The sequence below is a fragment of the Chenopodium album genome, chromosome 23, assembly GCF_948465745.1.
Source record: "Chenopodium album chromosome 23, dcCheAlbu1.1, whole genome shotgun sequence".
Classification (NCBI taxonomy): Eukaryota; Viridiplantae; Streptophyta; class Magnoliopsida; order Caryophyllales; family Amaranthaceae; genus Chenopodium; species Chenopodium album.
The window spans coordinates 10,169,430-10,313,608 of record NC_137856.1 but is presented as its reverse complement, the minus strand read 5'-3'; the positions used below and the strand labels follow the sequence as shown (position 1 = coordinate 10,313,608).

The 144,179-nt window shown below is 37.1% G+C and overlaps 6 protein-coding genes, 2 long non-coding RNA genes and 1 pseudogene across 8 annotated transcripts; 4 read left to right on the top strand and 5 right to left on the bottom strand.

The window, feature by feature from the left end:
• Positions 1 to 6,414: 6,414 nt before the first annotated feature.
• On the bottom strand, positions 6,415 to 24,070 carry LOC145607844 (haloacid dehalogenase-like hydrolase domain-containing protein At2g33255). The gene is made up of 5 exons (XM_081663439.1): positions 23,651 to 24,070; positions 19,645 to 19,687; positions 17,526 to 17,586; positions 10,306 to 10,440; positions 6,415 to 7,038 (listed from the first exon to the last, which is right to left on the bottom strand). The coding sequence occupies exons 1-5, from the start codon at positions 23,988 to 23,990 to the stop codon at positions 6,874 to 6,876; spliced, it is 744 nt and encodes a 247-aa protein (XP_081519565.1). The 5' UTR covers positions 23,991 to 24,070; the 3' UTR covers positions 6,415 to 6,873.
• Positions 24,071 to 40,961: 16,891 nt separating this feature from the next.
• LOC145607729 (E3 ubiquitin-protein ligase MIEL1-like) lies at positions 40,962 to 45,861 on the top strand. The gene is made up of 12 exons (XM_081663324.1): positions 40,962 to 41,393; positions 41,481 to 41,568; positions 42,533 to 42,589; positions 42,684 to 42,716; positions 42,821 to 42,898; positions 43,165 to 43,208; positions 43,493 to 43,533; positions 43,683 to 43,765; positions 43,860 to 43,951; positions 44,037 to 44,106; positions 45,006 to 45,047; positions 45,467 to 45,861. The coding sequence occupies exons 1-12, from the start codon at positions 41,344 to 41,346 to the stop codon at positions 45,587 to 45,589; spliced, it is 801 nt and encodes a 266-aa protein (XP_081519450.1). The 5' UTR covers positions 40,962 to 41,343; the 3' UTR covers positions 45,590 to 45,861.
• Positions 45,862 to 75,695: 29,834 nt separating this feature from the next.
• LOC145607863 (uncharacterized protein At4g37920-like) lies at positions 75,696 to 94,424 on the top strand. Its single transcript, XM_081663458.1, has 7 exons — positions 75,696 to 75,834; positions 76,004 to 76,090; positions 90,668 to 91,110; positions 91,461 to 91,629; positions 92,604 to 92,848; positions 93,763 to 93,950; positions 94,082 to 94,424. Exons 2-7 carry the CDS (start codon positions 76,021 to 76,023, stop codon positions 94,239 to 94,241), a joined length of 1,275 nt encoding a protein of 424 aa, XP_081519584.1. The 5' UTR covers positions 75,696 to 75,834; positions 76,004 to 76,020; the 3' UTR covers positions 94,242 to 94,424.
• Positions 92,868 to 93,588, top strand: LOC145609344 (uncharacterized). Its single transcript, XR_014106010.1, has 2 exons — positions 92,868 to 93,133; positions 93,354 to 93,588. It is a non-coding gene; the product is annotated as an uncharacterized LOC145609344 (long non-coding RNA).
• Positions 94,425 to 99,749: 5,325 nt separating the features above from the next.
• On the top strand, positions 99,750 to 112,600 carry LOC145607761 (proline--tRNA ligase, cytoplasmic-like). The gene is made up of 13 exons (XM_081663352.1): positions 99,750 to 99,927; positions 100,001 to 100,080; positions 100,179 to 100,267; positions 100,361 to 100,453; positions 104,817 to 104,933; positions 105,120 to 105,307; positions 106,030 to 106,096; positions 108,840 to 108,962; positions 109,119 to 109,271; positions 109,723 to 110,007; positions 110,873 to 111,091; positions 111,918 to 112,011; positions 112,337 to 112,600. The coding sequence occupies exons 1-13, from the start codon at positions 99,782 to 99,784 to the stop codon at positions 112,399 to 112,401; spliced, it is 1,719 nt and encodes a 572-aa protein (XP_081519478.1). The 5' UTR covers positions 99,750 to 99,781; the 3' UTR covers positions 112,402 to 112,600.
• A 1,388-nt stretch (positions 112,601 to 113,988) lies between these two features.
• LOC145608247 (ammonium transporter 1 member 1-like) lies at positions 113,989 to 119,286 on the bottom strand. Its single transcript, XM_081663859.1, has 2 exons — positions 118,421 to 119,286; positions 113,989 to 114,991 (listed from the first exon to the last, which is right to left on the bottom strand). The coding sequence occupies exons 1-2, from the start codon at positions 119,113 to 119,115 to the stop codon at positions 114,169 to 114,171; spliced, it is 1,518 nt and encodes a 505-aa protein (XP_081519985.1). The 5' UTR covers positions 119,116 to 119,286; the 3' UTR covers positions 113,989 to 114,168.
• A 2,260-nt stretch (positions 119,287 to 121,546) lies between these two features.
• LOC145609450 (uncharacterized) lies at positions 121,547 to 125,330 on the bottom strand. Its single transcript, XR_014106030.1, has 6 exons — positions 125,166 to 125,330; positions 124,182 to 124,283; positions 123,947 to 124,024; positions 123,754 to 123,842; positions 122,194 to 122,411; positions 121,547 to 121,925 (listed from the first exon to the last, which is right to left on the bottom strand). It is a non-coding gene; the product is annotated as an uncharacterized LOC145609450 (long non-coding RNA).
• A 400-nt stretch (positions 125,331 to 125,730) lies between these two features.
• Positions 125,731 to 128,500, bottom strand: LOC145608465 (pentatricopeptide repeat-containing protein At1g15510, chloroplastic pseudogene; annotated as a pseudogene).
• An 847-nt stretch (positions 128,501 to 129,347) lies between these two features.
• LOC145607008 (uncharacterized) lies at positions 129,348 to 132,456 on the bottom strand. Its single transcript, XM_081662802.1, has 2 exons — positions 131,272 to 132,456; positions 129,348 to 131,183 (listed from the first exon to the last, which is right to left on the bottom strand). The coding sequence occupies exons 1-2, from the start codon at positions 132,454 to 132,456 to the stop codon at positions 129,348 to 129,350; spliced, it is 3,021 nt and encodes a 1,006-aa protein (XP_081518928.1).
• Between the last annotated feature and the right edge of the window lie 11,723 nt (positions 132,457 to 144,179).

Here is a 144,179-nt window from a genome sequence, read left to right as displayed (position 1 = left end):
TTTGCGGGCTAGAATTAAGTCGGGTCATTCTCGTGTTTGAGTCGGGTTCTATTTAAGTCAATAATTTGAGGGTCATAATTAGGTCGGGTCAATTCCAAGTCGGGTCATTCTCGGATTCTAGTCGGGTTCAGTTCAAATAAAAAATTTGTAGGCTATAATCAGGTCGGGACATTTCCAAGTCGGGTCATTTTCGGGTTAAGTCGGCAAGTCAATAATTGGCGGGGTATAATCAGGTCAGGTCATTTCCAAGTCGGGTCATTCTCGGATTCAAGTCGGGTTCGGTTCAGGTCAATAATTTGCAAGTTATAATCAGGTCAGGTCATTTCCAAGTCGAGTCATTCTCGGGGTTCAAGTTGGCAAGTCAATAATTTGTGGGTTATAATCAGGTCGGGCCATTTCCAAATTGGGTCATTCTCAGGTTCGGTTATAATCAGGTTGGTCCTTTCCCAGTTTTATCATTCTCGGAATAATTTGCGGGTTCTAATAATCAAGTCGGGTCATGTTCGGATTCGGGTATCAAAATATTGGGTTAATTTGGGTTTAAGGTTGATATCAGGTCAGGTCATATCGGGTTCAATTATATTTTTTGGGTCGCTTTGTTAACAGTTCATGTAATGACGTTCACGTTTAATCATTATCAATTTCATGTATTGTAAGAGAAATAAGTTCAGAGAAGTTTAAATTCGAGCTAATAAGTTCAAGTAAGTTTAGATAAGATATATATACATTTTAAGTTCATATTATTTCCAGTAAAATTCGAGTCGGGTCAATAACAAGTTGGGTTGATTTCGGGTCGGGTTTGTAACGGGTCGGGTTGAATTTCGAGTCGGGTTAAATTCAAGTCGGGTTAGGAACAGGTTGGGTTGAATTCGGGTTTTGACAGGTTAAAACGGGTTTGGGCCAATTTCGGTTCAGGTCTTGTTCGGTTCAGGTTGATAATTTACGGGTTACATTCGGGTCGTGTCATCTCCAGGTCGGTTCATGTTCGGGTTCGAGTCTCAAATACTCGGGTCAACTCGGGTCTAGGGTTGGTTTCAGGTAGGTTCGGGTCACCATTTTTTCGGGTTTAGACAGGTCGATTATTAATCGGGTTTGGATCAGTATTTCGGATCGGGTCAGCTTTTGGCAGCTCTAATTTATACAAGATGTAGGCCAAATAATCAATTCCCTACACTTACGGCCAGTAGATAGAAAAGATAGAAATACTTCTGGGGAGATATTGAGCTTAGCTTCTGTTTGGGCTTCCCGGTGTGAGTCAGCTCAACTTTTACTTCTCCTCAGTTTTGGCTCACTCCTCTGTTCGGATTCCTCCTGTACGACTTGATTCTTCCTTTTGGCTTATTGGGGAGTCCTCTACTCAGATGGATCTCTGTCTGGTGCTTGATGGTGCTTGGTCGTTTGCGGACAATGCAGCAGGTACTGGGTGGTTTTTTAGGCCTTTGGATTCCCCCCTTGTTCTTGGTGGGGGAGCTCGTGCTACTTTTGCTTCTTCGACACTTCATGCAGAGTTACTGGCTTGTTTCTGGGGGCTGCGGACTGTAATTCAGAAAGGGTATCGTCGGATTGTTATCTATTCGGATTGTGTGCCCTTGTGTCATCTTCTAGCTCGACAGAGACGTTCAGATATTTCGCTGGTCTGGTTAGTTCGGGATCTTTTGTCGCTGTTAGACTCTTTGGAGGCTTGCAAGATACTGAAGGTTCCTAGGGATTTGGTTTTTCCAACCCACTGGTTGGCAGGGAAGGCTAGACGTCGTGATTTTCTTTTTTGGTCCTTTTAGTTGTTTTGTCTTTTTTTTTTTTAGTACTCACTGTCAAAAAAAAAAAAAAAAAAAAAAAGATAATAGCAAATATATCAAAGTATATATTCTCACAATATTCCCATAATTATCCTGACAAACGTGAAAGCAACTTCCATAAAAATATACAAAAATTAAATAAATACTTCATATAACCATGATAGCAATTTATGAAGACATATTTTGTTTTTTAATAACCGACATCAACTCTTTTGGTAGTCCTTGTTTCTTGTTGGCTGACTTTAAACAAATCAAGGTAGACTTGCATAACATGTCCAGACCGACCCGATCGAAACTATTCCAAAAAAATATCCGATCAAGATTTTAACTCGCATGGTTATAATAATTTAGTATGATTCAAGGTTTAAATTAGACCCGAACTAGTTTGATATGACCTTACCAGACCCGACCCAAACACTCAAATTAACACCTCTAACTATGAGTAGGAGTAGGACTTTCTAATTTAACAGTGTCGAAATAGTTTTTTTTTTTTTTTTTTTTTTTCACACTTACATTTAAATTTAAAGGCTTTAAACTTTCAATCCCTGTAACTTCCTAGTAAAATTTGTAATATAGGTAGTATATGTGAAGTTCTACAAATAATTTTATTTAATCACTAACCTCTTACCGACTCAATTACACACTCAAACTAGTTCTCTTAAGTCTTAATAATGATTTTTGTCACAAGTTAAGAGACAATGAAATCGTAACAAAGTGTGTGAACTACCAGTTGATTGATAAACTCACAAGCTATTTCCAAAAGTGTTTAGGCTTTTTGAATGATCTCTAAAAATGTACGCGAAAAACTTTAGCTTAAAAGTGAAAATGTAATTGTGTTGAATAACTCATGGGAGATAAATTATTTCATGACTTAGGGCCTATTCACATTTACTTAATTTCACTTCAGTTCAGCTTCAATTAGTTCAGCTCAGTTTAGTTCAATTCAGCTCTAATCAGTTCAGTTCAGCTCTTAATTTCCCTCTCTCATAAAATATTAATTTCAGCTCAATTTAGTTCAGTTCAGTTCAGCTCCAATCAGTTCAGTTCAGTTCAGCTCAGTTCAGTAAATGTGAACAGGCCCTTAAAAGATCATTTCTTAAATGAAGATACTTCCACAATGCATCAGATTAAAAAAAAAAAAAAAAAAAAAACTTCCACAATGCATCACTCACATAATGGAAAACATCTCCATTCTATATTATTCAGGTTCCATAAATAGAACCAAAATATTAGACTAATTATAAGACATTCTCTCCGTATTTTATTCCTTGCTACACTTTTCTTTTGTGGCCGTATTGAAATCACATGCTCCATTTCTTTTTTTTGAAAACCATTTACAATATTTAACTAATTTCTTCTCTCCTAGTGGACCTCTAATTGTCATACTTTAATATTTCCGTATTCCCTCTTCCTCCCACCTTTCATACTTTAATACAAGTATTTCCATATCTCTCTAAATATATATATCACAATTACCATTTTTTGGTCAGCAAATATTCTCATGCTTAAAATAATACAATAAGGACAAAATCTTTAAGTACCAGACTAATTAAGATAGTCATATGTTATTTTCTTTTTGATGCAATATAGCCACATGTTATTGATATTACAACAAGAAGACTAAGGGCCTGTTCTCATTAACTGCTCTCAGCAGAACTAAACTGAACTGAACTGAAATGAATATATTATAAGAGAAGGAAATTAGGAGCTGAACTGGACTGAACTGAACTAAACTGAATTTCAACGTATGAGAACAGGCCCTAACTACAATAAAGTCCTATCCTAAAGATCTTGATAATATTCCTTTAATTGATCAACTCATTCAAATCCCATCTTTTATTCAACTCAATCAAAATGGCTAACTACTTTAAAAACCTGAATTAGTTGCTACCGCACATTTGAAACATTTGACATTTGACATTTTTTAACTGTTTGTCATCACTTCAAAACTTAAGAACTCAAATATCAACCAAACAACACCTCAATGTTGCAAAGAAAAGGTTAAAACGTCAAATTTTTAAATTATTAATAAAAAATAGTATGATGGGGAGAGTTTATATACACAACATCCACCCACAAAATCACATCGACTACTTTCATTAGGGAAGGAAAGAAGTGGCCTATTCGTCCACAACTTTGCCAAATCAAAATTACTATGACGACAATTTGAGTGTTATTTTCAAAGTGGGTCTAGGATCCCACCTCTAACACTTCCTTTACCGCAATTTTCTTTTTTTTCCTTTTTTTTTTTTTTTTTTTTTTTTAATATTGCTTTTTTATGGCAATCACTAGATTTGTTTCACTTAAACTCAACGATACTCGTATCTTCTAGTCTTCAATGAATCACACTAGCAATCACTTTCTAAAAAAAGAGAGAACATTCGGGACAAAAGTGTTTTGGCAAGCATTAATTATTAGCTTGGAAATTAATAATAACTCGAAAAATCCTTCAAAATTTTTTAAAGGCAAAAGCTAACGAACATCTCGAAGATATTAGATAAAATAACTAAAAGAAAAAAATACTCCCTCTGTCCCCCATTGATAGTCACTTTTGTCATTTTTGGTGACCCAAAATGTTAATCACATTTGCTTTTTTCAAGTACCATTAATATTATTTTTTACCAAAATTTTCTTCCATTTGCAAAAAATATTTGTGCAAATTTAACTTTCCCACATAAATTTTACTTTCCCATGTACTTTAATTACTTTCTCTCTCTACTTTTTTCCATACCCAATGTAAATTTACTTTTTCAATATACTTTTGCTACTTCGTATTTATGTTTATTAATTCCCGTGATTTTCTACCAAAAGTGACTATTAGTGGGGAACATTAATTACACCAATCGACGAGTGATTTTGTCATGCATTCATGCATTCCCAAATTAAGACCATTTTAAAATATATTTTAAATATTTATCTAACGCCCCAAAGACGTTCATTAGCAAGATTCGATAAATAATTTAACAATCCAGGAACGATTTTCATAGAATACTAGGTTAGGTCCCGTGCCATGCACGGTTATTTTAATTACTCCATATTTTCTTTATATAAATTAATTTACGCCTTTATGGCATACAAAATAAAAAGTTAATATATTTGTAGAAAGATTATTTATTTCCTTATTAATCCGTACTTAATTGGATAATAACATAAGAAAGGTAAATATTATTGTTTGTATATTTGGTTGACAAAAAAAACTTTTCTTTAAATAACTTCTTTAAATAAAATTTTCTAAATTAAAAAAAAAAAAACTAAGGACACACCAGGAGATGATACGTGTCATTGCTGGTGTGTCTTTTAGTATATATATTACTGATGCTCTTTTTTTTTTTTTTTTGTAACTTATTTCCAAATATATATTTTTTCAAAATATTATTTCCCAATAAACTTTCCACGTCAACAAAACTAACCAGATTTTTATAACATAAAACCATTGTGCTTGAAATAAATACACCCCATTCAACCATTCAGACATCTAATAACACTAATTGAGAGGTTTTGTTCAAGAAAAATTTATGGTTATAAAGTGCACCAGGAAAAAAAAAAAATTGAATTTTGTAACGGCCGACATTATTAGGGGATTCCCATACACAATTTTACCAAGTACATGTCATTACTACTTAGGTTTCATTCTCTTCACTTTATTTTTGCAAAACTTAAAATAATTATTTTATTGAAAAATTAAAATTTATTTATTGATTCTATAGTATTTTTATTTTTTAAAGTTACTGATTTTTATTGGTTAAAAATTATGTTTATCAAACCACACTTATTATTGGGGCCGTTTGGTTGAAGCTTTTTGAATGGATTGAAATGGAGTTATAGTCTATTCAATCCATATATTGTTTGGTTGGACATTTTAAGTTTGGAATCTCATATCAAGAGGAGTCTAACTCCACCTCATTCTCCTAGAATCCCATACCCACCTCACCCCATAAGATTCACAATCCATTCCTTTAATGAAATCTATAAACCATTCCAAAATATAAACAAATTTAGACAAGTATAGGGTTTAAAATCCATACAACCCTAGTATGAGATCCCATACCAATCCATTCTATATAACGAACCAAACGATAGTTAAATTTAATGAATATTTTTTTAATAAGATAAAAACAACAGAAGAGATAAATGTAATCGGAACAGATTCTCACATGCTTTGGAGAATGATTTATGAAAGGTGGTGTGAAAAAACGGAATAGCTCAGAAAGAGAGAGTCATAAAAAGCATTGCATCAATGACACTTTCTTGAGATCTCTGGTGACAGGCTCAACCACACAGCTTCCCAATAGAATGACTTTTCTAATTTAAGGCATTCCTATGTAGAAAAATGGTGCTTTGTACACTGAAATTGTCATCAGAATTTTTTAATTTTTTTTTTTACTTGTTTTTTTAAAAAGAAAAAGAAATGCAGTTATGAGCTCGGTTCGTCAAGTACACTGCACACTTGACTGCTTCACCCCAAAATGTCTTAGGAAGATTGTACATTCTAAGCTTACGTCTCACATTCTCCACAATGGTTCTGAGGTGCTGCTGTTATAATGTAGCTAAAAACTAGTATAACTCGATAACACGAAAACAGAGACTAAAATTTAAGAGATACCAAAGGCAAATGAAATTTTAGAACTAGAAAAACCAAATATATAATTTTCATGTTTGAGCGCCTTTGTCATTCTGAATGTCATCAATATGATATGCACAAATTAAGCTGCCAATATAACTAAGAATCCAGGAGGAATGTCTTGCAGCAGCAAATCTAATGTCACACAAAGCACAATATTAGGAAATTTCTCAATTTTTCGCCCAAATATGAAAGCACATATTTAGCAATCTAGACAAGACAGAAATTATGTTCTTAGTATGGAGTATCATAATCTACGAAGAAATGCCAAGTTTGAAGGCAGCAATATTCTTCAATTTCAATCACAATCACTTCATATCCTTTTCTTTAAATTGCCTCGGATATTGAAGATGCTCATGTGAGAACCTTCAAACAGCTTAAATAATTTTTTGTTGCCGGAAGCACACAGCTTAAGCAATTCAGCTGTTAACTTACTCGACATAGGGCTCAAGTCCATTATGGTCTCAAGTCAAAATGTGTTTCCAGCAATGACTGAACTTCTGTGAGAGAAGAAACCTTAAAATCTGGTTTGTGGTCAACTGAAGCAAACTCAGGAGAGTCATACCTCCCAGTTTCATCAAGCAAGCATGTGTATGCTCCTGCTCTTTTCCCACAAGCTACCTGTCAGAAAAGGAAATTGAAAGAAATATTACAACACATACACAAAGGAGTAGATATGTTGGTTCTTTTCTCTCTCTTTATGGGAATTATCCAGGACAACTCTTGAAGTTTTGCATAATCTCAATATATCCTTCATACTATGAAATTTTCCTAGTACCTTTGGGTTAGTGTTTCAAATCTGAAGAGCATTAATGGAGATTACAAAGTAAAGAGATCAGTGTTGCTCTATCTGCACTCCTCCCCATGTCTCTTTTCATTTGGAGATCATTGGACTCGGTTATTGTCCTCATCAACCTGAGTTTGTAAAAAATGTGCTGAACCTAATGCTTATCATTGAATACTTGATACTCCCTTCTAATTACCACAACCATAGCATATTACTGGCCACCATCACTGGGCCTTCTATGATTTAGCTCAATTTCTTTGAAAGAAACTATGTTGTGATCTGTATTCGAATTTCCTTGTCCAGTTCAGGTTTTCCCTCACTAGGATGCTTTTTTAGAGAGCTTGCTGGATATTTGATAAACTCTCCTACACTAGAGGATTAATTTTGACAATGGTTTCAGACTTTAGGGGTTGAAAATAAGGCTTTGTTGATCTCTGTGTTGAAAACTTTGAAATGGACTCGGTGAAATTTTTTCTACATGTGGTCCATCTTGTTGCTTCTACTTTTAGAGGGAAAGAGATGAAGACAAAACGAAGAAAGAATGGTTTGGGGAGAGGGGTTGATGGAGGATAAGCAATGAAGGAAGATGGAGGATAAGCAATGAAGGAAGATGGAGGAAGAGAGAAAAGGTGAAGAGAACCTTAAGTTACCATAGATGACCATAAAAGATGACGGCAAAAAGAGAAGGCTAAATCTGTGAGAACTAGTTTACTATCATGCAATGGAGCAGTGTTATGCCTTTTCATAGTAGATAGTACGCAAATTCACAATGCTTAAACAACCTTTATTTACACATTCTTCTCCTTCAGCTTATTTTCCAAGTACAACATTACTCATAATTTAAGAAGCTATTTTACATGGACATGGCAAAATTGCTTCCATACCCAGGTTGATTCTACCCGACACAGACCTGAGTATATATTCTGTTCTGGATACAGCATCTGGTTGTCGGTATGGCGATGTTATCAAAGAAGAAGATAAAGGATTTTGTGATTAGCTTTCATCGGTTTCTTCGTTATTCTCACTTTCTTCCTCTATTATTACTACTATTCCTTTATTATTACTTATGTAGTCCCAACTAGCTAAGGCTTTCATGAGTATGTGATTAACATTCTTACCTTCATTATCATAAACCATAATGGCCTAATTCTCCACAAGATCAACACAAGCATGGCCTAATATTTTCTGGAAAAACCTATTGTGCTTATTGTAATTCTTCCAATAGGTTTTTCCTCTTGGGTCTATCAAACTTATTTTTCTTGTAATATTTCTTCTTGTTATAGCTTTTTCTTTCACATCCATAATTACTTGGGAAATCCTAACAAGTTAGAGATAGTTTATTCAATTGTCGAGTTCTTGCTACTTCTCTACATTTCTTTCAATCCATTTTCTTAGGAAAACAATTCTTTTACCAAGGGCATCCCTAGCTATGTATTTTTCTCTCTGATAGTTTTCAATAATTTCTCCAGTAATTGGGCTTGGTAATTTATCATAGAAAACTCCAAGGTTTGGTCATTACCAATTTTATAATATGTATCTCAAACTCCACAATATAATTCTCAACAAAGTTTATATTACATTTTGATAGATTGCTCAATTTTCTTTGATATTCCATTGTTTTTTCATTAGGATCAGTTCTCAGACCTATAAATTTTAACTCAATGCATTGACATAATTGTCTAACATTCTAGTAGGAGACTCACTAGCTCTTAATGCTGTTATAACTTTGTCGTCTACCCCATAGTACCAATCTTCTACGCAATCATAAAAACTATGCTCCATATAGTTTAAGAAATTTCTAGATCTCCATTCAGCATTTAAGTTTAGTACACTACTCATACTCTTTTTCCAGTTATCTATGACTTCTTGCCTATCTCTAATACCATCTAGTTTGACTTTACTCCCTCCATATTACATTAATTGCTCCACTTCTCTGGACACGAAGATTTAGGAGGAATAGTAGAAAGTATTATTTTATGATTGAAGTGGGGTTGATTGAAGAATAAAAAATCTGAAAAACCAAAAGTGAGTATAATTGGGCAGAAGAGAGAATATGAAAATTATTAAATTATGATATCCACTACTCCAACAAGTGGAGAGGAAAATAGTAAAATATTGTTAAAAGTTTCCAAAAAAAAGGAAATAGGGCAATAATTTAAATACGTCCGCAATAGAGAAGTGAAACAATTAATTAAACTATTGGTTTGACTAATAGGTTCAAGAGTTCTTCTTGTTTAGGTATAGGATTTGGCATGACCATGACACTTTCATGATATGTATCTTGGTCGTGTCTCGTGTGCAACTTCCTTCTCCTTGATACCTAGGTCTAGGAATAACATTGTTTACAATTTCACATGATTACTTTCATTGATAATTTCTTCTCCAATTTCATTATTATCCATCACCAGTTTTCCTAGTTTATTATCAATTTTTTGTTGCATAATTTCAATACGTAGAATCATACCATCTAGTTTCATTAATCCCATTTGTTGATATAATTTTCTTTTAAAAAACTGTAGTTACTTCCTTCTATTTCATTATCAAAAGCAACCCATTGTTCTGACTTTATCTTCTTAGTCTCATATATCAAATAAAGTCTGCAACTCTTTGTAACAGTTAGGTTCATTGTTTATCTCTTGTTCAACAATTAACTTTTTAGGAGGTGCTACAGAGATATTTTTACTCTTTCTAAGTTTTGGAAAGGTTATTTATTTTCCTTATATTTATAAGGGATTATTTATTCTTTACTTGGACTTAATTTTATGTTTCTCGTTCATACTAACCGAAGTATATATTACTGGAATACCTACTTAAAGTGTTCCTCCAAGGATGATATTTAAACCTTTAGGGTTGGTATAAAAAAAATGTTTTGCTGGTAAAAAAAATTTCTATACAGATACGGTGTGGACTGTATACATTAGTCTCTTCTATACTGCCCAAATTAAGCTGCAATAACATCATCTTAAACTCCTATTTCATTCCACCTCTCAACTATTGGATGTTTTAATCACATAACACCCCACGGGATGTTTGATGAAGAAAGAACTAACCAATTTTAGAAGACCAATTTTAGAAGAGTTTGAGAATCAAAATTCACTCACATCATCTTTGAGGCTATCACCAATCATAATCACTTCATTTGGTTGAACTTCCCACTTCGAACATATATGTAATAGGGGAGCTGGATCAGGTTTGCAGGGGAGAAATTCCCTGCTCACTGCAGGAGAAAATGTCATCTGCAGAAATTTATATGAAAGTCAAATATTTAGCATCAAGCCAACTTTGTCAAGGTGATTGTCACAAAGCATAATTAAAATCAAACTTAAACAAAGCATAATTAAAATCAAGCTTAAACTAAGACAAAAAAATTATTGAAGTGAACCCATATGTTCAAGAAAACAGAACCAAGGTCATGCTGATAAACCCTTATCCGTGACTGGAATTGGGTATATTTGGCGAATTTTCAAAGTTATATCAACCTCCCGCCCACAGACCCACCCAACCCCCCCTCCCCAACACACTGAGAATTTCAATGCTCCCATTAGGGGCCATTACCCACCAGCATAATACTCAAATCCTACAGTTTTCATTGAGCTGGTTTACTTAATTGAACAAATTTACAAAATTCAGTAAGCTAAAGAACCTAGTCTTAGAAAAAAATGACAATGATTTCTGTTTAGCTTTTTCCAGAGGTGCGTAGTCTGGGTACTGACTGAGTTTTCAAAGGAAATTGACCAGAGGGAGTGCTGAAATCCCTTTCTTCTAAAGAAAGATAATGTAAATGCCTGCTTTGGTCCTGTTATTCTTATGACAATGACTGAAGAATTATCACCTTGGAGGATTAGTTTTGACCACCATAAAGTCCATTGCTTCCTAAAATCTCTCTAAGTCCACATGCCTCCCTTTTCAGAGCACTCTCTCTCAAAGTCTCCCATTTGTATGGTAATATTTTAAAAAAAAAAAAAAAAAAAAAAAAAAAAAAAAAAAAAAAAAAATAGAAATTAAAAAAATGAAATAAACCAAACAAATTAACTTTTATTCTAAATTGATTATATAAAGCTCACAAATGGACTGGATGGGGCTAGAAACCCAGAAGGGTAATCCTGATTTTAAGTACTATACTTGTGAGCCATGGCCAATTGTATAAAAAAGCTCAAGGCGCACTGAGGCGATAAGGGATATGCAGCGCCTTGATGCACCTCATTGAAGTGAGGCGCACTATATAATTAATTAAAAACAATTGACAGAATTATGCTTCAGGTGCGCCTCATGTGCGCATCGGGTGCGCCTTAGGTGCCTCAGGCGCCTCAGGTGCGCCTTATCAAGATTGCCTCGCCCAAGCCAAAAAAGCGCTTACCCCCTATCGCCTTGCGCCTCTGGGCCTAGGCGCACCTTAGGCGCGCTTTTTCAAACACTGCCATGGCACACCTGACATGAATTTGATAATCCTAGTGAATAGCATTTCTGGAATGTATCACATACAGAGTTCAAAGTAAACATGGGCACGGGCCGTGCCCGTGCCGCCGCGGGCCGTGCCTGGCCGTGCCGGGGTGGGGGCCGTGCCGTGCCATGCCGAGCCGGCTCCTCGGCGTGCCGTGCCGTGCCTGAAATTGGCACACCCCAGCCCACGGCACGGCCCACGGGCCAAACCGTGCCACCCTTCTTTTTTTTTTTTTAAAAAAAAAAAAACAAAAACTAAATGATAAAAAAAAAACCAATTAAAAACAACAATGCATATAATAAAAAAAAAATACGAGTGCGATAATCCGAAAACACAAAAAATTGAAGAATAACTTATTTTATTATATGACGGTAGCCGGTACGATTGTACGAATGTACGATAATTCAATAATACAAAATTACAAACTAAGTAATAATAATTAAAAATCGTACAATAGTGTATGAACATTGAATAACTTCATTTATTATACGGAATTCGAAGTTCGATAATACAAAAAGAATACAATAGTGTATAATGTAAATATGTAATCATGTAATTATTATTGGTCGTCTTCGTCTTTGTCTTCGCCTTCGTCTCCTAGAGGTAAACATGGGCACGGGCCGTGCCGGCACGCGGGCGGCACGGGTGGCGGCACGGCACGACACGGCGGCCCACCTGTGTGCCGTGGGCCGTGCCGTGAACAAAAATCCGGATTCTGGCACGGGCACAGCACGTGGCACGGCGGGTGGCACGGTGGCCGGCACGTGGGCCGGCACGCTGGCACAACCCGCCGGCACGGCACGTGGCACGGCCCGGGACGAAGCCAGGCACGGCCCGTGCCTTACCGTTGGAAAACTAGCCGTTTATGGCCGTTTTCCAACAGCTCTAAAACGGCTAGTTTTCCCCCCCTTTTCCCACCCAAATTCCCTATAAATACCTCATATTTTCCTCCAAAAATTTCACAATTCATCAAATCATCTATTCTCTCTTATTCTCTAATATTCTTACTCTTAAATTCTCAATTCTCAAATTCCTACAAATCATACAATCTTGCTCTCTTTTGTGAAAAGAAAAAAAAAATTCCTACTCTCTTATAAATTTTACATTTTTACTATTATTATTTTTATTAGTCTACTACCAAAAAAAAAAAAAAAATTGTTATATTTACATTCGGGAAATTAAAAATTCGGGAAATTATAAGTTCGAGAAATTATAAATTTGGGAAAGCATTGAAGCGTCATTGTAAGATCTAACTCAACTTTATTTTAATTTGTTATTGTTATTGTTGTTGTTGTATTTTTGGAACTACTTAATTATATAAAAACTACTTTCTATTTTAATTGTGGGTTATTTGGATTGTTGAAATCTGTCTAAGGCGGGATTTGGGCTCTGGACAACGTCGCTCCTAACCTCTCCTACCTGGGATCTCATTGATCCAAGTAATCTACTATTATTATAATTATTTTTAAAAATTTAATTTATATAAAAACTACTTATTAATTAATTCTTATTCTTATTGTTATTATTATTGTTGTTAATTGATACTTTGTTATTGTTAGTTGTGTTATTATTATTAATTAATCATGGCATCAAACCCGAACGTTTCCTCCTCCTCTAGAAAAGACAAGTCAAAACGTAGGGAATCACCAAACCCAAACACTTCAATGTCTATGCCCCCCCCCCTAACATGCCCTTTCCCTCTCCTAACATGCCCTTTCCAAACACTTCAACCCCTTTCTTTTATCCCCAAAACACGGGAGGGCAAGAACAAATGGATGATATGGCTCCTTGGACCCAATTTCAACAAACTCAATTTCAACAATATGAATTTCCTTTTCCTCCTCCTTCCCCAGGTAGCCAAACACAAGCCTCCGGGGTCGAATAAGAATTAATTAATAAGTAGTTTTTATATAAATTAAATTTTTAAAAATAATTATAATAATAGTAGATTACTTGGATCAATGAGATCCCAGGTAGGAGAGGTTAGGAGCGACGTTGTCCAGAGCCCAAATCCCGCCTTAGACAGATTTCAACAATCCAAATAACCCACAATTAAAATAGAAAGTAGTTTTTATATAATTAAGTAGTTCCAAAAATACAACAACAATAACAATAACAAATTAAAATAAAGTTGAGTTAGATCTTACAATGACGCTTCAATGCTTTCCCAAATTTATAATTTCTCGAACTTATAATTTCCCGAATTTTTAATTTCCCGAATGTAAATATAACAATTTTTTTTTTTTTTTTGGTAGTAGACTAATAAAAATAATAATAGTAAAAATGTAAAATTTATAAGAGAGTAGGAATTTTTTTTTTCTTTTCACAAAAGAGAGCAAGATTGTATGATTTGTAGGAATTTGAGAATTGAGAATTTAAGAGTAAGAATATTAGAGAATAAGAGAGAATAGATGATTTGATTAATTGTGAAATTTTTGGAGGAAAATATGAGGTATTTATAGGGAATTTGGGTGGGAAAAGGGGGGGGAAACTAGCCGTTTTAGAGCTGTTGGAAAACGGCCATAAACGGCTAGTTTTCCAACGGTAAGGCACGGGCCGTGTCGGGCCGTGTCGTGCCGTGCCTGGCTTCGTCCCGGGCCGTGCCACGTGTCGGCGGGTCGTGCCAGCGTGCCGGCCCACGTGCCGGCCACCGTGCCACCCGTCGTGCCACGTGCCGTGCCCGTGCCCCGGATTTTTGTTCACGGCACGGCCCACGGCCCACAGGTGGGCCGCCGTGCCGCCACCCGTGCCGGGCCGTGCCGGAGTCGTGCCGGGCCCGTGCTGCCCGCGTGCCGGCACGGCCCGTGCCCATGTTTAGTTCATAGTATTCAATGACTTGGCCAGCAAACTACTATTGGATAATGAACTAAAGCTTTCAAAATTCAAATGGCATATTGTTCATTCGAAAGAAGACTAATTGATCTTTCCAACACTAAACTCGATGTGTAAAGGATAATGATATTAGCAATATCATTATCCCTTGATTTACTCCTTAATTTACACAATCAGATTGATTGTCAAAGATTTCCCTAACTATTGTCTAATCACTCCACTTTACCCGGACATATACTCTAATGTATCTAGTCATAGTCTAATGCTTACTTATGTACTATAAAAACTCTTATAATCAAGCTTTCCAACATTCTCTTTCTCATTACTCTATCATGGTAACAGAGCTTTTGATCCATCTTTTCTTGCTTCCGCTACTACCATGGCTACACTCACGAAACCCTTTGTCGACGCTGACAAATGATGATGATAGTAAATAAGTAAGCATTAGAATATGACTAGATACATTAGAGTATATGACTAGGTACATTAGACAATAGTTAGGGAAATCTTTGACAATCAACCTAATTGTGTAAATCAAGGGATAATGATATTGCTAATAATATCATTATCCTTTACACGATGCTCTCAGACTAAGAACTATGACCTTTTGAACTTAAAAGTAACAAACTGAAGTGCCATGTGCAATTTGGTTATCCACCATATGTTGATGGCACTATTTTGTAAGTTTAGCTCCATTTTTTCTCCATGTTCGCTTCCATTTTAAGTGCTCCTATGACACTACATAAACCACAAACCACCTGCCACATGGACTCTTCAATCCTACTTCAGCCCCTATTTACATGTACTAGCTTCAATCTTTCACCCTAATTACTCATGTACTAGCTTCAAACAAGATGGTAGGGTTGATATTAAGTTAGTGGCAAGATTTTTTAGCAAGACTTTTATTTGGACCGAATGGGTACAATTGTTGAAGTTTAATCCCTCCATGTACATAAATATTTCCACGTCTTACTTTGACCGTAAACATATTCCAATAAGTTTTATTATGTAAATTGTTATTAAATTGTATCAATCTATAAATTTAAATTTCAAACTTTTTTGTAATTTTAGTTATAGATAATTACACATATTAATGGTCAAATTTGTGTATTAGCAAACATGAACGACAAACTAGGACGATTTATAGTGCCTGTAGTGATTAAATAATTTGGAAGTTTAAACTAGTCTAGACATGGTAGCCTAGGTTCTGTGTTAGAAGTAATTTATTATGCATTTATGCTATATCACAAATACAGGTATTGACCTTTCAACATAGAATAATTAAAAGAGCAACACTTTAAAGGCATCCGAATCTAAGTTAATATTAGTCAAATAATAAGTACATGAACTACAACCAATATTAAAAATAATAAATACTTAAAATTTCGTCAACATTCAAGCATATTGTAAATTTCCATTAGTATCAAACATAACAACCAGGATTAAAAGATAAAAATATTAAACAAATTATTTAAACAAACAATTAAGAAATTTATGTACTTTCCCAAGTATATTCAATTTTTTATACATTGATGTAAATTTATGTTAATTAGCATTAAACTTAAAAACATAAATTAAATTATTTATTTTTCCTAAACATTACCAAAACTATTTTGGGACTAAGGCTTTGTTGTTGTTGTTGTTTTATTACCAAAACTATTAACATACAACATGAGTGGTGGTTGGATTTAAGCAGGGTATAGAATGATATTTCCTTTATTAATGTGGATGCATCCAAGTATTTTTGAACTTTGTTGACCGTGGTTGGATTTAAGCAGGGGGTAGAATGTGTATTTCCTTTATTAATGTGGGCGAATCCAAGTGTTTGAACTTTGTTGACCAAATCAACAATGTATTTCCATATGGTAAAATGCTAAGCATCTTGGTCTAGTTCTCCTTCATCCACTGAGGTGAATGTTCCTATAAGTTTACCACTTAGCTAGCCTTAATACAAAAATTGTCATATTGATTCCCTTGAGTGAAACAAATACTAACAGGTCAAGTACGTGTTAAATTGACAAAGTGCAACAAGACAGTGCAATTGCACAAGACAATAAACAAGATACCTAAAGGTCTGTCCACAACAATCCACAATGAAATTTCAGTTCTATCCAAAATGAAAAAAATTAAATAAATAGGGCTTGTTTGGCATCATTTTTGGTTTTCAGTTTCCTGTTTTTTTGAAAACTAAAAACCAAAAACAAGAAACAAGAAAAAGGTGTTTCCACTTTTTTGTTGTCAGTTTTCAAAATTATCATGATTTTAATAAGTCTTAATATTTTTTGATCCATTATGTGACATATGTAATATACTTTTAAAAAACAAAAAACCAAAAAACAGAAAACCACAGCGATGCCAAACGAACCCTAAATAAATGCAACTTGATGTAGGTTTGACAGATACCCATATGGACATTTTAGACTGGATAATTAGATTTAACAATAGAGTATATGTTTGGTGAACCAGAATAGTCATGCAACTATGCCAGACAACCAAGAAATGCCTTAAAGTCCAAAATACCACCGTGGCGCTCCCTTAAAAATAAGGCTTCCAAAACTTAGTTCTCTTTTTTTAAAAAAAAAAAAAAAAAAAATTTCAGTCTCAAGATTCCAATGAAATCCCAATGGAAGGTCTGCATCATATGGACCTAAGACTTTGTAAATAAGATCAAGAAGTGTCAAAATAACTTCAATGTTCCAACTTGACAAATCAAATGCAAAGCAGTTTATATAAAAACAGGTTCATCTTTTTACCATTGATGCACAAGACTGACAGGTGACAAAAAGCTCACTGATTTAAAAAATGGCTTAAACTTTTTGCAAATTATTAGAAAGTAGAATGGCAATTTCCAGCAATATATTTGACCAACTACATCTAGTGCATTAGCTTTCTTCTAGGCATAACATCATAACCTGAATAATAACTTTTTATTCGCAAATTGCCAGAAAATATGTCGCATAATATCAGGGATTTGTGACCCCAAAACAACAAAAAGAAACTTAAAATACCTGATCCATGTACCTAACATCACACCTAAAAGGCGCTTACCCCGAACCTTTGATGAAATATGTCAACTGAAGGCTTGACATTCCGAGTAATAAGTCCTCTCCTATGAAATGCATATCACACATGGACTCAGAGAATGCAGAGGAAGGTCAAATAAGATTTCCATTTCACACTATTCACAGTAAAGAAAAACTCAGGGAACTCAATTTGAATATCTTTTGAAGGAAATATAAATTACTAACAAAACAGCTGTCTTCGTATTTACATTTGGTCATATTACTAATACTAGAATCCAGTCAAAGCAAGGCAGCAAGCCAAAGATTTGTTTTAATTACAAAACTAAACCATACAAAATCCCTTCAATGTCACCTTGTTAACATTCATCATATAATATGACGGAAAAATTGTCTGAAACAACCCCTATATAGGCTATTTTGTAAGCAACTACCCTCTTAAAATTTTAACAAAAAAGCTACCCCTAAATTTTAAAAGGTTGAGTGGAACTACCCACTTGTATTTTTCGGAAACAAAATCCGACGAGTGGGGCCTATTTCTATTTTTCCCTCTAAAAATTTGCCATGAAATGCCAAAGTTGCCCTAAATCATTAACCCCCCCCCCCCCCCATGACCTTCTTTCTCTTCATGTAATCTCCCTCCTATCTCTCACCTTTCTCTTTTTCAGGACCACAAGAATCCCACTTATTCTTCAATACCATCGGCATCCTCTTTCTCTCTCTCTCTCCATTCTTACTGACTTATATATGCTACGCATTCAATTTGTTACACCCATTTTTCTAAATTTCTTTTGTTCAATCATTAAAAATCAATCTCACAATCTAAGTTTAGTTTCATACTATCATCAATTTCATTTTCAGAGTAGAACAATTAAGGATTCTTTCAAGAAAAAAAATATATATTGACTTTTTTGAATTGTCGGGTAACTCGAAGCATATGAACAATGCAGTGAGATATTATTGTAAATTGGACTTTTTAAAGTAGATTTTATTTTGAAATTTGTTTAATTAAAGTTGTTCATGAATGGACATGCTGCAATTGAAAAAATTAAAAAAAAATTATTAAGCCATAAACAATGTATACATTACCCTAACTTGCAAGCTCCAATTTTATTTCAAGTAAGAACCCTAATTTTGTAATTATTAAGCCATAAACAATGTGTTCATAACCCTAAGTTGCGCAATTACAACTATAATAACACCACCAATTCCCTCCATTTCATAAAGCCCTAATTTTTATTCCAACTAAGAATCGAAATCATAAATTGAACATCAATTTATAAGCTATCGTTGGCTAATTGCTATTATTTAAAACTCCCAATTGATTTCTACTTCTTTATACCATATCCTTATTTGGTAAGGACCCACTACTATTTTATTATTTCTCTCTCCTACTAACCCCATTTACACTATTTCCCTACCTTATAAAAAGTTCAATATTACTCTTATGAATAGTGTAATGCCAATTATACCCTTCAAAATGTGTATTTACATATATACCCTCATTAATTTATACAAGTTATTTTTACTGATTAGTATTTGGACAGTTATACCCTCTAAAATATTTATGTACTTTTATGCTTTCATTAATGTTAGTCGACTTGGACATTTATACCACCTAAACATGTTTACATATTTTCTCTTATTGTTAATTTAACTAAATTTGTGATCTGAAGGCCAAATCGAAAGAGCTTCTAGATATGACTAACTATGACGCGCGCATAGCGCGCGTTAGCTCCCCTAGTACTCTTAAATAAGGCACAAGAACATCACTTTGTCATAATCACTATTCACTATATGAGTCAACATGAAACCTATATCTTAAAATCCTAGCCTTCTAATTGTTCAAAGTCAAGATATTTAAATCAGAACTCAAAGAATTATTTGGAATAAAAACAAAATTCATTCAATAGAAAACATAAAGATTAAAGGAAGGGCCTTGTCTACCAATAATCAAGTCACATAAAAAAAAATAATAAATAAAAACCCTGAATTTGTAACACATTTGAAAGGGACATGTTTGGGATAACCTCATGATTGTAAGCCCAAAGAAAAGCTATACACACCACTTGCTCCCACAAAGTATTAAAAAAATCAAATAACAATTCCGTGAACAGAATAAGGAGATAAAAGCAAGTTGAAGTTACCTTAATTTCTTTGAGTCGAGGAAACCACAAAGTTGTGCCGCACCTACACTCACACTTAGTACTAGTCAGAATTAAAACTTTATATAGCTCTATAAAATCAAAACAACATCTAAACTATGGTAAGTTTAGCAACATAAAAAGTTTCAATTGGGTAGAATTGGGGTTGGAGATCCATTAACAAGGTCACACATGAAATTTCCATGCAAAATTACACAAAAATGATTATTCTTTCCATTACCTATGTAAAACCTCATACTAAAAGAGAATTGGGGTTAGAAATCCATTTTACCGTGGTCAAACATGAATATACCGTGCAAAATTACAGAAAAATGACTATTACAGAGTATTGATAGAGAGTCACCAGCAATCTATAAGATAAGAGACCAACACAATCTCTACCCAGCCTATTTGCCAGCTTTGTTCTCAGTCATTACACGGTTAAACCTACTGTAACTATTAGAATATTGCAAAAAGAAAATCTGTCTTGTTGCATGGGAATTAGTATGCTGTCAAAGAACGCATGCAGCCCCAACACATGGATTATGAATACAAAAATGTACATGTCCACAGCGAGTTCTACAGGTATACTCCAGTCAGATGGAACAATTGAATATTTGCTTCAATCGGCTTTAAATTGGAGACAACTTTTGGCAGTACAAGCCATGCAAGATTTCCATTGGTACTGGCCAAGCATTTGATGATTGATGCAATAAAATACAATTTATACAACCATGACTGCAAGAAGGCAGAAAGGTTTAACGTCCTTCACCCAATCTCCAGGATCTTTTCCTCCTTTCAACATACGATACTTATCATCAACTCAAGTTATCATTATTTTTTTTGTTTTGATAAGAAGAAAAATATTACTTCGTATAAAACTGCACAAACCAAATTAAAAAAGTTCATAAAGAAGACAATGTGTCTTCAAAACAGACTGAAAGTCAAAACCACAAGATAGTGTAAGTCTCTAATGGACCAATTTGCGAAAGCCCCAACCGCCTTAGCCCACAAAGAAGCTGATAAAACAACAGATCAGTGAAAATGCCTCCAACTACACACACCATTAAATTGCCATAATTGCATTTCACTAAAGTAACTTCTACTCAGTACCATTCTTTCACTTTCCTTCAAAATCATCATTTCCTAAATACCTTCCCTTTAGGCCTTTAAACAAATTATATACAGCTTACTTACCAAAATAATAGCACGCCTTTCCTAATCAGTTCTAGATTTGCTCGTGGATCACTTAACTATCCAGTCTCATAAACACTTCAAGAACCATTATTTCTTTAGTTCTTGGTTCCAACCTCTGTAATTTTTCTACTACAAACTCACCATCAGAAGATACAGCCCAATGAACATCAGCAGGGACAGCAATGGTTTATTTACACACAGAATATTTAAAGCTATTCATCAGAAAATATCTTACTTTTGCATGCACCATCAGAAGGTGCACTTATTAATGCATAATTTATGTCTTAGATAACAAGATTAGAAGAGTGTTTTACTCTTGATAGATAATGCGTAATTAATTAATTGTTATAGGCGGATCATCAAAGTTGTTAGATTATCAAAGATAATTTCCTAAGTGCTATTAAAAGATAATGTCATTAGGTAAAATTATATCGCATAGTAGTCTTGGTACAGCATACTTTAAAAGGAAGCATTGAACATTTGATGCCAGTGGCATTAACACAAGTTACTGTCTAAACTCTGCTGCAAGGGGAATGGGGAAACCACTAAACACTAGCTATTTGTTTATGACTAGTCCAAAGCAGTTCCACAGGATTCCAGAATGATTTTTGAGAAAAGAATCAGGAATAAGATGTCCAGCAGTGCAAGTTACAGCAGCAAATAGGTTCGGTAAGATGAACAATGTGCATAAGATAATTATGAAAGATCCCAGTAAGTTTTAATCCATTCACCCATTGGATTCCCCAATTAAATACTGACACTACAGCATAAAACATACGCGCATTAATTCTCCCTGCATACTGTTGTCACAGATTGTGCTACACACTAATAGTACTCTCAGATATGAACTATATATCCACCCCTAAGAGGCTAAGACCTTAACACATGCTTATGCTTATTCACTTAATTTTTGCTTTCTCACACAATTGATTCCCACAGAACATACATAATGGCCTGAGCAAGCTTTCTGAACTGTAGTGAGTTAGGATTTATCACAGATAGAAGAGAGAGCAAATTCTCTAGACTTTAAAACGTAGAAAAGAGATACGACATATGAACAGCTTTAAAAAGTAGCATATAGCTCATGATTTAGTTATTTAATAATGGACTCAACTAAATATTTAAAACTTAAAATTATACCATCAACAAAATTATCGCATTGGAAAAATAATATCCTATGGCTAAATGATATAGGACAATAGGAGAGCCACCCCAAAAGCTAGCTCAAGGGGAGGAGAGCCCATTGTCCTATATAAATCCCACATCAATCCCCCATATGACCGATGTGGGACTCAAGTCCCATACCTTGCAATGGATAGTCCTATAACATTCGCCCCTCCTTAAAGAACCAACGTCCTCGTTGGTCACGGCCACGTTTGGTCACGGCTGGCTTCATCCAGGCCACCAACTCCGTGGGCCACCACTCCGAGGTTGGCTCTTTAAAGGACCGATGTCCTTGTTGGTCACAGCCACGTTTGGTCACGGCCATGTCTGGCCATGTTTGGATAGTCCTATAGCACTAAAACACAGCACTGGTACCAGGTACATATCCAACAGTCAGACTTAGCTACATTGTGAGAAAAATGCATGTAATTGGTCCAAAATGTGTCAGTGTCAACATTTTGACACAAATAGCCAAGGTGTAATGAAGAATCCCAATAGCACAGACAAATACGTCCTTACAGTGCCGTCGCTGGACCAGGGCAACCGGGGCGGGTGCCCAGGGCCCCCAAACCAAAACCCCATTTTTATTGAAATGCTCTAAATTACCCAAGTATAAAAATTAATCTTATAATTATATTATTAAATTAGTTTAGCAGCTCAGTGGTCATTTAGTCTTATGTTATTACTTATTAGGCAAGTAACTGGGGTTCAAAACTTATTTCACAGTTTTTGGTTTCTTCATTTTTTTTTTTCCTTTTTAGTTCTTTGTACTAGTAATATAATAATATAATTATAAAATTTAAAAACAAACACATGTTATTAAGTGTGCCAAGAAGGTGTGTTGCTAGTATCAAAAAACATATGAATTACATCAGTATAAACTCTCTTGGATATATGATGGTTTTATCAGAGTGTGATACATCCTAGTATCAACTGCAAGTCTATCCCTATACATGCTTAATCACCTAAATCACACAATTGATCCCCACATCAAAACAGCCTAAGCAAGCTTTCTGCAAGGGACTATAAACGAGATGAGTCAGTTTATGTCAGAACGAATAGTGAATCCTCCAGAATATAAACTCAGAACACAGGTGCAGCCTACATACAGCTATAAAATGTAACAACTATCTCATAATTCAATTGTCCAATAATGAATTTGTCTAAATTTTGACTGCTTTAGCATAATGTCAACCAAACTCTCACATTAGAAGGTGATCACCTATATTATTCAGACTCGATAATTTGTAACATATGAAGCATCAAGTGTCCATCTCCATACCCCTATCAAAGTGTTAACAATCCGACACGGGTACGGGTACTCGATGTCATATGAAGAGTCTAGGCAACACACATGCCAACTACACCATTATAAAGTGAACAATGAAATATATTACCTCCGTTTCATTGTGTTCTACACCGGTGTACCGGTATCAAGTAAGGTACGAAGTATGTGCTAAAACAGATTAAATTGAAATAATTCGTTAAAAGAAGTCATATTCTACCACCAACACCTCAATAAAATTATATGTTACAATCATTGTAAAAGTTAATCTCCAAACATTCATATAAACGCCAACAATTATCATCAAACATTATACTCATAATTTATCAAATTTACAAAAACAAAATTAAAAAATAGACTAACCGGGCATAATCTGAAGACGATCAAGACCTTGGCGCTCGAAATCGGCGATAATTTCATAAGCTTTCTGCTGTTGAACAGAATTCCAAGTCTGAATATGATGCAAAATATCAATTCCAGAAGGATTCTGTGATTTCATTGAATTGTACTGTTCTTCACCCAAAACAGCTTTGTACATTGCCGGAAAATCAATGACTGGAACAGTGAGAGTGCCGTCCATATCAAACACCACGCCTCTTAACCTAGCTTTGGTGGCGACGACGGTGGTGCCGGCGGGGGATACGGCGGAGCGTGACATTGGTGGACGGGAAAAGATTGGAGGGCGGGGTAGTGACCGGAGCATAATATAAGGAGGAGAGAGAGTGGGAGTAGGGAAAAGTGGCACTTTACAAGCTTTTTATCGGCCACCCAAACCCAACTATAATAGTTAACTTTTTTTATTTTATGAGTGAGTGGAAGCAATCAAGCAAGTACTCGACAAAGATTGTTGTATACACTCGGTGTTAACAATCATCAAATAAAGAACAAAAATTAATTTAATGGGTGCACGGTGTACCCGGGTATATATAACACTTTTCATACTTATACTGCCTATGTTTTTTTTAATTGACACTACTAAATTTTATCGTATTCATAAACAACACTGATCGATATTATAGTTAAGATAATATTCGTCACTAGTGCTGTCAAAACACTGATCGAAACCGTTTAACTGCCCGAAACCGACCGACCCAAATGAGAACCGAACCGATTAAAAACCGATTTTTTTTTAAACCAAAAACCGACCCGAACCGTATTTTATTAAACCCGAAACCGAATCGACCCGAATAATGTTAAACCGTATAAGAACCGAACCCGTTAACAAACCGAACCAAATATAAACCGAACTGAAAGAAAACCGAACCAAAAAAGAACCGAACCGTATCTAACCCGAAATCGGTTCCAACCCGAAACTGTTTAAACTGGCAAAAAAACCGCTTACACCGAACTGTTAGCAAACTGCTACCCGTTTGCACCGAACCATTTAAAAACCGAACTGATTGTGAACCGAACTGGTCATAAACGGAACCGTTTATGAACAAAATTGCTTCTAAATCGAACCGTTTACAAACTTTTTTATATAATCAAATGGATTTTTTTTTACGGACATATAATTAAATCGAACCATTTACAAACTTTTTTTTTTGACGGGAATATAACTATTAAGATCAGTATGACTAAACTTGAAACAGAACATAATATGTATTTATAAAATCAATGAGAATTTGTTTATAATATGATGCCTAAATATGAAATGATTCGTGACTTTATATAAAACTTGTGAACGCAAAAGGTTAGCAAATACTATCAAATTTCAAACCAAAACCATTTAATTGCCCGAATCCAAACAACTCGCTAAACAATTTATTTTTTGAAACCGAAAATCGACCCGAACCGTAATTAGTAAACTTGAAATGGAACCGATATGAATAACGTTAAAGTGGTTAAACCATAAACGAAGAACCGAACCAGTTATAAATTGAACCGAAAAAGAACCGAACCAGTTAAAAGCTGAACCGAAAAAGAAACGAACCAGTTATAAACTGAACCAAAAAAGAACCGAACTGTTTCTAAACCAAAACCGTTTCCAACCCGAAACTGTTTGAACCGGGATAAAAACCGTTTACACCGCACCGTTAACAAACCGCAACCCGTCTGCACTGAACCGTTTACTACCCGGACTATTTACAACCCGAACCAAATTAAAACCATTTTAGAATAAACAGAAACCGAATCGAACCGATAACTATTTAAACCGAACCAAAACCGACCCGTGAGACAATTAAACCGATTCCAAACCGACCCGATTAAATACCGAACCGATTTCAAACCGAACTGTCAAACCGTTTTGACAGTGCTATTCGTCACATATTGTTTTGGCCAAAATATGCTCGCTAGATTCGACCAGGTTCTATAGGACAACAGCTAGATTAAAAAGTATGCAAATGATAGTGTAGGTTCAATGAATGAGGTTGAATAACCTACGAACGATTAACAAAGGGAAAGGGAAGAAGAGACACAAGATGATGACGCAAAAAACCCCAGGAATAAGGGTAAAAACTGCGGGTGGCGTTGAGTCCACCAATCTACTAGTTTGAGAATGAATTACAAGTACAATACAGGTTGTTTTGTGACTAAGAATGGACCTGTAATTTAATACTAATTGCTATTGACTATGAAACATGATGCAAAGGGCTTGTATCTTCTGTTTTTACAATGGTCTTCCATCCTATTTATAATAGGGGAGTCTTTTGAAGTCTTGTAACAACTTCTTTGATGATTTCTTGAAAGTAGGAGTTAGCTGCCAGGTTCAGCTCCGAGATTCATGCCATGTTCTCTTGTGCTTATCCATTGCCTTTTTACTTGTTCTTTGTTGCTGGTTAGTTGGAGAATAGTGGGAGTGTCCCCCACGCAAATAGGAGAAGTATTTGACTCCTTGATTTGGTTTTCAACGAATGTGGACTTATTTGTGGTGCAGATACATTTAACATTTCCAATTAACTTATTCTTGGTGGGAAATATAACCTCCTTGATAGTAGGAAAGCTTATAACAATTTTGACTTCGTTCAAACTTGGATTCTCTTAGAATATTCCTTGGAAATATCTTTGTCTAATTTCGTTTAATACATGGAACCAGTTAGATGATCACGTAGCAATCTGTAACTTGTAATCTAGCAACCTGTGACCTGCGACCTAAGAACCTGCAGAAATCTGAACCTATAATAAAAATTTAGGCACAAGACATATTTGACTGATTTTTGTAATTTATAGCTATGATAAAAATATAGTTAAGTGTGATCTTATTTGAATCATTTCAAGATGCATTTGGAATAGTAATTTTAGATGTTTGAAATGGATTCAAATAAGTAGTTTCATTCGGGAATCGATAAATGGTAAATCCATTTAACTTGTGTGAAATGATAATGTTAAACTTGATTTCAACATCCTCAGCTAATTTTGTTTGCCAAATTGGGAAAAAGATGCAAATTGCTTAGTGATAATCTTTCTCAAAGGGAACTAAGCTAGTATTTTTAGTGTTTAATTTTCTTTTTTTTTTTTTTTGAAAAAAATAATAGTGTTTAATGGTAGTATGCTTTTTAAAAATATATTAATGTCACTTTTAATTTATGGCCAACCAAATCCATATTATAAGTTTTTTTAAAAAAAAAATAAAAATAAAATATAATAAAAATTACAAAATATATTATAGTACTTCCTCCGTCCCTATTTTACATTCATGCTTTCCTTTTTGGGTTTTTCAAAATTACATTTCTACTTTTCTTTTTTAGTAAGTAAATTTTTACCAAATATTCCAAATTATCCCTATTTTTCTGTTTTGTATTTAATGCTTTCTCTATTTTCTCATTCTCACTCTTATTAATGCCTTTAAAAAAATTCAGAATCCATGTGCATCACTTTAGATGAATATGATTGGTCCAAGTTCCTTAATTCCCGTATAATTTTAAAAATAGGAATGTAAAAAAGAAACGGAGGGAGTATTGATAAGAGACTCACACTTTTTGTCTAATAAAACTCGAAGTTGCCAAGTTGGGTATCTAAACTTAACAACATTCTTTTGGAGTTTTTAAGTTTGGATACTAACTTATTGGTATCCTTTGCAAAAACTACTCTCTCTCTCTCTCTCCCTCCTAAAGAAACTCCCTCAAGTCTCACCGTTGGAGATGGTCTTATATAAAATTTCTTTAATTTCCCTTACTACCTTATATCTACCATTTTGTGGAGCAACTATCTCTTTTTTTTGGGTTTTTTTTTTTTGACAACGATCACTGCCAAGAAACAAACAAAACAATAAACACAAGCTAAAAAGACCAACAAAGGAAATGGTGAACACGAGTACGAACATCCAACTAGTGGCAGGAGTAACCCAACTTCGTGGCACCTTACAAAGTTGGCAGGCAGAAAAGCGTGGAAGAATCTCCCAAATCTCCTGTAACATCCACAAACAAGATGTTTGAGCTCTCGCAACGGAAATGTGGCTTCTACTAGATAATATGAAACTGATACCTCACAAAGATAAATAATATTTTGGGATAGACAAAAAACCACTAACCTAGCCTTATACCTTATTGTAACTTAATTGGAATGATCCTCTTTTCTTTTATACACCCACTTACAACCTATAGCTAGCAGTCTTTCCCACGGGCAATGGGATTACCTCCCATGTCTTGTTTTTTATGAAGAGATTTCATCTCTTCTTCCATAGCAACCAACCAACTCTCGCTATTCTTGTCTTTAATAGCTGAAGGAGACCGGCTCATCATCCTCCACCAAGTTTGCATATTCTACCAAGTTTACCTGCCCGTAATGCCTCAAAGGTTTGTCTGACCCAAACTTCTAAACTAATTTATAATTCTTCTTTGGCTTAGTGGATGCCAAAGAATCCAGTTGTTGCTGTTGTAGTACATGTGCATTTTCCTGCTGAATCTTCTCATGATCCAGATCATCCTCCTCCTCTTCATCTTGAGAAATACTAGGATGCTCCACCTGAACATGACTAGAATCTTATTGGTTTCTAGATTCTATCTCCACCACTTGAGTGTTTGTAGTCATTCCAACATCACCATCATTAGGCACCATAGGATGCTCCACCTAAACATGACTAGAATCTTGTTGGTTTCTAGATTCAATCTCCACCACTTGAGTATTTGTAGTCATCCCAACATCACCATCATTAGGCACCATAGCTTTCGATAAAGCTACCATAGATCTTTCATCAAAGGTCACATCTCTGCTAATTACAAATTTAGAATCTTCTACACTCCAAAGACGATAGCCTTGAACCCCTTTTGGATACCCCAAAAAGATTGATTTATCGACTCTTTCATCAAGCTTATTATCCTTAACATGATCATAATATGTGCACCCAAAGACTCTAAGTCTCGTGTAATCTGCATGTTCCCCTGACCATACAAAGGCGTGTCACCATCTAAATAAGAACGTAGGGATCGATTTACTATATAACAGGCTATAGCAACCGACCCTGCCCACCATTCTTTGCCTAATCTAGAATTAGAGCGCATACACCTTGCATTCTCAAGTAGTGTACGATTCATTGTTTCCACGACTCATTCTGTTGTGGTGTGTCTCTGACCGTCCAGTGTCTCACAATGCCTTCCTGATCACAAAACTCCTTGAAAGCTCCTTTTGTGTATTCGATACCATTATCAGACCGTACAGGTATTAGCTTTCGACCTGTTCTGTTCTCAACCAATACTCTCCACCGCTTGAAAATGTCGAATACCTCATTTTTATGCTTAAGAAAATAAATCCAAGCATATCTAGAATGATCATCAACAAATGTAACAAACTACCTAGAACCACCTTTGGAAGCAACTTTAGCCGGACCCCAAACATCCGTATGCACATAGTCTAACAAAACTCTGCTCTTGTGCTTGCTTGTAGAGAACTTCACCTTGTGTGATTTTCCATACACACAGTGCTCACAAAATTCCATTTGTGGCTTCTTCATGTTCTTCAACAAACCTTGTCCACTAAGCAATGATAGACCCTTTTCCGACATATGCCCAAGGCACATGTGCCATATCCTCATGCATTCTGTTTGGTCTTTACTTCCAGCAATTCCAACTGCTAAATCACCTGTAACAATTGTACCCAAAAGAGGATAAAGATTACCGTGACGAATTCCCTTCATCACTACCAAGGAACCACAAACAACTTTTAAAACTCCATTTTTTAAGACTATTTTGCAACCATTTTTCTCTAACACCCCAAAAGAAATAAGGTTCTTCTGCAAATCTGGGATGTGTCTCACATCCTTCAAGGTTATTATTGTTCCATCATGCATTTTGACTCGGATAGTACCTAACCCGACAGTCTTACAAGCATGATCGTTTCCCATCAAAACAGTATCGCCATCCAAACTCTGGTAAGTTGTAAACCACTTCCTGTTTGGGCACATATGGTGAGATGCACCTGAATCAAGCATCCATTTACTGAATATCTCATTGCATTGTTCTGAAACTGAGTAACAATAATAATCATCCTCATCATTTGAGACAAAACTAGCTTCTTGTTTTTCATGTTGTTTTCCTCTAGATTTGTCGTTGTTGTTCTTCTTGAATATTACCCTCTTATTTGGGCAATTAGCTTTAAAATGACCGAGCTCACCACATCTGAAACATGGCCTTTTCGTAAGAGGTCTTGATTTTGATCTAAACTTTCCTCCCTTGCCTTGCCCTCTTTCATTAGTCCTTCCTCTATTTGCAACCAATCCCTGAGCTTATTCGTTGTGTTCTCTTCCATTACTAGACATCATCCCGCTTGTAGCAATCTTTCGAAGGTCATCCGCTAAAAGAGATGTTCTAGTCTCATTCATGGTTAGAGTATCACCTACAAGCATCAATGTTTGAACAAGATTTTATAGGATTTCGGTAATGAAAGCAATAACATGAGTGTTTGGTTTTCCTCATCTACCTTCACGTCATTATCCTTCAAGTCTGATATAATCCTATCAAACTTATTAATATACTCCCGGATTGAGGTGCCTTCTTCCATCTTGCATGTATACAATTTGGATTTTAAATAGATCCTATTTGTTAGAGTTTTCGTCATGAAATTAGTCTCTAACTTTGTCCACACGCCAGCGGCCGTTGCTTCTTCGTTTACCAAGAATGCGACATCCCTCTCAAGGCATAAGATTATAGCCACTCGTGCTTCAAGATCTAACTCTTCCCAATCCTCATCCTTCATGTCCTTGGGTTTTTGTTCTTTTCCAGCCAATGCTGTATACAACTTTTATGATACAAGCAAATTTTTCATTTGCATCCTCCAATAGGAAAAGTCATTTTTACCATTGAATTTTTCAATTTCATATTTTTCAACTTTAACCATTCCACTAGTAGATGCCATTATAATTAATTTCAAAATAAAAAATTTTACCACTTAAGATTTTGACGTCGGCTCTGATACTAGTTGTTAGAGCTACCGTAGCGGAAATGTGGCTTCTACTAGATAATATGAAACCGATACCTCACAAAGATAAATAATATTTTAGGATAGACAAATAACCACTATATTGGAAATAATAATTGTAAGAAAATAAACTTTTCTTAAACTAAACTTTTAATGTGAATTACAATAAATTAAACTAAACTTTTGATTGTTACCCAAATGCATATAACAATCTCTTTTTTCTCCCGGCAAATAAGTGATAAATGATAAATTGTTAGTTAGAAGTGTTACACTTTCAACGACTTATACTACCAAATAAGCAAGTGATTGACAAGCACAAGGTAGATCGAGCAAACTACAACAAGCCAACTCATCAATCAATTATGACAAATTGGTAGAATCACTAATATGAAGCTACACAAGGATCTAGAATTAGGCAATTACAATAATATCAAAGGTTATAAATAACGGGGAAATGTTAGGGATACAAGGGATCCAACACAACCAAAGTACGAGCCAACTTAAACCACGGAGGGAGTATGGACTTCTACCACAAAAAAAAATAATAATAAAAAAAATTTCACAAAATTGTTTTTTACTACTAAATATTTTAAACGTTTTATTTTACTGCAAAAAAAAAAAAAAAATTGTTTTTACCACATGCATGCCATCAAAAACCTAACAGAATTTTTTGAATTATTCGAATTTCGTGCCAAACACATGGTCTTTAGGGTGTTTTGGGGGCATGTTGGTCCCAAGGGCGGAGGCAAGGGGGGCTGGGGTGGGCCATGGCCTTCCCCCTTGGCTCAAAATAAATATTAAATTTTGCATATAATTGATATAAGTTTTAGTGTAGAGGAGTTGGTTTTTGCTATGTGGTGGTGAATAAGAGGTCAAGAGTTCAAATCTTGCAACTAACATTTTTGTTTAACAGTAAATAAAATCAACAAACTCAATAATAGTTGCGAAATTACACATACATAGATATGATCTTGGCCCCCCATACTTAAAAATTTTGGTTTCGCCATTGGTTGGTCCTTTGGTTCCAATTTGAGGTCAGAATTGACAAAAAATGATCAGAAATTCTTTCTTTTGTGTGTTTAAAAATACCTCGATTTGCGTAGAACACGCAAAACGAGGCATTTTCGATCATTTTTGTCCATTATGACCTCAAATTGGAACCGTAGGTCCAAAATGCCCCCCTAAACCTATGAGCAACATGTTTTGCGCACGAAAATAGAAGAATTTTTTTAAACCGTTAAATTTAACGGTTTTTTTGACGGTAAGTGGTAAAAACAATTTTTAGAAATTTTTTGGTGGTAAAATAAAACTTTTAAAATTTATGGTTGAAAAAACAATCTTGTGATTTATTTTTGTACTAAAAGTAAAAAATTCCTTTATTTTATTATTTTTTTTCCTTTTTATTATTTGATATAAAAATTCAATATTTGAAATAAAAAATTTAATATCCAAAGTTCAATATCTAAACATCTAAAATTCAATATCTAATCTAACAACATTTTTAATATTTGACATCATTTCCTATTTAATGAAACACACATCTATCTATCTATCTATACTTTTTTTTTTTTTTTAATAGGATCTATACTCAGCATATACATACAAACCACAATCAATCATACGTTACCACAAATCACTTACATAGTTATATGCCATACGTCACCTCTTTTAATATTTACTTTTTGTATTCTCTTTTTAAAATAAAATAATTTTTTTAAACAAAAATTTTAATGTTCAAGTCTTTAGGCATTCCACAACTTGCAAATTTGAGTAAGAAAATGAAGTGTTCCATTTCCATTATAATATAATAAAGTAATAGTATGTCTTTTCATCTCCCAAATTGTTGAGGATAAACACACCTCTTACGGAATAATCAATCGACCAAACAACAAACCACAAGCACACACAAGCTACTAGTTTGTTCAAAGGTCACACTTAACCCAAGATATATGTATGTTCTCCAAGATCAACACACAACCAGCAATATTAACACACCAAAGGCAGAAACATATGGCAAATAACGAGTATAATCAACCAAGCAACGACACACGATTTTTACGTGGAAAACCTCTTCGATGTGAAGAGTAAAAACCACGGGACTTTAGGAGTCCACCCAAATTGTTCTTATTGATGAAAGGAATGTTACACAAACACAATTCCAAGTCTAAAAGTTGGGTACTCAATTTACCCAAACAACAACAATTATAAGAACAAAGTAATGGAGGAAAAATGGAAGAATATCACCAGAAAAACAGAGTGTTGTCCAGAGGCCGTAAATCACGAACAGTAGCAGCAAATTACAATCCGACCATTGAAAACGAAGCCCTAGATGTCCCAAACAAGCTGTCAAAATTTGAGCTGAATCGGACAACGGATGAGCTTCGATCGGGGCTGATTTCTGGAGCTGCGCAATGAAGAACGTGAACTAGCTTACTTTGAAACTCTCTGTATCTTTCTCACTTCTTCCCAACTACTTCCAACTCTAATTTACTGCACTTACTGGCAGCAAGCAATTAGTATACAAGACCCTTTGTTGCCACTCATTTTTGCACGGTAGGCACACCAAAAAAGTCAAAGAATTAAGTTTCCTTGAGAAGCTACAAACTTGGGCCAAACTTGACTAGTTGCCCCAAAACCATCACAACATAAAATGGGCTTTGTCCACATAGGAAGGGACCCATATCCCAACAAATCTCCCTCTCCCGACTATGTGGAGGTGGTTGCCATTCCGGCAATCAAACGACAAGTCTCAAACTTGCCCCTTGGCAATGTTTTATTCATCATGTCGGAGGCATTGTCATCAGTATGGATTTTCTCAAGCTCAAGGAACTTAGCATCAAGAACATCCCGTATCCAATGATACCTCACATCAATGAGTTTCGACTTTGCATGAAAGGTAGAATTCTTAGCAAGATGAATAGCACTCTGACTGTCACAATATAATACAACACATACCTCTTTTGTGTAAATCCAAGTTGACGAACAAACCGCTTCATCCATAACAACTCCTTACATGCCTCTGTCGCTGCAATGAACTCTAACTCAGTTGTGGACAATGCCACACACTTCTGTAATCTAGATTGCCAAGAAACTGCCCCCTGCAAAAGTGATCAAATAACCTGAAGTAGACTTCCTCGAGTCTATATCACCTGCCATATTAGAATTTGAGTAGCCAACAAGAATAGGCTTATCACTCCCAAAACATAGCTTCATATCTGCAGTACCTCGTAGATATCTCATAATCCATTTCACAGCATTCCAATGCTCCTTTCCCGGATTAGAGAGAAAACGACTAACCAAACCAACTGCATGAGCTAAATCGGGCCTAGTGCAAACCGTTGCATACATCAAGCTACCCACTGCTGAAGCATATGGAATATGCATCATACTTTCCTTCTCTTCCGATGTAGAAGAACACTGTTGAGAACTCAACTTAAAATGCAGAGCAAGAGGAGTACTCATCGGTTTTGCTTTCTCCATGTTGAACCTCTGAAGCACCTTATGAATATATGCTTCCTCTGTGTAGACACCCATTTGTGTCTCCCCAAAACCAAACCCAATGATGAATATCTTTCGCGTCGAATCATAATCGAATGAGGTGAAAGTGTGAAAAGTCTTGTGTTGCGGTTAGTTTTTATTAAAATTCTTTTCTTTCTATTTTCGAAAACCCACTCTATTTTATAAAAACGTCCAATCCAGTTTAGTTTGGTCCGTGATAAGGGTCCAATAATGGTGTAGTTGGATGGGGCTTTAAAAGAACTTTCCAACGATATATTATAAGCCCAATTCCGATGAATAATGAGGAAGTTATGGCCAAAATACTAAACTGGGCCCAAACCGGATTTTACCTACGACCCAATGATCATGAGGAGGGTCCAAAGGTTTAATCATATTCCTAAACTAATTAGGATTGATTAGAATCTTCTATAAGTTTCTAAAAGATCTTAATTATCCTTTTTTGAAAAGATAAGATTAAGGAATTTGATTTTAAATATAAAACTTTCCTTCTTTAAAAACTTTCCTTTTTCTATTCGGATTTAAAGATGTTCAAAGACAGTCAGATATTATTTTCGTGCCTCTTATTTTTTTCTCCAGATTTTATATGGTTGAATAGATCTTGAAATTATCTTTCCAATGATATATTATAATATTAATTCCGAGCTATAACGAAAAAGATATGTTAGGAATACGAAACTCTATCCAAAACTGACACCGTCCTACTATTTCGGCCAAATATTTTTATCTACAAAATATTTTAATCTGATTCTAATTGCATTAGAAAGTAGACTTCAAGAGCTTTCCAACGACATATTATATTACTTATTTGGATTTCTAGATCAAAAGATATGATAAAAACAAAATCCGAAAAAAACTGTCTCTGTCGCCAAACGACAAGATAAATTTCTGGCGACAAGGTCGGTTTGTTAGTGACAGAGTAGAGTTTTATTTCTTATCAAATTCTATGATTTTCCGAACTGTTTTCTTATAAATAGGGTCCTCGACCTCCGTTTTTATTCATCAACTCTCATCAAGGCTTACTTGATTCTTTCTCTCTTTTTCTAAACTAGCCTTTTATTAAACACACTTCCGCATACACAAGACTTAGAAACACCTAGCCAAGTTCGAAGTTGCCTTTTCCCTAGATGTGAAAGGTTTATACTTTTCTGAGGGTTTGGTCCCAAATCCAGTCTAAACTTTTTAACTCTTTCTTTCAATTATTTAATTTAATTCTTTATTTTTATTTTCATTGAAGTTTACTAACTTGTGTATTTTGTTATTAGAAAGAGGTACGAGGCTTCAAAGTATGTAATCTTATTATTCTCTTTCAATGTAGAAAGCATGCTTAAATTATTTTAACTCCTAGTATCATGTTATGATGTTTTTATTGCTTTCTAGTATCATGCTTAGGTTGCCTTTTACTCTTTTCTAATATCATGTTAGTACCATGTTAGGTTTAAAGCTTTGATCTTTATTGCTTAGTGACATGCTAGGATTTGTTATTAATCTTGTTAGTATCATGCCTAGGATCTTGCTATTATTATTAAGCTTTATTATTAACATGATTTTTATTGTTATTATTATGATGGTTATGTTGCTTGATATTATTTATATTTTATTGTTATTGCTTGATCACGCCTTTTATGCATGTTTAAAGGGATTTTGTACTTGGAATCACGCCTAATAAGATAATTAATAATTTGGCTTAGGCTAATATGATTTTAACTCAAGTGATCGCCAATAATAGTTTTATTTGTGCATTAATATTCAACCAACATAGATAAACAGGTTTAAGATTAATATAATGTTTGCATGATAGTCAAAAAGCGCACATGAATAAGAGCATAACAAAGTAGAGGCCTATTTTATAGGGTGGGTCCTTTCTTTTGTAGATTGGATTCGTACCCTCATCCCCGAACCCTGTTTGGTTCAAGACCTTATGGAGTTGACGATCTCCTGGATCGTTTTGGGTTTACAAGTTCCTAAAACTTGTTGACGACTCTTTTGCTCTTTTTTCTTTCCCTTTGGAACACCACCAACTTTAGTGTATGATCACAGTGGAGTTCAAGCTTGGGATCATAGTGCTTGAAATATTCCCTACACTGTGATAACCACAACCTTCGAGCCTTGCGATCACGGATGATCCTCATGCCTAAAATATTCTTTGCTGGCCCGAGTTCCTTCATAGAGAAAGTCTTACTCAACTGTTGCTTCAAACTAACAATTCTATCCACATTTTGCCCTACAATAAGCATGTCATCAACATAAAGTAGCAAAATGATAAAATCATTGTCAGAAAATTTCTTCAAGAAGACACAATGATTACAAGAAGTCTTCTTGTAGCCTTGCTCCCCCATAAAGGAGTCAAACTTGCGATACCATTGCCTTGGAGCTTGTTTTAGGCCATACAAGCTCTTCTTCAATTTGCACACATACTCTTCCTTCCCCTTGACTTTGAAACCCTCTGGTTGTTCCATGTATATGTCTTCCTTGAGGTCACCGTGAAGAAACGCGGTCTTCACATCCAACTACTCAATCTCCAAATTCAAGCTAGCAGCAAGACCCAAAACAACTCTAATGGAGGACATCTTGACAACCGGTGCAAAAATCTCTTCAAAGTCTATTCCCTTCTTCTGATTGCAGCCTTTGACAACAAGTCTTGCTTTGTATCATGGTTTCTTAACATTCTCATCTTGTTTCTGCTTATAAACCCAATGATTCCTCAAAGCTCTCTTACCCTTCGGTAACTTCACAAGATCAAAAGTATGGTTATCATGCAATGATTTCATTTCATCTTTCATTGCATCTAACCAATGTTGCTTGTCATCACTATCCATGGATTCCTCATAGGACTCAGGTTCTCCCCCGTCGGTTAGGAGAACATAATCAGAAGAAGGATACCTCGTGGAAAGGCGTCGGTCTCGAGTAAACCGTCTCACGGGATCTGGTTGCTCTTTAGTTGAACCCTGGTCATCAAGCTCACATCAACATTATCAACATCATCATCTACCTCGGGAACATCATCCCCATTATCATTATTTTGCACCTGTTCAGCTAGAGTAGGTGTAGGAGTCAAAGGAGGTAGATCCAAATCAACCAAATCATCGTTACCGTGAGATGTAGATTCTTCAGCCTTTTGGATGTCTTCAATTGTCTGATCCTCGACAAATACCACATCCCTACTTTGAATCAATTTCTTCTCTACAGGATCATAAAACCTGTAACCAAACTGGTCCAAACCATAGCCCACAAAGATGCACTGGCGAGTCTTTGAATCCAGTTTCGATCTTTCATCACTTGGAACATGCACAAATGCCTTACACCCGAAGACACGCAAATGATTATAAGAAACCTCCTTGCCTAGCCAAACCTTATCTGGAACATCACCATCTAAAGGAACACAAGGAGACAAATTAATCACATGTGTAGTTGTAAACAAAGCTTCACCCCAAAAGTGTCTCGGTAACTTTGCCTCTGAAGCATGCACCGTATCCTCTCTAACAAAGTTTTGTTCATTCTCTCTGCTACGCCATTCAGCTGTGGAGTCTTCTTTGGCGTGAACTGATGTCGTATCCCCTATGACTTGCAATAGTCATCAAGTGGTCCAATGTATTCACCACCATTGTCATCACGGAGGCACTTCAATTATTTTCTATCTGTTTGCCTTTCAACCAAAGCTTGAAATTGCTTAAAAGTATCAAGCACCTGATCTTTGGTTTTCAAAGCATAAACCCACAGCTTTCTTGAACAATCATCAATAAAGGTAACAAAGTAAAGTGCACCACTAAAACTTTTCACCTTAAAAGGACCACAAACATCAGAATGAACAAGGTCAAGCAAACCTGACTTTCTGGAAGGAGAATGTCTCTTGAAAGAGACTCTGTTTTGCTTGCCTGCGAAACAATGTGGACATTTGTCCAACTTTGCACTCTTCAAATCTGGAAGTGCATTCTTTCTCATCAAACAACTTAACCCTTTTCACTCATATGGCCAAGTCTTCTATGCCACAACTTTGCTGGATCATCATCTGCTACATTTACACTATCTGTGGAAATTGAGGCTTGCAGCAAATACAGGCTTGTGTGCTTCTTCCCACGAGCTAACACCAAATTTCCCTTAGTGAGTTTCCCCTGGCCACTATGAAAGGTGTTACAATAGCCTTCACCATCGAGCTTCCCTGTTGAGATCAAGTTTAAACGGATGTCTGGAACATGCCTAACATTCTTGAGCACTAACTTTGCTCCAATGTCAGTTATCAAGCAAACATCACCAACACCAACAACTTGAGCCAAGCCATCATTACCCATCTTCAATACCCCGAAGTCACCAGACGTATAACATGTGAAGAATTCCTTCATAGATGTCACATGTAGTGAGGCTCCACTGTCAATCACCCAAATTGTCTCATATCTAGCAAGATTCACAGAACTCTCATCATGAACAATGATAAGATCATCAACTGTTGCTGTTGCAGCTCGATCATCAACATCTTGATCTTTCTGATCATGCTTCTTTTCTTGCTTGCCATTACCACCCCTGTTGTTATCTTTCTTCAACTTGTAGCAGTATTTCTGAATCTGACCCATTTTATCACAATAATTGCATTTCATGTTTTTGTATCTCCTACGGGACTTGCTCCTGCTTTTATCTCTGCCACTCGGAGCCCTGTTTTTGCTTCTCCCCTGTTATCAGCAACATATGCTTCCTCGGACGAAGATGACACACTATGAGATTTCTTTCTCATCTCCTCATTCAAGATACCAACCTTGGCAAGATCCAACGTGATTTTGCCTTGTGGTGCAGAGTTACAAAGTGTCATTTGGAAAGTGTCCCATGAATCAGGAAGAGTACCAAGCAATATAAGTCCCTGAATCTCATCATCAAAATTGATTCCTATGGCTGACAACTGTTGGAGAATGCCATGAAAATCATTCAAGTGATCTGAAAGTGTCTTGCTTTCTCTGTACTTCAAGCCCATCAATTTCTTAATTAAGTACACTTTATTGTTGCCAGATTTGCTAGCATACAAAGATTCAAGCTTCTCCCAAAGGGACTTTGCATGCACATCATCATTTATGTGATTCAACACATTATCATCAACCCATTGGCGAATGAACCCACAAACTTGCTCATGTTCAAATTGCCATTGCTCATCACTTTTACCTTCTAGTTTTTCAGTACTAAACACAGGTAAATGCCAACTCTTGACATACAACAAATCTCTCATCTTTCTCTTCCAAAGATGATAGTTAGTTCCATTCAAAATAACCATTCTACTAGTGTTAATATTACCGGATTCCATCCCGAGAACTCAATAATAAAGCCGTGGCTCTGATACCAGATTGTTGAGGATAAACACACCTCTTACGGAATAATCAATCGACCAAACAACAAACCACAAGCACACACAAGCTACTAGTTTGTTCAAAGGTCACACTTAACCCAAGATATATGTATGTTCTCCAAGACCAACACACAACCAGCAATATTAACACACCAAAGGCAGAAATATATGAAAAATAACAAGTATAATCAACCAAGCAAGGACACACGATTTTTACGTGGAAAACCTCTTCGATGTGAAGAGTAAAAACCACGGGACTTTAGGAGTCCACCCAAATTGTTCTTATTGATGAAAGGAATGTTACACAAACACAATTTCAAGTCTAAAAGTTGGGTACTGAATTTACCCAAACAACAACAATCATAAGAACAAAGTAATGGAGGAAAAATGGAAGAATATCACCAGAAAAACAGAGTGCTGTCCAGAGGCCGTAAATCACGAACAGTAGCAGCAAATGACAATCTGACCATTGAAAACGAAGCCCTAGATGTCCTAGACAAGCTGTCAAATTTTGAGCTAAATCGGACAACGGATGAGCTTCGATCGGGGCTGATTTCTGGAGTTGCGCAATGAAGAACGTGAACTAGCTTACTTTGAAACTCTCTGTATCTTTCTCACTTCTTCCCAACTACTTCCAACTCTAATTTACTACACTTACTGGCAGCAAGCAATTAGTATACAAGACCCTTTGTTGCCACTCATTTTTGCACGGTAGGCACACCAAAAAAGTCAAAGAATTAAGTTTCCTTGAGAAGCTACAAATTTGGGCCAAAACTTGACTAGTTGTCCCAAAACCATCACAACATAAAATGGGCTTTGTCCACATAGGAAGGGACCCATATCCCAACACAAACTTCATAAAGTAATGGTAAAAATAATGAAAAAAGTTTAACTAAATAGTACACATTACATAAACATATGAAGTACAATAATTGGAGTTAGCATCTTTATTTTAGGGCTTCTTTATTTCTTGAGTAATCATGATTTTTTTTATTTTTTTTTAAGTTTACTTTATTTTTATTTTTTTTTGACACGAAAGTTTACTTTATTTTTACAACTATTTTTGTAAGTGAATTTATTTTGATGACCCAATCTGAATTGACCCAACTCGAATTGGCCCGATTCGAAAATTAGTGTTAAAAATTGACCAGACCTAACTCGACCCAAATTTAACCCAAAGTGATGACCCGGATTCGACTTAAAACCCATTGAACTTCACACTACCCAAATTGACCCGGCCCGAATCCAACCTAAATGACCCGTATGCTAGGTCTTACTAGCAAAAATCTAAATGATGGGAAATTATGACATTACCTAAGCATGACTCAAAAACAGTTAGTTAAACGGTTGCTTGAATCAGTGATCGCTTGAAGCAGTGATCTTTCCTTTCCGTAAAATAACTACAGAGTACTCTGTAACTCTGTACATTTCCATTTATGGCGCCACCATACACTTCTGTCTTCTTCCAAATTCTTTTTCCTTTTTTAGCAACTTGCAATTGGCATCTCCCCTCTCTTACCTGCCACCCCACCCATATCTTATCCAATCACATCATCTTTCTCCTCAATCAATGCATATAATATTTTTTAATAATAATATAATAATGATGTTTCATTTTTATACTTCTTTTGTAAATCTGATGAATAGTTATTTTATTTTAATAGGAAATGTCCATTGTTTCTTGATATACACTACCCCTTTTCTTCCTACCAATTTCATACTCTATTATTCATTTTTGGGTTGTTTTGAGTTACCCAAATAATCCAGATTCATCCCCTCAATCTTTGGAGACTAATTGCCCCTTTTTTGGATTGAAAAACCATCTATTTTTCTGGGTTTTTCTCCAAATTTTAGCAGATTTATGGAGGGCTTTTCTAATGAACGCTTCGATTTTGGGAGGATGGGTTATGGGTATTCTTCATTCCTCTTTTAAGGCTTTGTCTTATATATGTTGTTGTTGTTGTTTTAATTTGCTTTGTTTTCCCATTTTTTTTCCAGATGTCAGCATTACAGAAGAAGGTGTTTGATTCGAGCTCCTTGTTGTAACGAGATCTTTCCTTGTCGCCATTGCCACAACGACGCCACTGTAATATACTTTTGTTTCTTGTTCTAATAATCATTTTCTTCACGTTTTATTGTTTACTGTATGTTGTTTTTTTAGAGAATAATTGGGTATTGTATTAATTTACATAATGACATATAATTGCAATGTGACATGAAATTTCTCGTTTTAGTGAGCTTCATATTATTTTGTAGATCAACTGTTTAGTCATTTATTGCAAACTGTTTGAATTATAATATTATCATTAGCAAACAGTTTAAAATCTTGCAAACATTGCAATTATATATTTATATGTCACAAAAGCTCACAGGTTTTGATTGGCAATTGGGTAAGGGTCAGTTCTAGTTACTAACTAATAAGCTATGTTACTTGGACTCGAATACCCATATTCGTCGCGGATACGTGTCTAAGTATCTAACCCGGCTATTTTGTGAAAATTTTCCATGATTTTGAACTAAAATGAAGTGTTTAAGTGTCCCACCAATATCTGAGTGTCAGAGGGTCTGACATGGACACGTGAGGTGAAATGATAGCTAATAAGTCTTGCAAACATTGCAATTATATGTCACAAAAGCTCACAGGTTTTGATTGGCTATTGGATATGGGTCAGTTCTAGTTACTAACTAATAAGCTATGTTACTTGGACTCGGGTATCCATGTCCGACACGGATACGTGTCCAAGTATCTGACCCGGCTATTTTGTGAAAATTTTCCATGATTTTAAACTAAATTGAAGTGTCTAAGTGTCACACCCATGTCTGAGGATCTAACATGGGTACGTGAGGTAAAATGAAGAGTCTGAGTAACATAGCTTATAAGTCTAGTATATTCGAACTTAATTCATGGGTTTAACCTTGGTGAATGTTTCTCATTCTTTTCGTCTGATGATTCAAAGGGCAATAGAGTATGAAGTTTGAAATAATTTTGAATTTGTGGAATTTGTTCATTACGTTGCTAATTTTTACTTGTTTGTGGAAATGCCTCTTAGAATATGTTATGCAACCCAATGGACCGGCATGAACTCGATCGACATGATGTTAAGCAAGTATGTTGATCATGAGAGCTTTTTTTTTTCTTTGATTGTGTATTTTAGTACCCTTTCTGCATAATTGATTTGCTTTCATGCTCTCATTACACAGGTTGTTTGTGCTGTATGCGACACAGAACAACCAGTAAGTAGTACTGATAGTTCAGTTTGGCTACTTCATTCATGTTCTGTAACTGCATTTGGTTGCAAAAATGTGGTGACTGATGTTTGGTTATCTGTTAAATTCAGGCGGCTCATGTTTGCACGAATTGCGGTGTTAATATGGGGGAGTACTTTTGTGAGATTTGCAAGTTCTATGACGATGATGTAAAATTTCTGGAGCCTTTAGTATAAAATAATGGTTAATTCTTTCTTTTTTATGATTGGTGTATATTGTGGTTCATAACTTCGTGACTGTTTTGATTGATCTACATATAATAAGCTGAAATACTAAACTGTTGGAAGATTTTCTACTTAATGACTAAGAATATCGACTAGAAAATCTGTGAAAATTTTGCTCTTTAACTCTGGAAATTTGCATTCCCTGCATCAGCTGAGACTCTCATTTGATGATAGTTGTTTTATACTTACAGGTTGATAAAATGCAATTTCACTGTGATGATTGCGGGATTTGCAGGTACATTGGCAACTGCATATGAATGTCAATATTTGTAATTTTATCACTAGTTATTTATCTACAATTGGTTGTTTGAAATCAAAGATTCAAAGCTAGTTAATATATTGATTTAAGAGTTTTTGAGGTGCATAGTGAGCATTTGAGCAATGCTAATAGGCAAGTTAAAGTTTTCAGATAGATACATTTTCGGATAACTATGTTGGTTCTGTGTATCAGATTTTGAATTTGTCTAGAAGAAAAGTTTTTGCACTGCAGCTAAATGTAATTGAAAATTTTTGTACCAGGGTTGGTGGCCGTGAAAATTTCTTCCACTGCAAGAAGTGTGGTATTCTTTATTCCTACTCTATCATCTAAGTTCTTTGTTTCATCATTTGACTTTTAGTAGTTTCTATAGCAAGGATTTTTATTGCCTCTTTTGCTGCTTGTATAAACATTTTTCTGAAAAACATCGTTTATTACTGAACATCATTCCAGGATCTTGCTATTCTGTGGCTTTACGTGATAATCATTTGTGTATAGAGAACTCCATGCGCCATCACTGCCCCATATGCTATGAGGTTTGTTGATCATTCTTTTTCATTGTTCTGTTTATGATTTGTTTGCCTATAGAGAACAGTAATTGATCTTACTTTGTTTTCTTGTCTACATTAGTATCTTTTTGACTCGCTTAAAAATACTACTGTCTTGACTTGTGGGCATACTATGCATTCTGATTGCTGCGAAGAGATGTTGAAGCGCGATAAGTAAGCATGCTTGCATCCTCGGAAAAAGCTGATTTGTGGGGTGTTCTTGTCCTAGGAAGGGTCTTATATTTCTTAAATGTTGCAGGTATTGCTGCCCTATATGCTCAAAATCAGTTATTGACATGTCTAGAACCTGGAAGAGATTAGATGAGGAGGTAAGCATGCTAGATCCTTGATTATGCAGTAAATTTTATGCTCAAAATCAATGACATTGACACCATGAAATTTTATGTTCCGGCCTCCTACAGATGTTACTTCCATTTTTCGGATTAGAATCTGTGTTAGGTAGCTAAAAAATCCACTAGAAAGGCTACAGAGGGATCTAGTAGAAGGAACTACATGGCAAAACCATATTATGCACTCCATGTTTTTCTCACTTTTCTTCCATGGTTGTTTTGATAACACTACTACAAAGTATCATTTACTTAAAATTAATTCTATTCTCACCATATATTGCATCGACTTTTACTTTCACTCTTTCCCGATACATGTTCTTTTTTTTTTTCTCTCTGCCCACTTATATATCCTGAATATGACTGTTCTTCATCTCCATGCCAACCCTAATGTATTAAACAATTAGGAACAGAGGGAGTAATATTTTCATATGTTATATATATAAATATATGTTATTAAATCAGTTGTTTCTAAAGGGAGGGCTTAAACATGTCTTTGTGGACGTATGGTTATCATGAGAGTTTGAATCGCGTAGTATGCTGTCGTTGAATTTTGTTCAATGTACTGTTAGTAGCCAATTAGAAAATTGTGCATGACTCAGAAGGCAAACCATGACAGTTTCCATTTAGATTTGATGAAATTCAGCAGTTTAAATAGCATATACTAGTATATAAAATGAGTAAAATATCAAGAGCAATTTTGTATAACCGAATGTCCCTGCAGGCCTGAGTCCAGGTGAAGTGATTGATACATTTGAATATGCACAAAACTCAATCTTATTAGTCAATTAACAAGCTGCTTATTAGGGGCTGACAAAATTTGTCTAATTAATCTTTGCTTTCATGAATTTAGTCTTGATAATTGTTCTTTGCACATCCAGATTGAAGCAACCACCATGCCGGAGGAGTACCGCACCAAGAAGGTATTGCTACCCCATCTTTTTTGATGTATTCCATGCATTGATTGATTCTGCGACTGAAATAAAGAATGATGAATGGGTGATAATATGTTTTTTCATCATGAATGCTTGTTTCAAAAAGAATTCCTGTGACACTTTGCAAATCTCTCAGCTATCTTACTTTTCTTTAATCCACAATTTCTAATTAATTTAGTGGTGATTGTTTTTCAACATTTAGTTTGGAGCTCTGTACTGATCCACCTGTTTTCATGCTATTATCACCTTGCATGAGTGTGTCATAGCCATAATTTCTCATCTTCACTTTTGCGAAAGTAAATTAACAGACGATATAATTTTGAGAACTAATTCGAGTCTCTAAAAGGAGATTCTTGTATAAAAACTTCAAATCTTATAGATAGTGATCAAGAAACTTGTTTCTGCAGGTTTGGATTCTATGCAACGACTGCAATGATACAACAGAGGTTTATTTCCACATACTAGGCCAGAAATGTAGCCACTGCAAGTCTTATAACACCTGTCAAATTGCGCGTCCAGTCCTTCCTTAGAATCGTTGAACATATGAATCATCTTGCCTTGGCTGCTTTTAGTATGGATGATACTCATTTTCCCTTTCTTTCTTCTGTGCTTCAATCATTGTGCAAGCTAAGTTAATCACTGATTTGCACCATTCATCATGATTTGGACTAATATCATTATATGTTACAGCAGAAGCAAAACTCAACTTTTTTTTTCAACCTGTAAATGAATTCAAAGGTAGACAGACATATAATGATGTAAAGATTTGTTAATGCTTATTGTTCACAACTTACTTCCGCTTCTAACACAAGACCGTTACCTTTAATTGAAGAAAAATTCTTAACTTTGAGGCAAAGTATAATTTTGGGAGGCAAAATTACATATTTTCGAACTTATTTGCTCCTATATGAGTTATCTTTTACTGAAAATTGAACTTTAAGTTTCATGTTAATCATTATATGTGCTTCAATCATTGTGCAAGCTAAGTTAACCAATACAAAGTATATATTTATATGTTATCTTCATGTTTTAAGCATGGTTTAATATAGAATAATTTGAGTTTGCCTTTAAGATTGACTTGATAAAGCGTATTCTAACCTTAAGCACTATAGTTGACGAACCCAAAAAAAAAAAAAAAAAAGCCATTAAGACAATATAAAATATTGGTGTGATTGCTAGTCAACTTTATAATAAAGTAGTATTTGTTATATAATATATGTATTTGGTGGATGCCCATTATACCCTTCTGATAATTCTAGGATGTTCTAGATATACATAGGTTTATTATTCTACAAGAAAACCCTAATTGCGTCACATGTATATATACATGTACTCCCACATCATTCAGGATGAAAATATATATTTTATTCACTTCCTTATTTTCTCCTCTTTCTCTCTAATTTTATAACACGTTATCAGCACCATTGCTCTTGGTCTCTTGGAGACTTGATCTGAATCATCAAAAGGTACGTAGTATTATCGATTCATAAGATCAAGAGGTACGCATACAATAAAATTATAGATCTGTCAATTTTCTAGGCAAAAAGTATGAAACTTCTATCAACTTTGAATTTGCTGTTGGCTTATGGAGATTCTTTAATATAGTATAGTAGTTTAAGTTTTGTATGTTGTGATTGTTTGTTTTGATTTGCTTTTCATTCCAATAGTGAGCCTACTACGCATTTGTTGTTGCCATAATTTATCTTGGATATGAGTATGTACCTGATTGATTTGCTTATTATATACCAAAGTTAGGCATCTGTTATATTTTATATCCTCATTGAACCATTTTCATCCACTATGTCTCATTATTCATGATTATTTTTTTTTTCCCTTGACCCTAAACGTTTAGGATTATATGACTTTGTTGTTATATATTAGGATAATATCAAATTAATAAATATTATAAAGATATTATTATGAAAGATTGTGGTGTATTTTTAAGTGGTTAATTAGGATCATTAGAGAATAATAGGGCTTGACCTCCCCAAGTATTCTATGCCTATATAACTTTAAATTGTGGCCGTGATTTTCATGATGAAAAAATACAAAAACTTATACTTTGTGATTTATTTAACATTATACTATCAATATTATGTCTATAAATCAACATGTCTATAGTATTACATAGATTGCTAAGATGCCTAGTATGCTTGTAGAGTCGTATTTTATCAGTTTAGTATGTATGATCGCCGGCTTCCTACTTGATTAAATTATTGATAATGGTTCTTAATTATTATTATTGTTTACTATATATTAAGATGATATTTTAAATGTGATTGTAACCGTTCCTAGATTTTTGCCATAATAACTTCTTATATAGTAATACATACTGTCAGACTATTATGATGTAATTTATCTTTAATAAGAATATACCATGTAAGATGGGGTTTGACCTCCATTGAGAATGAAAACAAATTACACACTATATTTTTATCGCTTGGCAAAACTTTGCTAATTAATGTTTTAATTTTGCATATTTCAATAAGTTTGTTGGGTGAGCCAAATAACTCGTCTATAAAGTGTACCAGCCACTAGGTTCATTGAAATTATAGGCTAAAAAGACAAACAGTCAAGGATAACTTCTTTCTTTGGTTCACATAAGTTTTTGATTATTGGATGATAATTGGATCATCATATGTGTGCTTACAGTATATGAGTATATCTATTTCAATTGAATAATATCATCAAAATCATTAATGACCCTAGTAATTGCACCTAATCCTTTGAAGCTGGTATATACATGATCTTAGTGGGAGTACTCTATTCCAATGGATATATCTATTATACTTTATATCTATGTGTTACGAGTCGAGTTATTCAAGAAGTCGTCTAACGAACTTTGACACGATGTTGTTATATTGTGAACTAATCATAATATGTAACTAATTAGTGTTCTAGCTGGGATTCGGTCCAGAGAGTACCCTAGGCAGTGTCATGGAGACTCGTGTTTCATCTTAACTTTTTGATGATGAAAATTGATAATATCATTGCTTAAGAGATTAATGAGATTACTTATAAATGTATGATGTAGTTATTTTAATGACCATAAATGTCTATTACTTACCTCAAATTATGCTAGCTAGTTTTTGTATGAAGATGATTTTAAGGATACTGTTATTTATTTATTTATTTTATATTATATGTGAATGAAGTTGATTGATATATAAATTATAGTATATATGTAATGACAATGACTATTATATGAATACTTATTGTTTCATTAAATGTATGAAATTAGATTATTGGAATGTATAGTAAACCGAATTTGTACATATGAACCTGAAATCCATAAACCGTACGTCATATGAATAATATTTTAAAGTTTTCAATAGTTAATATATTATGTTTTGGATGCATATTTAAGATACTAAACTCTATATGAGTGTTAATATGGTATATCGATTTAATTATTCCCAGTACTGAATGGGAATCTGTATGATTAAAAGGGTAATTGTTAACATGACTATTATAATTTGTGTAAAAAGTTTATAAGGATTGCAAACGTGATTATATACCATATATTTAGCTGAGAAATGATGTTTATGAGTCTAAGAAATTAGACATGATATTGTGAGCAACTAACTTAAAAAAAATATATATATATTATTATGCCCATACATACAAGAAATTAATAATATTGGGCAAGAGTTACGAGTAAGAGTTTATAAGAATAATTTTATTATGTTTGATACATGCATTGCTAAAAGAAATTATGGCTTGAGAAGAGAATGATTTTAAAGATTGTTGGACTAGTTTTATACACCCATATGCAAGGATTAGGGGGAGATAGTGTTTATTCCATTATATATGTAATCCTTGCACATGAATAATTAAATATGTTTATGGTCAGTTTGGTACATACACTAGCCTAAATATCAATAATTTATTTAATAGAAGTGGCCACATGATAATCAAATATTTAGAAAGATACCATCATGAAGATGGATATGAATAAATGTCATTACCTATATACTAGCTATAAAGGTACATATTAAGTTGATGTCCTAGTTGGACAAGATCTGTTGCTATTGAACTAGCGCACTTGAAGTGTGGTAATGCAAAAAGTTACAGCGATAAGAATCCTTGGAAGAGGAAAGAAGCAATTATTGACAATGACAAATTTGAGAAAGTGACACATTTTATGTATCTCCTGAAGAGATCTTTCCTAATACATTAAATGTGATATGATTATATAAAGTACTCTAGAAGTATATAAAATGTTGTCCAATAAGATTAGCATGTATCAAGATTACAATCAACGCTCAAATAGAGTATGAGTATTAGTTAATTGTCTTGCCAATTGTAGAAAGAAACACATTGACGTACTTATATCACATCGCATTCATGGCCTGCATAAAGTATCTCTAATAAGGTGATCACCAATATTATAAAACTGACCATTATTTAAATACTAAAGGAAAAGTGATTGGATGTGATAATTAAATTAGGCCATCCGGGTTTAATAATTACCCGTCATGGAAACCTGAAGTTTCATTTGATAATGTGCTGACGCTCTCTCAATGTTAAATATATGAAATGAATTGAATGGCAAGACATAACATTGAGATTGAGCTACATTTGGATTATGATTCATAATAATTTGTATATATGAAAATTTCAAGGGTTAATAAGTTTTGATTTCTTATATAAAAGAGTAATGGGTGACCAGAAGTTCACCAAAATAACTTATATATATTATTGTCAACTATATATTATGTGACCAGAAACTCATCAAATACACTACTTAAGTCTTTAAAGATCCAGAAGATCACCACCTAGTAGAATTACAAGCAAGTGATTTATGCTTGTATAACAATTCTTTTGATTGGGGCTATTATATGTCAGCACATAAGAAATTGGAAAAGAAGAAAAAGAAAAACGTACAACCGCACAAACACATGTCTCCCCATTGACATTGTTCTTCCAGAAGATATAATGAAAAGGGTAATAATAGATACATATGCAATGTAAAGTTAATGAAGAAATGATTCTTTATTGAAATTGTTCTTCAAAAGAGATAGAACTTGTTTAATTAATACAAATCTTCTGATAAATAAATTTTGATTGTGATTTTCTTAATAAAGTGAATTTTATTAATGCAAATTTATCTACTAAGTTGGTATATAATAAGACGCCCCTATAAATGAGATATTTTACCAACTTAGGGGGAGAAGAACGAATTAGCAAAAGTTGGAAAAATTAAATAAATAAAGAATATTTATGATCCCTATAATGGTAGTTTGAAAAGTTATGTGCCAACTTTTGTTTATATATTATCAAGATATGTTGCACATTTATGATTTGATTTGTATTCAGTTATGACTCATGTTGCATAGCGTTGAAGATACATTTTGGTCATATTATGTGTATACATTGAGATAAAATCTTGCTAATTGTACTTGAATCACTACACCTGAAGTGTAGGTTGTATATGATCGGTTCCAAAATAAAGATATGCTTAATAGATATAATATTTGGCAAGATAGTGCAGTTAACACTAATGGTGTAATAGTATATAAATACCATAGTGAATGAAATACCCTAAAAGTGGTATAGATATCTGAATTATTATAATAGATGGCCTATGATGTAAGAAAAAATTATGATGGTACCAATGAGAAATGTATTCAGATATCATTATCAAAATAGCATGCAAATTAAATTGTACCTTGAGCAATAATATGATGATACCGGTATATGATGGAACCGATAAATAATGCATGTGCATGATATAATGGACTAAGTGAATAAGGGATCTAGAATATATGTCCATTTTATTGTCGACATAATGATAATAATAAAAGTTTATCATGGACCAGAAGTCCAAAGAAATATGGATTTTTAAAATCCACACTGTACAGTGTCTTGCATTATTTCGAGTCTTATTTATATTCATATGCATGTGTGAGTCTTAGGTTACTGGATTATTCATTACATATGTTCGAAGTGGTAAATGCATTACTCACTGTATAATTTGTTAATTATGTTATCATATTTTTATATCTCATATTGCATGCATTAGTTCTATACAACAATTATGTTACATGTAAATGTTTGTGGTATGACGAGTTTATAATTATGATGAAGGCTTACAAGAAGGAATTTATACTTCGATGGGCTTATAATTGTGATAAAAGTTTATACATGTGATGATGATGATCCAATAGCATGTTATAAATCATGCATGAAAAGTTCCTGAAGAACTTACATACAATGTACTCAAATATCTAGCCCTTCAAATTCTATATTCTGAAAAATGACAATGTTGATGATATTGTTATCAAACTCATGAAGAGTTTTAATTTGATGACTAAGCTATTGAGATACCAACCTGAAGTTTAACCATGTGAGAGTTAATCGATATTGTACACATTGGAGAACTCTCGTATAAAATGCAAAATGTCTAAACAAGAATAATGATGAGATATATAACAGTAAGAATAATCTTCTTATGGTCCAGAAGAACCATGAGTAAAAAATAGTAATTACTTATGTTATTACTAATTCATATAAGCTTAGATAATGATATCAAGATATCACGAGTTGCCATAAATTATTATCAATATTTGATTACCAATAGCTACTTTTACGACCTCCAGAAGTAGGTATAATTTTGATGGTAAGGCAACTTAAAACAAAAATGTTATACAAGATAGTGGTAAACGCAACATAGGTATTGTTCTCACAAGTATGGATAAATGAAGATGTCTTACAATGAAGATTTGAAGTTTCAAGTTTGATTTGGGAAGATCAACTATCAAGGAATGTTATTCAGCTACAAGTGTGAAGTTACTAAAGCATTGAATTCATTATCACATTGGAAGATCTCAAGTTATATATTCATCAGGGGGAGAAAATACGCGCTGCACTCTTTTTCCCTTAACCATGGTTTTGTCCCACATTGGGTTTTCCTGGTAAGGTTTTTAACGAGGCAGCATATCAAGGCGTATAACAATAGTGTTGTACTCTTTTTCCTTAACTATGTTTTTATCCCATCGGGTTTTTCTTAGTAAGGTTTTAATGAGGCACACTATTCGATAATGGTCATCCAAGGGGGAGTGTTATATAATATATGTATTTGGTGGATGCCCATTATACCCTTCTGATAATTCTAGGATGTTCTAGATATACATAGGTTTATTATTCTACAAGAAAACCCTAATTGCGTCACATGTATATATACATGTACTCCCACATCATTCAGGATGAAAATATATATTTTATTCACTTCCTTATTTTCTCCTCTTTCTCTCTAATTTTATAACAGTATTTTGCTTGGACAATTGTTAAAAACTCCCCTAATTTTTGTCATTCAATATTGTTGTCAGAAACTACCTAATAAAACCTAGATTTCATGAGAAACTACCTAATAGATAAAATTTAAAAAAAAATTATAAGAAACTACCTACTTCCTCTGTTCTTTTTTACTTGACATGTTTCTTTTTTCACGCTTGCCAATGCAAATCTTTAACGATCAATAACTTTAATTCACCATAAGTAAAATATATAAAAGCTATATATTATAATAGTACTTATTGAGACGAATACAAAAAGATCCAATATGAATATGTTTTCCCTTACATATTATTCACAAAAGACGGTTAAAGAAGGGGTGGTGAATAGTGTAAAGGTCAAAACGGGTCAAGTAAAAAAGAACGGAGGAAGTAATAAATAGGGTTGTTCATCGGTCCAAGGCCGGATTGGACCAAACAACCAGGATCGGGCCGGTTTGGATCGATTTAAGAATTTTTATAAAAAAAAACTAAATTTTATATATAATTTATGGAAAATTGAAAAAAAAAAATACTTCCTCCATGTTTTAGGCCCTGTTCTCTTCACCTTTATTTTGCTGAACTTAAATTATTTTTACTGAACTTAAATTAATAATGCTGAACTGAAATTATTTTCACTGATTTTCTACTATGATTCTTCTTTAAGAAAACTGAATTTTACTGAACTGAACTTATTTTTACGGAACTGAAATTATTTTTACCGAACTGAAATTAATTTTACTGAACTGAACTTATTTTTACTGAACTGAAATTATTTTTACTTAATATTATTTTTTTAAGGTGAAGAGAACAGGGCCTTAATAAGTTTTATACTTACACTTCTTTTTTTTTTTACAAAAAATTACATTTAAATATTATATTTCTCTTCTTTCATGGTTTCTACCACCTGAAAGGCTGAAACCCACTACAATTTTTTTTTTATTATATCCTTTCTCTCACATTCATTACTTTTCAATAAACTATTAACCCCATTACCTTTCTTTTATAATTTTTTAATACTCCAACTACCTCACTTACCTCTTATTTTATTTAAGTCAATTAAATTGCCTAAAACTACTCATGCCGGACAAACTGTAGCACTTAAAAAAAACATGGAGGGAGTAAACGAAAACAATATTTTAATGTCTTATTTGTATGTTTAGTATAAAAAAACTCATATGTATAAAGTTTTCAAAGCTTGTTAAGGATAATCTTAATCATTATTAAAGGTTTTATGTATAATTTCAAGCAAAAAACTAGTGTGGTCCAAGACCAATTTTTATAGGGTTTTGGACTAGATTGGACCGAAGACCGGAAAAATGATTTTCTCGACATGGAGACCAGACTGATTAATTTGGTCCAGTTCGAACCGATTTTTGAACACCCTTATTAATAAATGGTCAACTATTGTATTTACTGAGTGACCCAACTTAAAACACCCCTGAAACCACAGCTTTTCCCCCAAAACCAACAAAACTATTGCTTGAAACTGCCTCCAGTCCTCCCATGTCGAAACCACCCTCTAACCCCAAAAACCACCACTTCTTACCCTTTAAACCTCCATCCCATAGCCCAAAACTACCTCCACAAACTCGAAATATCCCACCACCACCCCTCCCAAAAGTAGTTTTACTACCTTGAAAGCTAACCATTGCGATGGTTTCAAAGGTTTTTTTAGGTGAGTCGTCAACGCCAAAAAATAAAGTTTAATAGTAGAAAGCCGACAAGAGTTAGTATTTTACAACATTTTGCTTTTTATTAGATAGTTTTTTACAATATTTTTTTATTAGGTTACAAATCTGGGTTTTATTACCTAGTTTCTAAAGAACCCCCCCACCCCCCCCCCCCCCTAGTAATAATTTAGTATTGGTGAAGCTAGATGAAAGACAGTTACATTGCATCCAAAGTCTGATCCAATCTAATCTAAATTGGTAATTCAAATACTTTTTTTAAATCGAATTGGTTGGATTGATTAATTTATTAAAATGCATACAAAGTTAGTCAGATTGCATCCAAAGTTCTATCAATTTAATCCAAATGACCAATTAGCTATATTGGTATAAAATTTAGCACCCTTGTGATCGACATATTGGTATAAAAATTATCGCCAGCGACAAATTGGTATAAAAGTCAACATGTGATGAAATATTGGCATACAAGTTGGCTAGTGACGACGTTTAACCCTTTTCTTGTAAGAATAATAAGTGTACACTATACGTACACATGATTATTATTCTTATTCTTGTAGCTTACATCTATTGTTTTTTTTTACTTTTTTTTTCCTTCAAAATTTTTTTGTACATTTCTTGGACACTATTAAAAGCCAAAAAAAAGTCGAAATTTTTTTTTTAAAACAAGGGAGAAAATTTTAGAATATAGAGAAATATTCAAGATTATGCATAATAATCAATTAAGAAAAAATTACAAGATCATCAAGTTTTGATTACATATTTTTTAGATTACATTGTTTTATTTTTTATTTTATTTTTTTTCCAATATTCAATTTTCTATAAATAAATTTACTCCCAACTTCTTAAATAACAACTTATCGCATGCTAATTTTAACTTTTGAGACATTAAGGGTGTGTTCTATTCACTTAATTTTACTTATCTGATCTTATCTGAACTTATATGAACTTATCTGAATTTATTAGACCTTATTGAAACTTATTTAGTTGTAGTTTGAACTTGGGCAACCCTTATTTGAACTTATTTTTCATCATGTACTGAACTTATCTGAACTTATTTGAACTTAACTACACTTATCTAAACTAATCTGACCTGAAATAAGTGAAAATAAGGTGAATGGAACATACCATAAATAATAATAATAATAATAATAATAATAATAATAATAATAATAATAATAATAATAATAATAATAATAATAATAATAATAATATTTATATTTCTGCCATTCAATTTTTTGAGATTTGTGTTGTGAACTCACAATTTTTCTTGTTATTATTTGTTGACAATCTTGGGTGCATGAGCATAGAAGAGAGAACTTTTTTCCATTAAATGAGAATAAAAACAACAAATAAAAAAACTACTCCTACAAGAAAAAAAGGGTCAAATGTCATAACTTGTTAATTTTTATACCAATTTGTTACAAATTGTTAACTTTTATGCCAATTTGTCAGCAATACTAACTTTTATACCAATAGTCACGAAGGTGCTAAATTTACCAATGTGGTCAATTGGTCTAATCTAAATAAGTAATTTCAAATCAAATTACTTTTCAATCGCATTGGATTAAGGACTCATTTTTGGGAAATTCTACATGGTGGTCTCAAGGTTTCTATTTTTCTACATGGAAGACGAAGTTTTTTCCAACTCTCTTAAATGAATCCAAGGTTTTGAAAAATTATGCATAGTGCCCATTTTTTGATTTTTTGGCTAACTTTTTTTAGCTTTTGGTTAGCCATAAAAGAAGGAAAAAAAAAAGAAAAAAAATTAAAAGAAAAAAAAAACCAACCAGCCACCCACGGTAGCCGGCAAGTGCCGTACCCACTGCCCCCCCAACGCCGGCGCGCCTAACTCCCTATCCCGACGGCGCCGACGCGCCCTGAACCCCCTCCCTCGGCGTCTGCGCCACCCTGACCTCCCTCCCTTCCCCTTCCCTAACCAATCCCGTAACCCAAACCCCCACCAATTGGAAACCCCTAAAAGAAACCGGAAAAGTTCAGCTACCCCTCCTCACACACACGAAACCCTAGCGTTGACCTTTTTGAGGTGTGGGGGAGGGGCGGCCGGACTTTTCCGGCCAATTTTTGGGGTTTTCGAAGGGTGGAGGTTGGGACTTTGGGTTACGGGTTTGGCCTATTAAGGGTCGGGTTACGGTGGTTGGGGAAGGGAGGGTGGTCGAGGTGGCGCCAAGGGAAGGGTTCTGGGAGCGCCGGCACAGGCGGCAGTGGGGTTTGGCTAGTGGCTAGGTGGGTGGGGTTGGGGTTGCGGATGGTGGACGTGGTGGTGGAAGGGTGGTCGTGGGTTTAGGATTTTTTTTAAAATTTCCTTTTTTATTATTTTAAAATATAATTTAATTATTTTTTAATTAAAAAAAAAAAACAAAGGCTAACCATTTGAATTGTAAAGGTTAACCGAAAACCTAAAAAAAAGGACACTATACATAATTCTTCAAAACCTTGGGGCCACATAAGAGAGTTGGAAAAAACTTCGTTTTCCACGTAGAAAAACTAAAACCTTGAGGTCATCATGTAGAATTTCCCCTCATTTTTTTCCTAAATTGGGATAATTGAATCAGATTAGATTGAGGATATTTAGATCCAAATTAAATAATACTGAAATACTGAAAATTATGTTAATAAACTGTAGGATTTTACAGTGTTCTAAACACCGTGCGAAAACCAAAACCCCATCCCGGTCCCATGCATAATTAATATGATTAAAACATATAGATAAATAACACATAATCACAAAAATGAGATTAGAGAATAAACCCTCGACGTGTGCTTCACCGCTACCACGAGCACGATCTTTGCGTCATAGTAAGAATCGCAAATGACAATTCCTCCAAAGTCACCATCGCGCCTAAACATGGGCGTGGTTAGGGGCTAGTAAATCACAATGCGACTTAGAGTATTCGTACTCAAGGTTTTCTCACATACAATTAGGTGGAGATAGAGTCCAACCCTATTGAAAATCTCCAAAAACTAGCTGGGTATTTATAGAGGTAGGATCACCACCTAAAAAGAAAACCCTAACTAACTAATTTAAGTCAAATATAAATTAAATAGAATGGTCAAATAATCAAACATCACTTGTCAAATGGATAGAAGAGTTAGGTGAGGACCACAAGGCCCTCCCTTGTTCCCCAAGCAAATCGCCCCTCCTATGAGGCTTGGCTAGGTGGCCGGCCTTAGCTTTCCTTGGGCAACAAGGGTGCCTTGCTAGTATTAGGGCCTTGTACTCTTGGCTGGCCAACCAGCACAACAGGCCCAAGCGCTACTAGTTGGGTGATGTTAGACTGCTTGCATGGTGCAGGCTGGTGCTAGCATAGCACACCTTGTTAGCCTGTACTGCTAGATGCCCGCAAGCACACTTACCCAGCACCCACAGTGCGCCCGAGCTCGTTGCCAAGCATGTACGAGGCTAGCAACCACAGTTGAATTGGCCTAGCCCTCGCATGGTTAGCTACTTAATTGCAAAGCTACAACTTGCGGATTTGACTTGCGACGAGTTGTTGACATATTCGTACTCAACGTTTGACGCTCGGTTTCAACGCTTTAAGCTTGGAATCCTATGTTTGAGTCTGAAATAAATTTATCGACGTATTAAAGCTTTCGGCCTTATCCGTCACCTTAGTTTGGTTACACGATTGGGTGTGACCCGTTGGGTTCAGTCAATAGCAAGCTGTGAGATTAATCATAACAAAAATTATTCCACTGCTATGTTTTTGGAGATTTTCTGCGAAATCCGGCACCATATAATTTAAAATTAGGCTACATTTCAAAATTTTATTTCAACCTAATATGGTTGTAAGAAATTGTTGAAACTAATGAAGAAAACTACTTACCTTTTTCTTTGGAGGATGATTGTTATTTCTGGTGCCATTGAACTCGCAATTTTGTCTTGAATAACAGCCACATTTTTCATAATTTTACATTTTTTGTTGTTAGATTCTTATTAATAAAGGACTCCAAAGTTTTTTTTTTGGTTGTGTTTAGACGGAATCTAAACTATATTATATATGCCATAAAAAAATATAAATATATATTTATACTATATATTAAAGGCGTTTCTTTCAAAGGAACAGTGCCACGTGATACTATTCAAAGGGGGAAATAGTAATGCAGGAATGTTATGCATGTAAAAATGCATAACAAGGGGCATTCATGTAATTACATATATGTATGAGAGTAGTATCATTGTATGATCAAATAATACCACTGAACATATGGTGATACTATATATGCATATAGTGGTATTGTATATGCATTCAGCTGTACTAAATATATGCATAAATAGTGCCACAGAAGATTCAATGGTACTATATAGTTCCTCCGTTTCTATTTAGTTGACGTGTTTGATTTAGGCACATATATTAAGGAGAGGAGAGAGAGTGATAGAGAATGAAAAAGCAAGTGGGGTACCTTATAAATGCAAGGTAAAAAATTTATCCAAAAAGGAAACGTGTCAACTAAAAAGAAACTTCCTAAAAAGGAATACGTGTCAACTAAAAAGAAACGGAGGTAGTAAGCTTACAATGGAATAATCAGCATATGTTCCCCCATGACATAAGACAATCTGGCTAAAACATAGGTAGGGTCCACCTATAAACCTCTCTCTTCCTATCTCTCTCCTCTTTTCTCTCTCTACCATGTGGTTTTAGAATATTTTAATCAATGTTATGTATTTGCAAATATATGACATTCCTCCTATTCAAAGCATATATTCAAAGCATATATGTCATGAACACAATGCCACGTCATTATCCAAAATCATTTAACAAAGTAAATTATGCTCTAAGCTAGATTTGAACCCGTAACCTCATCCATTTACAATCTCAACCAACTTTTATTAATGTTTTAAGTTCCACATAACATTATATTTATATATCTCTTTCATTTATTAAGTAAATTAGAGCTTATATAATTTAACTAGTTGTTTTTCACAAGATTAGAAAATAAATATATATGAGGTAAAAAAAAAGTGACACCCAAGGCAACGCTCGAACCACACGCTAGATATACAAACAATAAAAAATAATTGCAATTAAAGAGTACAAACTCGCAATTTGGCCTTCTAGGGCATCGCTCAGGCCACACACTAGTAAATTGAAAAGAGATTTTCAAAGGTAAACAATAGTGGTTTTACAAAGAGGAGAGAGAATTTAGAGACAAAAACTTTTCTGGAAAATGAAATGTTTTTTTATTCTGATTTTTAATTTGGTTTTTGTATAAATAAAATAGTCCAAGACGTCACTAGTGTATGTTACTTATGAAGTTATGATCTAGGGCATCATTTAACTGCATGTGTTTTATTTTGTTTATTTTTTTTTGTGCATTTTGCGAAAAGGGTGCACAAGGAACCCTCATTTTCATTTTTTTATTTCATTGTTTTTATCCGAAGTAATAACAAGAATATTTCTAGTTGACCCTCTGTCCAATTTGCTTCTATCTTTTTGTTTAACTCACTTTGCATAAATCTTTTTTCAAGTTGTTTTCAAATCTCAGTAGCAGAATGTCTGATCAAATAAACCAATAAAACCATCAAATGGATTAGATTAAGAATAAAGTAGAGTTAATGAGTTATTACGTGGAAGTGCTAGTGTAGGACAATCCACGTTGACTTTGTAACACCCCAATAATTCTCTCTTAAAAACCTGTGAGAAACCTGTAAATAACCTGAACAAATTCAAGAGAATTACTGGTGTGCTACCGCCACGTGTTCAAACGTTAAGGCTATCTCAGAAATTAGCAACGGAAAACCAAAACATTTTTAAATAAACCTCAAAGCAAAGTATTTAAATCAAAATAAGTATTACAAGTTGGAACCATTAAGGCCCTTATTCAAAACCCCAAAGAAATACTAAGTGATTAAATTCAATGTTTAAACAAACTTAAACCAAGAGAAATAGTGTCAAATAAAATCGAGTTAAAAATAAAGTCAAACTTGCAAGGCAAAAGAAATGTAAGCAACCAACTCTCTACTCAAGATCCCACAACCCTGATGAATGCTGCATGTGAGAGAACCTGCGGTTATTCTGCTTCCCAATATTACAAGTGTAAAAATTGGATCGTCACAGGGTCATTGAAAGGCAAAGGCCATGACCAAAGAAGGACACACACACAAAAGCACGCAATCAGCAAAGCTGAGTACATACAAGCTGCAAAGTAAAATAATGAAGTACTTAACATGCTACTAATAATCAATCATACGCATCATTAAATAACAAACTCAACACACGACTCGATTATTTAATTTATTAAGACTCCACTAGCTAATAGTAGCTAACTCATTTCAATTTATTCATTGGATTTAGCAATAGACAAGGTTGTCCAACCCATGTCCCATTTGGAACATCAATAAAGAAAAACCCCATGCCTCCTTTCGGAAACATCAATAAACATCCAACGACCACGGGCACGACTCCGTGACCGTAGTTAGTATGAGATCTCACCTAACTCCTAGTTTTGAAAAATATTTGAAATAAGAGACTCGTAGATCAGACGGCATCGAGAAAAGTACACGGCTAATACCCCATGTACCCCAACCCCTGATTGTCATTACTCCAGAAGTGCACCAATCCAGAGTTTTATTGCTCATCCATCTTGCACTTTACGTGATTTACAGATTTAGACTTGGTGATGACTCATATGCATAACAATTCAATCAACCCAACATCAATTCAATCAAGTAAAAACAACTTTTCAATTTCAATTCTTGATTTATTAGTGGCAAGCAATATTTATTAATTATTCCTTTACTACCTCGGTGTATAAACACCTTGAGTGCATAAGGCACCCCAAACTCTTAACCTTGTCTTATAAGACATGAACCATTTCTTTACTCATCATATTTCATTAAATCATGAATGAGTAATAATTAAATCGTTTCACCAATCGCATACCTTTGCCTCTAAGCACACCTTGCATAATTAGTACATAACCAATAATTGCAATCAGAAATAGTGCACATCAAATGAAATTCACAATGTATAACCAAACAATTTAACCCAGTCATCCCTAGACATGTGTAGACACCTAAAAATGTCTCCCCAAAACCAAACCCGATGATGAACAACCTTTCACCGCCATTATTGGTCGGGTTAAGTATGTAATCTTTGGAGTGCTTAAATCCATGTTCCATTCAATACATTTTACAAACCAACCCAATTCCTAGCCCATTTCGCAGAACCATAACTTATTTTCCTCATTTTGTGCCTTTAACCCAAAATAATTCATTTCTTGTCCATTAAAATCATTCATCTCGTGTCCTTTTTAAAAAAACGTTTAGACCAGTTTATTTTGGTCCATAATCTGGCTCCAATTGTTAAATGGTTGGATGGGGCTTGAAAAGATCTTTCCAACGATATATTATAAGCCCAAATCCGAGTTATAACGAATAAGTTATGGCCAAAACACTAAACTGAGTCCAAACCGAACCTAAGCCCATCTTACCTACGGCCCAATGATCATGTGGAGGGTCCAAAGGTTTTAATCTCATTCCTAATCCAATTAGGATTAATTAGAAGCTTCTATAAGTTTCTAAAATATCTTAATTATCCTTTTTGAAAAGATAAGATTAAAGAGTTTGAAATTGAATAAAACTTTTCTTTTTGAAAGTCCTAATTTTATTCGAATTGAAAGATGTTCAAAGATTGACAGACATTATTTCCGTTCCTCACTGTTTTTATCTGATTCTTAAATGGTTGTATAGCTCTTGAAATTATCTTTCCAATGATATATTATAATAATAATTCCGAGCTATAACGAAAAAGATATAAAAAAAATACGAAACTCTATCCAAAACTGACACCGTCCCACTATTTCGGCCATATCTTTTATTATACAAAATATTTTAATCTGATTTTAATTGTTTTAGAAAGTAGACTTCAAGAGCTTTCCAACGATATCTTATTCATCTTATTCCGATTTCTGGATCAAAAGATATGATAAAAACAAAAACCGCAAAAACTGCTGTCTATCGCAAGAGTTTTATCCGATTCGAATTCTTATCTTTTCTTGATTCGACCCCTCTATTTTCCCTATAAATAGAGGTCATATCTCCCCTTTTTCAATCATCAACAAGCTTGATCATCAAAATCATTCGCTCTTCCTCTCTTCTACACCAAAAATCATTCTCTCTCCCTACACCAAAAATATTCTCTCCTCTTTCTCTTGCTCTAGCCTAAATTCTAGCCACCCTATTCTCTAATTTTATATCCCTTAAGCACTCTAAGGAGTCCATACAATACCCGAAGTTCTATACTTAAACCAAGGCGTGAAAGGTATAATTAACTGAGGGTTTGGACCAAATCAACTCTACTTTTTAGTTAATTTAATTTCAATTTGATTTATTTTTATTGAAGTTACTAACAGTTTATTCATGATGTAGCAATTTCAAGAAATCGCGGAAAGTGAGTAATTAATCACTTAATTACTCTTATTATTATTTCTTATTGCTAATATCATGATGAGGATTATTATTTGATTTGTCTAACGCTATTATTGTTAGATTGCTTCCAATATTAATGTTGGTTTCTATTGTTATTATGATCACCATATTTCATGTTAAAGGGAATATGTATTTGAAAATCACGACTAATAAGATAATTTGGACAATCGGTTTAGGTTCCTTTTAATCTTACTATTAAATCGAAGTGATCACTAATAATTAGAATTATGTGTTGCATTAATATTAAACCAATTTAGCTTAATAATAGTTTGGAGCAAATTGAATATTTTGTTTGTATGCCTTTGAGATCACAGGAATACTTTTCATTATAAGAATCGAGTAGAGGCCAATACGGACGAATGTGACTCCATGACTCACTTCATACCATCATCCCCGATCCTCCTTTCGTGGTTCCGAACCATATGGAGTTAGTAATCTCATGGATTATGAATGGGGTGTAACCTTCACGGGTCAATCGTTGTTGCCTATCGTTGTCCCTTAATCGTGGTTGCCTTAAATGATCCGTGAACGGTTTACAAGTTCCTTAAAAACTTGTTGGCGGCTCCCTACTTTATTTGTCCCTAATCGTGTCCCTAATCGTTATGTCAATTCCCACTTCCTATGAGTGCCAAGCATATTCACACCATGCTTTTAACGTAGGCGCACTTCGAGCGACGCCTACAACATGATACTAAGTTCTCGATCCATCCTTAAACATGCACCTAAAAGCAAGGTTTTGTAACTTGTACGTACCTTGAGTAAACAATTCGATTGGCCACTTTAGAGACTAAAAATCACCTTCTACAAAGTCCTCTCTTAAACCAAATAATAAGGAATAAATCAATACCAAAGCAATTAAAATTACAGCAATACTAAAGTATTTAAAAACCTCTCAAACCATTAAAATAAAGTCCTTAAATTAATCCCATTAGCCAAAACTAATAGTACAACATCCCAACTACAAGTTTATGTGTTAAAATCATGAAAATATAGTGTTTAATAATAAATTACAGCAACTTTAAAGTGGTTAAATAAATCTGAAAATTTGGTTTAAGCATGTAAAATAATCCCATAAGCATAATTATTTGAAATAGTCATTATATAGCAATTTAGAGTGTTAAAAACCCAAAAAATACATCAATTCAATGCAATTAGAGGCTTCAAAATAGAAGATACAAAATCTGAAAATTTATTAATAATCAAAATAATTGAACTTAAACATAATTTACACATAATATAATTAGATAACTTAATTAGTACGTTTTAAACCCTAAAACCATGAAAAATCAACATTTAAACCCTTAATTTTTAATTAAACCAAATCTGAAATTTTATTCAATAAATTAAACATGATAAAACTCATAAATTTATAATCTTTTATAACCCAAGTATAATATCAAACCATAATAATAATAATTCATGAACATAATTTCAATAAAGATTAAAACTTTAATTAAAAATAACAAGAATAAGAGAAGGAGAAATAAGGGGAAAGAGAAAGGGAGGAGCCGAACTGCTGCTGGTGGCTCGGCTGGCAGCGCGGCGGCAGAGGCGGTGGTGGCTGCTGGCGGCAGGGGCAGGTATGTTTTTTTTTTTTTGTTTCTTCTTCGCGAAAGCAGTAGGAGGAGAGGATGGCTTCTTTTTTTTTTTTTTTTTGTACGTGAGAATTGAGGGAGGAGAAGGAGTATAAGGGTTTTTATTTGGGCTTTAGTTTCCTAATTAGATTAGGAGTAGTATTCCTAAATAGACTAGGATTATTTGTAAATCAATAAAATAATTTATTTAATGAAATTACCATAAATATAATTGTAAGAGTAATATATAAATAAATTATAATTAAATTAAAATGTGGGGGATTACAGACTCGGCCTAACTGATGTACACAAATAGCGCGCCCTTCCACTAAAATAGGTTGGAACACCTGGATACCCAATCTATACAGGGTGGGCGTTGCCCTTGGGTGTAAAGTATAAGAATTCTTCCTTTATATAAAGTAAAAGGGGTTTAAGGTGATAAATTTCACTTTCATAAATTACCCCTCTCAATTTTATTTTTTTTCTTAAAAAAACTATCATCTTAAATTAAAATTAAAAAAAAAATAAAATACCACCCTATCCTAACTTTTCCTCTCTCATTTTTTCTTTTACTTTTTAAACTATTATAATTTTCTAAGATAATATAGAGTACAATTATACAAGTTATTAACAGTTTATTTAATTACTCATTAGCAAAAAATAATCTAACATCAGTTTTTTTTTTAAAACAATATTTATTATTTAATTGTTTGTAATAATTTTAAAGTTTGCACCTACGAAAATTTATTTGGTTGGAGAGTTGGCACGGGGAATGACATTAATGGTGTGTTTAGATAGAAGGAAATGAAGGGAAAGGAAGGGAAAGGAGAGGTATCTTTCATTTGAATAACAAATGAGGAAGGAAGGGAATTGGAGGGATTAAATTGCAGGAAATTGATCCCAACAATGGAGAGATTTGAAAAGAAAACTCACCATTCTTCCCTCCCCTCCTCTTCTCCTCCCTCCACTTCTTTTTCTTCCCCTTTCTTTATCCAAACATACTGTAAAGTATAGACTGATCCTTGGATTTTTGATGATCCAAAAGTTGTGTATCCTACTCCAAATAAATAGCACAGTGATTTGGGGTTGAGGGTAAGTGAGCGGATGGTGGAAGGGGGTGGGGCGTGGGGCGTGGAATAGGGAACTGATTAACAATATGTTCCCTAATGACACTAGTGTAGGAATTATGACTAATAGCAATTAATAATAGAACAAACTTATCTGATTTAATGTCGTGGCGTGACATAGCATCACTGCCCTAAAGTCGAATTTGCCCCGTACTTGTACACACGGACTCATAGCAATCGACCTCCAAGGTTACACGACTCTAACTCTCTAGTGTACTACGAAAAGCTAGATTGAGAACACAATGATCAATGCCCAAAACTAGAATTTATTTTGTGTAACATTTTGGAGTAAAGAAGAGAAGTATAGCTTTTAATTGTGTATCTCCCTTGTGAAGTGGAGGATGCTTCAATTTATATAGAAGTTTCACCAAGCTCAAGTCAAAAGAAGGGAATTAATATTTCACGGGAACCATGCATAAGAAATCAATCAAAAACCCTTTAATTATATATGCATGTTTACTAATTAGTTTTCCATTTATGTATTAAACGGCTAGAGAGGAGGAAATAAATGATGATCAAAGTCAACTAATTGCCATAATCATGGTATCAATCAAGCAAATTTAGATTTTTGATCTTTTGAAGCAAAATCAATGAACCAAGACTTGGAGTTGTACTATGGGAACAAGTGAATAACTCCAACATTCCCCCACATGATTCAAAAGAGCAAGGTAAAAAGATATGAATTTGGGCAAAGGATACTCGGTTTTGCAAGTATCAATGTCTTGTGGACTTGAATTGATACCCAGTACTTACAATTGTGTTATACAGTCATGTTGGGTGGACTTGGCCTTGAACCTTTCATGAGGTTAGTAGAAACACAGTTGCGTACTAAACCTTTCTCAAATCAAAGATGTTCTCGCGAAATCAAAAAAATGCCCCACATATGCCTGGATTTTTCATGAATGCTCTAGAGGTCCTAGCCTTTGGAACCTCATAGGGGATTGGGCGTAACCCCCCACATTCACATAGGTAAGTTCATCAAGTTTGTACTGCCACAAACCACCTTTATATATTAAGGCTATGAACTTATTAAGAGTTTCTTTAACTCAACCTCATACACATAGCAGTAAGAAGTACCACATCTCTTTATTAATATGGAATGGTCGTGGTACTATAATTGAGCTCTTTTGTGACTTCGTTTGACCCATTGAACTTAGAAATTTCTAAGATGGGTATCAATCACAATTCACTCCTCATAGGCTGAGACCCATTCCCTTGTGCTGACACCAGCACCAATTTTTCTACAAAGGCCTTTGTTGAGGAATCTCTAATATTCCTCTCACATCACGTGATCACAATTTTATAATTAGTATTCATGCCTCTAGCATGTATACATTTTTATTAATTCTTTCATGGTAAGTTACCTCAATTGTAACTTAAACTTCACAACACATGTATTTAATGGAGTTGGCTCCCCCCACAATTGATACCTACTAATAGTTTTTGCGATAAGATTGCATAACGTTTTGAGCCAAACCTTCATTGTTGATTACTTCGTAAGCATTTTCAACTTGCCAATTAAATTCTTATTTCACGATACCATACAATGATCATTAGAGAGCACTTTCAGATCATAGTCTCCACCTGCACTATGATTCATATCGTAATAATATTCTCGTTTGAACAAGTTAAAAGCAGATATATATGATTCACAATCATGGTCAAATTGACAGATTACGAGAATAGTCATGTGATGACTTCTCACACCATAGCTTTGGTGTTCAAATAGATATATATAAACTTATTTACCTTGTATTATTTCTTACAAGGACACACACATAGAGAAAGTTTCAACACTTTCACTTTTATAGCTAAGTTGTCATATTAGTTTGCAATTTAAGCCTTCATTTGAACCACTATCAAACCACTAAAGGATAATATCACAAACAAGGCAAAATACAAACTTAGTTATTGATGAGAAACAATATATAGAGATAGTCAATCACACATAACCTTCGATGAATCCACCATATCAATTTCTTTACTTTCAACTGACTCATGGAAAACAACACTGCAGCCAATGGCTTTATTATGGTTAGACATAACTAACTTTCACAAATATGATAGGTCACAAATACCTGCTTAAATTTGACTTGCTTCTTTCCAAAACTAGTACAACCACAGGGCATGGTTTCTCCACATGATTATGGATACTTAATTACTTATCCATCATTTCTTGAAGACACCCCACGGCTTCTTCTAATTCTCCAACCTTTCTAATCAAAATGATTAGACTTAACTAGTTTGGACTCTGAATTTACTCCTTCCTAGTTGATATATTCATCAACTTCACAATAGAAAGGTCAAAGAGAATCAAATTACATGAATTGGATTACAAATTATCATACCATTGCAAAAATAGTAGACAATCTCCATGTGACTCGTAGAATCCATAAATTTGAAAAATAACATTGCTCTATTCATTCTCAAACTAAAACTATGTCAAACATAACCCATTAAATCGCTATGACATAATATTCAACCTTGATCGCATATTAGGTCATTAAATAGTATATTCAACATATCCAACAATCATAATATTGCAAAAATCTCAAAAGATAATTGCGAATAACATCAAGGAACATCTCACCTTAATTGGGTACCCCCCACACAACAAGCATTTGAGGTTATCATATAAACAATCCGTTAATTAGGGGATACTTAAATAGACAAACTTTCATGAGATGGACCTTTGGGTAACATAGTGAACTGAAAAATATTGATACCCCCACATAGGTTACATTAACCAAAGTTAAAACACATGCTATTTATAAGATCTTTAAAAATTGGGCTTAATCCCTCTTCCATTATGCAGAGTTCTCATAATTTCACTATTTACCATCTTAACCCTTTTAGGCATGAAAAAAAATTGCTTACTTTTCCTATACCAACAAGTAGAATGAAAAATACATTAAAATTTTATTCTCTAAGTTTGATAAAGGAACTAAATCAATTAACTCATACGTAGTATAATTTAAAAACCATTGAAGTCACATACGCATAGGATGCGATAAACAATTGCATTAGCACAATTATCATATCCATTACACATAAGATCAAGATTAAGAAAGACACACAAGGCTCTTCAATAGCCACATAACCAAATCCCAATCAACCATGTCTCTCAATATTGAATGTACCACAATAAGCAAAACTCCATAACTCACAACATAAAACTCACAACGGGCCATGAAATGTTTTCATGTAGGCTTCCCTTCTCATCATACTCGTAAAAACAATCAAAATAACATAACTCGGTAGTTAGCCTCAAACACTAACATAAAACCCCAAATTACGCAACAATGCTTAATATATACTCTGTGTGTAAAATTAAGAACACATGAAATCAATTGTATATATTAGTTGGTAAAAATAAATTTTGAGAGAATTTCCCTGGCACGAGCATGTTGGAGCCGCAAGCTGATGAGTGGCTCACCTGCCAGCCTATCATTATCTCACTTATTGCAAGCCTCTTTATGGGTCTTCAATCCACGCTGAGTTAGAAAACAATTCAGGAAAATAGTCAAAGTTAGATAAATAAGCCATACTACAATATAGGCCATAATTATACATTGATCCGCAATGCTTTGGTGATTCACAAAAGCAATCATCACTGTACAAACCATGATATTATCGAGCATGCAGTACAAAAGGAATATTAATTCCCTCTCTAACATCCTTACCATACTAGTAAATGAAATAACTCACAACTCACAACTTATAGTACTGACCGAAAGTTAATGTAAGTGTATACTTCCTTTATTATTTAGTAAAGTATCTAAAAAACAATCTAGAGCAAGCATACATCAAGGAATATATATTACTAATTGGCAGTGGCATATGTATAGCCATATAATATCAACATCAAGATCCACAATAAATAAAACTCTTAGTCTCCTTCCTTGATGCACTCCACCAATTTGAGCAAACTAACGTAGCCATTACACAAGAATTAATCAACATATACTTTTATTTGCTTTCAAACTTGTATATATAAAAGACTTTATGTTTGAGAAAAACATGTACTAAAAGGTTATTGCTACTTGATGCACTTCATCAATTTAGAACAAATAATTAGGAATTATATGCAACATATATTCCACTCACATTGATAATACCAATTTAAAAACACAACACAAAAATCCATGGCCTCAACAAATCGACAAATAATAATCATTTGTACTACAAACAAATTTCACTATTAGCTACAATTGACAATAATAAAATTAACGTGTACTAAAATAGTCACTCTATTAGTCATAATAAAAATACATAATAAAAATTCGACTTTAGATTGTAGGAATTATGACTAATAGCAATTAATAATAGAACAAACTTATCTGATTTAATGTCGTGGCGTGACATAGCATCACTGCTCTAAAGTCGAATTTGCCCCGTACTTGTACACACGGACTCATAGCAATCGACCTCCAGGGTTACACGACTCTAACTCTCCGGTGTACTACGAAAAGCTAGATTGAGAACACAATGATCAATGCCCAAAACTAGAAGTTATTTTGTGTAACATTTTGGAGTAAAGAAGAGAAGTATAGCTTTTAATTGTGTATCTCCCTTGTGAAGTGGAGGATGCTTCAATTTATATAGAAGTTTCACCAAGCTCAAGTCAAAAGAAGGGAATTAATATTTCACGGGTGCCATGCATAAGAAATCAATCAAAAACCCTTTAATTATGCATGTTTACTAATTAGTTTTCCATTTATGTATTAAACGGCTAGAGAGGAGGAAATAAATGATGATCAAAGTCAACTAATTGCCATAATCATGGTATCAATCAAGCAAATTTAGATTTTTGATCTTTTGAAGCAAAATCAATGAACCAAGACTTGGAGTTGTACTATGGGAACAAGTGAATAACTCCAACAACTAGTGCAGCGATCCTTGCCACCCATTTATCTAGCAGAAGCCATGTAGATTCGCTGTTCTGGGTTCATACGAAGGATGGAGTCTTTACTGTCAAATCGTGCTACTAACTTGCACGAACTGGTGGGCTGATGAAGGGTGACACTAATGCAGAAAATACCAAGCTGTGGAGAGGATTATGGCACTTGAGAGCTCCCCTAAAACTACAACGTTTCATATGGAGTGCGTGCAAGGGTAACTTGGCTGTGAAAAAACGTCTTGTGCACAGACATGTCATTGAGGATGAAACATGCCAGGTATGTGGTGTTGGAAATGAGACTACAATTCATGCACTCTTTCATTGTGAGGCTACTGCTGAAATTTGGAGACTTAGCAACTTGGTGAATCTACTAGTTGGTGCACTTGCTGATTCTTTTAAGAAGAGATGGAGCTGGTTAGCAAGCAGAGTGAAAGCGAAGGAGCTGAGATCGATGGGGGCCTTAATGTGGGCAGCCTGGTTCCGCAAAAATAAGGTGGTTTTTAGTAATGAGAGAGCAAATGTGGTCCTTGTTGTTGCAGGATTTGCGAGGTTGGTGAATGAATATTGCGAGTATGTAAAGAAGGTGGGATGCTTACCTGCTGCGGGGCGCATTAATAGGGTAGCTAGTAATGCTGCTACCTGAATCTGCCCAGCTAATGGTGTGGTGAAGATCAATGTTGACGCCTATGTGTGTGCAGGCAGTTTAGTGGGGCTGGGGGCAATAGCGAGAGACGCGGAATGGAAGCTCTTGGTGGTTAGAGCAAAGCACATCCCCTATACAAGCCCTGTAATAGCTGATGGGCTAGTTGCTCGATATGGGTTACTCCTCGCAAGAAGATTTGGTTTCAACATAATCCATGTGGAGAGCGATGCTACTAGCATTATACAAGGTGCTCATGGCAAGAAGAGTGGTCTTACTCCAATCCACCTAGTATACGAGGATCTAAGGCATGATAGAGCTTTTTTTTTATGTTTATGTTTTTTCTCATGTTAGACGAGTTTGTAATACGATAGCCCATCAGTCCATCACATTGCTAAGCGGGATATCGGGTCTTGTGATGAAATTGTTTGTACTGGACCATTTCCTCAGAGTAATATCACTCTAGCGGAATTGGATTTAATTTAATAAAATGCTCGTGATACCTTTCCCTCAAAAAAAAAAAAAAATTATTTGGTTTTAATTTTTTAAAAAAAAATAAAAAATTAAAGAAAAGAGGAGAATCTAGTTAAAAAATAAATAAATAAAAAAATAAAATAAAAAAAAGAAGGAAAAAAAAACGTGTGTTATGAAATATAAAGAAATTAGAGGATTAAGAGAAGAAGGTAATAAGAGAAGTATTACTACTTTTATGTATTACTCTTGGTAATATTTTTGTGCATCATACAAGTGAAATTACATGGCTATTTATAGTAGTAAGAACCACTATTACATTATGGGCTATAACCTTAGAGGGTGGCAATTAGGGTTGGCTACTACATTAAATGCAATGAAGAAATTGGAGTGTGGACATTCACACCTTGACTAAATTAATTAACTCTTAACACTCCCCCTTGAATGTCCATATAGAATAGGGTATATGTTGCCTCGTTAAAACCTTGCTAGGTAAAACCCTTTAGGATAAAAGCCATAGCTAAGGGAAAAGAGTACAACAATATATTACTATATGCTTTAGTGTACTGCCTCATTAAAAACCTTGTCAGGAAAAACCCATTGGGATAAAAACCTGATCGAAGGGAAAAAGAGTGCAGTGCATATAATGCTCCCCATGATTTTAACATAGTTTATGAAGACGACGCATCCCAATCTTGTGGACCAACCGCTCAACACTCTTCGAAGGTAGGGACTTTGTAAACAAGTCTGCAAGATTATCAGATGATTGGATCTGTTGGACATTTATCTTCCCTTCCTTCTGCAAATCGTGTGTAAAGAACAGTTTTGGGGATATATGTTTAGTCCTATCACCTTTAATATATCCTTCAGTTACTTGTGCGATACATGCAGTATTATCTTCGTAAATGATGGTTGGACTTTCAGTTACTTCTTTCATCCCACATTCTTCTTGGATATTGCCGATCATTGACCTTAGCCATACACACTCACGTCCTGCTTCATAAAGGGCAATCAACTCAGCATGATTTGATGATGTCGCAGTTAAGGTTTGCTTTGTTGATTTCCAAGAAATTGCAGTTCCACCATAGGTGAACAGATATCCAGTTTGTGACTTGGCGTTTTGTGGGTCTGATAGATATCCAGCATCTGCATATCCGATGAGGGTGGCATCTTGCCTTGATTGATAAAACAAACCAAGATCTTTTGTTCCTCGTAGATATCGTAGTAAGTGTCTTACTCCTTTCCAGTGTCTCTTCGTTGGTGCGTTGCTAAACCTGGCTAACAAATTCACAGAAAAAGCTATGTCTGGTCTAGTATTGTTAGCTAGATACATTAAAGCCCCAATTGCACTTAGATATGGTACTTCAGGACCAAGGACATCCTCGTTTTCCTCTCGAGGTCTAAATGGATCATATTTCATAGTCAAAGACCGAACAATCATCGGGGTGTTTGTTGGGGTCGCTTTGTCCATGAAAAAACGTTTTAACACTCTTTCGGTGTAGTTAGACTGATGGATGAAAATACCATTATTTAAGTGCTCAATTTGCAATCCAAGGCAAAATTTAGTTTGTCCAAGGTCTTTCATCTCAAATTCTTTCATCAAGTATTTTGCAGTTCTTTCAAGTTCATTTGGGGTTCCAATGATATTCAAGTCATCAACATAAACTGCAACAATTGCAAACCCTGATTGTGATTTCTTAATGAAAACACAAGGACTGATTTGATTATTCTTGAACCCTTCTTTCATAAGGTATTCACTAAGACGATTATACCACATCCTCCCAGACTGTTTCAATCCATAAAGTGACCTTTTTAATTTTATGGAAAGTAAATGTCTAGGCTTGTGGTTTTCTGGTAATTTTAGTCCATCTGGGACTTTCATATAAATATCTGTATCGAGTGACCCATATAAATATGCGGTTACTACATCCATTAATCGCATCTTTAGTCCTTCTGAGACTGTCAAGCTTACCAGAAATCTTAACGTAGTTGCATCAACTACGGGAGAATATGCCTCCTCATAATCAATCCCTGGAATTTGAGAAAAACCTTGGGCTACAAGTCTTGCCTTGTATCTAACAATTTCATTTTTCTCGTTTCGTTTTCTCACAAATACCCACTTGTATCCAACTGGCTTTACACCTTCTGGTGTAAGGGTTATTTTTCCAAACACTTCTCGTTTTTCGAGTGACTTTAACTCTGTCTGCATTGCCTCTTTCCATTTTGGCCAATCATGCCTGCAACGACATTCTTCCACTGTTCTTGGTTCACTATCATTTTCGTTAGATGCCATTTCAATTGCAATGGAATATGCAAATATTTCATTTACGATAACATCATTTCTATTCCAATAATTCCTGGTAGAAACAAAATTTATTGAAGTTTCATTGTTATCGATGTTATGGTCATCTTGTTCATCCCCTTTCGGATTATCATCTTTTTCTCTATTCTCATATGTACTTTGTCTTTCTTGACCTTCTGTAAGGGGAATATTGTTGATCTCATCAGGTCTTTTTAATTTTCTTGGTTTAGAGTCTTTTGAACCAAGTGGTCTTCCACGCTTTCGGCGTGCTAGAGATTCATTTTCAGTGATCTTATCACCAGATGGAATTTCAATTCGTGCAGGGGCATTTTCAGCTGGTATATGTGATTTTGTCACTTTCTTTGCATCTATAAATGCATCAGGCAGCTGATTTGCAATGCTTTGTAAATGAACAATTTTCTGAACTTCTTGTTCACATATATTTGTTCGTGGATCAAACATTGACAATTGTGTTGCATTCCAGATGATTTCTATTTCTTTCTTTCGTGGGTCCACTTTCTCTCCCCCTAAGGCTGGGAATACTGTCTCATTGAAATGACAGTCGGCAAATCTGGCCGTAAATAAATCACCGGTCATTGGTTCAAGATATTTAATTATGGAGGGTGATTCAAACCCAACATAAATTCCCAGCCTTCTTTGTGGACCCATCTTTGTTCGTTGGGGTGGAGCAATAGGAACATACACCGCACAACCAAAAATTTTTAGATGTGAGACATTAGGTTCTCGACCAAAAACTAATTGTAGTGGTGAGAACTTATGATAAGCAGTTGATCTCAACCTAATTAGAGTTGCCGCATGTATTATGGCATGACCCCAAGCAGATGAAGGCAATTTTGATCTCATCAATAATGGCCTTGCAATCAATTGTAGTCTCTTAATTAATGACTCAGCAAGTCCATTTTGTGTATGAACATGAGCTACTGGATGTTCTACAACAATTCCAATCGACATACAATAATCATTAAATGTTTGGGATGTAAATTCCCCAGCATTATCAAGCCTTATTCTTTTTATTGTATGGTCTGGAAATTGTGCTCTTAGTTTAATAATTTGAGCAAAGAGTTTTGCAAAAGCAACATTTCTACTGGATAAGAGACTTACATGTGACCATCGAGTTGAGGCATCAATTAATACCATAAAATATCGGAATGGTCCACATGCAGGATTAATTGGTCCACAAATGTCTCCTTGAATCCTCTCTAAAAATGTTGGAGATTCAGTAGCAATTTTGTTCATAGATGGCCTTATTATTAATTTGCCAAGTGAACATGCAGAGCATGTTAATTCATCTGATCGAGGGATTTTAACATTCCTAATTGAATGTCCTACTGAATTTGCTATAATCTTGTGCATCAATCCTGTACCAGGATGACCCAAACGATCATGCCATAAATTCAGCAGATTCTTATTATCTAACTTCTGGTTAGATATCGAATTTATTTCAACTGGTCGTATATCTATATGATATAACCCTGAAGAATATGCTGGCAATTTCTCATACACATGTTTCTTGCCATGTTTTTCTGCCGTGAGGCATAAATATTCCTTTTGATCCACTATCATTGTTTCTAAATGAAAACCATTTTGACGCACATCTTTAAAATTTATAAGATTTCTTCGAGATTTACTCGAATATAAAGCGTCATTAATGATTAATTTTGTTCCATTTGGGAGTATTATGCAAGCTTTTCCAGAACCTTCTATTAGCTTGGCTGACCCAGAAATGGTATTAACATTTGCTTGAAATAATTTTAACTTTAAAAAATATTTTCTATCCTTCAGAATAGTGTGTGTTGTTCCACTGTCCAAAAGGCATTGAAATTTGGAACCAACTTCGGGCAGATCCATATCTGATTGAAGATGGTGCTGATACGTGTTATGAAATATAAAGAAATTAGAGGATTAAGAGAAGAAGGTAATAAGAGAAGTATTACTACTTTTATGTATTACTCTTGGTAATATTTTTTGTGCATCATACAAGTGAAATTACATGGCTATTTATAATAGTAAGAACCACTATTACATTATGGGCTATAACCTTAGAGGGTGGCAATTAGGGTTGGCTACTACATTAAATGCAATGAAGAAATTGGAGTGTGGACATTCACACCTTGACTAAATTAATTAACTCTTAACAACTTGGAGTTTTAATGTTTTATAGATTTCACATTTTGCACGGTTTAGCTTGTTGCCTTGTTGCACCATAAAAAACGAAGTATACCCATTTGAAGTTAAAAAGGAAATTGCATCCCTCTCTTTCCTCTCTCATCCCCCTCCTTTTCTATCTGTTGCCTGCTCTCCTCCCTCCATTGAAGCAGCTTCTGAGGTAAGATAGTGTTTTTTTTTTTTTCCAAATTAAAAAATCGAATATCAATGTCACAATCAAATGTTTGTTAATGAAATTGTTAGTATAGTCAGTCAATTAAGGGTTGTTCTGGAATGTATATATTCGGTAATTATGTAATATTTGGGTGCTAAATGCTAATTTGTTACAGGTACAACCACCGGAATTATGAAAATGGGATTAATTTCCGTTGGCCGACAGCGGCCGCCCCTGTTGCCCTGGCTCAAAGACGGACCTGGTATGTTAGAGTAGCTAGCTATGTACTGCTTTTAATTCTTGATGATATTATAATAATTGAAACTATTTTTAGCTTGAATTGCAATTCAGATAACCAATTTGGATTTTAACTTGTGTATATACCATGTACCAGTTTAGACTACGCGAAATAATCAATTTTGGTTCGTGTAGCCGACCCCACTTATGGGATTAAGGCTATGATTGATTGATTGATTGATATGGTACATATCAAGCTATTTTCTGGAATAAACTACTATAAGCTATTTCTTGATGATATTATCACAGTTAAACTAGATTTTAAGTTGAGTAGTAGTGTCACTTTTCCAAGCAGCACTGTGTTTTGTGAGAGCGAATCTTCATGTTTATTTTTAAGTCAATTATTATTCAAAATTTGGTGTTTGAGGTTAGCAAATTTTGGGAGTCTTACTATAAGAAATTATCATGTGTTGTGCAACTATCAAAGTGCTCTTATCTAAAATGTTATTTGCAAACTTATTTTTGTTATTTTTCTTTGGGGTTCTTTGGTTATATCTTGTTTCTGCAAAAGAATTTCGGATCTGAGTTGTAGGGGAGCTCATTCGTCTGGTCCAACCGAGTCCTGCAAAACAACGAAAGTCAACTGCCTCGGGGGGTGTTCCCGAGAAAGCCCCTCCGACGGTCAAGTCAGTAAACTGTGTTTAGAGAGAGAATTCTTAGAGAGAGAGTATGTGTGGAAGAAATTAATTACCTCGCTAATCTGTGAAGATTAGTATTTATAGGAGAGTATTAACTAATTTGATTAGGGTTAGGATTAGGGTTTCTGGCCCTTCTGGGCCGTGTCAGGCCCTGTTGGGCTATATTAGGGTTTCTCGGGATGCGTGCTGTGCATAATGATTGAATCTTCCTGTTTAGGGTTTGACTAAGGGTATTTTGGTAATTTCTGTATTTAATGACCGTGGGCCCACAGGGGTCCAAACATTAGCCCCGCGACAAAGTCGTAAAGTGCACCCTGCGGTTTGGGGGTTTGTCGGAAAAATCGATGAAATCAACCGGTTTGGTGACATGGGCTGTGTTCGAGTCGCGTCTTCGTAAAATTATTATTATTATTATTATTATTATTATTATTATTTTATAGTCGAGCAGCACACCTGCTGGGCGCTGATGCTGCCTGGCACGCAGCTTGCTGCTGCTGGGCGCAGATGCTGCCTGGGTGCTGGGCGCTGATGCTGCCTGGCTAGCTGCTGCTGGGCGCTGATGCTGCCTGGCTAGCTGCCTGGAGCCTGCTGCTGGGCGCTGATGCCTAGCAAGCTTGCTGTTGGGCGTTGCTGCCTAGCATGCTTGCTAGGCGCTGATGCGTCGCAGCGTTGCTGGGCACCAGCACGCACCAGCAGCCGGGCACTGATGCCTAGCATGCTTGCTAGGCGCTGATGCCTGGCAAGCTTGCTGCGGGGCGTTGCTGCCTAGCATGCTTGCTAGGCGCTGATGCCTGGTAGCGTTGCTGGGCACCAGTACGCTCCAGTAGCTGGGCGCTGATGCCTAGCATGCTTGCTGGGCGCTGATGCCTAGCATGCTTGCTGGGTACCAGCACACACCAACACACGAGGGGCGATGATTTGACCTAGGATAAACCGTGGTGGGCGATAATCTTCCCGTGCATTGTAGCCCGGTATGTTTGTGGGCGATGATTCAACCCTCGGTTTATGGCTTCGGAATTTTTTGATTGCGTTTGCACGTCTTTCCGACTCATAAATAGAGGTCGTTTTGGCGCTCGGGTGCCATGTGGGTGATGGAGTGACTTGGGAACCATATATTATTTTTAAGAATGCTTAAAAATGACCCATATCATCACCCACGGAAAGCAATGATGTCCGTTACTTAGTAAATTTTGACGAATACTTCGGGAGGCCATAACTTGGTCCCCGGGTGTCCGAATCGATCAATTTTTTTTTCAACGTGTGTATTTTTTCGAGCTCTACGAGGAGCTTCGGCCCACTGGAATTGCGAAAAAAGGCCTCTAGCATGGTGAAAATGCCATTTTTCTTATTACGTTCTCGTTTTTAGGCCTACCTTGGAACGGTACGGGCTTGGACCACCCTATTACGAGCCCCTATGATGGGCGATGATATAATTGATGCTTACCAAGAGCCCCTTGAGTGGGCGGTGATAAGTATACATACTCTTCTGTATGGGTAACAAGTGTGTGTGGCACCATTCCCTTGCATGAGTCACAAGTGTCTGTGACTAGGGGTGGCAAACGGATCAGGTCGGGTCATTTTCGTGTTCGGGTCATTTCGGGTTCGGGTTGAAATCCCCTGACCTGAACCTGATCTGTTTAGCATTTCGGGTCGAAGTTCTTGACCCTAACCTGATTTATTCGGGTTCGGGTCAACCCGAAGTTGACCTTATTTAACCTGAATTTTTTTTTTTTTTTTGGGTAGATTAAAGAAAATTTTTTACCAATAAAAATCTTAAAAACAAAAATAAATCAATACAAGTTTAATCTCAACTTTAAATCTGTAACTCATAAATAAATTTAAAACCAAAACTTCCAATTAAAGGGATTTGAAACTTAATTTTACAACAAAATTTTAACTTCTCAAAATCTTTCACATGCTGGTTTGCTGTTCGTTCCTTCCTGCAAACAATAACAAAAACACATCAATAAATATTCAAGTCATCAATTTAGATTATATAAAATACAAAATCAACTTTCAATAATATGTATATTGAATTCCAAAACAATTCAAACCATAAACACTACGACAAAGTAGTAGAAAGTAGATGCAATTTTCACAATTTCATAAATAGCCATCTTAAAATAAGAAATATCAAATCAAACAAGTATATCTAGATATTAAAACACAAGCTAAGAACATCTATATGTAAAAAAATTAATAACTGATGATGAATTCGAATATAAACAGCAAATGACTTCGAAATTAAAAAAAAATTAACATGTTAAAAACGAAAAATAAAAAAACCGAAAGCATGTAAATTAATTCAAGAGGAAAATTACCTTGAGATGAAGGAGAAGGTTAAAGGAATGATTGTAGGACTGAAGGAAAGGAGTGAAGGAGACATAAGTGAGGCAATGAGACAAGGAGAGAGAAAGAAACACGGCTGTTTGCCTGAGAAGGAGAATGTGAGGGTTTTAGGGTTTTTCTCTTTTTATTAGGTGGATTTTTGGGCTTGGGCTTAAGAGTTATTTCCGTTTTTTCTTGTTCGTTCGTTCTTTTTTTTTTTTTTTTTTTTTGGGTCATTTTCGGGTTGAAAATTTCAACCTTAACCTAACCCATTTAATTATCAGGTCGGGTTCGTGTCGACCCATTTAAATTTTCGGGTCAGAAATCTCAACCCAAACCCGCTATTTTCAGGTCGGGTTCGGGTCGTGTTTTCGGGTTGGGTCAGTTTTTGCAAGCCCTATCTGTGACACCATTCCCTTGCATGAGTAACAAGTGTCTGTGACACCCTTCCCTTGTATGAGTAATAAGTGTCCTTTGGCTCATTTTTCGAGGCAAATGTTTCTCTTTATATAGCCATATAAACACACATTTCTCATTCACAATTTCATTCACAATTTCATTCTCAAAAGAGTTCTAGTGAGAGAAAGTAGTGAGGAAAGTTAGTGAGAGAAAGTAGTGAGAGAAAGCGTTTGCAACGCTATTTGGTGGAAGGAAAGCTTGCGCGCTCTCGTTCGGAGGTAGTCGAGGCGGTGATCATGATTTAGCATCAGCAGGAGCTTCATTTAATTGTAAGACACTACACTTTAAGGTACGCCTTTGTTCTTTTACGCTTTCTTTCTTTAATGGCATCATCGTCAAGTTCCTCTAGTATTAGACAACCATGGTGGGTTGAACAAGGTGAACCCGCCGTGGAAGTAGCACAAGATTGTTCTGCTACCTCTAGTATCCCCTATGCCGATGTGTTGCCGGATTTCCCCGGCGGGTCTCCTTACTCGTCTTACGAGGAGGACTATGGTCCGGGTGAGGTGACTGTGGCCTTCTCAGAGGGGGATGGTTTATTTAATAGGCACCTTGTGAATGGTGTAGTTACAGTGATGGAGGCTGCTGAAGACCAGGGCAACGAAGAACACAATTACCAAGGCAACGTGCAGCCACTTGGGAAAGGTTTGGAGGCCTATGGGTTAAGGGCGGTGTTTCAAGAAAGAATCCGCCTAGGCCAAATTTCACGGTCAATGATTAAGCAGTATGGTGTAACCGGCCAATACGTGGGGTATGCTCCTGAAGATGGGGACACTCCCACGACTCCACCTCCAATGTGTACTGCCGTATATTGGTGTTTACTGAAGCAGGGAATGCGCTTTCCCCTTCACCCTTTTGTCAGGCTTTTGTTACGGGAGTACAACTTAGTCATTTGCAATTTGACGCCTAACTCTTGGCTAAAAGTGTACTCTTTTTTCGTGGTTTGTACCATGATAGGGCAAACTCCAACTTTAAGGCTTTGGAGAAATTTGTTCAAATTGATGCCCTCCAAAGATTCAAATTTCGGTCCTGGTTGGTGGGCCTTTCGCATCCGCAATGGCTACAAAGTGGTGCACAACCAACAGTCATATGCCAAAAACTGGGTACTACATATAGAGGCTATGTGAACATTTCATCATTGTAAGACGTTTGGTCATAGAATAAGTGCATTTGTTGCCACAATAGTAATCAATTTCCATTAATAGCAAATTTCGTATTTTCCATTCAGAATTTTCATTTCCATTTTACCACTAAACTACAAGTTTACTATTATCGCCCATCCAAGGGGCTGATGAGCCCTAATGGGCGTTAGACATATCATCGCCCATCCAAGGGGCTCATTAGCCCCAAGGGGCGTCAGACTTATCATCGCCCATCCAAGGGGCTCATTAGCCCTAATGGGCGTCAGACACATCATCGCCCATCCAAGGGGCTCATTAGCCCCAAGGGGCACCGAACATATATCGCCCACTCAAGGGGCTCGGCTGCCCCAAAGGGCATCAAGCATAATAAATACAAGTAAACATAAGTGAGCCAGAATAGTCTGTTTCTTCATTGATTTTTCTTTAAATACAAAACTACTTGGAAATAAATAAAGGGATACAGGAGAAAGGAAAAGCAATAAAAAAGGAAACTAGTCATGATGAGAATGAGAGCTAGAAGCATCATCCTCGGAATCATCCTTAGAACCACCCTTTTTCAGCACATGATATCGATGACCGCCCACGGGATGTTGATCAACAGTTGGTTGAAGCTCTTGGGCTTGACTACCTTGGCCCTCATCACAAAGCGAGAAGTTCTTCATCATCTCATCAAGCTCGCTTTTGAGGATTTCTTGGTATTTGCCATAGAGAGGCTCGAACTGAAGGTCGGGGTGAACGAGTTCAAAGGCAGCCTGAAGACGACGGACTCCCGTTTCTTGCCCTAACTCGTTAGCTTCGACGCACTCTTCTTCAAGGTGGGCCCGACCGTCTGTTGTTTGGAGCCAAGCCTTTGCTATCTCTTCTTGGGTGGCACTAGTCGCCCTCAACTACTCCTCAACATTGGCCAACTTTTCCTTGGCAGATTCCAGCTCCTCTAGAGCCGTCTTCAACTGTTCCTTGAGCTGATTCTTTTCTTTTCTAGCTGGAGCTTCTTCGTGATAGCCTTGGTCTTAAGGCTTGTCATCTCTTCAAGCTGCAACCGTAGGCTGGCAAATTGCTCCTTAAGCGAATCGACTTCTTGCATAGTGCATAGTTTTCCTTAGCTAGGCCTGTGACCATAAGCCCTCGCTGTGCAAACGAAAAGCATCCACAAACAAGGCACTGAATTAGCCTAGAAATGGGCCGAGTATCAGGAGAGTCTACGGGCTTGGGGTACAGGAATAAATGGGTAGGGCGGAGAGCAACAGGAACTACAGAAAAGGAAATGCCCCTTACTCTACAATTATATTCCATAAGAAAATGCACCTAAGATCAAATATTTCGAGCCGGCTTCCGTAGAAAACTCAGACTTTCTTTTTGATGTTGCGATCACATAAACGTTTGCACAGCGAGGGCTTATGGTCACAGGCCTAGCTAAGGAAAACTATGCACTCATGCAAGAAGTCGATTCGCTTAAGGAGCAAGTTGCCAGCCTACGGTTGCAGCTTGAAGAGATGACAAGCCTTAAGACCAAGGCTATCACGAAGAAGCTCCAGCTAGAAAAGAAAAGAATCAGCTCAAGGAACAGTTGAAGACGGCTCTAGAGGAGCTGGAATCTGCCAAGGAAAAGTTGGCCAATGTTGAGGAGCAGTTGAGGGCGACTAGTGCCACCCAAGAAGAGATAGCAAAGGCTTGGCTCCAAACAACAGACGGTCGGGCCCACCTTGAAGAAGAGTGCGTCGAAGCTAACGAGTTAGGGCAAGAAACGGGAGTCCGTCGTCTTCAGGCTGCCTTTGAACTCGTTCACCCCGACCTTCAGTTCGAGCCTCTCTATGGCAAATACCAAGAAATCCTCAAAAGCGAGCTTGATGAGATGATGAAGAACTTCTCGCTTTGTGATGAGGGCCAAGGTAGTCAAGCCCAAGAGCTTCAACCAACTGTTGATCAACATCCCGTGGGCGGTCATCGATATCATGTGCTGAAAAAGGGTGGTTCTAAGGATGATTCCGAGGATGATGCTTCTAGCTCTCATTCTCATCATGACTAGTTTCCTTTTTTATTGCTTTTCCTTTCTCCTGTATCCCTTTATTTATTTCCAAGTAGTTTTGTATTTAAAGAAAAATCAATGAAGAAACAGATTGTTCTGGCTCACTTATGTTTACTTGTATTTATTATGCTTGATGCCCTTTGGGGCAGCCGAGCCCCTTGAGTGGGCGATATATGTTCGGTGCCCCTTGGGGCTAATGAGCCCCTTGGATGGGCGATGATGTGTTTGGTGACCCTTGGGGCTAATGAGCCCCTTGGATAGGCGATGATAAGTCTGACGCCCATTAGGGCTCATTAGCCCCTTGGATGGGCGATGATATGTCTAACGCCCATTAGGGCTCATTAGCCCCTTGGATGGGCGATAATAGTAAACTTGTAGTTTAGTGGTAAAATGGAAATGAAAATTCTGAATGGAAAATACGAAGTTTGCTATTAATGGAAATTGATTACTATTGTGGCAACAAATGCACTTATTCTATGACCAAACGTCTTACAATGATGAAATGTTCACATAGCCTCTATATGTAGTACCCATGCCCCCATTACATCGTGTAAGGGTTGAAAATAAACTAAATTGAATATTGAAAAATATGAATTCAAACATAAAACCTTCTAAGGTTCTCCGCGTTCCATGGCCTTTCTAAGGCTTTGCCTTCGGGAGACTCCAGGCCGAAGGTCCCTTTTGCAACTTGTTCTGTGACTTTATAGGGCCCTTCCCAGTTGGGGGATAACTTTCCTAGCTCGGACTTGCGGCCTGTAGCCTCTACATTGCGTAGCATCCAATCTCCTACTCCAATCTGCTTCTCCTTGGCCCTCCTATTGAAGTGACGGGTCATTTTCTGTTTTTGTGCAATTGATCCGAGTAGGGCGTTGCCCCTTATTTCAGGCAATAGATTTAAATCCATGCTTTTGTTTGCTTCATTCATCCTATAATCGTAGAATGTGATCGTGGGCGATGGAATCCCTATTTCGACTGGTAGCACAGCCTCGCTGCCATAAACAAGGGTGAACAGGGTTTGGCCCGTTGCATCTTTCGGAGTTGTTCTAGCCGACCATAGAACACCTGGTAGGTCATCAACCCATGACCTCTTGGCCTCTTCCAACATCGTTTGTAGGCCGTGGAGTATGATTTTGTTTGCAGCCTCAGCTAGGCCATTCGCTTGAGGGTGAGATATATCACTAAAGTTTGTGTGTATTCCAAACCTCTCGCAATACTCAACAGTCGGTCAACTATAGAATTGTCTCCCATTGTCTGACACGAGACTTTTAGGAACTCCTGTGATGATGTTGCGCCATATGAACTTTTGAATTTGCTTAGTGATTGAGGCTAGGGGTTCGGCCTCAATCCACTTAGTGAAGTAGTCTATGGCGACCATGAGGAATCTTCTCTGCCCCGAAGTTGCTGGGAATGGTCTAAGCAAATCCATGCCCCACTTATCAAACGGTAGGGTGGCGATGATTGTTTGTAATGGGCTCGAGGGAAGCCTTTGCACATTGGCGAACTTCTGACACTTGTCGCACTTTTGCACTAATTTGGTCGCATCCTCCCTTAGGGTAGGCCAATAAAACCCTGCCCTTAGTGCTTTGCCTGTTATGCATCGAGCCCCTTGATGACTTCCACAAGCTCCTTGGTGTATTTCTCGTAGCACATAATCTCCATCTTCTGGGGTGATACACTTCAGGAGGGGATGAGTATACGACTTCTTGTATAGATTTCCTTCGTGCCAAACGAACCATTCTGCTCATTTCTTAATTGTGTCGGCCTCTTTAGGATCTTCTGGGAGTTTGTTGTCTCGCATGTAGTGCACTATTTGATCCATCCAAGTATTGGACCGGTCCAAGTAGTGAACTGCAGGTGCATTGATGCTTGGCTATTTGAGAACTTCCCATATTATAGAGCGAGGGCCGAGCCCCTGGGCGGAACTAGCCATTCGTGCAAAACCTGTTGATTATCTGCCCTTGAAGATGCTTGATCCGAAATTCGGACAACGGTGAAGCAATTTCTTTGACCCCGTTGAGATACATGCGCATGCTATCTTCCTTGGCTTCAAATTCCCCTTGGACTTGGCTCACGATCAATTGGGAGTCAGAGAAGGCATGAACTGCCATGGCTCCTGCCACCTGGCACAACTCTAGGCCCAAGATGAGGGCCTCATATTCAGCCTCATTGTTTGAGGCGTTGAAGTCGAACTTGACTACATACTCAAACTTTTCGTTGCTCGATGACATGATCAAAATGCCGGCTCCGCTTCCTGTCTTGGAAGAGGAGCCATCTACATATAATTGCCATGGCTTGGATCCATCATCAGCAGGGCGATGAGTGCATTCGGCGATGAAGTCTGCTAGAGCTTGTGCTTTAATTGCCCTTCTAGGCTCATACTCAAGACCGAAATCTGCAAGCTGGTTTGCCCAATCTGTCATTCTATTTGAGTGGTTTCTCCCTTCGATTGCCTTCTTTATAGCATGGCTAGTCAAAACTTTGATGGGATGAGACTGAAAGTATGGCTTCAGCTTTCGACTTGCCATGACTAGGGCGAACACCAACTTCTCAATTTGGGAATACTTTGATTCTGCTCCTCAGTAAGCATGGCTGACGAAATATACCGGGTGTTGTGATCTATCCCTCTCAGCAACCAATACTGCGCTAGAAGAGTATTCAGATATAGCCAAATATAAGAACAATGTCTCCCCTGGCAAAGGGGAAACCAACTTGGGAAGAGAGGCCAAGTGTTCTTTTAGCTGTTGGAAAGCGATCTCGGCTGCTGCGTCCCATTGGAACACTTTTCTCTTGAGGGTGTTGAAAAAAGATAAGCTCTTGTCTGCCTGCCAAGGCGGCTATGCATCCGGTCAGCCTCTGCACCTCCTTTACACTTCTAGGGGTTTGCATATCTAGGATGGCTCTGATTTTGTCGGGGTTAGCTTCAATGCCCCTTTCATCAACAAGGAAGCCAAGGCATTTGCCGCCCTTGACTCCAAACACACACTTTCTGGGATTTAACTTCATCCCATCTTTTCTCAATGTCGCAAGCGTTTCGACCAAGTCTGTGACATGGTCCTTCTCGTAGCGACTCTTTACTATCATGTCATCAACGTAGGCTTCGACGTTTCTCCCTAATTGCCCTTCGAAGATTTTGTTGATGAACCTCTGGTATGTGGCTCCAGCATTTTTGAGGCCGAAAGGCATGGCCTTGTAACAATATACTCCTTGATTAGTGATGAATGCGGTATGTGGCTGGTCCTCTTCTGCCATGGGGATTTGATGATATCCCGCATTTGCATCCATGAAGCTGAATAGAGCATGTCCAGCCGTTGAATCCACAAGCTTGTCTATCTTAGGGAGAGGATGGTCATCTTTGGGGCACGCCTTGTTTAAGTCAGTGAAGTCGACGCACATCCTCCATGCCCCAGAGGGTTTCTTGACCAATACAACATTCGCAAGCCAATCCGTATACTGACATTCTTTAATGAACCCAGCTTCGAGTAGCTTCTTTACCTCTGCTGCAGCTGCTGCGGTTCGCTCGGGGGCCCTGATGCCTCAACTTTTGTTTAACAGGCTTGTAGCCTGGCTTGATGTTCAAGCGATGAGTCATAATGGCAAGGTCTATGCCGGGCATCTCGTCTACTGAGTAGGCAAAGACATCACGATGTGCCTTAAGCACATTGATTATTTGAGTGCGCAATGCACCGTAGATATTTGTTCCGACCCGCACCGTTTCTTCTGTGGTGCCAATGACTTCTTCCTTATCTTCTTCTATGGGCTGGGGTTTGTCTACCCCCCTCGATTCTTCAGTGAAAAGGATAGAAGGGTCGGTCATTTTGTTCTTCTTCGATGGTACCGCTGGTGCTTCTGATGCTCGCTTCAAGCTATTGACATAGCATTCTCTAGCGGATCCTTGGTCTCCATATACTTTCCCAACTGTTCCATCTTCAAGCTCGAATTGCATGAGCAGCTGATAGACTGATATAGCCGCCTTTACCTTGTTCAATAATGGTCGTTCGAGTATGACATTGTAGGGCAAGGGTGTGTCCACTACCAAAAAGTGGGTGATCACCGATCTACCTTTCCCTTTGGGACCAAGTCGAACTGGTAAACGGATTGTCCCTTTGGGAAAGACGGACTGTCCCCCGAAGCCGATTAAGTGTCTGTCTACGGGCGCTAAATCTTCTTCGTTGTATTTCAAACGCCTCAAGCAGTTAAGGGTGATGAGGTCTGCTGATAACCCGATGTCGACGAGCACTCTACTAACTCTAAAGTTGGCAATTTTCATCTCAATGACCAACGGGTCGTCGTGAGGTACTTGCAAAGGGCGTTCTGGCTTTCCCCCGAACGTCATGATAGGCGAAGAGGGCGTTGAAGTGGGTGTGACCTTGAGCACTTGATGTTGCAAGGTTCGTAGGTTGTCTTTTGCTTTGTTCATTGATCCTCCGAGTGCCAGGCCACCGGCAATGACAGCGACATGTCGAGTCTCTTTTGCCCTTTCTTTCTCCTTGTTGGAGCGGTCAGATTCTTTAAGGTATCTGTTAAGTTTTCCTTCGTCAGCAAGTTGATGAAGAGCTTTCTTTAACTCCCTACAATTCCTTGTGGTATGCCCGCATTCGCGATGATACTCGCACCAGAGTCTCTTGCTCTTCTCTTCAGGGGTTCGAACTCAGGGGGCCTTGGCAACATGTTTTTCTCTTTGATATCCAAATAGATCTCTCGACGATTACGGTTGTACCGAGGGTCGTTACCATGATCTGTGATCAGGTTGGATAGCTTGGATGGTTGGCTCTTTGAAGGTTCATCCTCATGTTTCCTTTTTTTCTCTGGTGGATAATTTTCACGGCTTGTGCCACAAACTTCCGAGGCTTGTATATTCTTGTGTCCGTTCCATGGCTTCAGTGAGGGTTGAAACCCCCGACTCGATCAGCTTAAATTTGAAATCGGTGGAACTCAGCCCGGCCTAAAAGGCTGTTAGGGCTGTCTCATCTGGTAAGTTTTGAATTTTCAAAGATTCTTGATTGAACCTTCGTATATAGTTCTGTAAGGTCTCCGTCTTCCCTTGTGTTACAGCCATTTGATTGACACTTGTTTTCTTCTGTCTTGCTGCGTGCTTGAAACGACTAACAAACACACGTTCCAAGTCTGTAGCTATGGATGCTACCTTTAGGCACACACTTTTGGAACCACAACAAGGCTTGTCCATTTAGAGTGGTGGGGAAGTACTTACACCATGTGGCCTCGCAACTTGTTTGCACACTCATTTGCGCGGCATATGCGGCTAAGTGCTCATCAGGATCAGTAGTTCCAGCGAAAGGCTCTATGGTAGGCATCTTAACCTTGTCCACTTTTGGTGCATTCATTAGCTCCTAGCTCAATGGGGTTAGCGGCATAGACAAATGTGATGGCAACCGTGGTGGCTGCTCATTTTGGTCTTGAGTTCTTCCTTCTTCTAGAGGTCTATGGCTTGTATGACGAGATATGGGATCTCGCTCAGATCTGTCCTGCCTTGGAGGATCTTCTGATTCTCCTACATCCTCTCGACGAGAAGGTGACCGTTGATCAGGCGATCTCGGGCTCCGGCTTCGTCTACGACTCCGTGCCCTATTCTCATCGTTATCACGTGTTGCTCAATTATCCTACGTCTATTAATGAGTTCTCGGGCGTCCATCTCGCGCCGTTGTAAGCGCATCTCATCAATGAGTTGTCTAGCATCTGGGTCTCTAACTTGGTTTGCCGGTTCACCCTCCCTCCGGCGTCGGCTTGCAGTAGAGTGCCGGCTGGATTCTACGCGGACAGGTGATATGACCGGCCGATCATGAGGAGATCGACGACGGTTTCCAGAACTGAGGGCGGACCTAGTAGTACCGAGGGGTTGTGCCCTACGGCTTTGTCCTCCGCTCCGTCGGGAAACATTGTGGGGCTGTGCCCTTTGATTGTTCCGCGACGCTTGACGTCCTAGGTCTTGTGGTGGCCGGTGAGAGGGTCCAGCTTGGTTGTTTTTCACAGCTTCGGTTAGTTGTCTAAGGGTATCCTGGAGAGTTGTGTTGCACTGCTCGGTCAGCTTTTCTAGATCTTGCCTAGTCATAGGTTGTTGATTCCCTTGATCAACGGGTTGTTCAACCTCCATGTTGTCACCTTCATCTTCACGGTTGGATTGCGGGTTGTTCCGCAGCTGACGAGGTGGGCGTGCCTGACCTTGGGTTTGATTCTGCCTACCAGCGTTTTGGGAAGGATCGGTTCGACGAGTGGTAACCATGACTTTTTGTTTGACGAGTCCCCACAGACGGTGCCAATTGTTTCTGCAACAGAATTTCGGATCTGAGTTGTAGGGGAGCTCGTTCGTCTGGTCCAATCGAGTCCTGCAAAACAACGAAAGTCAACTGCCTCGGGGGGTGTTCCCGAGAAAGCCCCTCCGACGGTCAAGTCAGTAAACTGTGTTTAGAGAGAGAATTCTTAGAGAGAGAGTATGTGTGGAAGAAATTAATTACCTCGCTAATCTGTGAAGATTAGTATTTATAGGAGAGGATAAACTAATTTGATTAGGGTTAGGATTAGGGTTTCTGGCCGTTCTGGGCCGTGTCAGGCCTGTTGGGCTATATTAGGGTTTCTCGGGATGCGTGCTGTGCATAATGATTGAATCTTCCTGTTTAGGGTTTGACTATGGGTATTTTGGTAATTTCGGTATTTAATGACCGTGGGCCCACAGGGGGTCCACAAATCTAATTCCCTGCCAAAACTTATTATGTGAAGTGCAAACGTAATGATGTCTAGAAGGTTTAAGCAGGATGTTATTGTTGGCTGTCATCGGTATCAGTTGTCCAGAGATACTTCTAATTTGAGTAAAATTATTAATGCTTGTCCTGTCCTTTTGTAAGCTTAAAATTATAAATGCAATGATTGCATAAATAGTTTGATTATTGAAATATCAAAAACCCACTAGTTTTCTTGTATAAAGCTTTATGCTAGTATGCTCACGAACAAATTGTCTTAGACCTTGGAATATTAGGTTCTCAGGAATATATCAATTTTCCTTTATGAAGACTATATATCAGTATGAACACTGTAGAACTTCACTATAGACTTGAAAATGCAGGAGGGTAGTATGTGTTTGGTGTTTGGGGATTAGGCTTAAAAAAAAAATAAACAGTAAGAGAGGATTAGGATTTTTCTAGATTCTAATTTGTCAATTCGGTTTGAATCTTAATAATTTTATGTGTATGTATGGAGGGTTGTATTTATAAGAGAAGATGGAAAATGTAGGATTATAAGGTGCATGATGTCATGTAGTACACGTGGAAATATTTATCACACATGCCACTCACACAAATATTTTCTGCGCTAGACAGTGCAATATTGTAATTCAAAGGGTCATACTTTTCGAACTCGAAATGGGTCGTATAATATAGTCACATAATGTGTAATTTCGGCAAAGCTTAAGTTATATCCTTTTCATTAAAATTCGATTTGGGCTTATGATATGTTTATGGAAGGCTAATTTTCATGCATATCAAAAATAATGTAGAGTCATATACTAAACCATAAGATGAAAGGCAAAACTTATTTGTAAATGAACATACTATGTAACACAAATCAATGAGCATAATTTAGGTATACAGAGCATGTTTTCCATAACATGAGTCAACCCTGTAGGTTTTGAGCCCAAGATATTAATATTTGAGATTAGTTTAAACCGTTCTAGATGGCAAGTGGGTGTTTGAGCTATTGCTCCTGTAACATACACATATTGATTCTTCAGAAAAGTGGTGTTAAGTTTCATCATTAAGCCTCTTTCTGATTGGGACAAAGTGCCAAAAATAGGTGTCTGCAACATTTGCTGTAGTTTAATGTGTCTGGCTTCTGGTTTTGGTGCAGTGGACTTGCTAGTATAAAGTTTTACATATCGTTCTTGCTTGAATTATCTCCCTTATAAATCAAATAATAAACCTCTATGCATTATAATATTCCAGGCTATTACATCTGTAACCTGAATAGGTTGCGGTATCCCTCTTTCTTGGCAAAGGTTAATATTGTTCAGTATCCCTCAATCTTCGCAAGGGTTAAAAATGCATCTCTGAGGGCCAATAATGGGAAAGAAGAGCAAGCTATAGTTTCATTCCCTGATGACAAAGCTTTTCAGGAAGAGGCAACAGAAGATGGTGAAAATGCAAAAGAGGAAGGTGACCTTGACAAATTAGATAATCAGAAAATGATCCGTGTTTGTGACAAGTTGATTGAAGTTTTTTTATTGGACAAACCATCTCCAACTGATTGGAGAAGGTTGTTAATTTTTAGCAAAGAATGGAGTTCTATCCGACCCCACTTTTTTCTGCGTTGTGAGGAAAGGGCAGAGAGTGATGACAACCCTGAAATGAAACACAAGCTACTTCGGCTTGGAAGGAAGTTGAGAGAGGTAAATAAAAACATGTAACTGTACAATGGGTAAATTTCTTGAGTGGGTGGCTCCTATTAAAAATTGACGTGTAAATTAGCATCGATTTTGGTTAAATGTCTAAATCTGCTACTTTTTTAGTTTTCAGTTATTGGCTTTTATCTCCTGTTTTCCTTACAAGATTCTTTTCTGGTGCTTTGTTTTGTCATTTTGATCATTCATGTAAAGTAACATACTCCATGTGGTTATGTATCAATCTTGCAGAAGTTTTTTTTTTTTTTAACAGTACGAGTGTGCTTTGTTCTTTTTTCTTTCTTTTTTTTTTTTTTTCCTTGATTAAACTGTAAAATGCTCTGAAATTTTGTCTGCAGATTGATGAAGATGTCCAGAGAGCTAATGAACTTCTCGAGGTAGTGAGAGGAGCCTCAGAAAATATCAGTGAAGTAGTTGCAAGGCGTCGTAAAGACTTCACTAAGGAGTTTTTTGAGCATCTTCACACTGTTGCAGAATCTTATTATGACAATCCTGAGGAGCAAAATGGTTAGCCACTGATCTTATGTTTCATAAAACTAATCATCACCTTCCTAATCACAATTCGTTTTCTGCTACACCATTTAATTAAGTGGTGAGACTGGTGACTTTTTGAGAGTACAAGCTTTAGTTGCTATAATCTATGGAAAAATTAACAATATTGATCCGAATTACTAGTAGCCTTTTCAGAATAATCCTAGCTATTGTATTACTAATAATAATTTCAACTGATACTCTCTACCTTTCCCAAATTAGTCCCCCTATTGTAACCTTTAAAATAAAACTGGTTTATTTCTTTATTTTTATGTTTATTATTAAAATGCATCTCATTCTCTCGCTTTCTTCCTCCTCCCCCACCCCCACCCAACCCCCCCCCCCCCCGGCTCAAGGTCCACAACCACAATCATTGCCGCCAGGCGCCATCCCATTACCCACTCCTTCAGCACTTTCTAGTTCCTCTCCCTTTCTCCTCACTCAGGCACGGCTGCATTTACCACCAGCACATGGCATAATTCCCATGTCTGTTGATTGTAGAAGTGACAAGGAAGAGAATGTTTAGACATTAAACTAAGGCAAGTAGACAACACAACAATAAGAAGGTACCACAGTTTGTTATAGCATCCATGAAGTACCCATTGCTGGTTTATTGGTGACCTGTCTTTCCATCTATCACAAGGTCTTAGATCTCCATGAAACTCCAGTCTGATCTTTGAACTTAACTAATATTTTTCTTGTACCAATTTGCAACCATATCAGAAGTACACACATATTCTAACAAGCCTTGGATTTCAAATTGGTTAGCGTTGTGTGTACATTGTAAAATCTTGTCCACGCTGTCATTGTTGCATGTAAGATTCACTCGTATGCATTTAAGCCTCTTGTCCCCATGAGGATTTTTCCTCATCTCCTTTTCTGTATCACCCTTTCACCTGCCTTCTTGTTCTATTCGTAACGAATCTAACAATAATTCTTTGTAAAAATAGCTGTGGTAGAGCTTGGGAATAGGTGCTTATCTGCAGTACAAGCTTATGATACAGCTTCTGAAAGCTTAGAGGCTATCAGTTCTGCTGAAGTGAAGTTCCAGGACATTATCAACTCTCCCTCTTTAGATGCTGCTTGCAGAAAAATAGACACCTTGGCTGCGAAGAATGAACTTGATTCCGCCCTGGTTTTGATGATAACAAAAGCTTGGTCTAGTGCCAAAGAATCAAATATGATGAAAGATGAGGTAAGATATTATTGTTTTAGAGGAAGCTTTGAGTTTGGTTTGGAGAGTTGTTCAATCTGAAAATGGCCTTTTCTTTTTCTGAGCTCAGAGCTTAAATTAATCTACAATTGAGGATCACTATGTTATGATGTTTATAATTTTTCTGCTATGACAAGGCTTGAAGCTCCATCAATTTGTTACTCGATGTGCATGATGAATTGTCTAATTTCTAATGCTAGAATGTTGAACAGTGCATCAGCACATAGATACCCATAGTGAAGTGGTTTGTCAATGCTACAAAGTTGTGTAAGTCCTTGTAGCTTGTTTGATATCCATTCGTTTTCTTTTATAGTTTATTCAAGGGTAAGGGATGTGAGAGGAGAGTAATTTAAAGGTAGGAGTGGGGACCATAAGACGAGAGATATATCTAGTAAACTTAAAATGAATTTGGCCACTTTAGGGAAGTGGTGCCCTTGAAAAGAGGAGGGTTTTATTAAATTCTCAATTCTGTTTATTTTTGTTGTAGGATGTGCTATGGTCAATGCATTAAGGACACACCCTTTCACTGGGGCAAGGAGAAGACTTTAGTCTAAACCACTTGGGGAAGTTCTCTGAAGACGCATATAGTACCCTTGTGGCCTTGTCTCCAACTTTGATATAAATGTACTTCATGGAAGCTAACAATATAAGTTATGTCTGGAGAGTTTATGCTTGTCCTATTACTTGATTAAATCAGAGATGAAAGTTCCAGTTTAGTAAAATAGACCATGCGCATGCTGATGGCTGATCACACTAGTTGACATTTTTATGCGTATGATTTATGTTGGTAGATGAAAACCATACTATTTGCTAGAAAATGAATTTAAATCTATTTTTTTTCCTACGGGATTTATTCCTTCATGCACTAGATAATTTTTTTTTTTTTCCTTCTCTAGGTGAAGGATGTGTTATATCATTTGTACAAGACGGCAAGAGGTAATCTTCAGAGGCTAATGCCAAAGGAGATCAGGATTGTGAAATATCTTCTGACAATTGAGGATCCTGAGGAGAAACTTTCTGCTCTACAAGATGCATTTACTCCTGGAGAAGAGCTTGAGGGGACAGACGTTGATAACTTGTACACGTAAGTATATCTGTGACCAATCTCATTAAAATTTCCCTTTCCCTATTCTTAAACTTTATGTTAGGGTTGCCTTTGGATAGTTACCTTCCTCACTTTAAGGTGTTTCATTGCTGTTTGTGTGAAATGTTCAGGACACCAGAGAAACTACATACTTGGATAAAAGCTGTGGTGGACGCATACAATTTCAGCCAAGAAGGAACATTAATTAGGGAGGCAAGGGATTTGATGAATCCGAAAATTATCCAGAAGTTGGAAGAACTAAACAAAATTGTTCAGGATAGGTTTTTGTAAGTAGATTAAAATGTAGCTCAAACACTGTCCAAGATTGGCATCTCGTTAACAATGCGTGTCCATATCCTAGGCAGCTCTATCTCTTTCGATTCTATCCCATCCACAAGGAAAGAAAAAAGAAATGTAATTACTCATGACTGTACTAATATAATTTCGTCTCCCCTGTTGGGGTTCATTAGTTTAGTATCCTTTTATATTGGTTATCTCATTTTGTAAGATAAATAAGTGCATTTGGTTCTGTATAGTTTATGAATTGTAGTCACCAGATTGGTACTTTGTCCCTTGACAAGGCATCTATCTGCCAACCAATACTTCGTATGTACTCGGTTGTCCGTACTCCGTACTATCTTAATACTTGAATTTTGGCTTGCACCTAAAAGATCTTTTATAGTACTCTTATTACATTACCTCTCTTAACTACTACCGGATGTCACTACTACCAACTGATAACTTACCTAGTACTACGTACTAACTACTACCGAACATCACTACTACTAGAGAAACTATAGCCAGTTACCCGGTATTGGACCCCCCTGTCCAATACCTAAATAAAAAAAAAATATATATATATTTGCGAATTAAAACAAGGCAAAATAAAATAGGGGGGTAAAATGAGAACGAGGGGTGGGTAAAAAAGAAAAAGGAGGAGAGAGAAGTTACTTTCCCCTCTTTGTTGTTGTTTCCCGTGAAAAAACGATCGGCGCCGGACCGGAGCAACAAATTTTGTGGTTGATAAAAGGTAGTATAATTGGAGGGCGGCGAAGGATTTTCAAGGTCTTTAAACATCTTGTTACTTTGGTCACGAGAGACGATGAATTCACCACCGGTGTGCAATTTTACGACTTTCTCCATGAAAAACGGTGAGTTCTTTGTTTGGTGTTGTTGAAGAAACAATTTGGATGTGAAGGAGTTGAAGATGACGACATTAATTGTTTGTCGGTGCTCCGTTATCATTAACGTGTATACTGTTATTTTATTTTGTATACTATTAATTTTTATTTGTATACCGTTATAGTTGAATTGTTTTGTATACCTTTTGGGTATATGATTATTGTGGCTTTGACTATATTGCTGTTATTGATTTTTATACTACTATGGTTGATTTATATACTGTTATCATATGATTTTATACTGTTATTGTAGCTCTGGATATTATTATTACATATTCGATAGTGGTGGTGTGAGGACGATGTAGTATCCCACCGGCATTGTTGTTGATGAAGACAAAGATGATGATGGTGATGGTGATTTCTTTCTCCTCTCACTTAAGGGTTTTCAAATTGATTTTCCAATGAAAATTCTGGTCGAAATACAAACTAGCCTTGAGGTCTTCGAATTACAAAGGAAAAGAGGAGAGATTTTTTTAAAAACAAAAAAAGGTTTCTGGTGAGAAAGAGGAGAGAGAGGGGGAAAGAGGATAGAGAAGGAAAAAGAGGAGAGAGAGTATTTTTTATAGCTGGTAACAAAATAATTACTGTCTAAATATCTACTTGAAAGTACATTTTTGCCCCTAGGTATGGACCAAAGGAGTCCATACCTGGTAGTGGTCCATCATGCCTCCTACTACTAACCACCAGTGGTACTGCTACTGTTGTTGCTATTCCTTCTACATCTACTTCTGCTCTACTGCTAATGCTACAATTGTTGCTGGTGCTGCTACTATAGATGCTACTGCTATTTCTACTATTATCACTACTACTGATAAAATCTTATTTTTACTATATATCTATTTTATCTATTATTTATATTATCTAAATTTTACTTGTTTCAAAAAATATTATCCAATTTTTACTAATTAAAACTTATTTTTGATGAATTGATCTAGTTTTTGCTAAACTTAACTTATTATCTGAATATTATTTGAATAAGGTGAAGAGAAAAAAAAATTAAAGAAAAGAACGAGAACACACAAGATGTAGAGGCCAAGCCCGAGGGAGCCCCAGTTGATCTTCGTGATAAACAAACATCGTTTATCTAGTGGCATTTTCGTAAATAAATCAACAAAACATCTCAGTTAGCATGTAATTTTCGTAAATAAGTCAACAACATGTATTAAAATACGTGTTCCACAAATGTTGACTTATTTACGAAAATGACATGTTGACTGGGATATTTTGTTAATTTATTTACAAAAATACTACTAGATAAACGATTTTTGTTTATCACGAAAATAAAACTTATACTTTCTCCCAAGCCCTTATAATTTTATAACTTTTAAGTATATCATAAATGACAACTATCTACATTTTTTTTGTTTTACTTTTTATCCACCTTTTATTTTAGGTAGTTCTTTAAAATTCTACCCACTTTGCTTTATTCTTTTTATGGCGTACCCCCTTTTACTTACTCTTTTAACCTCATATTAATTCACCATTTTATACTCCCCTTCTCATTTTATTCACTTTTTTCTTACACAAACCAACCTTTGTTAGATTCTCTCTTACAGTCTTACTTTATCTTACATCCACTCACATTCTTCAATAATTTCTTAAATTGTGTACCGTAGTGAGTAAAGCATAAAAGAACGAAAGTAGTTAGAAGCTCAGTTTCTATACTAATAATACACATATGTACTCATGACGTTATTTGTAATAAGTAAAGAGTGCTTATATTAATTTGATGATTAACTCATGTATGGAGTAACATTGTGGTATTTAACTCATGAAGAAATATCAACCTAAAGTGTTAAATCCACCCAGTCAACAAGTATTTTATAACACTCCCCCATAGATGTACGCCCATGAACACCTTAATTTAGATCTTGCATAAGCAATGTGCCTCATTAAAAACCTTACATGGAAAAACCCAATAGGATAAAACACGGCTAAGGGAAATAGAGTGCATGTACATATTATTATCCCCTTTAACTCGGATACTACAAACAACTTTCATATGTCACAATGTCACAAACTAATATCATATACTACCTTCGTTTCATATTATTTGCAACAAGTAGACATTTTTTTACTCACATTTTATGTCAAATCCTTACAAATATTTCGAAGCCAACAACGTTAGTGCCAACATTCAAATCAAAATATCCATAAACAATGAAGTTTACATAAATGAATAATAAGAGAAATATAATCTCTATGCTCAATTCCCAATATGAAATATGCCGCATTACCAAATGCTTCTCTTTATGTCATTTTTACTACTCGATACTCACAATCAAATGGTTTATCGTAGGGCCAAGATTAAAAACAAAGCAGCACACAGTATGAAATCACACTAACATGATACATCCTAGCGATATCAAAATTACTGAGTGTTTTAGGTAAAAATTACCCATGCCATGTGGCCCAGTTAGTATGCGACATTGTAGACACCTACTATTGGCCTCTTGTCCCGACAGGAAGTGCAATGACGATAAATAAAACCATCTTCATGTTGGATCAAAGTGAAGAATACTTATGGATAACTGGTTAAGCCACAAAACACAAAAGACTAGCCCAAACAAAGAACAAGGCCAATTCAAGGTCCAATTAACTAAACTCGATCATAATTAGGCTTAAGCCCGTGCTTAAAACCCAATAATGACGGATTTAGGAGCGCCTAGGTTAATATTAAAGCTGCCGCAGAAAATGTCGCGCGCATCTCACAGAGTTGCGCTAGGCTGTCACGCACAACTAATTCAGTTGCGTGCGACACTCCCCGCGACTTCCAGGGATGCGCTCGCGAGAGATTCAGAATTTCGAAAATTTGGAAAATCGAATCTTACCATAAAGCTGCGCGCAAGATAAGTAGTTGCGCGCGACATCCGCGCGCGACCAATTCACTTGCGCGCGACAGCCGCCCGCAACTTATCCAGTTGCGCGCGACACCTGCTGCGGCAGAATGCTCATAACCCTTAACCTAATCATTCCCTATAAATAAGACCTTAATTCGAGGCTTAAACACACAGAAAATAACCTAAAAACTCTGGCAGAATACTTGTGAACTTGTGTCTTGTGCTACCTAAACCCTCTTGTCCTAAATACTCACTCCTTTGATATTTTGTTACTACGGTGGAGGTTCCCCAACAAGAAGGAATCCATAAGTGTTCTAAACGGAGATCTAGCAAAGAGAAGTGGTAAATTCCCGAGCACTTAGTTAAATCATATTTATTTTCTTGTTTAAAAGAACCTTAATTAATTAATTAATTAGTGTTGCTTGATCACCTTAAAGGATTAATCAATCAATTCCACATAGTATCTTGTGTTAAATAAGATTAGAATCGAATAATTAATTGTTGTTTGATCACTTAAGCCAAGGCAAATATTGTTTATTTTCTCGTCCTTTTCAAGAATTTAATTGATTAAATAAAGAATAACGACCTCACGATGTAAGTCCTACGTGATTTGGTATGTGTAAATAAAATCAACTAATATAGTTTTAGGTATCGTGTTGCATATATTGTTTGGTGATGGAATTGTGAAAAAGGAAGAGTTAGTAGAGGCCGCACTAGGGCTAGGATAGCGATTCCCCTCTAAAGGGAACGTTATCTTGGTACTCTCACTCCCGAACTCATTTCTGGTTTATAGACCAATTTGGGCATGGGTAAACTTATGATTCATGCTAAATATCCCTTGAACTCTTCTTGGGAGAAAGGCATGAATGAGGTTTATGGGTTTTCCTAAAACTCATTGGCGATTCTTACTTGTTCCTTGCAAAAAAGCGTGTATGATAGAATCATTTCTAATTCAAGGTCCCCCAAACAGTCAGGAATTCAAATCCTAATACACCCTAACAAGTGTAAAGTCCTAGGCTTTAAAGGGCCATGGGCATCTAAGGAGAAGGATCCCCTACGATGGGAACACCCTCCTTACAGACATGTGTCAGCCAGGATAAGTCCAAAGTGGACCTATCCCCATTTGACACGTGGTGCTCCCAAAGTTTGGTAGAAAAGAGGACCTAATTTAGGGCCAAATCCCAAGAAAGCCGTAATGTGGTACAACCCATCAGAATTAGGTCAAAGTGACCTAAGAAAGGATACATTTATCAATGACCCTATAAATAGGGAGATTCACCCTATTTTGGGGGCACGTTCAATTATTACATACTACCTACATTCTCTTACATCAGAGAAAACACCTGATTTCGAAATCCGAGAATATCTCACTTTTACCTTTTCCGCACTTTTTACCTTGTCCAAACACGTTCTAACTTGATCGTCGGAGGCGGAGCTCCTACCAACCGGAATCTCCGTGTTTTGAAGCTACGGACCGCGCGAGACCAATCCTGGAGTTGTAACTCCCCCGAGGGACCAGAAAACACCCAAAACACTTAGAATTTCCGTAGTTAAATGATTTCAGATCAATTTTCGGGTCGCGGGTCAGATCATTCAGGCAGGTCAAGACTTTAGATTTAGCTGCAAATAATTTGAAACGCAGGTAGTAATTCATTTGAAACAGGAGGAGAAATATTTATCCTATCCTCTAACATCACCCTATCCAAGTCAATTAGTAGGGTTTTAGCAAGGGGGGGTGTAAGAAGAATGTGGGGGGATATCTAGTAAACCCAAATACACTAAACAAATACAATCAAGTCAACAACTTTTAATGTCTGCTGCCGGTTTCGCTTGCACCTTTATTAGCTCAGCATCATCTTCGCTCACCCGCCCTTGTTATCTCACTTCCTCTCGCATTCTCTCCTTCTTCTCTTTCTCTCTCCTCTCATCACCTCCGCCGCCATTAACGCCGCACAGGTAAACCACCTTCGCCGCCATTTTCGCGATTCAAGTTCTGCATTTGCTCAACTCTAGGTTTCACTTTTTCCAGGTGCTTTAATCGTAGTAGAAGATTGTTTGCTATGGCTGGTGATTCCAAGGCTAAAACTGCTGATCCTAAGGCTAAAAATGGTGAGTTTCTGAATTTTTTGATGTTAATTTAATAATTTATTGTATTAATTTTATTGTTAATGGAGGATTAATGTAGTTGTTAATGATTGGAATTTTAGTTGGGAAGAAGAAGAAGGAGGTGAAGAAAGAGACTGGATTAGGGTTAACTAATAAGAAGGATGAGAATTTTGGGGAGTGGTATTCTGAGGTATTTGATTTTTGTTTTTGTATATTTTGGTTGAATTATATTACTGTGTAATGAATAATTGGGTTGAAATGATATTTGTGATTGATAATGCAGGTTGTTGTGAATTCTGAGATGATCGAGTATTATGATATTTCTGGGTGTTACATTCTCAGGCCGTGGACTATGGCGATTTGGGAGGCTATGCAAGTGAGTAGCTCTTATCTTTTGTTTCAATTAAATGCTAAAACTTGTTGTAGAAAGAATAAGAATTTGTGGATGCCGTTAGCAATCGAATTGCTTCCGAGGTTGGGATCTTTTGTTGCTCAGTGAGTTTCGGGGTTATGTGAACTTGTCGATGTGTAAAATGAACCTTTATTGAATGTTGAGCTTTATGTTGAATGCTTTTGAGGAATGACTAATGACTTAGTATAGTCTTTCAAAATCTTATAGCAAAGGTGTTCGTCTTCTATGGTTATGTTCTCTTCACCTTATTTCAAGAACTTATTCTTGTTGATTCATTGTGTCCATGATATTGTTGACACTCACCAAGTCAGACTAAACTTCTATTAAATCAGACAGCTCACCTCACTAGAACAGTTTATAACCTAAATTTGTCATGGTTTTTTGTTCTCAATATGTTATATCAAAAGGGCTAGCAGGATTAGATTTAGGAAAAATTGATTCTAATAATCCCACCTTTAGCCGGATTGCTTTCAATAATCTCACCTTTAGATTATTATTTAATAATCCCACCTTTATAAAGGATCTTCTTTTATTGGTCTCTTATGACCGGTAACCTGAACATCGGGTAAACCTTTTTTTTTTTTTTTTTTTTTTTTTTTTTTTTTTTTAATTTGAGTGTCACTAAATAATTGATAAAAAAATGGATAAATTTTTTTTTTTTTTTTAAAAAAGAAAACCTATTTTTAAAAACCAAGCCAGCCCCAAATAAAGGAACACCCTTAGGTCCCTAACCCCAACCTCCGGCAGCCCCTCCTCCACCGCCGAACCCCCATCCCCACCGCCGGAACACCATTCCCACCTTTATACAACAAGCATTGGCCCGATTCCAACCCACACACCCATTAAAACTATCGAAGCCCTTTATTTCAATGAGTTAAATAAAAAAAAAATCAATGAATTAATTTCAAGGGATGGCTTGAGGTTGATTTTGGGTAAGAGTTTCAGAGATTTTCGGTGGTTTTCGGCAATTGGAGGGGGGTTTCGGCGGTTAGGTGGGGCTTTTAGGGTGGTGGCTGTGGTGGTTTCGGGGATAGGATTCGGGTTAGGGGATGATTTTGGGGGTTGATTTTGGTCGGTGGGGTGGTTTTTGGTAATGGGGGGTTCCGGCCAGCCATTTTCACGGGTGTAGGGTGGTGGCTGGACGATTTTTGTGGGGGCTAAGGTAAGGTTAGGTTCATGGTGGTGGAGCCGTGGAGGTGGTTGGTGGGTTTTTTTTTTTTTTAATTTTCTATTTTGTATTTTATTTTTTCTGCTGTGTTTTTTATTTTTACAGTTTTTTTTTAGGTTTTATTTTTCAACCAATTAAAAAACAACACATGGCATATTGACCTATCAAAATAGGTTACCAACAGGTTAGGGACCAACAAAAGAAGATCTTCTATAAAGGTGGGATTATTAAATAATAATTTAAAGGTGGGATTATTAACAGCGAACCGACCAAAGGTGGGATTATTAGAATCAATTTTTCCTTAGATTTAAGGTTACGAGAATTTTAATGTAATCCTTTGAGGAAGGAAGATATGATGTGCTTTTTCAAGGTAAGTTTTGTCGGAGGGAGGTCACTTGCTGGTTGCTACATCACCGAATTTATGATTATACTTTTGTGCAAATTATGTTTGGGATTTAAGTTCACTCTTATCCACCCCCTCCCTATGATTTGTACGGAAGTGATGGCTTGATGTATCAATATTATAAATATTAGAATTTAGGATATATGAGAAGGTTATTTCTGAAATTTGCGAAATATGCCACAATGATTGAGGGAAGGATCGGTTGTTTGGATCTCGGATGGCAAATGATCTAGGTAGAGTATATGGTTTTTTTCATTCTTATCTGCGTTACTCCGACATCTTCCTTGGCCATGGGTGTCGCGTGTCGACACGACACGACGCGCAACACAACCCTTGACACGGCTCCGGGAAAGTGCCGAATAGGTGTCGACTTCGGATAATCAAGATTTTTAATTTAAAATGTTAGGGTTTAATTTAAAAATCTACCACAAAAAGAAAGGGAAAAAGGAAAAATAATATGGAAACGCCATTAAAACCGATGAATTCTTAGATTTGAACTTGAAGAGAGAGAAAGTACATTGTTTGACAGCTGTAAAGAGTAGCACATGTAGATTTTATGTAATGGGTTTAGAAGGTTTATTAATATTATACTTCATCCGTTTCTATTTAGTTGACGCGTTTGATTTAGACACATATATTAAGGATATGAGAGAAAGTGATAGAGAATGAAAAAGCAAGTGGGGTAGCTTGTAAATGCAAGGTAAAAAATTTACCCAAAAAGAAAACGTGTCAACTAAAAAGAAACTTCCTAAATAGGAATACGTGTCAACTAAAAAGTAACGGAGGTAGTATTATAAATTTGGTGGGACAGTAGTGGGCCACTAGTCACTGGCTATAACAGATGGCCTTTTAAATTGTTGTACTCGGTAATAAAACACAAATAAGCTTTGCAGTAGTAATAAGAAGTAGGTAACTAGGTACTGTATTTGATAAAAGGTCATAATAAATTATACTCGTAATAATTAAATTTCAAACCCAAATAAAAATTAATTAAAAATCCTAAATAATCAATAACTATATACTAAAAGACACACCAGCAATGACACGTGTCATCTCCTAGTGTGTCCTTAGTATTTTTTTTTTTTTTAATTTAGAAAATTTTATTTAAAGAAGTTATTTAAAAGAAAAGTTTTTTTTGTCAACCAAATATACAAACAATAATATTTACCTTTCTTATGTTATTATCCAATTAAGTACGGATTAATAAGGAAATAAATAATTTTTCTACAAATATATTAACTTTTTATTTTGTATGCCATAAAGGCGTAAATTAATTTATATAAAGAAAAAATATGGAGTAATTAAAATAACCGTGCATGGCATGGGACCTAACCTAGTGATATAAAATTTTCAGTTTTATGACTTTTATCTATTTAATTTTCAAGTGTCGGATTAATTTTTTGGACACTTTATACAGTAGCCGTATCCTAAATATTAGTCAAGACACTCCCTCGACCGTGTCGAAGTGTCGACCAAAATTTAGGATTGAGGTGTCAGACACTCCGATACCTTGTCGGACACGACACTTAGAGACGATTCCGAGTAACATTGGTTCTTATATCTTCTCTTTTATCATTTATGGAAGTTTAGGAATTTTCTATCACGCTGGACAAATGTTCAGGCTTCAGGGTCATTTTGAAATACTCTTTGTTGCAAACTTACAAATTCAATCTCTCCTCCCTCCTTGATCTCATATCATTTTAAAATGACAATTGCTGCTTGATTGAAGCCTCACTATATATGTCTGAAACCATCCGGGGAAATTTCTACTTTTCCCAATCTAGATTGTAGAAGAGTAGAGGTAGGTTATGAAACAAACTGATTTTAGTCTTTTAATGTCATCTTGAAATGTAAGTGTCAGGATTAACATGCTTATATTATCTAGTGATTCTTACGCGTGCATCGCGCACAGTATAGCTAAAGCTAGCCACTTGAGGAAAATTATTATTGGTGGCCATTATGCCTTATACATATTTGCATGATTTTCTTTTTCTTTCTTTTTTAATTTTTTTTTTTTAATTTTTTTTTAATCAATTTGCATATAGTGTTAGATATTGTATAGCTGTGCAATGTTTGAAACTTTAGTAGATCTAATTTGATTTGGCAAGGGAACGGTGAAAAAATATCGAGTTCTAGATATACAAAAGTCTCATAAATTTTTAAGTATGAATTGAATAAATTAAACAATTCATCACACAATTAAATACTCCGTAATTTTTAAGTACTTATTGAGACGATTAATTAAATAAATTAAACAATTCATCATACAATTATATACTTCGTAATTTTTGTACACCATATGCATTAAAATTAATTTAGAATACTTTGTATTAAATAGTGTTTATATTCCAAATAGAAAAAACAAAGAAAAAATCGGGAGACTAATAAAAGATGCTTTTAATATTGAAACAAACACAAATAATAAATCATTTTAGGGGATTCAAGAGACAATTTAAAGGCTTTTGAATTCAATAGGGGCAAATATATAAAAGAATATTTGTAGGGATATAAATGTTCATGCACTATTCAGAAGAGCTTTTTAAAACTTATTGTAAGGTAGGGATTCAAATTAGGGTCATACAGCTTAGATAAGTCCAGATTCGTTTAGTTTAAGTCTTGAGTTGTCTTTAAGGCCCAATCTAGATATGATTTCAGGGTTAAATAACATATTTGTGAGGAATATTACTTAGAATTATACAGACTTCTACGTGCGTTTTCCTAATTATTTTGGTGATTCTATGATTTCAAAATTTTAGGAATTTTTTGATGCGGAAATCAAGAAGATGAAGATAAAGAATTGCTATTTCCCACTATTTGTCTCACCTGGTGTTTTGGAGAAGGAAAAAGATCACATTGAAGGTTTTGCCCCCGAGGTAAGCTCATATGAGCACATTTGTTTGTTGAACTATATCTTTTAGACTATGTGAAAGATAGAGATTCAGATGATAAAGGAATGCTGGCTGTGTTGCTAATTTGGATGAATGAGACTGGGAGAGCTGTTAATAGATTTTTTTGGGGGTTTTTCTGCATGCTTCTAATAATTGAAACTTTTTATATAGGTTGCATGGGTAACAAAGTCTGGGCAATCTGACTTGGAGGTGCCTATTGCTATTCGTCCAACCAGTGAGACTGTTATGTACCCTTATTATTCAAAGTGGATCAGGGGACACCGTGACTTACCTCTAAGACTGAATCAGTGGTGTAACGTTGTCCGTTGGGAATTCAGCAATCCAACTCCTTTTATCAGGTAGTATACGGTGTACTGTTCCACATAATGCTTTGTAAGAGCTTTCTACACGGTGTGCATTTTTCTTTTCATTTCTTTTCCTTAGCTTATCATGCTTGATGGCTCTATTGGATAATACATTACTTTGTCTTGTCATTTTAATTGCAAATACAAAGACTTATATAGTGAAAGAAAAATTGCTAACCCTGTAGGTCTAATGAGTGATGACTCCATATAGGGATAAAAATGAATTGCTAACCTGAAGGTCTGATAACTATGAGGGGACATCTGTTTTGGGGTATTCAGGAAATAAAAAAGTATCTATAAGGTTTATTCCCTTAGTTGTTATCTGTTAGGTTTTCATTATCATTTTCTTATTTTTGTTGGGTAACAAACCTAGGTTGGGTTTTTATTAGTAATTGCCTTTTCTTGATTATTCTGGATAGTATTCTACCAGTTAGTTGGAAGAAATGGTTATTTGGACATACAACTCTCGTGGTACTTTATTTTTGTAATTTTTTACCTGTTTAAAACAAAGGTAGGACTACTATAGAAAGGAAGAAATATATAAATAAGTTGATTTTTCTTTTGTTGTTGTTGTTGTTTTCAGGAACAAAAGTATATTTTTAGGAAATCAGTCTAGTGAGAGAGGAATATAGTTCATAACAATCTTTGTTACATGCTGTTACATGCAAATGATCCTCTATATATAAGCTAATTTAGGCTTGCTCCTGTGTTTGTAGGAGTCGTGAATTTCTCTGGCAAGAAGGCCATACAGCATTTGCAACACAGGAAGAGGCAGATGCTGAGGTATGAGCATATGGCAGTGGAGTTTGCTAATATCTGGTTTAACTAATTAGTTTATGTGATTCCTATAACTACCTCTGCATGTACTGTCTCACTGGCATTGGCAGATAAAGTTAGGGCTCGTTTGGTTGAATGTAGGAATTGCAAATTTCTTGGAAAATTGATTTCCCATGAAATTGAACTTCCTAAGAAATTCTAAAAAGTGTTTGGTTAACTAAGGCAAGTGGAAATTTCCATGGGAAGTTCCACTTACCTAGGTCCCCCTAGGTAATTAACTTCCCCCAGTTTGTGGAAAGTGGAAATTCATGGGAATTTCTACTTCCCGTGAATTTGTCAACCAAACAACTTCAAAAAATTTCAATTCCTAGGATTTTTAACTTCCCATGTTTTTATTTGTCAACCAAACAACCCCTTAATCAAACCTAGAGCTTCTGTATTGCAATTTTATGCCTTAGCTAGGCTTACTTAATATGCCTCCCTCCCCCTCCCTCAATTTAGGTTGTATGCTTCAATTCTCAATACCTTTGTGTGCCAATACATTCTAGTACACTTGTTTTTTTCACTTTGTCATAAGGAAAATGGATGTTGGCAAAAAAGCAAGAGGAACAAATACTCTAGATCTGAAATCAAGGCATTGAATATAGAGGGACGAAAGTATAAGTTTTGGGCTTTTGGTTGACTGAGTGACATGATTCTATCAATTTGTTCTGGCTTATGATGCCAGCTTAGGCATTCTGTACAGTCACTGGGAGAGGGAGGTGGAGGTGGAGGTGGTGAGATAGGGAGTTAATTTGGGACGAAAAGGTAGCTTTTTGAAAAGTATTTTCTTATTTTCTTTTTCGGAAGAACAATTTTATTTACTTTTACAGGTTCATTTTTCACCTTCCCATTTTCTCTAACCTTAGCCTATATAGAGTACTACTTTTTGGAGTGTAATATCCCATAACGTATTATGATCTGAAATACTTTGAATAAAAAAACCCCAAACATATTAGAATTCTCCCAACTAGTGTTTTGCGTTCTTTGTACTCGAACCGCTTACCGAAGCATACTATGTGATAGGTAACTCTAGTCTCAAGTTCCATGTTAAAGATGATGGAAGCCTGTAAATTGCCATGATTCCTGAAAACCACCTTGATCTTTCCGGACAAAGAGTATAGGAATTTATTATTTTAGATCCCCTCTATGGTCCGTATAGTTCGTAGTTCATTTCAGTATTGATCCACAGCCTTCACTCATTGCTTGATTGGTGTTTTCACCCTGATTTTGGCTGTGGATTTATTTTCCCTAGTCATCCATATCTTAAAGAAGAAGACTTAATTAATCTCATCGACTTTAATAAAATTCTGGCAATCTGCCGCCCTTTTTCATCCTCATTGCCTATAGATTTCTATCCTCGCTTTAATTATCGATCAGTTATATGTCCAATTCAGTATCATGGACTATCTTTCTTTTTGTCTTTTTTCACAATAATAGATTTAATCTGAATGAATTTCCTCGATGGTTGACTATACCAACTGGCTTTGATCAAAATTCAGTGGTTGCTGTCATGAATTGTATTATAATTTCTGTTAGAATTTATGTAGTATTTCAAAATATTTTTCTTGCTTTTTCTTAAATTGCTTATGCTCTTTGAGACTTTGTCCAATTTCCCCCCTTAATTTTGTATATTTGAATTTCTCTCTCTCTCTTTTATTTCTTTTTCTTTTTCTCTTGTTCATGCTAACTCCAATAATAAAAGACGTTTTTATTTGTACAATTGTGGAGCTGTTTTGGAATTTGTTCGATTCTGAAAATGGAGTTTATGTTTCCCACCTTCCATTGGTCCTTTTTCTTAGTTTCTTGCTAATATTTCTCGGCCATTTTTTATATCCTTTCTCTATAATCTTTTTTTGGATAAGTTTGGGGTCGATTAGGTGTTTTTTTTTTTTTTTTTTTTTTTTTTTTTTTTTTTTTTTTTTTAAATGGTATTAGCTATTGGTCTACTTCTAAGACAGGTGACCTTTATGCTTCTGTACCTTTCCTCCAAAAAATAAGAATATAATTTGGACTAGATGAATGTCGAACACCCACATGCCAGGCAGTTATAATGCCTTTTTCTGCTTGGTCACTATTCATGCCTTTAATGAGCATCGTGGTTGATAGAATCTCCTTGAGCCGAAACACCCCTATTAGTGGGGAGCTGATGATGAAAAATGAAAGGGACTTGCAGATCCATTTCCCAAGGCGCACCAAGATCAAATTGAAATATATACCTTGTCTGAAACATGTTGAAGTTGTTCTTCTACTGGCTTCTCCAACGTTCTGATCATGGCGTCATTTGCTGTTTGAAATGTTACAGGGCATTAGCTAACCATGCTCCAATGGAATAAATTTATGTAGATGAAGTAAATAAGAATAGGAATGATTTTAGGGAGAGAGAGCTATGATTTGAACTTGGAATTTAAATGTTATACTCAAGTGGATGACATTTCCAAATACAGTCTGCATCTGCTGCTCTTTTACTTTTTCAAGAGTTTGTCACTTACTGTGAAAACTGATAAATATGGTTTTTTCTCTGTATACTAATTCTGTTGTATGTTGATTGAAACCAGTACCATTATTATATGCCTTTTTGAAGAACAAAATGAAAAGAATTAAATCCCTTTGTAGTTATTTCTTATTATAATCATATGGCTGTTTTGATAATCCTTTAGTGGCCAAAATATTAACTTAATGTTATCATATGTTTTGATTGCTACATTAGGTTCTTGATATATTGGAACTCTACCGGCGAATATATGAAGAGTTTTTGGCTGTTCCAGTGGTCAAGGGCAAGAAAAGTGAAATGGAGAAGTTTGCAGGTGGATATTACACAACAAGTGTTGAGGTAGCATTTTTTTAATAAGAGTTGAAACTGCTTTGCATATGTATTTTTCTATGTAAATTATTGGAATCTCGATAAATGTTGTAATATGTATAATGAGACGCAATTTTGTCTGGTTGCTTTAAATATCTAAAATTGCATATCGTCTTCCTATTCCAGGCATTTATACCTAACACTGGACGTGGTGTTCAAGGTGCAACTTCACATTGTCTTGGTCAAAATTTTGCAAAGATGTTTGAAATTACTTATGAAAATGAGAAAGGAGAGAAGGCAATGGTCTGGCAGAACTCATGGGCATACAGTACCAGAACGGTATGCTCATCTACCCTTCATTTGCTATTACTGCTAGAGTTGTTTGATTGGAGCTTACTTTTGTGCAACTTTCCTGTCTGCAGTATCTTGGTTTGATTTAAGAAATTGATTAATGTTTTTGGTTGTGGTGGACATTATGAGTTGTTTGTTTCGCAATGAGTTATTGTCTGTTTGATGATATACTTGTCACTATTTGGTTCTTAAATTGGCTCATTTCTGTTATAATATTCATTGGACTCTCTGAGGATCTTGTTATTATACATTCTTAATGAGGAGTAATATTCATTTTGTTGGTCACCCTCCAATGGGGGTTCTTAAGGGGCAAGATAGGGTAACGTTTCATTATAGGATGGATTGATAAGGCTACTTGTTTGTTGAATATGACCCCTTGATTGACAGGAGGGTTCCTCCTGACTTTTTAAATCTAAATTTTTATTCTGTCAATTTGCAGATAGGGGTAATGGTCATGACACATGGTGATGATAAAGGCTTAGTTTTGCCACCTAAAGTAGCAGCTGTCCAAGTCATTGTGGTACCTGTACCTTTCAAAGACGCTGACACACAAGGAATTTTCGATGCTTGTGCTTCTACTGTCAAAATTCTGAGTGAAGCCGGCATTCGGGCTGAGTGTGATCTTAGGGATAACTATTCTCCAGGCTGGAAGTATTCACACTGGGAAATGAAAGGTGTTCCTTTGAGGCTTGAGATTGGACCAAAGGATTTGGCCAATAGTCAGGTAAATCTAATGCACGTCTCTTCCAGGTTTTTTAAATTGTATGTTTTATGTTTTTCTCATCTAATAATTACTGGGCTTATCTATCTGATCAATGAATTTTGTGAAATGCTATTGCTGGGTGTCTTTTTGTCTTGGGTGTTTCATTACCATGCCTGCTGAGTTCCTTTTTCTCTTTGCTGCTGGAATGGTTTGGAATACATTCAGAAAAAGAGAATACAGATATTTGTCAGTGAAGTACCAAAATAGCATTGTAACAGAGAGGATTACAAAAAACTTACAATTTTCCTTGGCTGAAATTGAATAAACTGTAATAAGATTTTATATCCTTAGTGACGGATTGTGATGGCTGATGCAGTAACGGAATGAATTTTGTGTGCTATGTATCTTTGGGTGATTTTGAGAAACATATTCCACATTGATCTATTGCGTGAAAGATATTTGATTTAGTGGTCGTTGGTCTGATATGTTTTGTGAGGCATTTAGAATAATTCTTAAATGGTCCCCATTGGACTAACTTTAGTATGGTTAATAGCAGCAGTGGCATATAGTTTGTTTGAAGGGAAAAAAATAATATCATAGATCCCTATTATTTCTCTCTGTCAAAATCATCACTGAATCAAATAGTTCAGATTTCAGACGCTATTCTCTTTGACCCCTTTAACTCATATTTTTTGTGCCAAAGTAGTGCCTCACTAAAATATGCTCATGCATGTACTTTTATTGTTTGTATTTTTAATTGACAACATGATTTCTCAGGATGACTTTAGCTTAGCTTGTGGTTCTATTCAGCCATTGGCCACATCAGTTTTATTGTTAATTGTAGAAGTCAAGTGTAGTTGAGATTAACAATTTTATCAACTTTTAGACTCGTGCTGTTCGACGTGACAATTCAGCCAAGAAGGATATACCAATGGCAGGTTTGGTCGATCAGGTGAAAGAATTGCTGGATACAATTCAACAAAATTTGTTTGATGTTGCAAAGGAAAAGAGAGATGCATGTGTTAAAGAAGTTAGGACATGGGATGAGTTTGTTGAAGCGTTGGCACAGAAGAAACTGATTTTAGCTCCTTGGTGTGATGAAGAGGTATCATGGATTTTACTTATTTATTTTTTAGTTCATATTATTTTAGAAGTTCATCACTTTGTCTTGATTTTTTCTGATCTATTTTCTTAATACATATGTATCTTTCTCATAATAGGAATTAGTCATGTCGATCATGTTATTTGCATGGACTTGATAATTTGATGTAATCTAATTGAATCTAACTCAAGTAAAATCTAACATATGTTGCTTTCTTAAAGGAAAGCCTTGGCTATACTCACTGCCATCACATGCATGCAACCTTTTAAGTGGAGGTTTTAAACTTAATTTTTGTGTTGACTTGCTCAAGTACATTGTTTTTATAATTTTATGCCGTATATGGTATTAGTATCGGTATACTTTGTGTGTATTGAACAATTGCCATAGTTATGCACCACTTGTAGAGGTATCTGGATGAATCCTAGTTGATATACTGATTTTGATGTTTTCATATTGTTGCAATGCAGTTGTTGAATTGTATAATCCTATCCTCTTAATAAATCTTGAGTTAATCATCAACATTAGGGACTAAAATTTCCAAATTTTCACCAATCAGGACTTTATCTTAATTTTATAATTTTTTTGGGACCTTAGTCTAGAACAGGCCTTGTTTTGGAAAGTAAAAAACTTGAAAAATATACAGCCCCTACCCCTTCCCAGGAATAAAAGCTCAGATCCACCTTATGTGCTTTTAGCAGTGATGCAAATCTTCCTTTCCCTGGAATAAAAAGCTCAAGATCCACTTCATGTGTTTTTAAGAAGTGATGCAAATCTTAGATTTTATGTGATAACTTTCCTAAGAGACGTGCATTGTTGTTTCCTCCTTTAGGAAGTTGAGAAGGATGTCAAAGCTCGAACAAAAGGAGAGATAGGAGCTGCTAAGACTTTATGCTCACCATTTGATCAGCCAGCGCTGGAAGAAGGTATAAGCTCTTTAATTCTGCATGGAATTTCTTGCAAAATTTTAAGTTTCATACTGCTACGGTGCTACCTGCTAGTTCGAAGTATTCTGTCATTGTTTATACTCATAGTATATACGAGTATGATTCTTAATCTTTAAACTCCTGCATTGTAGTGACACATGTCTGATCCCAGTATTGATTATCATTTTTTTTTTCCCCTAAATTTATATGCTAGTCATGTATTAATGCAGAAAATGCTTTCTTACATGCGTAATTTTATAGTGTTTTTCAGCTGTCTTAATAAACCGGTAGTTAAATTTTTTTTTTTTTTCCTATTACTCTTTAGGTACCCTTTGCTTTGCTTCTGGAAAGCCTGCCAAGAAATGGTCATATTGGGGCAGAAGCTACTAGCACTACTATCTTTGTTATTCTCCTGTTTTTTGGCCATCTCTCGTACTTTTGTCTAATTCTCCAAATACTCTATATATTTTTTACACAGGTGTTTCATGGTTTCTTATTCTACCATAAGCGGTAGTTCGTTGTTCCACACTTCGTATAACATGTCAAATCTCACGATGAAACAAATGCAATTTAAGTTTCTTTAATCAAACATGTCAAACTCTAGGCTTAGTAGCTTAGACTTGAGTAGAATCTTACTGATAGAGATAGCATGTTAATAACGTTTTTGGAGGAAGTAGCAAACTTACAATTGTGATTAACCTACTAAAATACTTCTTCCGTTTTCTTTTAGATGCAACACATCCTTTAACGCGGTAATTAAGAAAAGTGTGGCTTACATGATATAATAAATTTTAAAATAGGATGAGATGTTGTTAGGAGTGTAATATAGTGGACCATATGTTTTAAATAAGGGATATAGTATAGTTTTTCCCTAAAGTAACTTTCCTTTTATAGTGTGTTGCAAGTATTGTGACATTTCCTTTTAGGGAAGTGTTGCAAGTAAAAGAAAACGGAGGAAGTATGTTCTTATTTAATACTCCCTTTGTTTTTTTTTTATTTTTTTTTTATATTCATCAGTTTGATCGGTACATTTGTCAAGACGCTACTTTGACCATAAATATCTTTAATTGTGTATTAGTAAAAATTGTAACAAAATAATATTATGAAACTAGACATTATGACGAATCTAATAATATATAATATAATAACATTTATTCCTTTTTTGGAGGTGAAAAAATTAGGTCAACTATGATATGTGAATATTGCAATTGTCAAATTGATGCATATAAAAAAAAAACGGAGGGAGTAATCAATTAAAGAAACTAGGAAAACAATTTTCTTTATGAAAGAAAATGTTTTATCCACTTGAAAATTTCGCACTTAACTTATCCAACTGATGTGATGTCTTCACCACTAAATAAGTAAATATTTCCCTGTCTATATCTTATCATTTTATGTGATGTGAAGTCCTTCAATATTGTCCATAGTTTTGTTTGTACACCTCTTGTTTATCTGTTTTCTTTATACAAGCCAAAAGTAATGGTGATAGTAAACAAAATAAAAAAAAACAAAAATATATGCTTGAAATGTAATTACATTATCATGAATATAAGAGGCAAAACTTTAAATATTACATGCAAGTTTATTATAACGATTGCAATTTATAAACTTTTAATAGTCAACTAGTTTAAATCCCGTGCAATGCACGGTTGTTATTAATTTTTTTAAAGAGTTATTATTGTATTGAATTTTTTAAAAAAGTTATACTCATAATATTAATTCAAAAAAAATATAAAAATATATTAGTTGGGTTTATATGGAAAGTTATTATTGTTAAGAATTTTAACTGGAAGAAAGATATTTTTCATTATTATAAAATGATTTTCTTAAAGAATCTTCGTAAAAAACGGAAAGTAAAATGGGCAGGAAAATTGTTAATGACATTGTGACAAGTGTCATTTTAGGTTCGCTTTTAGTATATGTTAGTTGATAAGGGATTTACAATTAGACTAATTGCTAATGAGTAAACAATTAGAATAAAACTAAATAAAGGATCCATCTTAATCCAAAATTAAATGTAATGGGATATGAGTTAACTTTTTTTTTGAATTTACAACTTTTAATTACTTGAAACTAAAGGATTTTACAATAATTGAAGAAGACCAACTTTTAATTGATGCTACAAGCCTACAACTAGCACTTTTAGAAAGCGTAAGATTATGAAGTTGACCCATATCCATCAATTTTCCTTAATTGGATCCCTACCCGTTGGTTAGAATCCCCTTCATCATTATAAGCATAAGCGAATCCACCATGTCGGGTCAAATCCATACCATCCATTTCATCAACGGGCGATATTCGTAGAAGTTTGAGCTTATGAAGGACCAAAAAAAGGGGACCCATTGTGAAGCTAACCCACCCGATTATAGACAAGATTTGAACAACATGGGCTGCCAAAAGCCTACCACCCCCACCCATAAACAAACCATATGGTCGACCGGCTTTACCCGAGACCGGGTATACCTCGTCGACATACTTCTTGCTTGCAAAAAGGGCCGTAAAAAGGACCCCCCACGCCCCACACCCGCCATGTAGTTGGGCTGCCTCCAACGGGTCATCATATTTGTATCGCTCTGCCAACTTATTTGAGCCCATTAGTACCCCTGCGGCCACAAAACCACAAATTATTGCAGCCCATGGCTCGACCACAGCACATCCAGATGTGATTGCCGCGAACCCACCCAATAAACCATTGCAAACATCAGTAATGTTCCAATGACCCGAAAGAATTCTTCTACCAAATAATGTGGTTAGAGCGGCCGTGCAACCCGCTAATGTAGTAGTGACCGCGGTCCTTCCAACCGCGCTCCATTGACCATAGTATGCTTGTGACCCATCATAAGTCACAAGAATTTTAGTAAAGGAACCTGGGTTGAATCCATACCATCCAACCCAAAGTAGAAAAGTCCCTAAGACCACCAGTGAGGCACTATGACCCCTCAATGCAACAGAACGGCCCTCGTGGTCAAATCTTCCAATCCTACCAATAAATTAAATTAAATCAAGTCAAATTAACGAATAATGAATATAATATACTTTATTTGTTTTTTATACTTGCAATACTTTGTAAAAGTCAAAATGTTGCAATTATAAAAAACGGAGAAAGTATGTTTTAGTAATTATACAATATAAATTAATTGAGCCAAAAAAAACAAGAACTAATGTAGAGGCAACAAAAATAGTAGAAAAGATACCATTGTTGAACAAAATTTTTGAGGTGGGAAACTTTGAAACACACATACGAAGTAATGAAATTAAAGCCACATAAAATGCTACTCCTTTAACGCTGATTCAGCTCACTAAGGTTAAAATTATGGTCCAAAATAACTACTTTAAAGCTAAACTAAACATAAATAAATAGTTTTGGCTTAAAAAAGAAACACAACATTTTGAACAGTCCAAAAATAATACGGAGTATTAGAGCAACTCCAATGGTAAGCTAATTGTTAAATTAGCTTGTCATGCCACAATCCAAAACTAATACAGAGTAACTCCCTTTGTAGCTATTTTGTACCTCAATAGTTAGCTATTAGGTTGCTAATTAAAGGTTCGTTTAGCATCGTTGTGGTTTTCTGTTTTTTAGTTTTTTGTTTTTTTAAAAGTATGTTATATACTCCCTCTATGTTTTTTTTAAGTGTTACAGCTTGATCGGCACATAGTTTTTAGACAATTTAATTGACTTAAATAAAATAAGAGGTAAGTGGGTAGTTGGAGTATTAAAAATTGTAAAAGAATTGAAAGAAAGTGGGGTTAATAGTTTATTGAAAAATAATAAATGTGAGAGGAAAGATATAACAAAAAAGTAGTATTGGGTTTGGGTGGGGATCATGAGAGGAGAGTGATAATATTTTAATGTAGTTTTTTGCCAAAAAAGAAAGTGTAATACTTAAAAAAATACGGCCGAAAATAGAAAGTGTAACACTTAAAAAAACACGGAGGGAGTATGTCACATAATGAATCAAAAAATATTTAGACTTATTAAAATCATGATAATTTTGAAAACTGATAATTGAAAATACCTTTTTTCTTGTTTCCTGTTTTTGGTTTTTAGTTTAAAAAAAAAATAAGAAACTGAAAACCAAAAATGATGCCAAACAATAAGTGACTTTCTCAATTAGCTTTATAAATTTAATTATTTTAATATATTAATCTCCAAAAATTTTGGAAACTTTTTTCTCAAGCAAATTAGCTTTGGTTGGCCAAGTTCATTGTATTTTTAACTCTAATGGTCAAGCTAGTAGCTAAAGACTTTTGAAAATCGCAACCAAGTCCTTAGGGCTTGTTTGGCATCATTTTTGGTTTTCAGTTTCCTGTTTTTTTTAAAACTAAAAACCAAAAACAGGAAACAAGAAAAAGGTGTTTCTACTTTTCTGTTGTCAGTTTTCAAAATTATCATGATTTTAATAAGTCTAAATAATTTTTGATTCATTATGTGACATTTATATTATACTTTTAAAAAACAAAAAACCAAAAAATAGAAAACCACAACGATGCCAAACGAACCCTTAGCTACAACCAGTGGAGTTGCTCTTATTGCTGCAATTTTACCAAAAACACTAGTATTAGCTTGCCTAAGTATTTGAATTTATTTTCCTAATAATACAATGCTCATTCTATAATCCCCAAATTATTTTTGGTACTTGGTGAAATATTCTGACAATTCAGGACATATCTTCGAATAATTTCACCTAGAAATGTACTCCCCATACTACAATGCTGATTGATGACAAAATTTATAAAGAATGTCAAAATGGTCAAAAGTTTAATAGTATGTGGTTTGTAATTGCTAGCAGAAAGAACGGCACGAATATGGTAACTAGCGTCATTTAAAATATTAGACCATCTCCAATGGTGAGATTTAAGTCTTAGTATTGAAATACAAAATGAGTTGTTTTTTACCTCTAATAATGATATCCAACCCACATTTAATTTCTCAATGATGAGACTTTCTAAAGTATACTAATATCACTTTCAATTTATGGCTTACCAAATCATATTATAAATTAAATTACAAAACATATTATAATATTGATAAGGGCCCACACCTTTTGTCAAATGAGACTCAAATTTGAGTATCTAAACTTAGCAACTTTCTTTTGGAGTTGCTACGTTTAGATACCAACTTATTGGTATACATTGCAAAAAACAGTTGCTAAGTTTAGATACCAACTTATTGGTATACATTGCAAAAAAAAACTCTCTCTCTCTCTCCTAAAGACACTCACTTGAGTCTCACCATTGGATTATTGGTATATATCTTCTAGTTTGCGTTAGCCACTGAATAAATAATATTTGACTCATATCATACCAATTGAGTAACACGTTGTAATTAATAACAAATGGATCAAAATGAAAATGATCTTGCTAACGAACGCCCTGGGTGTTAGATAAACATTTAAAATACTTCCTAAAATGGTATTATTCGGGAAAGTATGACAAAATTAAGCGTCGATCGGTGTGATTAATGTTTAATTTTATTAAATAGTTCAACTTTTAGTTATTATCGAACGCCCTCAGAGTTTTTGCCAAATGAAAATTATTACAATTACTCTGAAAATGGGGAAATATTAAAATTTTTTAGTGTCAAAGTGTATACGGAGTGTACTAGCTTGTTATTTACATTAAAAATAAGTTAAATACACCATTAAAAAGACTTTATGCACACTCCTAGTGAGATAAATAAAAAGAAACAAATTAAATGAATTAGCTTTAAACAATCCAAAATCTTAAAATTTGAATTTCAACTGTTAAATTGATAAATTTTAATACAATTATGTACTTTATTTGTTCTTGATTATAATGTTTAAACTATATATAGAGCCAACCTACGGCCTATTTTTAAAATTTTCATCATAGACGGTTCTAAATTTAATTCTTTTGTACAAAAGTTAGCATGTTTTAGTATTATTCAAAAAAATTCAGACCCAAAGATCAAAGGTATATGATAATACTCCTTTATTTTTTTTTTTTTTTTTTTTGATTCGATTTACTGTTTGGACTAATCTGGATTCAGAGATTAGTTCTGGGTATTAGGTTCATGTCCCCTTCCAATTATTGTTGCAGGGATCGAACACGGGTCCTCCCTACTCAGTGTAGTCCCAATCATAACTACACCAACAACCAATTGGTATAATAGTGTAATACTCCTTATGATCTTAATGCGAAAAAACTTTTTTAAAATGACATTATAGTTTCTCATGAAAGCTCCTAATAACTCTACTTTAAAAGTTTAAATTAACAACAAACAAGAACCAGACTTCTAATAAATATTTTACGTGCTAAAATGTTTCTCTACCATGCCAATTTAATTACTTGTTTGTTCACTTATATCTAAATTTTTTAAACAACACTATCAACTCGACTATTAAATCAGATTAGTTCAAATCAGAACGTAAAATTTATACATTACCTCGGACCTTCAATGAAGGCACCCCAAAATCCAGCAATTCCACCAACCATATGAACAACACCAGACCCAGCAAAATCGATAACACCTGACCCAAACAACGGATGAGTGTTACCAGCACTCGCCCACCCGTCTTCCGACCAAAACCAATGCGAAACAACCGGGTAAACGAACCCGGTTAAGAACGACGAGTATATCAAATACGCCACGAACTGAGTCCTCTCAGCTATAGACCCACTAGTGATTCCGGCAGCAGCAATAGCAAACGACCATTGATACAAAAAATAAGGAAAATCAACGTCACTGTTGGGAAAAGACTCGAGGGCGAAGAACCGGCGTCCGATGAAGGGGTTACTAGGTGAGCCGAAAGCTAAAGCGAATCCGAAGAGATAGTAGAAGAGAGCTCCAGCAGCAGCGTCAAGGACGTTGGTGAGCATGATGTTCATGGTGTTCTTAGCACGGACGGAGCCAGCGCAGAGCATGGCGAACCCGACTTGCATGGAGAAGACGAGGTAAGCTGAGAAGAGAAGGAAGGTGGAGTCTAAGGCGTAGGTTGTGGAGGCAAACTGTGTGGAGGTGGAGGTGAAGCGGGAGCAGATGTAGGCAGCAGCTGCGAAGGGGTTAGTGGTGTTGGGGCCGAAGAAGGTGGCAAGCTCAGTGGTAGAACACGGGACTAGTAGTGGCGTGGAAGAAGACATGATGAGTGGTGGTGGAGGCGGCGAGGGTGGTTGGAGGGGATGAGATTGGGTGGAGTGGGAGTGGGGAGTAAATGGGTGGTGGAATAGTAGATCCTATCTTATAGGAAAGGAGAGATTCACGTGAGATAAAGTGGACCAAAGGAAGTGGAAAATGACTATGTCTATTGTTGAGTTGTGTCCCTCCCTATAACGGCACCTGAAATACTTGCGGAGCACAAGAAGTTAATTAACAAAGAGGTAAAAATTAACTTTAGTCTTTCCTCAAAAACAAAACAATAAAATAAAAAATAACTTTAGCCTATGAAATAGATTAATGTACAATTAGATAGTGTTATTTGTTTTTATTAAAACAAACAATTAAACAAACAATTATGAACAAAAAAAAGTTTAATACACGTGATACATTAAAATAATTATACTCTCTTCATTCCTCGATAAAGGCATTGTTAAACTTAACACATATGCCAATGAACTGAAAAATATTTTAAAGAATGATATTATGAAAATTTATATTAATACATATTTAATAATATATTTTATGATAAATTTATTTTTATACATTAAGAAAATGATGGTTAAAGTTGGTATATGAATAGTAAATAAAACGTGTCAATTATTTAGGAAAATATAGAGTATATATTTTATGCAACATTTACTAGCTAGAAAGGATGTTTAAATATTACACGCAATAAATGTTTTTTTTTTCTTTTATATATATATTTTTATTTATTCATATGCATTTGTATCCTTCTTTCTCTGTTTAACAATCAAAAAAAAAATTTGCTCAAATTTTTGTGCAAATTCGTTTGTTGCGAATACTAGTAATATAAAACAAAGCTAGTAAGTGAACGTTCTCAAAAAATAAAAATAAAAAGCTAGTAAGTGAAATAAATGAGGTAACTCTTGATATATATATATCATACCACATAAAAGTGAGGGAAGTTTTAGATGAACAGAAAAAACGATTCAATTGCAGCTTGTTGGAAAAGACCAAAAGGGTACTGAGAGAGTAGTAAGTACCTTCATATACTATACAATATATGTACAATAAGCCTATTATAAAAGTTTGAAATTCAATAAATAGTAATATATTTTTTCCTATAATTAACTTAATTTCGTATCAACATCTTGGGAACAATAAGACTATAGGAAGTAAAGGGATAAATCAATATCATCTTATTCCAAATCATCATCTGGTCGAGATGCCACTGAGGTGTTAATGCACTCCAATCGAGTGGAAATGGTCTTCTGCAAAGCTTCAGTAAGTTCCCATCCCGTCCTCTCAAACTTACACTACTACATCGTCGCCATTTCAAGACTCTCAACCACTGAAAACTGCAACCTTGTGCTTTCAAGCCAGCTTTTTAACTCTTCCAAACATTCTAGTGCTTTCTATCAGAGATAAGCACATAACCAATCATGCATTAGTGTTGTGTGAGTCTCAACATTTTGCTTTACTCTTGACAACTTTTTTTTTTTTCGAATTGTCTTAGGTGTTCCCTGAGCCACAATGAAATTTATATAGTTACTTATAATGCTAACCTTGCTGCTAACATCTAGGATCCGCATAAAAAATAGAGCAACTTCTTACTTCTAAACAACAGCTAAACGTGACGTGAAGCAATACACAACATATTCCTGTTCTTGGCTTAGTGCAAATGACAGATGAGTGAGCAAATGAATCATCAACACTAAAGAAACATACAGATATGACATACCACTTAAAAACTGAGCATCTCCTGATTCATACAACTAAAGCTAAAAACAATTGCCAGATCATAATACACCAACCAAACAAAACAGAATGGTGCAGACAAGTCAAAGCTTGGGTAAGTTCAAACCACTTCATTCAAGTGAATGCCCGACCATATCATCAAAATGCATATATAACTGAATAACTAGAATGCTGCTAAGTTGTATGAATATTCTCAGATGTCAGCATGATGAAATGGTAAGGCGAGAACTCAGCAAACATGAGTGAAGTTAAGATGTCAGTATCGCTGCACTACATAGCTTCCTCGTAGACGGCTTGATGTTTCAATATCCCATAGGGTTGTTCTGCCCATAGAAATGTAATTTTCTTTGGTTTCCTTATTTAGGTGCAATTTCAGTGTCAAATAATTTGGCAACTGGATGAAGTGCAATGCTTATAACACATATCCAAATAATTTATAATAGCTCTATAAGTAGCATATACTATACTAGAATGTCATATCTCTACTGGAGAATATTCTACCTTAATTGACTTGACACTACTACAAATTACAACATTCAATTCAAATTAGCAGCTTAGAGGAAGAGATAGTTGTATTAATAGATCAAAGTGATTGATTCAATACAAGATAATTCTGTCCCAAACTCCCAATACTCTATATATATATATATATATATATATATATATATATATATATATATACATTTTTCATTTCCTTTCTCTTACTTCTGTCCTCTTTCAGTTACCACTACCTTTCCACACCTTACAAGCTTCCGCTACAAATACACTAACAAATCAGACATTTCCACCTTGAATCTTGTTGGCTGCCTTCTAGCTGTCTAGCATAAGTGAGCACAACAGGACAACTCGTAAGTACCTATCCGCATATCTTGGAGTATTAAAGGTATGTTCACATGATCCAGCATTTGGAGAAATGCAAGAAATCATAACAGTTTTTGAGTTGCTTACAAATGAGTCACAAAGAACCTCAGTGAGTTTACTCCCTCGAAATGAAATATGAAGTTGGTCGTTATCAAGTGCACGAATACACTCCTTGAGAGCCAAAAGAATCTTATTAATCTCAGCTCCCTCAATCCTGAAATAAGTCAACTAAGAAAGTGACAACAAGGCAAATACGATGAAACATCACAAGCAACAAGAACAAATATTAGAAAATCACAACACCGCTTCCTCTAATGCCCACCCTAAAGGCAAAGAATATCAGTCTAATATGTTTTATACATTCTAAATTTCTAATTTCCTTGTCTTTAATGGCCAAAGATTTGGTATACGGACAAAAAATTCAGTTGGAGCGAACTACAAGCACAAGCAGTAATGAGTAGTAGACTTGGTAGAAAAAGCACCTTGTTTGTCGATCATTATCAGTTGTATCTGCCCCTCTTTCACTTCCAGCCAAATCTATGAAAGAAATTTTTCCAACCACCTTCCCAATCTTGGCTTCAGTAACTTCATTATTTCATTTTGTGTCCTTTACTTCAGTGTGCTTTTTCACAACAAGCTGAAGGATAGCATGTGACCTTGAAGATTCTTCATTGAAGATTCTTCCCTCATACAGAGTTTCCTACAGGGAAAATTGCTCGTTAGTACATCATGTCAGTATTCAAAATCAATAATGCAATAATCCCAACTAAGATAATTATCCACACAAAAACTCTCAAATAATCCCTGCATGTTATATTGTTATCTAATAATATACAGATTTAAATCATTTAATAGGTAGTATAGAAGTATACAACACTAATTGATAAGACAAAAAGAAAATAATTTTCATTGCCTTTTTTAAATAGGACATGCTGAAAAACATACCAACATGCATTGCAGCAAAATCATACTAAAGCGCACAAAGCACTTTTCTAATTAAGATCTAAATAACCAGAGCACAATAATCAGCAAAACATCACAAACCACAATTAGTTTGTAAAAGAGTGGAGCAAATAGCAATAAAGTTGCAAGGTATACTTAGACATAAAGTAACCCATCCAACTATCCCAAAATGGAAAATGAATAAGAAGTGAAATAACATGCATGAACCATACTTTTTGTCACATAAGAGGTCAAACAATTTGCCCCCATAAATCTCAAAGTAACTGAGCCACAATTTGAATCTTTGATTACGATAAACAGGCTGGTGCAACAGTCTCAGAAGATCTCAGCAGCTTTGATAGATAAAGGTTTCATGGTAAATGTCTTACCACTACAGAAAATAAGATACAGAATGATTCTTTACATCACAGGTGATCATTCAAAACATAAAAAACAAAAAACTATACATCTCTCAATGTATAAGCCTGAACAGACATCAGAATTTTGCCTTATAAGAGAAATCTTTTAATTTTTACAGTATTGTTTAATACTTTGAATTGCAATAACAAGAATTGTTTCCTCCCTCACCCCTCAAAGCTCCCACCTTCCCTTTTATATCAGCAAACCCATAGCATGAGCACAGGACAGCTGCTTCCAGCAATGATGTTCCCTCGGCTTACTCGCTCGAAGGATCATTTCATTTCCCCAAGATGATAAAGGTATGCACATGTTAGCACCCCTCTACTAGGCATATCTAGATTGTATATTTCTGGTTACTACCATTCAAAGCTTAAGCTCCAAAGTGTGAGAACTAACAAAAAGTTAGAACTACAAGTCTATCCTCTAGTATATTAATCCAGCAAAGAAAGTAACAACAAATAATCCCTAAGAAGTTGCTCCCACTACAGCCCACTAAAGTACCAGAAGTGGAGATCTTGACGAACAAATAACAATTTATTTTATTACAAACTCCGAAGGAATTGATAAAAAACAATACTATATTTCAAACTTGCTTGAGTGAAAACTGACAAAAAAAACATGAACACAATCCTATATTTCACATTGCAGACAAGTAAACAGAGAAGAGAAACCCTACATACCAGTTTGACCATATGCAAAGCATGTTGCCTTTGTGCGCTGAAATATGGTTGGAATGATTGGTTCAACTGTACCACGATATTCGATATACCTGATGGAAAAAGAAATGAGAAATAGCAAAACAGAACAGTTATGAACATTACTATATGTCCATTATTATAACCAAAATAGCTTAAATTCAAAAATATGGAATACCTCATCATTTGTTACATGCTCATCCAGAACAGCATCAAAACAAAATTCATGCTTCTCAACATATGCTGTTACGGCTACCTTTCATGTGTAAGGGCATAAATAGAATAAGTAGTAATTTCACAATAAAATAATTTCAAGGACAGAAATAGTAAACAATAAAACATTAAAACCCACAGTCGAATTATCCAATAGAAAGCTAATCTCAAGTTGTCACTGCATACAGAGATATAGATACCTTCAATTTGGGTTCATGAACAGTCAAAGCATTGTCATAAACAGTAACTACATCGTCTTCTTTTCGAGTAAGCTCCTTTTTGTTCAAAGGCCTTTTGCGCACCTAATAACATAAACATAGCCTTTAGAGCTCCCACATATCCCTTGCCATGGACAAAAGAAGACATAACATATACACACAACTTATAAACAGTTACAGGCTTATAGCCATCAATTTGCGCAAATAAATTATTGTTAACAGCAAGCTTAGGGAGAACCAAGGCATCTGCATTAGTCAGCAGCCCATGACATGACAATGGAAATATCTACTATAGTGTTAAAAACAATTTGTTGGGTGTTTAAGTCAATATTTCTTCCATTTAATTGTTTGGTTGGATTTTTAACTACAAAACCTCATACCAAAGGAATTTTTACTCTACCCTATTCCTTTAGAATCCCATATCTATCTAACTCCCAATGATTCACAATCCATTCCATTAATGATATGTCGAAACAATCCCAACAATAAGCCAAACAATTTCAAACTAGTATGGGATTTTAAATCCAAACCTAATTACTGATCCAATCCAATTTAACGAACCAAATGAGCCCTAAGTGAACTGACAAATGTCCAAAATCCAATCAAATCCAGCCCAAATTGATCGGACCAAACTGGACATGAAAAAGTTTGGATCAGACTATCCGACTTGTAATCAAATACCTATGTCTAGATGTTATTAGACTAGACTTGAAATTGTTTGGATTGGACTTAGATTCATAAATCTGAGTCACAATAATTTTTGGATTAGATTTGAAGTTGGCAATGTCCTAGCCAGTTGTTAAATTCACACCCCTAGTTGCAGCACCAGTGTATCTCACAATTTTGTTAAGTGTAAACAATCATCATTACAAGCAAAAATCTATTACTATCAGCTGGCAGAGAGGATAAGCAAAGTTTCCAAAAATATATTTAAAATGCAATAAAATAATATAAAACTTCACATACCCTTCTACTCTATTAAATCCTCAAGAAAAGAATCACAACAGGCTCCAGTACTCCAGATAAATTGATTTAGCTCCGTACTTACAGAGATGAACTGAAGAGGTTCAGGATCGAAAGAATAGCTGCAGTGTTCCACTGGCTCAAAAGAGTACTCAGCACGTGCCAAATTTAATTAGACCTATTCCAAAGAACAGAAATAAGTTAGTTTTGGTATTCTAGTACCTTTAGACAGCATAAGCTGCTAATTTTTTTTTTTTTTTTTTTTTTAAAAAAAAAAAAAGATTAGTTCTGCTAATATATCATCTTTTATTCTGAACAAAATAAATAAAAAGAATGTAAAGAAAGTTTGATACTTGCCTAAATTTCAAACTGAACAATGCATACAGATTTTTAAGTCCTTTATGCCTTTAAAATATAATGGTAGTGCAGTTTGTGGCTGTCAAACATACCAAGTTTCTAGAGACTATATGTCTTAGAAATTTGACCAGTGTTCTTGTATATAGTCTCTAGAAACTTGACCAGTGTTCTTGTATGAGATCTATGAGCAAGATTGCCGCAGCCACCAGTCTCATAGAGCCATTTCAAAGTGAAGAAAGCCCCTTATGGCACAAAAATGTTGGGATAATTATATTTACAACTACATTGTACACGATGTATGACTAATATACAATGTTTCCTTGTAATCCTCATCACTGCAAGAGCAAACACCATTCCTGAAGTGGTGAAAATGTTCAGTATCCCTAACACAAATTTCTCGCCTAACAACTTTTGAAATAAATTTTACAATATTATGACAGCTTTTACACATATAAAGATTTTTAGTAACCCAAATAGGTGTCCCTGGGGCAGAGTTGATAAGCCCAAATCCAATGGCCAGTCTTTCGCTATGACCACAGAATACCTCTGCTTTTGAAGCATTTTCAGAAAGAGTCTCAGCCTTATCAATTCCAGCTGCTTCCATTCTCTCATAAAAGGATTTCAGAACGGCATGTACTTCTTTTATCTCAGGATGGGACTCATCATCACTGAGGAATGCATGTACTTTCCCCTTCACTTCTATCCAGCTACAGCCAGGGTCAACAATTAAACCTCTCTCCTTCATCGTCTTTCTCACTCTAGCAAGTTCGTTCCATTTATCACAACCAGCATATAGATTACACAAAAGAACATAATATCCAATACTATGTTCATCAACTTCAAAGATTTTCTTTGCTGCAAGTTCCCCAAGCTTGGCATTCTGATGAATCCTACAAGCATTCAATAAGGCTCCCCAAATAGCTGGATCTGGCTCAAGAGGCATATTTTGAATAAATGCATAAGCATCCTCTAAATTACCAGCACGACCTAGCAAATCAACTATGCAAGCATAATGCTTTAAATTTTGAGAAACATAATACTTAGTTTCCATGATGTCAAAATATTCCAACCCTTCGGCCACCATGCCAGTCCTACTACAGGCACAAAGTAATGCTATAAAGGTGATTTCATCTGGGTTTACATTTGAAGCTAGCATTTTATGAAAGAACTCCACAGCAAGTACTCCCAGCTTTCGGTCTGCAAAACCAGTGAGCATAATATTCCACGCAGCAATGTCTTTACCCCATCCATTGAACTGGTTCCATGCAAGTTCCATCCTACCACACCTAACATACATATCTAGAATTGCATTTGGTACATATCCATCGAATGGCAACATGGTCCTTAAGGCATATGCATGGATCTCTTTTCCACACATTAGAGCTCCTATCCTGCCACATGCAGAAAGGGCAGATATCAAAGTGACTGAATTAGGATTTAAAGAAAGTTTCATCTGACGAAAGAAAAATAATGCCTCGAAGCTCCTGCTGTTTTGTCTTAGCCCAGAGATGATTGAAGTCCAAGATATTATGTTCTTGTCTTTGATTTGATGGAAAACTTCCAAAGCCGTATCAATACATTTACACTTGGAGTACATATCAATTAGTGTATTAGAAACAATTATATATGAAATGTATCCTGTTCTAACAGCTAAATCATGAAGTTTCATACCCATATCTAGAAGACTCAACGAGGCACACGCCGATATGGCACTAGCAATAGTGATCTCATCTGGCACGATACCTTCACTCTCCATTAATTTAAAACTCTCTATCGCCTTATCAGGAAAACCATTACTTTCATATCCAGAAATCATTGAGGTCCATGTCACTACATCTTTACATGGCATATTAGCAAAAATTCTTTCTGCTTCAACCCAATTTCCAGTACCTATATACATTTGAATTAATGAATTACAAACTGCAACTTCAACACTTAAACCACTGGTTATAACATATCCATGAACTTCCCTCCCTAACCTCTCATCATCCACACCCTCACAACCCGACACTACACATGTCATAGTCATCAAATCCGGAATAACCCCAACTTCACGCATCATAAGAAACAATCGTAGCCCCTCATAACATTCTCCATTCTCTACACACCCCGAAATCATTGCATTCCACGAAATCCTATCTCTTTGAGGCATTGTATCAAACACCAAGCGCGCACTAACAATTTCACCACATTTCACATACATTGTAATCAAAGCATTAATCACATCAATATTAGACTCGAAACCATATCGAATTACATGAACATGAACCTCCCTACCCCTCGCTAAATCCTGCATACCACCACAAGTCCTCAAAACACAAGGGAAAGTATACTCATCAGGCTTAACACCAGCCCATAACATCTTATGATACAGAATCAATGCCTCGTCGAAAAACCCGGCTTTCGCATACCCACCAATCAACACATTCCATGAAAACAAATCTCTCTCCTCCATTTTCCCAAACACATACCAAGCATCATTCAATTTACCCAACCTCACAAACATGCTCAACAATGCATTTCCAAGTCTAACATCAAAACTCTTAATCTTTTTCGAGTCACAAATATAGGAGTATACCTGCAAACCTTGCTTCACCGCTCTCCGCCATTCGCAAAGCTTGAGCAGAGCAACAATGGCGTCCTCTTCAACAAACAGATTGAGGTCTTTAACAACTGAATTGAGAAGGTTGAGAGCTTCATCTAAGCTTCCATGGAAGCAAAGCTCGGTAATTCGAGAGCTGAAGTTGGTGGAAGTGGTGGTTGTGGAGGTGGAATTGGGGTTGAGAAGGGAGAATTGAGGGAGTTTTCGAAGAGAAAGAGGGTGAATTTTGGTGAGAGAAAGAGATTTGGGAAGATGGGTTTTAGTGTAGAGTGAGTTTAAGGAGTCTGGTGATGGAGGAATTGGAAGGGTTTTAGAGGTGACCGCCATTGTTATGGGGTTTTAGAGCATCAAGGTTTCGCTTTGGATGAGGTTGTAGTGGCAAAACTTGTCTTTCTTATTGTTTAACTATAATTAACAATACTTGGTTTACATACTTTATTAGTTTATTGCCGTATTTCCTTCATTTTTCGTAAATATCTACTTCATGTATGAGGGAGCCCCCAATTTATCTTCTTAAGAATCTTAACTCTTATAATGAGTATTCCCTTTGTCATATCTTCTTTTTTTTTTTTTTTTTTTTTTTTTTTTGACAGCTGGTAAACAACGCTAAAGCACAAAGGTGTCCTCTACACCCCTTTCCTGGCTTTAATCGCTAGGTCATGGGCTTTGGATATCACATTTCGTGGCACATAACAGAAACAAACATATGAAAGCCTAGAACTAATGGAGAGGATATCCTGAGCCTGCCTCTTTAACTCCTTGGGAGCAGAGCACAAGTCTTTTATGGCCATGAATGCCAGCTTGCTGTCAGTTCTGATTTCCAGTTGAGTATGATCTGCACACGCTTCCAACATTCCCTCCGTAATAGCTAACAACTCACAGTGTATAGCCGAGAACCCTAAGACTCGCTTGCATCCTTCCTTGAGTTTCACCCCATCCTTCTCCACAGCCCAACCCACTGCCGCTTCGTCTAGCCTGCCCGTTTTCTTTTTCCAAGCTCCATCCACCGTGACTGTAACTACCTGGTTTGAATCATGCGTTCCCCTTAGCCAGTAGTTTAAGTCTTCCGTTCCCGAGCAAGCGTTTTGCCCCTTTCCCTTCATTTCTCCTTTCCTTTTCACATCCCTGTAGACTCTCGCAATATTCTCACTGCAAAGCTCCATTAATCTGGATGGTGAGTGCAGCCCTCCTCTGAAAATTATGTCATTCCTGTGAGTCCATACACTCTAAAGAATTGCCAATATTGAACCTGCAAGGATTGGATTTGTAGACTCTAATTTTATCGCATATTGCACAAGGTTCCTTACCCAATCTGCAATGCTGAGGATTTTTTCACCATAAGCCCTGATACCCAAGTGGCTACACGACCAAACTCTTCTGACCACTTGACAATCCCGGAAGAGATGTGTTGTAGTTTCCTGCTCCTCATTACATAAGACACATATGGGGTTAATATTCAGCCCGCGCTTCAGTAGTCCTGTCTTAACGCTACATGCACCCTGTATGACTTTCCAGCCGAGCAATAACCAGGCTGGCTTTATTGATAGCTTCCAGTACTCCTTCCAAAACCTATCTTCCCTCTCCTCACCTAGTCCACCCATCAGCCACCTATACCCAGATTTGACAGTGTATTCTCCATTGTGAGTCTCTCCCCAAAGGACTTCATCATCCTCCCCTACATCTGGAGTAGTACATAGGATCTTCTTTGCATTCTCCAATGTAAACAGTGTCCAAATGTCTCTTACTTTCCATTCCCCTCTTTCATTCAAAAGATCTGCCACCGTTCTGTATCTGTTTCTCCCCTCCTCCCCAATATCTGTTTTCAAAGTGACTCTTCCTTCCACCGTCCACTTGTCTCCTTCAATCCTCACATTTTTCCCATGTCCCACTCTGTACCAGAAGGCTCCTTTTATTTGCCCTATTGATTTTATCATTCCTTGGTAAGCCCACGAACTCCTCTGCACTACCTTCCCTATAAGTACCTTATCATCTGGTGAACCCCCATACCTTCCAATCATAATCCTGCTTACCAGCAAATCCCTCTGTTTATGAATCCTCCAAGCTTGCTTTGCCAGCAATGCATGATTAAAGTTCAGAACGTTTCTCATCCCTAATCCCCTTTCTACTTTATGCTTCTCAAGCAATTCTTTCTTTACCCAGTAAATCGGCTTCTTATCTCTCGTCCCTGCCCAGAAGAATCTCAAGCAAAGAGATCTTATCCTCGCTAACATCTTTCTTGGCATTAGGTATAATGCTAGGATGTGGGAGAGCATAGCAACCAGAATGGAATTTATCAAGATAAGTCTCCCAGCTTGAGAAAGAGAACTAAATTTCCAAGTGAGCATTTTCTCTGTCAACTTTTCCACTAATCCATTGAACTGCGAGAGGTTCCTCCCATCTACTTCCATGAGACATCCCAGGTAGGTCCCGAACCTATTTTTGCTCACCATCCCCAAAGTTTTCCTCAGCAATCTCACAAACGTTGAAGGGGTATTCGGACTAAACATAACGAAGGATTTCTTTGCACTCACCAGTTCCCCTGAGATCTTGCAGAACACGTCTAGCGCAGAGCGCAACTCCTTGCACACCTCTGGGCTTGGTCTGAAGAAGATCAAAGCATCATCAACGAAAAACAAGTGCGAGATTTCTGGGCTCTTTCTTGCAGCTTTAAACCCAATAATTCTTTTTTGCTGCTGCAGCCATACCAGCCTCCTAGATAAAACTTCCATACAAAGTATAAATAAATATGGGGACAAAGGGTCCCCTTGCCAAAGTCCTGCACCCGTGTAGAACCATTCAGTCTGATCTCCATTTACCAACACAGCGTACCGGACTGTCGTTATGCACTGTTCTAACCACTGGATCCATCTTTCCGGGAACATCATCTGCCTTAGGATATTAATTATGAAATCCCACCTGACCCTGTCATAGGCTTTGTTTAAATCCACCTTCATGACCCCTGCAAATATTCCATCCTTCCTTTTCCTTCCTTTTATACATTGAATCAGCTCATGCCTCATCATTGCACTATCTGTCATGAGTCTTCCTGGTACAAAAGCGTTCTGAAATTCACCAATCAAATCTCCAAGAATCGGTTTCAACCTATTTACCAGGCATTTTGAAATCACCTTATAGGCATTTTGAAATCACCTTATAGATCGTGTTGCACAATCCGATGGGTCTAAACAGCTCAACCCTACTTGCATTCTCCTCTTTTGGTATTAGGCATATAAATGTTTTGTTCCATTCCTTTAGGATATATCCACCAACAAAGAAGCTCTGAACAGCAGCAAAAATATCCGCACCCATTGTACTCCAGTAATTCTGAAACAACACCGGAGGGCAGCCATCAGGACTTGGAGCCTTCAAAGGTTTCATATCAAAAACAGCTTTTCGTACTTCCTCCAAAGTGAATTCTTTGTTCAGATGTCTCAGATGGGAGTCGGTCAGTTTTGGAAGATGTTGGAGCCATTCCCTGTCCTGGTCCAAGTCCCTTTCATTCAAGCCAGTTTCCTGCAAGGTATCTCCACAGTATATGGTCTTAAAGTGCTTCACAAATTCCTGTTTGATAGTCCCTGGATCCCAATTCCAACTATCATCATCCAGTTGCAATGCCCTTATTTCATTTCTCAACTTCCTCCCTTTAACTGATCTGAAAAAGAACGAAGTTGTTCTATCTCCCAACCAATCCCACCTACTCTTAGCACACTGCTTCCAGAATAAGTTCTTGATCGTTACTTCCTGTTCAAGCCTTTCTCGCAGCTCCTTCTCTTGCCGAATGGTGTTATCTGATAACCCCGATTGCTGAGCTTCATTCAGCGATTCTCTGATTCTTTTCCAATTGATCCTATGCGTATCCCTATACTCCAAGCACCATTTCTTCACCGTTGTTCGAGTACTCTTAATTTTTTGCTGCAGAGAGTACATCCTCGAGCCTCCAACTTCCACTTTCCAACTTTCTTCAATTGCCCTTCTCACCTCTTCGAAATCTAGGGACCATGCTTCCACTCTATACGGTCTATTTAATCTTTCTATCTGCTGAGGTTTCGAATCAAGCACAATTGGGCCATGATCAGAAATAAAAATGGGAAGGTTCCACAGCAGGGCCTCCGGGAAGCAATCCCTGTAAGCTGAGTTGCAATAAGCTCTATCCAGTCTTTCCATAATATTGTCCTCCTCTAATCTATTATTTTTCCAAGTATACTCTACCCCTTTGTGTGGGAGCTCTATAAGGCCATGATCAAGTCTCCACTTCGTGAAGTCATGAGCACCCCTGATCAAGATGCTTCCCCATCGCTTTTGGCTACTCCATTCTACCTGGTTAAAATCACCCATTAGAAGATCAATCCCTTCCTGAGCATTAAGGAACTCATCTAGGATATCCCAAACATCCTTCCTGTTTTGGGTGTTTTTGTCCCTTGGGAGAGTTACAACTCGAAGACTGGTCCGGAGGACTTCTGTACCTGCAAAATCAACGGAGACACCGTTTGGGTGGTGCTCCGCCTCCAACGCTCAAGTTAGTAACTTGAAGAAGAGAAAAAAGTGCGGAAATTTAGGTGGGGATCTGCTAGGTTTTCTAGCTCAGTTGTCTCTATCAAAGGGACAGTTTGTAATAAATGGAAAAACGTGTCCTCCAAAAGAGGGGAATCCCCCTATTTATAGGGTCCTTGGGTTTTGTGCCCCTGATTAGGTGACAGAACCCTAATCAGAGATGGGCTACGCCGCATTGCGGCTTTCTCGGGATTTGGGCCTGAAGGCCGACTTTTTTCCCCCAAATATTCGGAATGACACGTGTCAAACAGGGATAGGTCCACTTTGGACCATCCCCGGGCTGACACGTGTCACCCTCTGATTGGGCCACATGGAGGGGTAAAATTACCCTAAACATTTGCCCCTCACAGGTGTGACGTGGTAATTTTACCGCTTACATTTTACTATTCAACTTCTGAGTAAATTACGGGAATACCCCTTCATTTACCCTCTTTATATAGCCGTTTTACCCTCATAATTTCGTTACGCTTCACAAAAATTTCAGAGTAAACTTAGAGAGAATCTTGAAAGAGAGAACAGAAGTCATCCGTCTGAGTCAGGCGCAAATTCGAAGAAACTCAGTCGCACCAACACAGGCGGACCCGTCTACCTTCAGATATCAAATCTAAAGGTACCGTCTCTGACTCTTTCAGCTCTTTTTTCATTTTTCCGCTTGTATATATTCCTTGCAATAAATGGATTCATCACCAACACACACGGCACAACCTAGGGTAGAATCCAGCCGTTCACCAGGGACGGCTGAGTCTAGGACTGGTAGTGCCGTCTCAGGGTGTTGGGACCATCCTCATGCTTGGATTCCGACCATTTGCGCGTCTGTGCAGGACACAATGGCTCGGACTATGCAGACGGCACAAGATCCGGATTATAGAAGCGATGGCTCAGGCGACCAAACGCCTGAGGGGGAGACGTCTGGCTCTGGACACCAGATGGCTCCGGAGAGATCCCCTCCGCGTGGCCCCCCAACTCCTCCTGATTCCTTTTTGGAGGAATGCGACCAAAGCGGGGAGGAGGTCAACGACCAAGGCGGTGAGGAGGCCGCCTCAGCTTCCATTTCTTTATCTGGGGAGGAGACGGGAAGTGGTCTTGACGTCTCTTCCTCTGAAAGCAGCGATGATCTTCCCCCACTTGAGGATAGCGAGGAAGAAGAGAGGAAGATGTGGAAGGAGAAAGATGATCCCTTTAAAATCCACGTCTCCTCAAAAGACATTGACCTTATGGAAAAAGGTCTTGAAAATTTTTTGAAGATGCACCCCATGGGAGACGGGTGGAAAATAAGGGTGCCTCCCCCAGACGACACCATTTCCTGGGAAGACACTGAACGCAACGCAAACGGCTACTTCGGCTGTTACGAAGCGACGTTCAAGGCGGGTCTTCGCTTCCCCCTTCACCAGGCGGTGAAGGCAGTTTTGGGAGGCTATGGCCTCGGAGTCTGGCAACTTACCCCCAATTCTTGGGCAAATATTCTGGGGTATGTTGCCGCTTGTGAATTCCAAGGGGTTCACCCCGGCTGGGAAGCATTCGCCAAGATGCACTATCTCAGCCGCAATCCAGGCGGGTACAGAGCGTGGTATACTCTGACCACGTTCCCCCAATACATGATGACCTTGGATAAGGTCTCCAAATTTGACGGCTGGAAGCACAGGTTCTACCTGTGCACGGCTCCCACCAAGCGGGAGAACTACGAGCTCCGTCAGTACAATAAGAAGCCCGACCTTATGGGTCGGAAGTGTTGTCTTCCTCGAATCCCGGATGAGGACTTCGACAAAATAATTGAGGCTGATCTCTTCGGCCTCATAGACGCAACCCTGTCAACCGGGGAAACAATAAAGGTTCCTAAGAACTGGATCCCCAAAAGCGCCTGGTTCAGGGACGAATGCTTCCTAGCCGCCTGCGGCTAGGGCACATGTTTGATAGGCGTATGCGCCTGATTTACTTCCGTCTGTAGTACTTTTGTGTCGGAAATATATTTTTTGATAATGTTCTAACTGTTTTCCCGTCTGGTCTTACAGAAGAAGCATTAAACATGTTGCCTGAAGAGAAGACCCCCAAGCGGTCCTCAGCACAGATCCGCCGAGACTTGGCGGAGGCCCAGGCGCGAGACCTCAGGGCCAAGGTAAACGCCTGACCTGCTTTGTGAGTTTTCTTTCAAAGTTTCCTCACTTCGTCTGCTAACATTAAGTTGTTATTTTTTCAAGGAGGCAAAGTGGACAAGACGTTTGAGAAGAATCTCAAACGGGCTAGGGAGGAGACCCCCGTCTCTAACCCTAGTAAGTCCTCAAAGAAGGCCGCCTCTTCTGCTACTCCTGTTGCCCCGTCTGGGAGGCAAATGAGAGTAGGAGGGAGGAAGGAGCAAGTGGCAGGCTCCTTTGGCCTAGACTTGGCCTACCCTCTTCCTGCAACCGGGGGGCTCTCAACGGCTGCCAGCGGCTCTCGCCTGGCCGGCTCTGCAGGTAAGAACCCTTTTGAATCCCCGCCTGAACTGGGATGGCCGTTGCGAGTGAAATCACACTCCTAGCAAACGTCATCCTCAGACGGTCGGAACCAGATAGGCGCTGCTTTAGTAACTCAATCTGATGCTGATTGTGGTGCAGATCAATCGCCTCGTTGGCCAGACGTCCAGAAGCATGCCAGGGCCATGCTGGATGCTGTAGGCAAGCAAGATAAGGATGCAATCCCAGGGATTGAGACGTTCAATCTTGAACGTATTCTGACCCTTTTGGCTGAGGTAGTCTACTTAACCAATTTTTCAATAACTGTTTCTGCCCTTTTCCCCGCCTGCATCCTTAACCTTGTTTATTTTTGTAGGCCTTGCTGCGGGTAGACGGGCTCAAGCGTCCTTACACCCGCAAACGGGATGAGGTAAGACGGGCCAAGCAGTCCGCCACAAATGCCACTGATGTAGCTTTGCATTCCTCCATAGTTAACGAAATTAAAACTAAAGCAACCCAAATGACGCAGGCGGCCAGGATCACAGAGCTGGAGTCGCAGCTGCAGGCGGCCAACCAGAGGGCTGAGGCTGCAGAGTCGGCCCAGAAGCAGGCGGAGGTGGACCTCCCTAAACTTAGGGAGGACCTCGAGAAGGCCCAAGAAAACCTCCAAGCTCTTCAAGGAGCCTCTTTAGAGAATGCTGATCTGAAGAGAAAAATAGCCAAGATGGAGGAGGAGGCGGCCAAAGCTCAGGAGAACTTCCGAGCAACCCTCCAGGCGGAGCAAAACCGTCTGGTTGCTGAGATGGCCGCCGACAATGAGGATATGATGAGGATCGCCTGGGAAGCCTTGTATCTTGAAAAGGATTATGGCGTCTGGGCTCTGGCTCACAAGTATGCTGACGAAGTCGTCTACTTGCGAGAGAAAGGTGAGCCAGAGCCGTAGTCCTTCCTCGCCTGGGCTGAGACGGAACAACCTGAGCCTGAAGCTCCAGAGGCTCCAGAGGTTGAAATCATAGAGGAGGGCGAGAGGAACCAGGAAGGGCCGCCTGCGGGTCAGTAATTTCAGCGGCTGTGTGCCAAGTCTGTTTTTTTATTTCTTCTGCGGCAGTATGCCATTTACCTTGCTTTTCCGGCCTGCGTGCCGAGTATCTGTGTATTTACCGGCTAAGGAGCCGTGTCTATTAAACAATTTCTCTTCTCCCGGACGGGGTCCGGATAACATTTGTCCCACCCAGCCGTTTGGTTGGGTGAGTAATTAATGAATGCACCGACTGAGTCGGTTTTGATCTTTTTTGCGCTTGTGTTTGCACTTCAATTTTCAATTTTTTGCCTAACTTATCAAAAGCATGCGGCGATTTTTGCCAAACTTATCAAAAGCATGCGGCGATCTTTGCCAAACTTATCAAAAGCATGCGGCGATCTTTGCCAAACTTATCAAAAGTATGCGGCTGTCCTTGCCCCTGGACGGCTGTGTGCTTGGTTTCAAGTGGAGTTGGTTGATTGACTTGGGAACGTCTGATGCTGCAAAGAGCATGATACGTTTGTGAGTCAATCAATCACAGTAGTGATTGCCCCAAACCAAGTGCACAGCCGTGCATTTACAGGCGTTTCCGCTTCTACCTAGACGGTAATGTCCGTCTAAGTGAAGTTCATATAGCCATTGTACGACTCTTTTTCCCCAAACGAGGATGTGTACAATTTCAATGCGAAAAACGCTAAGTAAGAAATGCAGTCGGTCGCCGACTGATGTCCATGGACATTCGGGTTTCCAACCTTAATCGTTCTTTAAGTTGTTCAGGCAGACGGCTATGAATGGCTGATTCAGCCGTCCAATCGTGGCCGCCTGCATTGGTACATAGAGTAAGCAAGTTGGCTTCTCTCTGCGACGATTGCACCCGGAGGGGTGTCGCCGGACGCCTTAGTCCGTGTAGGGACAGGCGATTTTATGGGAAAATCAGCCGTCTGGCCATTGGCCTCTGGTCTTGTTTGAGACCGGCTGTGTAGCCACTAAGCGTTTTTGTGCTTAGCTTAATTATATGGCCATTGGCCTCTTCGTCAATCAGACGTTAATTCAATTTCCAAGTATCAAACTTAGAAAAACAAACATGTAACCCGCCTGGAATTCAGACGGGGTATAAGACACTCAAAAGTGAAAACAAAAAGCAACTTCTCATTAATGTACACTTCTTGTTTACAAAAATTATTACAAAATCTCAGAAGTAGTACTTTTTTCAAATTATCTACGTTCCAAGTTCTAGGCAGGCGCCTGCCGTCTGGAGTTTCCAGGCGGTAGGTGCCGTCTCTTACTTCTTCATAAATCCGGTAGGGGCCTTCCCAATTAGGAGTTAGCTTTCCAAGCTCATTGGCCCTACCGGTTGCCTCCATTTTCCGTAACACTAGGTCGTCCACTTTCAAAGGGCGCCTGTGTACTCTCTTGTTGTAGGCTCTTGTCATTCTCAGACGGTAAATCTCATGACGCAAGGCGGCATTGCCCCTGCGTTCAAGAAGCGAGTCCAATGCCAGGCGCATTGCCTCCCAGTTTGCCTCTTCATCATATAGCATGACTCGGAGAGTCGGCTCATAGTGCTCGATGGGCAAGACGGCTTCAGCACCGTAAACCATGAGAAATGGGGTTTCACCGGTTGCCCCCTTTGCAGTTGTCCGGATGGCCCATAGGACATGAGTTAATTCTTCAACCCATAAGCCACCGGCTCTTTCAATTTTCTTCTTTATACCGTCTGAGATCAATTTGTTGAAGGCTTCAACTTGGCCGTTTGCTTGGGGCCGGCCAACTGATGCAAAATAACTTGAGATCCCCTGATCTCCCAACCAAGTCTTAAGCTGAGGCGTCTCAAACTGAGGCCCATTATCGAACACCATAGACATAGGAACCCCATACCGGGTGATGATATTCTTCCAGATGAAGGAGATCACGTCTGAGGTCTTGATATTTTTTACCGCCTCAGCCTCTATCCACTTGGTAAAATAATCCACGGCCACCAAGATGTAACGCTTTTCGCCTGGAGCAGGCGTGTAAGGACCCAAAATGTCCATGCCCCATTTTGCAAATGGGATTGGGCTGTGGATGGCCGTCAGATCAGTAGCCGGACGGGGAATAAGTTTGCCAAATTTCTGGCACTTGTCATATTTTCTCACCAATTCCTTGGCGTCTGCCTCTAAAGTGGGCCAAAAATAATGTCGTCTGGCTTTGACGGCTAGAGATCTGCCGCCTATATGGGAGGCGCAGAACCCTGAGTGCAAGTCCTTGAGAACTTCCTTCCCCTTCTCTAGGGTTACACACTTCAAAAGAGGCTTAAGAAACCCTGCCTTGAAGAGCTCTCCGTTTTTCAACTCGAAGTTTGCAGCTCGCTTTCTCAGAACGGCTGCCTCCTGTGGAGAATCAGGAAGTGTCTCGTCTGAGAGATATGCCCGGATGCCATCCATCCAGGTAGAGCTTCGGTCCAGGACTCCAATGGGATCTTCATAAATGCTTCTTTATTCAAGTACTTCCCAGAAGACTGACCGAGGCGTATCATGGCAGGCGGAGGATGCAAGTTTTGACAAGGCATCCGCCTGGTTGTTATCAGACCTGGGTACTTGATTCAAACGAAATTCCTCAAGTGACCCAGCCTCCTCTTTGACCGCCTGAAGATATTTGATCATAGCCGGGTGAGTCGCTTCAAATGTTCCCTCATATTGGCTAACGACCAACTGTGAATCTGAGTAGGCGTCAATTTTGGTTGCCCCTGCCGCCTTACACATGCGGATTCCAGCAAGTAGGGCTTCATATTCCGCCTCATTGTTTGAGACCTGAAACTTGAACCGTAGTGCATACTCATATCTGTCCCCCTCAGGAGACTCATAAATTACGCCTGCACCACAGCCGTTTTTTGTTGAACTCCCGTCTACATACACTTTCCAAACCTGATTGAGATTATCCGGAGCCACCGGACGGGTCATCTCCACAATGAAGTCGGCAAACGCTTGACCTTTCACTGCCTTTCTTGGTTCGTAAGTGATTTCAAGACTTTGCATTTCAATAGCCCATTTTAACATTCTGCCGGATGACTCCAAGGTAGACATTGGCCGCTTGAGTGGCTGGTCGGTGTAAATCACCACCGGATGAGCCAGAAAGTAAGGCTTCAGCTTTTTGAATGCCATGTACAAAGCAAGACCAAAATTTTCAACCACGGGGTACCGAAGTTCAGCATTTTTAAGAACATGGCTAATGAAGTAAACCGGGAGTTGAACGCCGTCTCGCTCAGCGAGGAGAATGGCACTAAGAGCATGATCTGAGACGGCTAAGTACATATACAACGTCTCCCTAGGTAGAGGGCTGACCAGCCTAGGCAGAGAGTGCAAGTGTTCTTTCAGCTTCTGGAATGCCGTCTCAGCATCGTCTCCCCATTCGAACCTGGTCTTCTTCCTGATTGCTTGGAAGAAGTAAAGGCATTTATCACCTGACCGGCTGAGGAACCTTCCCAAGGCAGCCAGGCAACCAGTTAGTCTCTGAACTTCCTTGACAGAACGGGGTGACTTCATGTCAATTACCGCCTGTATCTTTTCGGGGTTAGCCTCTATCCCCCTTTGATCAATCAGGAATCCGAGAAACTTCCCAGACTCAACACCAAAGACGCATTTCTTGGGGTTTAACATGACCTTATGCCGCCTGAGGGTGGTGAACGTTTCTCGGAGATCAGTAAGGTGATCCGCCTGTTGCTTGGATTTGACTATCATGTCATCTATGTACGCCTCCACATTCCTCCCTATTTGATTAATGAAGACCGTATTAATCATCCGTTGGAAAGTGGCAGGCGCATTCTTCAAGCCAAACGGCATCACAGTATAACAGAATAACCCCAAATCAGTGACGAAGGACGTCTTCTCTTGATCTTTCTTCCAGAGGGGTATCTGATGGAAGCCGGAGTAGGCATCCATAAAGCTCATCAAGGCGTGACCGGCTGTAGAGTCGACCAGACTGTCGATTTTCGGAAGCGGGTAATTGTCCTTTGGACACGCCTTGTTGAGGTCTGTGTATTCGACACACATGCGCCAGGTCCCATTCGGTTTCTTGACAAGGACGACATTGGCCACCCAGTCGGGGAAATTACAAGGGCGAATGAACCTGGCGTCAAGCAGCTTTTTGACTTCGGCGGCTGCCGCCTGACTTCTTTCCTCGCCATGGTTTCTTTTCTTTTGCCGGATGGGCTTCTTTTTGGGATCCACGGCGAGTTTGTGGACAGCGAGATCCGGGCTGACGCCTGGCATCTCTTCCACTTCAAAGGCAAAAATGTCTTTGAATTCTTTCAGCAGAAGGTGCAAGCTTGCAACCAGAGTAGCATAAGCAACCGTCCCAACCTTCACCATACGCTCTAGACGGCTGTCGTCTAAAACGAGATCAATATTTTCTCCAGCCGGTTGGGGATGGAGCTCGTCTGACCGTTCCCCGGTCAGTGATTGCTATTTTTTCTCTTTCTTCACCTCCACCAGCAGAGGCGCTTTTCTTTTCTTACCAACGGCTGGTGGGGCAGGGTTGGCATCATTGACGTCGTCAAGGTCTATTGGTTCCTTCTCTTGGCCGTCTGAGGCCACAGTATCTTTCACGGCTGAGAGATAGCACTCCCTAGCCGTCTTCTGATCCGCGTTCAGGGAACCAACAGAGCCATCATCCCGCTCATACTTGATGAGCATGAGAGACGAGATGATCACCGCCTTAGATTCGTTGAGGGTTGGCCTACCAAGGATGATATTGTAGGCGGTCAACTCCTCAACGACCAAGAACCTGACGACAATATGCCGTCCCTGGCCTTTTTCTCCCAGCCGGATGGGCAAGTCAACTCTGCCGGCTGGGTAGACCATCCCTCCCCCAAAACCAACCAAGGGGTGGGTAACCGGATGCATGCTGCTGACATTATATTTCAGCTTCTGCAGGCACCGGAGGCTGATAATATCCGACGAGCTGCCGGTGTCAATAAGGATCCGTCCAACCAGCTGGTTGGCAACCTTACATTCAATGACGACCGGGTCGTCATGCGGACGGCAGACGCTGCCCCTATCCTTCTCAGTTATGAGTACGTCTGGGAAGGTGGAGGAGGTAGACGCCTGCTCATCATCATCCTTGTCCATCTTTCGAAGATGGCTCTTGGTGCCCCGGATGGTAGGGCCACCACATGAAAATCCGCCGGCTATAGTGTAGACCGGATCCTTGTCGGTTTCCGAACTACTAGCAGGCTGGGGGCCAGCCTTGGAGGACTGACCCTTATTCTTCTTCTTTGCCCCAGCTGGGGACTTAGAGATGTAGGACTTTAGAAGCCCCTTGTCAGCCAGACGGTCCAACATCCGCTGTAGACTGAAGCAGTCGTTGGTGTCATGGCCAACCTCCTCATGGAACTGGCAAAATTTATTTTTGTTCCGCGACTGGACGGAACTCTTCATCGGATTCGGCTTCTCAATTGACAGCCGATCCTTCACCTCCATGAGGATGGAGTTGCAGTCTTTGTTAAACTCGTACTTGGGGACGTACGGTTTAAACTCTTTCTTCTTCTTCTGGGACGGCTGGTCAGAATCACTAACCGCCCAGACTTCTTTTCTCTTTTTGCTCTCTTCTTTTTTGTTACCCGACTGAGCAGACCGGCTTTCCTTTTGTTTGTCAGACTTCTTGGAGTCTGACTGGCTACCAGGCGAGCAGAGGTCGGTAGCCTGAATGTAGCTCTCCGCCTCCCTCAGGGCCGCCTGTAGCGTAAATGCCCCTTTTCGAACAAGGTCGAACTTAAAAGCCGACCCGTCCTTCAGACCCTTGAAAAAGTCTGTGAAAGCTACCTCGTCAGACAGTCCTTGGATCTGTATTCTGACCAGGTTGAACCGCCTGACATATGAGCGTAGCCCTTCTCTCTCACCCTGCCTAATGGTGCTCAAGTCAAGGCTCGTTTTCTTGGCAAGAATGTTCATTGAGATGTTGGTAGCAAACAAGAAGGCTAGCCTTTTGAAGCTATCAATAGAACCGGCTGGCAAGTTGCCAAACCACTACTGGGCAAAGCCCTTCAGTGTAGCCGGGAAACAACGACACCAGGTGGAATCGTCCCAACCCTGCAAGCACATGAGGTTGGTATATGCCATCAGGTGGTCTTCTGGGTTGGTGGTACCATCATAGGTGCCCACCAATACATTCTTAACCTTGGCCGGCTGAGCCGCCTCGGTTATATTGGCTGCAAAGGCAGACGGTTGTTTTCCCAGCCTCATTAGCCGAAGCTGCCAGTCCAGAGGCTGGGCAGGAGTATATGCCGCCTGACCTCCAAAAGGAGGCGGCTGCATGAATTGGAGGCCATATTGCCCATACTGCGCCTGGGGTGCGTATGGCATAGACCCTATCATCAGCTGAGGTTCGGTGTTGACGGATTTACCGCCTGTCCGACTCTCATGCAAGGACAGAGATTTCCTTGCAGAAGCCTGCTTGAAGCTGTCTGGAAAGCTTGAGGTAGAAGCTGACTCAGACTGCTGCTGCCTCCTTCGATTGATGACTTCTCTAGCATCGAAGGTAGACGCCTTCTTGGCCTCCGGCTGGGGTCGCCGAGGCATCAAAATCTTAGACCAGTCAAGTTTTGCGGCTGCCTTCTCCTTTGGGTGAGGAGTTGGCTGCCTGTCCTTGACCGGCATCTTCTTCTTCCCATCATTGGGAGTCTTTTTAGCCGGCTGACTCTTGCTAGAGCCTGCCTTGTTTTGGTTGATCATGGCCTTGATTTCACCTTTGAAAGAGGTCATGAATTTCATGAGCTCATCTCGGGTGACTAGGACTTGACCTTTGGCCTTCTGGGTTTCCCATTCTGGCCTTCTAGACGGGCGCCTGCTCTGGCCCGCCTGGTCTTCATTTCGCTCCAGTTGATTCCTGGAACGAATGGATTTAGAGATGAGAGAGCCATCCTTAGATGTGTAGGTCTCCACATCATCATCTTCATCTTCTTCCTCCTCCTCAGTGAATACCTCTGGCTGAGGGGGAGGCTGAGGGATTTCAAACCCTACCGGCTGAATAACCGGTTGCATGTTGTAGGCGTCGCTCGAAGTGCGCCTACGTTAAAGCATGGTGTGAATATGCTTGGCACTCATAGGAAGTGGGAATTGACATAACGATTAGGGACACGATTAGGGACAAGGAAAGTAGGGAGCCGCCAACAAGTTTTTAAGGAACTTGTAAACCGTTCACGGATCATAAAAGGCAACCACGAAAAGGGACAACGATTGACCCGTGAAGGTTACACCCCATTCATAATCCATGAGATTACTAACTCCATATGGTTCGGAACCACGAAAGGAGGATCGAGGATGATGGTACGAAGTGAGTCATGGAGTCACATTCGCCCGTATTGGCCTCTACTCGATTCTTATTGTGAAAAGCATTCCTGTGATCTCAAAGGCATACAAACAAAATTCAAATTCGCTCCAAACTATTATTAAGCTAAATTGGTTGAATATTAATGCAACATATAATTCTAGAATACTGGTGATCACTTAGAAAAATCGTTAGAAAAATAATAGAAATAAAAGGAACATGATTCCTTACTTTGATTTTGTTTGCTTGCTACTATAAAAACAATAAACGCGTTAGTAACTTCAAGGAAAATAAATAAACAATAATTAAAAAGGAACTAAATTAAATTAAATGAGAATTGATTTGGGGCCAAACCCTCAAACAGTTCTACCTTTCACGCCGTGGCTTATGGACAGAACCCTGGGTAAAGTACGGACTCCTTGGAGTGCTTAAGGAAGGTATTTTGAAAGAGAGAAGGGTAGGCTAGTGTTTAGACTAGAGCATAGAAGAGAAAATGAGAGAATTATTTGATGCCCCGTACATCAGAAATGAGGGGTTATTTATAGAAAAAATGGGCTGAGGGAACATGCGGAACCCTAAAATGACATAAAACCTAGAACAGAATCCCGTGACACGAAAATTGTACTGTGACACGGTAAACTTCCTCGTCAGACGGGAGAGAATCCCGTGACACGGTGCACTTTTGTGTGACACGGGATAATTTTTAACACACGGGGGAAGAAAACGCGTTAGGGTTTACGCGGAAGGGACACATA

Excerpts from the sequence above, each read along its gene's own strand:
- LOC145607844 (XM_081663439.1), bottom strand. The coding sequence starts at position 23,990 with ATGCTCCGGTCACTACCCCGCCCTCCAATCTTTTCCCGTCCACCAATG. Across the intron at positions 19,688-23,650 it reads TCGTCTTCAGATTATGCCCG|GTGCGGCACAACTTTGTGGT; the intron begins GTTAGTCTATTT and ends GTGTGAGTGTAG. Across the intron at positions 17,587-19,644 it reads CTCGACTCAAAGAAATTAAG|GAGAGGACTTATTACTCGGA; the intron begins GTAACTTCAACT and ends TGCATTTCATAG.
- LOC145608247 (XM_081663859.1), bottom strand. The coding sequence starts at position 119,115 with ATGTCTTCTTCCACGCCACTACTAGTCCCGTGTTCTACCACTGAGCTT. Across the intron at positions 114,992-118,420 it reads GCCTTCATTGAAGGTCCGAG|GATTGGAAGATTTGACCACG; the intron begins GTAATGTATAAA and ends ATTTATTGGTAG.
- LOC145607761 (XM_081663352.1), top strand. The coding sequence starts at position 99,782 with ATGTCTGCTGCCGGTTTCGCTTGCACCTTTATTAGCTCAGCATCATCT. Across the intron at positions 100,081-100,178 it reads TGATCCTAAGGCTAAAAATG|TTGGGAAGAAGAAGAAGGAG; the intron begins GTGAGTTTCTGA and ends TTGGAATTTTAG. Across the intron at positions 108,963-109,118 it reads ATTACACAACAAGTGTTGAG|GCATTTATACCTAACACTGG; the intron begins GTAGCATTTTTT and ends TTCCTATTCCAG.
- LOC145607729 (XM_081663324.1), top strand. The coding sequence starts at position 41,344 with ATGGAGGGCTTTTCTAATGAACGCTTCGATTTTGGGAGGATGGGTTAT. Across the intron at positions 44,107-45,005 it reads GGAAGAGATTAGATGAGGAG|ATTGAAGCAACCACCATGCC; the intron begins GTAAGCATGCTA and ends TTGCACATCCAG. Across the intron at positions 45,048-45,466 it reads AGGAGTACCGCACCAAGAAG|GTTTGGATTCTATGCAACGA; the intron begins GTATTGCTACCC and ends TTGTTTCTGCAG.
- LOC145607863 (XM_081663458.1), top strand. The coding sequence starts at position 76,021 with ATGAAAATGGGATTAATTTCCGTTGGCCGACAGCGGCCGCCCCTGTTG. Across the intron at positions 76,091-90,667 it reads CTGGCTCAAAGACGGACCTG|GCTATTACATCTGTAACCTG; the intron begins GTATGTTAGAGT and ends ATAATATTCCAG. Across the intron at positions 92,849-93,762 it reads CAAATATGATGAAAGATGAG|GTGAAGGATGTGTTATATCA; the intron begins GTAAGATATTAT and ends TTCCTTCTCTAG.
- LOC145607008 (XM_081662802.1), bottom strand. The coding sequence starts at position 132,456 with ATGGGTGATTTTAACCAGGTAGAATGGAGTAGCCAAAAGCGATGGGGA. Across the intron at positions 131,184-131,271 it reads TGTGCAACACGATCTATAAG|AACGCTTTTGTACCAGGAAG; the intron begins GTGATTTCAAAA and ends GGTGAATTTCAG.